Source organism: Emydura macquarii, unplaced genomic scaffold, assembly GCF_026122565.2.
Source record: "Emydura macquarii macquarii isolate MOO-44397 ecotype Brisbane River unplaced genomic scaffold, CSIRO-AGI_Emac_v2 contig_306, whole genome shotgun sequence".
Lineage (NCBI taxonomy): Eukaryota > Metazoa > Chordata > Testudines > Chelidae > Emydura > Emydura macquarii.
The window spans coordinates 14,307,875-14,429,770 of NW_027130443.1; the positions used below are offsets into that span (position 1 = coordinate 14,307,875).

Below are 121,896 nucleotides of genomic sequence, written 5' to 3' on the forward strand. Positions count from 1 at the left end.
CCCCTCCCCTGGCCCCAGCTCAGTAGGCTGCCATTTCTCCCATCTGCTTGTTTCCAGCTCTCCGGCCAACTCTCCGCCCCGCGCCCCTTGGGCCAGGCTTGGTGCCAGGCCAGACCAGCTCATGGTTTGGGTGGGTTGGTTTAGACACTGGGTCCCGTCATTTCCTCAGGCCCAGTTCTGGGGGACCTGAGGCAGGGAAAGAGCCGGGTTATGTGGCAGGAGCAGGCCCCTGAAGTGAACGCTCGCCTTCCTGGTGAGCTCCATCGCCTCTGGATCCAGCTGTTTGTTCCTCCGCGCTCAGGGAAGAGTCTCTGCTGGTTGCTTTCGTGCATTCACCAGCCTGTTCTCAGGCCTGGAGGCGGAGCCAGAAACGATGGCTTTGCACAAGCGTGCACTGGTGTCGCACGATTATCAGGGATAACAAAATGCTGAGGGCTGGCCGCACAGCCTCCCTCGAGGCGGGAGGGGGGGCACTTACACACATTGTCTCTGGGGCTGGAGTAGGACCGAGGCTTGCACAGCTGGGCCCTTGCTGTGACATGCCTGTTCTGTCCACGTCTTGTGTCCCAAGCCACGTCCCCTCTGCTCACTCGCCCAGAGAGGGGCCCATGGGACACTGCAATGGGGCAGGGCTAGCGGCAGCATTGCCAAGGACAAGGTTGTCTGCAGCACCTGGAGGCCCGCCAGGCCTGCAGCCCGCAGCTGTGTTCACACGGTGACTGTATGGTTTCGCTCAGAGCAGGCCGTATGCCTGAGGAAGCGGCGGGCATCAGCCAGGCACAAATCAAGGGCATGGGAAATCTCCCAGGGTGGTATCACGTTCGGTGCTGAGGGAAGCTGCCAGCCTCTCCTACCCTCTGAAGTGCACAGCCCCACACGCTGCTGTCTCTGTGGGGCCTGCATGCTGGGGAAGGGCTCTGCGTCCCTGACCTGGGAACCCTGCGAGGCTGCGCCCCTCCTGCGGGTCCGCGCTATCACCCCGCGAGCAGCCTGCGGCCCTTCAGGGCGACGGGCGAGGCCAGAGCCCCTCCGCCGGGGAACTGGTGCGATGTGAACGGTCTCGCTGCAAAACAGGAAGGGAAATAAACTGTCTCGTGAAAGCCGGAGCGCGCCAAAGGCTGGAGAGGAAGTTGGTTTGTTAGTCGAATGTTTCTGATAAAGCGCAGCACAGGGCGTCACAGGCCAACCACCTCCCCGGCTCCGAGCCAGAGAGAAACCTCCCTTCCCCTGCGCACTGAGCCCCTGCCTTGCAGGGAAGGAGTTAAAGGCAGCGCCAGTGGCTCACATGTGAGGCCACCAGTCTGACCTCCGGAGCATGGCGGGTGGGGGAGGGATGGAGGGCTCTGGAAGCAGGCAGGATGGAGAGGGAGGAGCTGGCTCCCTCCTGGATTTGATTCTGCCCCCGCAGAGGGCGGGAGGCAGCAGCGCCTGGTGTGAAAGTCAGCCCTGGCTGCGGGGTCAGGAGTCGCTTCCCTAGATGTAAACACAAGGAGGAAGCTGCTTCTCCGCAGCTCTGGGTGCCCTGGAGATTACTGGGAATCCCAGTCTGCAGAGGAACAAGCCCTCAGCCGGGCGGCTGCGCCCACGCACACCCCGTGCCAGCCTGCGCAGACCACCAGCATCCCAGCCCCAGCCACCCCGCCCACGCTGGGCCGGGCTATGTAGTGAGACCTGAGGGCAACAGCTGTGGGCCAAAGGGGCAGCAAATTCCCACCCCTGGGCTCTCAGGGTAAGGCCCTGCCAGGCCCTCCCTGCCCATCTCCTTCAGAGGGTGGAGGCTGGTGGGGAAGGGCAGATCCAGCTGGAGTTGGACATTGGCTGCTGCCTAGAGAATGAGCCAGGCCCCCAGGTCCCCAACAAGGGGCTGCGATTACCTAGGCCGGGTGCTTCCGCCGCTCCCCCACCCCCATCAGTCCCCTCCTTCAGCCTGCCGGCTTTCCTCCCCCCACGGTCCCAGCCAGAGACTGGCTTGGAGCTTGGCCCCCGGGGCAGCCTGGGCCAGATGAGGCAGAGCCATAAAGCTGGGTGTGGTCTCTGTCCTAAGCACACCAGGCACCCGGCTCCCCCCGGCTCCGCTTAGTGGCTGCTGAACCATGATCACAGATAGCCACTGGGATCTCTCCAAAGGCAGGAAGGGCAGCTCCCAGCCCTGGGACCAACTAAGTATTGCAGCCAGACCTGCTGCTGGCTGGCCAGCCGGGGTGTGTGGAAACGCCTGTGCACTGGGGTGTGAGGAAGCATCGCTCAGGACAAGGCCCGTCCCCGCTCCCTGGACTCCAGCCCTCAACACTGGGCTGTAACGTGGGGACGGATCCTGCTCCCGGTTTTGCTGTTGATCTCAGTGGAAGCAGGTTCAAGCCGGTAGGGTCGGTTTTCCAGAAGTGCTGAGCCCCAGGGGCTCATGCTGACTTCAGCTGGAGAAGCCACCGCTCTGCACCTCTGGAGATCAAGCCCTCCTAGTGCAAACTCTTTGGAGCTGGGAATATAGTGTCGATCTACCCTGTGGGCTCCCAGCTCAGGCATGGGGGAAGTAGTTGGTGCGTGATGCTGGGGATGGCTTTGCTTTTGGTTTCTCTGAGTCCTTCAGAAACTCCGTGATGAGGCAGAGGTTGCAGCATTTTCACCTCCTGTTGTTTTCTTCCTGGCAACCTGATCCCACAGACTCTGCGTGGGCTTAGCGTTCCCAGCTGGCACTGCCCACGGCGTGATCCAAGCCAGCAGGGCTTCGTTCCCCCATCTCCATACTTTCACCTCAGTAACTGGGCCTTGGCCCCCGTTACTGTTACAACAGACCCTGCATCACCGGGCCCTGTCTGGAAAAAGGCAAAACATGAGCTGGCCATGTGCTGATACCGCTGTCCTGTGTTCCCAGCATTCCCAGGGGGGCGAAAGGGAAGCAGATGGCCAGATGTTCTAGCTCCGGGGATCGGATTACAGCCAGCCAATTGACTGGACTTAAAGCGCCAACCTTGCGGCAAGTTATCTTTCCTACAGTTACCATCCTGGCCAGCCGGCTCCACGAGCAGAGACCACAGGGCGGTGGGCAGATACTGGGGAATAGCGCCCGCCTCGGCTCCCACACAACTATCCCAGCAGGGATGCTGCCCAGGGGGGCGACCTCGGGGGAAGCCGGCTGAGTCATTTTCTGGCGTCTCCAGCCTGCTCTGGCAAGAGAGGGCCAGTGGGAAGGTTCCCTCTTGTAGCAAGGAACAGCCTAGTTCATCTCCCATGGGGAGGAGTGAAAACGAGAGCTGGACAGAGAGGAGACAGCGGAGCAAAGAGGAGAGCAGCCCCCTTGGTCTGCCTCTGTCCCTCATCTCTCCTCCCAGCCTGTCTCCCCTTCCTCCCTCCCCACGGCTCCCCTCTTCGCTGCTTTCTCCTTTACCCCTCCCACCCCACAATTATTACCCACCCCAGCTGCACGTGGCTCCTTTTGTTCCTCTGGATGAACGTGTCCCCTCCATTCCCCACCGACCCAGAAGGGTTGAGGTGGGGCCTCAGCCTTGGGCCGGCCCCTTTGTACAGTGGGGGGCCCCCCCCACACATGGGAAAAGCCTTCCAGGGAGGAGGAGCCCCATCTTTGTGTGCATTGTCTTCGGGATCCTCACAGCTGGGCAGGGCCTGGTGCTGTGGGGGCCAAGTCAGGAGAGAGGCATACAAACAGGCTCCATGCGGCACACACTTGGAACGGCCCCTTTCAGTCTAGCCCCGCCTGCGGTCAGTGCCTTGAGAACACCTTCGGGTTTCTCTGCGGGCATCTTGGGACAACTGCCAGGCCTGGCACCCCTGGTCTGGGACCCATTTGCCAGCTCTCAGCCTTCATGGCTGCTCTATAAACACCCCGGTTGAAAGAGCTGCAGGTGTGCACTGGAAACTCTGAGACGGCCATTGGTAAGGGGGCAGGCGAGGGGCAGCGGACATGAACCCCCCAGGGCTGCACATCTGTCTTCAGCAGCTCGCTCTGCATAGGCGAGAATGAAAATGACTGAAAACGGACGCTTTATTAGGCCTGAGGTAAGGGCTTTGAAGGGACCTGAGGGTGAGGTCATGAGCACAAAGGTACAGACAGACGTGAGCTAATGCAAACCATTCCAAACATCAGTGGTGAGGTAAGCAAAGCTGGGCTGGTAGCTGCTTGGAGCCAAAAGCAAAGCAGCAGTGAAGGGAGGGGAGGGGCAGATGTCCCCTCTAAGATGCACGGGCAATATGGGGCTGTTGTTCCAGAACGAGAATTTTCTGAGCTCTTCCCTGGACTTCTGTTGCATGCCCTGATGTCCCTGCATGCCTCTTGCAGACCCAGGCTCCAGGGGCTTCTTCATCCTGCAGATCAGCCTTGGGACTCGTGCGTGTCACCGCTGGCCTTTGCAAGCTGCAGAAAATGCGGGGAAATTGCTTGGTTTTCCCCTCGGAGTGGAATGCTAACAAGACGTGCCCAGTGCTGAGACTCCTGCATGCCTGTACCAAATGCCACGCTGGTCGTTATTTACTCTGTGATCTCCCCCTTGCTCCTCAGAACTGCAACGCAGAAAAACCCCCTCAGGAGGAATGTGGCAATGGGCTCGATCCTACAGTCCCGCTAGCATGGGGCAGCGCTTCTCAGCTCTTCGGGGGCACCATGCAGGTTGGCTGGGCTGACCTAGGCTGAGCCAACTGGCTCCCCCTGCTCCCCTTTCTTTAACTTGCATCATGATGCCAAAGTGCCTGGCCCCTGTGCTTCCTGCATCCTTAAGCTATCTGCTCAGCCAAGCACACACCCGCCTGCCCCTGCATGCCTGGCGAGGGCCCTATGCAAGCCGAATGGGGTGACTCTGCAGGACAATGGGAGGAACAGCACCCAGGTCCTGGGGTTACTTGGGAGTTAATTTGTCAAAGGAAGCTGAACTAATGGCAACGATGCTGAGCAAGCACAAAGCAGTGGATGAAATCCTGGCACTGGGGAAGTCAATGGGTGTTTTGCCACTGCCTCCAGTACGGCCAGGGTCTCGCCCTCGTAGGCAGCAGCCATTGTGCCTGGCTGGTTGCACATTCTCCTAACACCAGGATGTGTGCAATGGTCGGTTCGCAGGGCATCTGCTCTGTGGAATCACAGTGGGACCAGGCTAAATACGAGGCTAAGGTTTAATTCTCTTCTTCAGTTTATTTCCACCATCTTGTCTCTGAGCATCTGGGGTGCGCTGGGGAAAATGGGCAAACCCGTTGGACTAGCAGACGTGAACTTGCAGTGATAGCTCCCCGGATAGCCCAGTGACAGGGCAGGCAGAGTCCTGGCACTGCCAGGAGATAGGTAAGGATGATAAATTGCAGCAGCCTGAGACTTGTGTTACAGGCTCTCAGCCCATGGGCGAATGTTTCTTTGCACATACACAAAAGTCAGTCATGTGTCAGCCCTGCACATGCACTGGGTTTCCTGGGCAGCTGATTTTGGGGTGGTTGGGTTTTTTGCCCAGACCTGCTATTTTGTAGTGGCTCAGAACAGCTCAACCCAGCAAGGCACTTTGGTCTGGAAAATCACGGTGTGAGATAGCAGAGACATGGTGCTTCGGTTGGCCAGAGAGCTGCCGCTTGAGCACTCTGAGTCCCCTTTTGTTGGACTGGGCCCAAGCCCTGGGCCAGCCTTGGTGCAGCACAGGCTGCTGTGCCCACGGTGCAGTGACAGGCTGTGTGTGCCGCCCCATGGCAACCCAAAGCCCGCGTCCAGACGACACGCAGCCACAGTTAGCTTCACAGAGCGAGCTATGATGTGAGATGGGAAACAATGTCCAGGGAAGTTAGACCTCCACGAAACCCAGGGCCAGCAGCGAGCGTGGCGGGATGAGCCTGTCCCATCTGCACTGTGCTGTGCTGCCCGTAGGCGAGTGTCCTCGACTAAGCAGCACAGACAGCACCAAGCACTCCCCAACTCTCTGCCACTGACTCACTATTTGGCCTTGGGCAGGCCAGTGACCCTCTCTGTCCCCATGTCTGTACAGTGGAGATCAGCCTCAGATAACCACCTGCTTCCCAGGGAAGGGTGGCGCATTCGTGCTGGTACGGCGCAGGGAGGATCCTCCAGGTGCGTCTACACTGCTGCTTGGAGCGAGCCTCCCAGCCCGGGCAGGCAGACTCAGACTAGCCTGGCTTGCACTACCAGGCTAGACACATTGCAGGCTGGGCTAGCACCCGAGCGCGGACCCAGGGCTCAGCTAAACACACCTGAGTTTTCGCACCCGTGGACTGTGGCATGTCCCGTAAGTCGGGTTAGCTGTTCTGCCTTTGGGTTTTGATAGATGAAAGAGGCATGCCTGTGGCCCGCAACACCAGGGGCCTCCTCAGCAATTAAAAGGACAATTCATCATCTTCAGCATGGTCCTGCCAACAACTGGCTGTAAAAAGCCATTCCTGGATTTGATGGCTCCCCCACGAGAATGTAGAACCGTGGAGGCAAGTTCCCCAACCCGTAACCCGAGCCACGAGCCACACCCTCCCGCCCACACGGTCCGACTCCAGCAAAGGCCTCCCGCCACGCCCGGAGGTTAGCAAACTTGGGCTCTGGGGGACCGACAGGGAAGCAAGAGGCAGAGTCAAGGGACCTCTGCTGAGAATGCCCTGTCAGCAGCTGCCAGATGTTCACATCTAGGGTCTGTGAGCAGAGCACCTTGGCTGACCTCAGCAGCGCAGGGGCACAGAGGTGGTGGTTACAGCCCAAACCATATAAGGCCATAAAGCCCCGCTGGGAGACTTTCTGTGCTGAAATGCCTGGGGCTGCGTTGTAGCGGGGCCCCACTGACAAGCAGAAATTGGTCTGTGAGCTGTTCCTGGCTCTGGTGGGAGGAGAAGTCCTGCCGCAGCTGATGGTTTCCAAGCACTCTACAATACTCAGCAGTAAGCAGGGCCGTGAGGCCAGAGGGAACAGATGAAACTGCAGGAGGACTCAGGACAGATGTCCTCGGAAAGCTCTGATTGCTTGGGGAGGGAGAGCTCAACAGCCCTGGCGCTCACTTCCCTTTTAAGTCATGCGTCAACATTTCAGCCAGTCACCTGCAAGGGTCAGGAAGGGATCCCACCCCCGGGGGGCTCTGCGGCAGGGGGTTGAGCTCCTTCCTCTGAAGCATCAGAGCTGGCCATGGCTGGAGTTGGGACACTGGACGGGTAGGGCCAGGTCTGTGAGGTGGCACTGAGCAGTCTCTCCCCCAGGGGCATGGCTGGCTGGTTCTTGCTCACATTCTCAGGGTCTAACGGGGGTCGGGAAGGAATTTGCCCCAGGATAGATTGGCAGGGACTGCAGGGGGTTTCACCTTCCTCTGCAGCTTGTGCTGCGGGTCACGTGCCAGGATTATCTCACTTGATAATTTCCCTGCCACTGTGGGGGCCTCAGGCACTGGTGCACCTCGGTCCCTCCTATTCTCTGCCTGTGGCACACAATAACCTAGTCTCCTGTGGTCCTTTGGTCTCATTTCGCTCGTTGGCTTAGTGTGCGGGTGCTGGGTGGGGTGTACAGGAGCTTAGACTGAGATGATCTGGTCCCTTCTGGCTTTAAACTCGGTGACTTGTGGGTTCCAGCCCATGTGTTTGTGCCAAACCCTGTCCAGCGGGGGAAAGGGCTGTGTACAATAATGTATTGCCAATAAATACAAAATTCAGTTAAAATATTGGCAAAGGTCTGAGTGCATCTGCACTCTCCCTGCTGGAAGACATCCACCCCCTCGGCATGGGTTGCTATGCAGGCTCATTTAGGGCACAAACATCACCAGTCTGGGCAGGAACAAGCTTGTATTAGCTGGTGAAGGTTTGTATGAACTCAGATCTGCCATTCAAGCTTCTACATGCTTGGAAAAGAGGCCAGGCCTCCCCAAAACCATATGGAGGAAAAGCACTCCCCCGCCCCACCTGTCTGAATGCTGTTTCTGTTTTTCATCCCCAAACTAGTTACACTTCATTTTTAATAGCGCCCTGTAACATTAACCCTTCACTGCCTCATCCTGCACTCCTGCACGGAGAGAAAACAGCACAGAGCCAGCTCCTCAGCTTTGGGCTCCTGTATTTCTGAGGGCGTGCAGCGGGTCAGGGGCACCCACTCTTTCTGACTGGGAGTTTTGCTGTGGTCCTCAGTAGGCGCTGGAGTGAGTGTTTTGACTGCAGACAGAAGCACTAGGAAAGGGATATGCAAAAACTCTGGAACACGGAAACTTCTAAGAAAATGCTGATTCGGCCGCTGATTGTGTGGAAGCAGCCAAGTGGGACACGCTTCCAGCTCGTTTTCAAAGGGGTCCCCCTTTGTGGTGCACTAACTCGCTGTCAAACACACAGCTCTCCAGGCACACCCCCTCCCCCTGCACCCCAAAAGGCCTTGGATTGGGACAGCTTCCTCCAGTCAAACAAAGGTGGACTAGGAGAAAAGCAGAGCCACTTCTTGGGGGCTGCGCGTGCTACCTCTGCATCAATTCCGGCCCACGTCTGGGCTGGAGAGGGAGTCTCCCTGAGTCAGGGGAGCAAATACGAACTTGTTTAAATGAAAAAAGTTCCATTGCTTTTCCAAAGGCATATGCCTCTTTTCCTGATGTTCTGTAAATTAGCTGCCTTGATTCCGAAAGGGCCAGGGACATCCCATGGAAAACCTCTGGAGAGAGAGGATTGAGAAACAACCTACAGAGCAACATCTCTGCGGGCACAGCACGTTTTCCTGGCCATTTCCCTGTCTGCTTTTGTCCTGGGAACATGATTTAGTTATTTATTGGGATCCCGGCAGTGCATAGCAATTCTCATCAGGTACTGTGCTGAGCACTGACTGTACACCTGTAGAACAGGTGCAAGCAGCTTTCTGTCCCTGAGGAATATCCGCTGGTCCTGTCTGCATCCTCTGCCTGGAATCATAGTTCTCCCCTTGCGACATCATTCTGCAGCACCCATTCTGAACAAATCTACTACCATTTACTCACACTGAGCGATAAAGTAGGAAACCTTTTTCCAGGCCAACCAGCACCTAGTTACTGAATGGGGAAATCACAACAGTCTCAGATGTTTACTGGGCTTATTGCAAATTGCAAAGACCTATCTTGCTTTCCAGCAAGTCAGGAGTTAACTCTCCGCTTGGCTCCCAGACAGGTGTTTCGGGTGCAGTGAGGAGGCAGGCCAGGGAACTGAAGGCTCAGTCAAGCAGCTGACAGAGGCTCCTGGAGTGGGAAGGTGGCTGTATAGCTACGGTGGGTCACTCTGGTATGACCCGAAGGCTGCAAAATAAAGCCTTGGTGAAAACTCTGACAGAGCGAGAGGTCGGCTTGCCCCGGGCTAGCTGGGCGCGTTTGCACCAAGGGGCAGTGTCAGCTGTGACCTGAATTGCTCTGTTCTCCAGGGACAGCTGCAACCTCAGCTCTTCTCCCCCGCTCCCGCCTGCCTGCTTTGATTTGCTGGTTCGCATTAAACATCTTAGGTCGCCCCCCCACCCCCCCTTTACTGCATCCAGCGAGGTCCGGGCCGGGCTGGAGACCCCCCCCGGTAATCCTGCGAGGGACACGCACTGGCCATAACCCAGCCAGGGCTCCCCGCTGGCAGCTGCTCCGGATCTCGGGGTGCGCCTCGCCCACCCCCAGGAGGTCAAAGCCCCCGCTAAAGGGGGGAGGGTTGGGGCCGGGACCAGGTGTGGGGGGGTTATGCCGCGGTCCCCGGGTTCGGCTCGGCTCGGCTCGGTTCGGCTCGCGGGGAGGGGGGGTCACGGGCTGGTCTCTCCCCACTGCGGCCCCGAGCCGGGCCCCGCGCCTGTAAATATCCCCGGGCGGGGGCCCACGCCACGTGACCCCGCCCCCATGACGTAAACCCAGCAGGCGCCGCGCTGTTGTGGCGTTTACAGGCCGGGTCGCCCGGGTGACCGGGGGAGGGGGGGGAGGCGGGGCGGGGCGTGGGGCCCGCGCTCCGCCCCCTGCCACTGTGGCCCGGCGAGCACGTCATCTGCAGCCAATCCGGGCCGCGCGCGGTGACCTCATCGGGCTGGCGCTGGCTATTTAAGGCGCCGCGGGGCGCCCCCCCCCCACGCCGCCCTCACGCGTGTGCGCGAGAGAAGGAGCCGCCGGCCGGGGCCGCGTCCAGCCTGCAGCGCCGTGCGCCCCCGCCGCCCCCCTCACTCACCGAGCACCCCCCAGTCCCGGGCGGCCGCTCCCAGCCCGGCCCGGCCCGCGGGCCCCCCGCCGCCGGCGGGGGAGGATGGAAACACCCTTCTACCATGACGACGTGTTGAGCGGCTTCGGCGGCGCCTTGGCCCGGTCCGGCGGCGGCGGCAGGAGCAGCAGCAGCAGCGGCGGCGGCCTCCCGCTGGCCTTCCTGGGCGGCGGCATGCTGAAGAAGGACGGGCTGGGGCTCAGCGACCAGGTGGTGGCCAGCCTGAAGCCGCCCGGCCCGCCGCCCCACCAGCTGCGCGGCGAGGGGCCCGGCGGCGGCGGCGGGGAGGGCCCGGCCCTGCTGGGCTCGGCCGAGCTGCTGAAGCTGGCCTCGCCCGAGCTGGAGCGGCTGATCATCCAGTCCAACGGGCTGGTCACCACCACGCCGACCAGCGGCCAGTTCCTCTACCCCAAGGCGGCGGCCAGCGAGGAGCAGGAGTTCGCCGAGGGCTTCGTCAAGGCGCTGGAGGACCTGCACAAGCAGAACCAGCTGGGGCCGGGCGGCGGGGCCGGGGGGGCCGCGCCCGGGGAGCTGCCGCCCGCCGCCAGCCTGGGCCCGCCGCCGCCGCCCCCGCCCGAGCCGCCCGTCTACGCCAACCTGAGCAGCTACCCCGGCTACGCCGCCGAGAGCGGGCCCTACCCGCCGCCGCCCGGCCTGGGGGCCGCCCCGCCGCCGCCGCCGCACCCCCGCCTGCAGCCGCCGCCGCCCGCCCTGAAGGACGAGCCGCAGATCGTGCCCGAGGCGCCCAGCTTCGGCGAGAGCCCGCCGCTCTCGCCCATCGACATGGACACGCAGGAGCGCATCAAGGCGGAGCGCAAGCGGCTGCGGAACCGCATCGCCGCCTCCAAGTGCCGCAAGAGGAAGCTGGAGCGCATCTCGCGGCTGGAGGAGAAGGTGAAGAGCCTGAAGAGCCAGAACACCGAGCTGGCCTCCACCGCCAGCCTGCTGCGCGAGCAGGTGGCGCAGCTCAAGCAGAAGGTGCTGAGCCACGTCAACAGCGGCTGCCAGCTGCTGCCCCAGCGCCAGCACCAGGTGCCGGCCTACTGAGCCCGGCCCGGCCCGGCCCCGGGGGCTGAGCCCCAGCCAGCACCGGCTGGCCAGCACCGGCTGGCCACCAGACTCGGCCCTGCGCCCCCTTTCTGCCGGACCGAGACTGGGGGAAGGGTCCCTCCCTTGGAGGGGGGCTGCAGGCAGAGACCGCCCCCCCCGGGCGCGGTGGCCAGCGGAAGGGGGGGGCACGCCGCGACGCCCTGCCAGCCGGACTCTTGCCCATCCGGGACCTGTATCTCCACGCCAAGGGATCCGGCCGTGACTCCTGTCCTAGCCGGGGCCCAGACAAACTCGGGGCCCAGGCTCTGGGTGCACAAAGCCAAGACTGCACAAGCCGCCCAGGCTCCTCCGCCTGTGCCCCTGGGGGCCTGGGGCCGCCCCAGGCTCTGAGCCCAAGTGTTCTGTTGTTTGAAGTGTTTCTTTGCTCTATTTATGTTTATACTGGGCCCAATGTTCCTCCCCTTTGTTCATGCTCCACATTCCAGTGTGCAGTAAAGTATGGTGCCAGGAGCGGTCTCTGCTGTGTGTCTGCTGCTGCGAAGGGGGGGGGGGAAGGGGAGACAGATGGTAGTGTAGAAACCAGCCACCAGCTCTGCCTTCAGAGCAGGGCTTGCTGGTGCTGGCCTGGTTGGTGCTTCGCAAGGCAGAGGGAGGGTGGCTTCCCCCCCCCTCTCCCTGATAACTGAAGGACAGAAGTGGAGTGAGGTGAGAAACGCGGGCAGGCATGCCCCCTTTTGTCCAGTGTAGACACTGCACACGCCTCTATTCACCGCCATGGGAAGCAGCTGCCTAGCCGGACTGTAGCTCATCCTTCCCTCTCCTCTGGGTGCAGGGCTTTGCCCTGGAGCAGCTAGGATCGCTGGGTTAACGGAGAGGGGTGTTTAAACAGCAGCGTGTGGTGGTGTGCTGGAAAATGTTAGATGCTGTAATTCGGGCAACTTCTTACCAGTACTCCTGGGCCAGTTGCCAGGCAGCTTGTTTGCTGCGGGCTGCTTTTCCCTGGCCATTACGGCAATGGCTGCTGCTGTTCCTGGAGTCTTGCTGTTCTGTGAATTAATAGATGGGCTTTGAAGGAGTGATGTGGGGCGGGGGAATAAATTGTCAGGTTCTTAGATCCGTCACCCTCCCGTGGCACTGTCTGTCTTGGCCTTGCGTGCATAAAGGGGGCGGAAAGAAAGAAATGGGTTGAGAGAGCCCCTTTCACTTTCATTTTCTGCTTCCTTTCTTAGAAACGCTGTGACTAGGCAAATGGCAGACTTCTAGCTAACTGGAATCTGCAGCTCTGCAACTTTATCAAAAATGGACTTAAGCCCTAATCACGTAGGTTACCTTGGGCATGGGCCTGTGATGTTCCTTGATTACAGAGAAGGTCCAAAAGGTTTTCTCAGGAGACAGCTCTGCCCTATTCAGATTTGCGGCAAACTGGTTAAGAGCTTCCAGGAAAATGCCTTTTCAAAGCGCAAACCAGTGTCTGAAAGAGTGGTCCGAAGAAACCTTAGTGTGAACGTTGCGCCTTATTCAGTGTTTGATGGTATCCATAGCGGGTAGGTAGTTTCTAGAGGGATAATCTTTGCAAAACCTAGACCACAACAACGCATTAGGTGAATGGTGGTATAGGTTCTAATTTTACACGAAGTCTGTTACATTAAATTTTAGCCACTGCAAGTGCGTGACTGCATGTGAACCTGTCGTGCCGTCTTTCATACCGGGCCATTTCCTAATGGAGTAGAAGGGAGCTACTTAAAAAGCAATTCCAGGCTAACTTGATCATGCTCAGGCCACAAAAACTGATGTTTGGAAAATAGGTGGGGAAGTACTCTGGTATTAAAGCCTAGGGTGGATGGAGTCCTTTACCTTTCCCACAGCTGTCAGATCTTCTAAAAACTAGCCCCTTAGTAGGACTCAAAAGGGTGTGTGTGCGGCTTCTATGGTGCTTGGTTGTGCAGTGCTAGGCCCAGAGCTGGCTGACATTACTGTTACTGGTGCATAATCAAAGCAGTAAACAAACGCAGGGAAGTGGATGGGCTCTGCTCATGCCTCAGGAGGAAATAAAAATGAGTGTTTGCTAAGGGAAAAGGCAGCACCAGCGGGAGCTTTATTTTCAGCATTCCAAGACATGATTCTCCACAAGCACTAGGGACAATTTAAAGAATGTGTCCTTAAAGGCTGTGCTTTTTTTTTGTGGGGGGGCAAGGAAACAGTTGTCTCCTGCATTGTCTTTACTGTAGCAGATACCCAACTTCTGTTCTGCTGCCATCAGTAATGATGAGAACAAAAGCAGCAATATTCGTTGGCGTGCTGTTGCCAAATGGTGAAACAAAATTGGCAGGAGACATTTAAAAAATAACATTTGTCTAGGGCATGCCACATGGGGCAGCATACGATGGCCACACGGCATTAAACACAAGTCGGGGAAAGCCTCGGTGACACGTAACCTGCTGTTTTAACTGAGGGGTGGCTTTTACTGTGGCCTAGCATCAGTCTCCCACGCGGACCTGCTGTAGTGAGTACTACGCCCAAGTACGGCTCAGGCAGAATGGAATTGCCTAATTTGGAATTCAGCCAGACCTGAAGGGCTGCATCCTTAAGACCATAACGCCCATACTGCGTCAGACCAATGGTCCCTCTCACTCAGTCCTGTCTTCTGACAGTGGTCAATGCTAGGTGCTGCAGAGGGAATGAACAGAACGGGATGGATCACTTGATTACCTGTCTGCCATTCCCAGCCTCTGGCAAGCAGCCATCCCCGCCCATCCTAGGTAATAGCCATTGGTGGACCTATCCCTCCATGAACTGACCTCTTTTTTTTTTGTTTGTTTTTTTTGTTTTGTTGAACCCCTGTTATAGTTTTGGCCTTCACCACATCCTCTTGCAAGGAGTTCCACAGGTTGACTGTGCATTGTGTGACGAAATACCTGTTGCCTATTAATTTCTTTTGGTGCCCCCTAGTTTTTGTATTAGGAGTAAATAGTGCTTCCTTGTTTACTTTCTCCATACCAGTCATAATTTTATAACCCTTTCTCATATCCCCCCTTAGTCGTTTTTTTCCAAACTGAAAAATCCCAGTCTTACTCATTTCTCCTCATATGGAAGCTGTTCCATCCCCGTCATCATTTTAGTTGCCCTTTTTCTAGACTGTTTCCAATTTTAATAATCTTTTTTGAGGCAGTGACCAAATCTGCACGCAGCATATTCAAGATGTGGATGTACCATGGATTTATAAAGAAGCAATATATTTTTCTGTCTTATCTATCCCTTTCATAATGACGCCAACAGTCCATTAGCTTTTTTGACTGCTGCTGCACATTGACTGGATGTTTTCAGAGAAGTATCCACAGTGACTCCAAGATCTTCCTTGAGTAGTCACAGCTCATGTAGACCCCATGGTTTTATATGCATAGTTGGGATTGTTTTCCAAGGTGCATTACTTTGCAGTTGTCAACATTGGGCAACAAAATGGCAGATGAAATTCAGTCACCTGGTTGTAGGAGATCCCTTTATAACGCTTCACGTCTGCTTGGCACTTACCTATCTTGAGTAGTTTGGTATCTGTAAATTTTGCCCCCTCACAATTTACCCCTTTTTCCAGCTCATTGATGAATCTGTTGAACAGCTCTGGGCCCGGTACAGACCCTGGGGGGCACCACTATTTGCCACTCTCCGGTCTGAAAACTGGCCATTTATTCCTCCTGAGCTGGCCCCCTACAAAATGGCATGTGCCCCCGGGCTCTTGTCATGGCTTGGCGGGTTGTGTGCATGAGGTGGTGCAGCTACATGCCCTTCTGGGACTTCTAACCCACAGCCCACTGTGCAAAATAAGAGTTTGCTGTCAAGAATGAGCAACACATGCCAAATCCGTTTCACAGCTTTTAATCATAGAAATCTTTCTCAGTTCTAAAACGCTTTCAACACCACGCCCACCACGCTTCCCTAGAACAGCGCACTGACGGTGACAAATGAGTGTGTTCCTAACGAGGGATACGTGGTGTGACTTGTACTGTGGCTGGGCCATTCCAACCACTGCTGGTGAAAGTCAGCAGGGGAAGAGGTGGCCTTGTCTGGGGGGGAGGGGGTGGTTTAAAGCTCTGACGGGTTAGGCTGTGCCATCACTTGGCAGGGCGTCTTCCTCATTTGTTTAAACAGACAACAAAGCATTGGGAAATAAAAATCAATTTGCCACCACTATATATTAAACCGCAAACCAGCACAGAGCAGGGCCTGAGCTTCCCAGCCCGTGATCTCCACCCTGGGGACAGCTTGTGTAGGATAAAATGGCTGGAGAGCCTCCTTTGGGTTTTGCCGCAAAAGGCAGGGGCAGGAATAAAGTTTGCTGTCTCAAAATGACTGACTCACAGGCTGGTTGACTTTCCCTAATTCTGCTTATTTTGCAGGTGATGTTAGGGTAAAATTAATGCCCCCTACTTCCCCCCTCTCCCCCCCCCCCAAAGACTTGTCTCAGGCTGGCTCCAATAGTCCAAAAAGTGGTTTTGTCCATGCTTCCATCCTTCAGCCACTCTGCGATAAGGGCTGGTAGAGCTGCACGCCCAGCCCCTCAGCTGGACTCTCTCTCTCTCTCTCTTTTCTCCCCTCCCCCCCAATAACCTCCCTGGAAGCAGATATTTGGGAACGGAGCTTGGGGCTGACGGTTACAGCAGGGCAGGATCAGACCCAGCAGTCCTCCCTCAGGCAAACCAACCGCTGGACCAGTCCTTGGAGTTCCCGAACTCACTGGGCGACAGGTGCTCAGGTTTGGGTGGTGAGGGTGGCGTTTAATCCAGTGTGAGGTTCCTAAATGAGACAGCGGGGTGCAGCGTTCAGCCGCTCGAAGCAGGGACTCTCGGTGGTAACCACGGCTGCCAGCCTGGCCCTTTGGCCTCTCCGGGTTTCTCCCCTCGCTGTGCCTCACCTGCAGTGCCCTGCCCGTTCTCAGCTCCCGCCCATGCTGCTGTCACTGCACTGGGCTCAGCTGCTTTGTGCACGCTCCACCTCTAGCCCCTTTGGGTTCAAACGGCTGCCTTTCCAGCTGCCATGGAGCCTGGGTTTTCCAGCTGTCCCTCATTCGTGCCTTTAGTCCTCTGGCCTGTCCTGTTGTCCGTCCCTTCGTGCTGCCCATGGGACGCCACCCACAGTGCTCTGCGGGCTGCCTGAACAGCTGCAGAGAGGGAAAACATCTCCCCACACCATGCTCACACACACACGGCACCCAGCACGCAGACACTCCTTCCTCTCGATCCCATTCGGGCTGCCCATCCCTGCTCCCACCCTGCAGCCAGTGGCGATTGCCTGGGTGTCTCCCCCTCCTCCACCCCTGTGCTGAGTTGGTCCCTGTGACGGTTCTCAGGGAGGCCTGGACTGATGGTGCTGAGCTGGGTGTGGGCTCCCCCGATAGCGTCTTCGGGGCTCTGCCAGCCTCTCTCTGCCGGGCAGGTTAACGGTAAATGCACTCCGGACCCTGAGCCCCTCTGAAAGCACCGTCAGGTGCAGCCAGCCCGTCACTGGACACTCCGGCATTAGCAGGTAAGTGGCCCCCAACGGAACTGTGCACACGCAGTTTGAGTCAGCAGCTCGGAACCAATCTAACGCCACAGCACACAGAGGAATTCTAGTGTAAACGCTGCCAGTGCTCTGAGGATGAGCCAGCCCCATTCCCACCAGCTGCAGCTGCCACGGGGTGGGGAGGTGCATGTTGCAGCTGGGTTTCCCTCAGCCGCTCCTGGGTCCCACGGAAGCGGTGACGGGCCGGGTTTGTGTGTGCGCATGGGTGGGCAGTATGGGAGGGGGGCACTCAGGGAAACCCAGTGCCCGTGTGGTGGGATCGCCCAGTCAGCGGGCAGAGAAGCTAGGGCTGGCCTCGGGGGGGAGCTGAGGGACCGCTCAGGGTCAGGGTGCCTGTTTAATGACAAGAAGGCTCCAGGGAAGGGAGCCAAGGCAGTTTCCTCCTGCGCTCCCTGGAGATGCTGCGTGGTGAGGTCCAGTCAGGTTTAGGGGGTTCCCCCCCAACCCAGGGGCATGGGAGTTAATGGTGGCTGCTCCATGCCTGTACGTGCGGACAGACAGCCCTGTTCCTGCCAGAGGCAGCAGGACCCCACCGTGCGGCGCAGAGGCCTGGCCCTGCTTTCAGGCACTCTGCCAATTTGCACATCCATGCATTGGCAGGCAATGCCTACTGCCTCCTCTGCTGGCCGGCAAACGCCTCTCCCTGTGTGTGGATTAGCTAGGCTGCTATGGGAGGTTTCCCTTTGAATACACCCCCCTCTCCTCTGCCCCCTTGGTTGGCATGACGCCATGTGGCACCCTTTTCAAACACAGCCATCCAGACCCAGCGCAACCAACGGGAGTTTGGGGGGGGCAAAGAAGACATTTGCCCTCCCCAAATTATCTTCAAGGGGCCCAAAATTATTGTTAGCAAGGCCAAAATGTACAACGTTATCCAGTGTCGAGCACTGGAACAGCTGCAGATGGGAGTCAGCCTTTGTAAATTATAAACAGCAGGGGCCAAATTACTAAAGCTTTTGTAAACTCCTAAGATCCAAGATCTTGCAGTGCCCTGCCTAGCCCTGGACACCTGGCAGGCTGGTTGTTTTTTAAATGGTGACAGCCAGGGCCTCAGACTACCCACTGCCTCCACCCCCCAATAAGGGAACCCTAGAAGCAGCCCTAGACCCAGCCTAGCACTGGCCCCGACTCACCATGTGACCCTTGATGCATGGGCAAAATGGTATCTGCATCCAGTCCGCGCTCCGCGGATACAAAGGGTGTGCGGCTAGTCGCATCAGCATCCGTGGATGTGCAGAGCTGTGGCTGTGAAGGGGAGAGCCGCAGGTTTGCAGGGCTCTGTGCACGGGAGGGTTAGTGAGAGTGGCTGGCTGGGGCCTGGCTTGTGTGAAGCGGTACACGGACGGAGGCTAAGTTACACACGGAGGGCTGGGCACTCTGGGTTTCCTCCTGGCGCTGGGTCAGCTCCAGGATTGTGCGCTGGGGAAGGCACCCAGCGCGGCTTCAGCGCACAGGGAACGCTGTCTGGAGCTGCTCTCTTCCCACAGTGCAGAGCGAGCCCCATGCGTGGCAGCGGGAAGCGAGGGGCAGAGCTGAGGGGATTGCTGTGGCACTTGGGCCCTGCTGTCTGCGAAGCAGGGCGTCGGTTACACAGATAGTTCCACACTAACGAAGCCACGCTGCTTTCACACCTTCTTTAACGCCGTCGGCCCTGCTGTCCCGTCAGCTAACACGTCGCCTGAGCCTTGGGAGAAACAAACCCCTCGGAATATCGGCTTGTCTGAAAGGTGCTCTTGTGCATACCTGGCACCTGCCAGCCCCGAGTGCTTTGCAAACTGTGGGTCCAAACTTGCTGCGCCTGGGAACAGACTCACTGGTTTCAATAGCAGTAGGGCTAGGACAGGCCGTGTTGCCTGGTGGACAGTGCAGTGACTTAGGTGCTAGGAGACCTTGGTTCTAGTCCCAGCACTACCATGTGACCTTGGGTAAGCCATTTCCTGTGCCTCAGTTTCCCCATCTGTACAATGGGGGTAATGATACCGACCTTCGTAAAGTGCTTTCACATCTGACGAGAAGCAGGAGCTGCGAGGCAGCATTGTTGCTACTGGTGGGAATGAGGACGAGCTGGGGCGGAAGGGCTTCAGGATCTGCCCTATGTGTAGCTGTGTCCTCTACTGAAGCCACTTCTGGGGTGCAGCCGGTGACCGTCGAACAGTCCCACGCGGCTGCACAAGGGTTCAGGCAGGAAGTGAAGATGATCCTGTTTCCAGTCTCTAGAGATGACATGACAACGCATCCGCCATCCACCTGCTGGCAAGGTGGCTGCACCCTGGGGTTAGTAACGAGACCCTCTCTAGTCTGGCCCCAAGGATGCCCCTGCGGTGCTGGTAACTGCATTACTGTAGCTCCTACAGGCGGTTCTAAGCACAAGCGGAGTCCCAGGGTGCTAGGCGCTATGAACACCTAGGAAGCCGCTGTTCCTGTCCTGAGGAGCAAACAACCCCCGGCTCTGATCTAAAGCTTAGGGGAGTGAGTGGGGATATGGGGAGGCTTTGGCTCAGCTCCTAGGAACGCAGATAAACTACAGCCATTAATACAGCAGACAAGAGACGACTTCCAACGTGACCAATGGCAGCGCTCGTTTCTGAAATGGCTTTGCATGTGCGTTCCCAGTTTGCCCTGTCGCTGTCCCAGGCTCTGTGGGGCAGCCAGCAGGCTGAGGAGGAGGAGGAAATGTTCTTCCCAGCCTTGCGTAAACATTTTCTCCTAATCCCTGGTATAGTTTGCTGCCTGGACTCCAGCTGTGACATTCGGAAACACAAACCCATGGGGAAGCTGCTTGTCTTTGATCAGGCAAATCACAACAAACAGGACAAGCCAAAGATTTCCAGCACAGACTTGCAGGCAGTACTGTCGGCCATGGCGCTCCAAGGGGAGAAACTCAAGCGTTTGCAAGAGAAACACTGGGCAAAAGATTGGCCCAGCGTGAGGAGATCTGAGCAGCCGGGCCCTGGGAGGTGCTAGGAGCCCTCTCGTCCTACGGGAATGGTGGGAGTCGAGGAAGCTCCGTGTCCCGGTCTCTGTCCCACACTGTTCTTGTTCAGGTCTCTCCAGAGATCCTTCACCAGGCCAGGATCTGCCATGGCCCTTCTCCACTGGTAGCTGCTGACGCAGACAGGCGAGGGGCTCTGGTGCTCCTCTGAGTTGTCTTGGCCGTCCTTTCGGGCAGGGATGCAAAACCCCTGGAGTGAGTGACAGCCAGGACCCATGATGCCCAGGGTGGGTGTGGACAGCACCCCCTGAGCAAGGCAGGTACCAAGATCTAGCCCTGAACTTTAGGAAGGGGGCTCAAGGAAACTAGGCAGCTGGGCCAAAGGGCACCAAGGTGACAAGTAACCAGCTGATTTGGCCTGCAGGCCACTTAAGGACTCTACCAGAGCCCTGCAGGCATGGCTGCCACTGCCCCAGCAAGGGAGCGGGTAGGAAACAGCGTTGGGACGGGCATGGGCAGGACACACTGAGCCTGCTGGCCACAGGTCACGCACAGGTGTGGGAAACGCTGAGGTCCTGTCCTGTCCTGTCCTGGGGGGAGCTGGGAAGCCCCTGGTTGGCGACTCCCGTTCTGGTAACATGGTATGGAGGGGAACGCTTTGGAACATGTTCTTCCAGCTGCCTGTGCATGTGGTGATGGGGAAACCCAGGCACAGAGGGAGAAGTGACCCCAGGAGACTGGCCTGGAAAGGAGGCAGCGCGGAGCACTTTACTGAGGTTGGGGCGCATTGGCCCATCTCTGGCCAGGTTTCAATCAGGACCCGGCCGTTCTCTGCTCTGCGCTAGGCAGGGGCTCCCCGAGAGGATCACAGGCGCCCCTCTGAGTTGCTCTAGCCACTAGGCCACACTCCCCCCCCCCACAGCTGGGAAGAGAACCCAGAGGCCTGACTCCAGCCATGGCCGCCCCATGGGACGTGTCCCCGCCGGCTGGCTGCGGGGGAGCTGGCTCTGGCTCTCCGGGCAGGCGCCTCTCCCTTCCGGGGCCCCTGGCTGGGCGGGGGGGCTGCGTCCTGCCCCGCAGGGAGGCCGGGCCCAGCAGGGGCGCGGCTGCCCGGCGCTCTCGGTCCCGGCAGGTGCAGCGCGGCCGGGCTGGGGGCGGTGCCCGCCCGCCCAGTCCTGCGTGGCCGGATCCCAGCGCGGCGTCCGGGAGCCGAGCCGGCGCCGCCGCCAGCATGGCCCGGGGGACTCGCTGGCTGCTGATCCGCTGCGCCTTGTGCCTGGCGCTGGCAGGTAAGGGGGGGCCGCAGAGCCGGGCCGGGGTCCCCGCGGGCCCCCCCCCTTGGCAGCTGCTCTGGCCCTTCGCACCGCAGGGGCGCCTCCAGCCGGCTCCGGGGGGAGGGGGCAGCCAGGGCCGGACACATGGGGGGTCCGGTGAGTTAATGCACGGTCAGCTCCCCCCCCTCCATGGGGGGGGGGGGGGGACTTTCTACAGCTTCTCTGTGTGGCCCGGCCCGGGTCTGGATTCTGGTCGCTCCAGTAAGTCTGGCTGGTCGGGCCGGTTCCCAGGCAGACCCCCCCTTCCTGTGACATTATCCGGGGCGCTCAAACCGCCCCCCCCCCCGTTTGAAGTGGAAGGGGGTGTTCAGCAAGTCACTGTAGAGTTAATGAACCCCATGCAGTGCAGAGGGGGTGGGTGTCCCTCCATCCCCCCCAGCGCTGACACCCTCTAGACCGGCCGCACTCCGGCTCCTGTTTGTTACCCAGCACTTGCAGTGCAGCTGGCACCCTGAGGGCTGGGCTGGGAAGCCGACAAACCCGCTGGGCTGGTTGCAAAGGCTCAGTGCGCTTGTCGTGGGCCCTTTATTAAGGAATTCCTAACGACCCAGGTCCCCGGCTTGGCCCCTCGGGCTTCCTTGAAAAGGGCTGGGCGAGACCTGGCAGGACTCCACAGATCTGCTCCATTCCCACTAATGGGAGAGTCGCTTTATTTACAGTAGTGGAGGTTTGCCGTATTTTCCTATCAGCTGGGAACCCTGCCAGCCACCTATGTGATCTGTCCTGGTTACTGCAGACCGCAAGCATTTAATGTCTAGCTCCCCTAGCCGTGAAGACGTCCCCTCTCCAAAGGCAAAGGGACAGCGCTGCCTTCCTGAGGCTGTGAACAGCCATGAGTTCTCAGGAGGGCTGAGAACTGCCTTTGTTATCTCACGGAGTGCAGCGATAGCCCCTGAAAGATCTGCCCTATCCAGCTGCTCTGCGCCCCCATCTCTGCTGGGGGTCCTGGGCTTGGGAGCTGAGACCTGTCAAGGATTCCTGGGGTGCAGAGCCAGGCGTTCAACCCTCCCGCTGACTCGCCTCTGCTCCCTTCCCTAAACCCAGCAGCTTCCCTGGGGAAAAGGCCTTTGGTGCAGATTGCAAGGTCTGGGCCGCCCAGCTTCATGGTGCCGGCACAAATCTGTCTGCCCAGGGAGAAGGGCCGTGTGGGGCAGCAGAAAATGTTGGTACCTGCTGCTCTGAGGGCCCCCCCGCCCCTGGCACTGCTGCAGGTGTCTCCAGGCAACACTAGGGAGCGCTGCTGTGGAGGGGGGTGGGGAGCGCTTTCCCAGGAGGCCTCGGCACGGCCTGGGCTGTATGGGCCCTGCAGTCTGTGACAGCGTTACTGGGGCAGGCCTGGGCGCTGGAGGGTAACACGCCTGATACTGGCGGGTCCCGATGGCGGACAAATCTCCTGCACGCACTGGGCTTCCTTGGGCTGCTGCCTCTGGCCTCTTGGCAGTTGCTGGCTGTTTCCGGGCCCCTTTCTGCACCAGGCTCTCCATCACGTTCACGCCCTGTTTGTGCCAGGCTTGGCTCCGGCCTCTGCCGGTTCAGTAAACAGGCTGAAGGCACCACAGAGCTGACTGTGTGCTTGGCTGCTGTGATAACATAAGGGGGCACCCCTGTGCAGAGCCCTCTCCTGGGGTTGGGGCATGGGGCCAGGGCTCCCTCCAGCCCCACAGGATTCGCTCTGGCCAGTGAGGCAGGCCAGGAGAGACGACACAGCATAGGCCAGACAACCTCCTGCGGGCTCCTGCATCCAGCCCAGAGCGCCCGGCCGAGCCAGAGGGGAGCTCTTGGAAAGAGATGCTCAATCTTGATTTAAAGATGTCGAATGATGGAGAATCCACCACAGCCACTGGACCTGACCAAGGGACAATCCCCCCTCTCCCCCCGTTAAATACTAGCTCCTTATGGCTGGTCTGAATCGGTTTGGCTTTAGCTTCCAGCCATTGGCTCTCACTCTGCCTTTACCTGCTAGCTCAGAGCCCTCTGCCATCAGACATCTTTCTGATCAGCTGAGCCGTTAGCCTCTGAAGCGTAGGAGGCGGCCCTCCTTTAGCCTGCCACTACAGAGCGCGTTTCCCACACCCTGGGTCATTCTCAACTGAACTCTTTCCATTTGCACCATCCTTTTTAGAGGGTGCCCAGAGCTGAACGGCCCGTCCACGCTGGTCACACCGGTGCTGTGTTCAGGGCTCTGGCAGATGGACTCCTGTGCAGGGAACCGTGCGAATCACACACCTCCTGCTGTGCACTTACGGTCTGATTTTTTGTGCCGCCGAAGTGCTGGTTCCAAGCGGTGCCTGGGGGGTGCGGGGTGTTCTTCTGATGTAGCCACAGAGCCAGGCCGGCTTCCCACTGCCTTTACTGGCTGCCTTCCGGTTCCGTCTCCTCCGTGCTGCCCTCGCCCCTGACACGCTCCCCTGGCCTGCCGCCCCCCATGCCTTGTCTCAAAACTCCTCCCTGTGCTGAGGAGTAGACATCCCCCCCCGGGGGCTTTCCCGGTTGGAGCGCTGCAGCTGACGGTGCTGTCATGCTCCCCCACTCTCCTCTGCTAATGGAAAGCCGTGGCAGCCCCCGGGCCAGGAGTGGCTTCTGCCAAAGCTCTGAGCCAGGGGTCCCCAAACCACGGCCCGCGGGCTGCATCCGGCCTGCCAAAACATTTTGACCGGCCTGCTGAGTCCGCTCCCCCCCCCCCGCCCCTTCCTCCCCCCCGCTCTCCCAGGGACCCAGCACCCTGGCCAGGAGCTGCGCTTGGCCCCAGGCAGTGCCGCGCGGCAGCTGCTCCTCCCTCTCAGCCCCACCCCACTCCCATGTGATGTGGGCCCGGGGCCCTGGCCAGGAGGAGCCGCTCCGGCCCACCATAAGAGCAAGACTGAGTGATGTGGCCCTGGCAGCTGAAAGTTTGGGGGCCCCTGCTGAGAGCTAAGGCCCTGGCTTGGCCTGCTGCGCTGGGGATACCGTCCTGTTATCCTAACGTGGTCCTGAGCCTGTCGGCGGAAGAGCCGTCTCGTGAATGACAAAGCGCTGTAACGAGCCGGGGCGGGGTTGGAGTGTGTCGTGGTTCAGGTTTGGGGAGTGGGCGTATTCTGGGGCCGCGGCTGGCGGGCAGGCTGTGTGGCTGGCGGGCAGGCTGTGTGGCTGGCGGGCAGGCTGTGCGGCTGGCGCACTGGAATGGCGCTTTGGTTCTTCGGCTAGGGCACAGCCAGCCCATGGGAGCTTGGCGGGGGCACTGATTTCTCTGTGCCTCACTCCCGCCCTGTGAAACGGGGCTCGGACTCTGCAAGGCGGCCTCTGACTACGCACTCCACCGGCGCCTCCCTCGCGGCCGTATACCTGGGTGACGCTTCCTGGCCCGGATGGTTGCTGCTCCCAGCTGCCTTCTCCTGGTTTGACTGAAACTTTTCAAAATTTTTCAACTTTTGTAAGTTTCAAAACTTTTCAACTTTTTCAATTTTTGTAACTTCTGTAACTTTTCAACTTTTTCAACTTTTGTAAGTTTGTAAGTTTTCCTTTACCCAGAGTTGTAAGTTCTTGGCTCAGCCTTGGCCGGCAGGGTCGAGGTGGCGCTGCTCACGGTGTTCTGGCTCAGAATGGGTTACTGAGATGGCACTGAAAATGGAGTACTAATGCCTTGTGTTGTCAGAGTCATGGCAGCCTAGCAATGAATGGGTTGAATTTAGGAACCGAAAACCCTCCAGTCTAAAAAAGGTAATGTCTGGCCTTTCTGAAAGTGAAGGGGGAGCGTGTGTCAGGAGGCCTGGGGAAGGTATCACTCCAGCAATGAGTCATTTACCGAAGTCACGATCACTTCATCCTCGTGTAAACAGTGCCTCCTGCTGGCTTGTTCTTTCCATGGACGGTGGGAAGGGCCGGTGAGTCTGTGCTAGAGGTTCTGGTGCGAAGGAAACTGCTGTGCCCTAAGCTCCTACCTTAACTTCACACACCGCACGGGCAGCCTGTGGACGCGTTGCCGGGCTGTTGTGAAGGCCAAAGGTAGAACAGGGTTCAGTGAAGAACCAACTGCGTTCCTGGAGGACAGGCCCGTCAGTGGCTGTTAGCCAGCGTGGTCAGGGATGCAACCCCCTGCTCTGGGTGTCCCCAAACCTCGGACTCCAGAAGCTGGGACTGGATGACAGGGGATGGATCTCTTGAAATCGCCCTGTTCTGTTCATTGCCTCTGAAGCTGCTGGCAGAGGCCAGATATGGGCTGGGCGATGGTTGGTCTGACCCAGTACAACCGCTCTTACGATCGTATCGGAGTGCAGAGGTGCAGCCGATCGGGGGCTAGGGTGCGATTCCGCGCTGCGGGGCACAGATCGCCAGAGAGGACAGCACCGACAAGTCTCCTGCGACGTGCTGATACCGCCTGTTCTCCTGGGGGCTCTCCAGTTCTTCAGGAGCTGACCTTGCCCACAGGAGCTGTGAGAGCTGGGGGGGTGTGTGTGTGTGTGTGTGTGTGTGTGTGTGTGTGTGCCGGTGTGTGTGTGTGTTGCTGCAGTGCTAGGGACACACACACTTGATTTACAGCCCCGCGGGTCACAGACTCCAAGAGGCCAAATACACAGGAGCAGGCAAACAGAAGGTTTTGTTTTCATGGCAATTAAATGGAGACTCCCAGTCTCCACTTCTGCCGCCTCTTCTAGCGAGCTGGGGTTTTGGGGTGTGAGTGACACATTCTTGGGGGGGTAGGGACTAAATATTCCCTCTCAGCTCCCCCCACCCCGCCTCATGGGTTCACATGCCTCTGCCCTAAGTGGGCCATGGTCCCCCTCCCTGGAGGCCCTACCTGAAGGGCGTCCCTGCGCCTCCATTCTCCAATGACCTTTAGCTGGAAAGTGCGAGGGGTGGGGCCAGGCCGTTCCCAAACCCACAGGGTGGCAGCTTGGGAATAGCGAAGGAGCTGGTGCAGATGAGGAAGTGCGGGGGTGGGTACATATTGACTTTGCATCAGCCGGGCGGCTGGGGCGCAGCCTGGGTGGAGGATCAGATATTTCAGCTGTTACCTGCTGTGCACGCAACGAAAGACGCGTGTCTCCCGCCCAGTCTGTGCCCAAAGGGAAATGGCTGCAGACGCCAGCGTGTTACATACCTGCCAGCTTCAGCATGGCTGTGGGCTGGAACACCCTGTAGTGGCATTTATATGGCACTTGCTGCTCCTCCGGGGAGGGCTGGGGAAAGGCAGGCACTGAGGGCAGGTGACTTACCCCAGGCTCCCCAGGGAATCAGTGGCTTAGACGGGTGGGGGGGCTCCTGGCTCCCAGTCCCATGCTCAGGCCACTCACCCCTGAGGCCTCTGTGTTCAGTTTCCGTGTTGAGTCGCTGTCAGTGAGGCCAAGAGGTTGAGTGGATTTCTCTTCTGTCTGGGGCTGGGGGGAGACCAGGCACACTCCTATGGGGAGAAGAACACCCGGTGCCATTAGATGGGGCATGAACTCTCCCCTCTGAGGCGTGAGCTGCCCCAGCAGCCTGGGGCGTGGAAGACGCTGCCCCAGGGACAGGCTATTCCAGCGCTGCGCCCTCGGGAGCTTCGTGCACCTCCCTGTGAAGCAGCCGGGCTGGCCCCAGTTGGATGCCGCGTGCGGGACTGGGTGGACCTTGCCCTGTTCTGCTCAGTGGATCAAGGCCTGGGCGCCCCTTTCGCTCGCCTGCACAGATCTCGGCCTCCCTGCTGGCTCTGGGAACCCTCGCGTGCCCTCCCCAGCCAGCTGGGCAGGAGCAGGAGCAGCGGCTCCTGTTGCTAACCTTGTGTGGGGCCCAGCGCCCTGGTGGCAGCCCTGCAGGGACTCGCTGGCCATCACAGCAACTGCAGTCGCGCCCCACAAACATGGGGGGGCCCTAGTGCCGCTCCTGGGCGCTCTCCAGCACTAGCACTCGCAGCTCCCCCACCCACCGCATGCACGTGCTCCTGAGCCCCAGCTGCTGCATTCCTAGGAATCCTGATCACCAGGACATCAACAAGGGCAACCTGGGCGGGTGTCTGCAAAGTTCAGGCACTCACTGTGGCTCCCTGCGGGCAGCAATGGAGGCCGCGCCAGGCTCTGAGCAGGGGGGTGGTGCAGCATGCGACCCAGACCACGATGAGGGGCACAAAACCCCACTGGCATAGGGCAGGGGGGGCACGCGGTGGATTCCATCCTTGGCCATGAAGAACTGTGCCCCTAACCTCAGTGCTAGGGTGCTGACGCCAGCCTTGGCGGAAGGGGTGCAGGTCACTCGAGGACCCATGAGCGCCCCTGTTAAATTGAGGGCAGTTGGGCCAGGTGCTGCCCCGGTGATGAAATCGCCTGAGCCCTGCCCAGACCTCACGGGCCCCTGGTGTCCCCTCCCCAGTAGATCTCCCATCCGCAGCCTGGATAGCACCTGAATTTCCTGTGTAAAAACACTGAAAACCCAAGCCTTCCAGCCTGCTCCGTATGCAGGGAAAGCCCCTCAGTGGGACCCAGGAGATGCCTGAGCAGAAGGATCTGGGGCTGTGGGCAGGTGGGGGGTCTCTGGCCGAGCTCTAACTCCTGGGAAGGCAGTGCCGTCTCTGCAGGAACGTGCTCTCACATGGGGCCCTTGTCTTACTGGCTTCTCCGCAAGCACCCGTGGCCTCTGGGCATCCCCACCCGCTCACTCTCTAGGGCTCTGAGCTGTCAGCTGGTGCTGGGAGCCCAGGTGGAGGCTGTGGACGCCCAATGCTGATGGGTGGCATCGTCCTGTGCTGAGGGGGGTGAGCTGGGACCATCCCAGCGCATGGCGTCCTCTGCTTGAGTGAAACCTGCAGAGCAAACCTGTTAACTCTGATCCCCTTCTCCAGCAACTGGCTCGACTCTCTCAATGACGCCCTCCCAGCTACCCACATCCAGCCAGCACAGCACCGCAGAGAAACCACCGCAGGCAACCTCCGGAGAAACCTCCCTCTCCGCTGCCCCTGCCAGCAGCACCAGCGCGTCCACGCAGGAGGAAACCACGGCAGCAGCTCCAGCCTCATCCAGGACTCCAGAATCCACTGCTGCTCCCAGCCCTCCTCTGGCCCCAGCCAGCCCCAGCCCCACCAGCCCCCCAGGTGCTCCTGCTGCCAGCTCCCGTGAGACACACGCGACTGGGCTCACGACTGGGCTCACGACTGAGCGGCCAGGGCATACCAGCGGCTCAGCGGCCAGTGGCTCGGGTAAGAAACGATGCCGTGACAGGCAGCCTTTCTTAATGGGGCTGGCATAGGGGTGAGAGGTGCCAGGCCGATGGCTGCAGGTCTCTCACCCCAGAACAGGCGCAGCCCAGGCAGGGACAGGCCAAGCTTCCCTCCGCTGCCCCCAGGGAATCCCCCGAGTCCTGGGCATCTCCCCAGAGCCTGCCACAAGGGGACTACTGCTCGCCCTAGGCTATGGACAGAGGCCACCAAAGGATGGCAGTGGTCAGTCACTCCCGCGGCTCCTTTGCCATGCGACTGGGCGCTTCAGGCCATGCAGCGACGCTGGGAGATAAGGGGCTGCCAGGGCCGCGCTGCACCAAGCACGGGTCACGGGACACAGCGGCCGGGTGCGTTACGTGTGTGTGCACACGCGTGCAGGGCGGGTTATTGACCGAACCTTGCACCAGGGGTCCCTGCCTAACTCTCGCCACCAGATGGCGCAGCTGTCCCACACCTGCGGGCACAGGGGGTGGGTGTGTGGGGAGATGCCCGGGGAACAGAGGCCGTGCCCCCCTTGGCTCTGCTGTAGCCTGCCCGCCCCCCAGATTGCCCCGCACGTGAGAGTAATTCTACCTGTGGAGCAGCGTGGCCGGCCTCCCTGCAAGGAATCCCACACGTATTAGAACAGCCCTGAGCGGCAGGAGCGCGGGGTTCTGCCTCTGCCCTGGGGTTTCTGTGCCTTTGGGTCCCTTTTCCCAGCTCTTCAGAGCCAGAAGCCAGAGAAACTCCTTACACATGTTCGCAAAGGCTGCGCGTCTCCTGCGGGGACGGGGCTCCAGGCCAGAGACTTGCAAGTGCCGGCAACACAGAACTGTTCTCCCCACCTCACGAGACAGATCCTGCCCTCCAGCCATGAGCTGGGGCCCAAACCTTCCGCCAGGGCATCCTGGCCTCTGACCTGGCTTCCTTGCGGCAGCAGGCATCCCCTTCCCCAGCCTGGACCCGCGTAGTCTGGGTGTGGGGAGCCTCGTGAGCCCCACACCAGCCAGGCTGTGCCTGCTGCCCTCCCCGGTTCTGCCATGCCGCCTTAGCACCGCTGGCAGAGCTGAGCCTGCCGTGCACACGCCGTTCACGCCCAGCCGGCGTGCAGGGCACCGGAGCAGCCGCTGGGTGTCAGCACCAGCCAGCCCGGGCCAGGAGCCAGGAGCCAGCATGGCTGGCCTGGTGCAGACGCAGGGAGCCTGAGCCAGAGGTTTGCCTGGGACAAGTGGTGCTATGCTGGGGCACCTAATGCTGGCAAAGCCTCTTGGGAGCTCGCCCCAAGGCTGGCAGAGCGCTCTGCTCAGACCTTTCCCCACAGGCCCCGCAGGGCGACAGTGCCGGTCGCTTTTGCCGTGACCAAGCTCCCTTCCTCTGGGCAAGGGCCCTGGCGTGACAGTCGGGGCAGCCTCTGTGGCCTCTCGTCTGAACCCGCCCACCTGGGGGGGCAGCCAGCCTGAGGCGCTGACTCCTTCCCCCCAAGCCACTCAACAGGCCCCCCAGGAGCTGCTGACCCGAGCCAGGTTGGACCACAGCCCTCCAGGTCCAACTCCCCCTTCCCTGCAGCCAGGAGCAGCTGCCTGCTTCTGATGGGTCGGGGACCTCCATCCCTCTGGCCTGGCCTCTCCTGCCTGTCGCTGACGTCCGGTGGGGCGTGATGCAGCTGTCGCTGTGTCCCTGGCTCAGCCACGCTTCTTGCAGGGGCCGATGGCCCACGTCTCTGAGCTGGCTGGTGCGAGGTGACCCCCTGGCGGCTGTGCTAGTGCCGGCTGCCGGGCAAGTCTCAGCTGCCGGCTGAATCTCCAGCAGATCTCCTAGCCAGCCGGTGGTGCTCGGAGCAGGGGCTGTCCTGACAGGTGACTGGGTGCTGCTGAGACTGACGGGCCTGTGGGGGAAAGGCCCCGTGGCCTCACACGTGGAGTATGGCTCGTGCAGCGAGACGGCCCCGCGCCCTGCCTCTGCACTCACACTCGCCCCAGCTCAGCCTCGTGCAGGGGAAAAGCTGAGCCAGCTCTGCTGGGGGGGTCCCTCCGTGCCAGCTGGGCCACGGACGCTTGCTTCACCCGGTAGACCAGGGACAGGCCTGTTCTCCTAGCCCCAGAGCCGCGTCCGTTTTCACTCCACAGAGCCCAATTCCCAGCACACGCCCCCTAATTCCCTGCGCCGCAGGGCTGGGCCGGGGACAGGGCCCCGCTGGCCAGTGTGCCCGGGGGCAAGCTGAGGGCCGAGCCAGGCCGGGCCGGGGGTGGTTCTCTGGCTCAGACCCAGCAGCAGACGGGAAAGGAGGGCAAACCTGGGCCGACGAGGGAGGAAACCTTCTCCCACGGAGCTGTCGCGGACCCTGCTGCTCAGGGAGGCTCCCTCACCTAGCGGCACCAGGGGAGCGCTCTGTGCCCACAGGCTGCAGCGGGGCAGCTGCCGTCCTTTCTCTCCTGAGTACCAGAGCGCAGGGAACCGTCTGGCTGAGACCAGCCGCCGGCTCCTCCATCCCCCTGGAGTGTGAGATCGGCTGGGTATGGAAATGCAGCTTGCACCCCTTCTCTTCCAGCCTCCCCCCCGGTGCCAGGCTCAGCGACTGCCCTGCAGACCACAGAAGGTAGGTGTGGGTCAAGCAGCTGGGGAGAGAAGGGCCCCGGGGGTGTCGTGCCCTCTCTCGGGGCGGAGGTGGGTTTTGCTTCAGGCTGTTGACCGGAGGGGAGGCGGGGGGAGCTGGTTCTCTGGGGCAGGGAGCCTGGGAGGAGAGATCCTTGCACTTGTCCTCTCCGTGCTGCTGCCTAGTCACTCCTCTGCCCGCTCACCGCCGGCGCCCCGCCTCTGCAGCTGCTGCGGGATTCAGCAGCCCCCGCGCCCGTCTCTCGGTACGAGCACAGCCACGGCTCTCGCTGGCCCACACGGAGACCTTGCACTGGTTACAGGGCTGGGGCCGCGCTGGGTCTGGGCCCGGGCCCGGCCCCCTTCCAGCCCTGCTGGGCTGGTGCCAAAGGTGCTGGACACGTGAGGAGAGGATGCCTCGAACACGGCCGTCCGGCACGTGGCTGGGCCGAAGGGGGCAGGGCGTCTGCACGGCGTGGGAGTCTCTTGGGCACCACGGGTGTTGCAGATGGGCCACGTCGTCAGCTCTGCTGCAGACCCAGCGTGTCCCCCGGCCGGCCGGCCAGGCGGCTCCGGGCAGGGCCTGCAGACCCGGCTCTCCCAGCCGCTGCTCCCTCTAGCTGGGCTCCGGTCTCAGCCGCGTGGCTGCGGAGCTGGGGAGGCGTCTCCCCTTCCCTCTGTCTGAGCCAGGCTCTCCATCCCTCCAGAGGCACCCTCCGAGAAGCAGCCCTCGCTCTCGCGGAGCCCAGGCCTGGTGGCCGTGATCTGCATCTTCGTCATCATCCTGACCCTGGCCACCGTGGTGGTGATGGCTAAGCTCTGCCGCCGGAGAGAGCCGGCGTTCAAGAAGCTGGACGAGGTGCCAATGGTGCGTAGGTGCTGGCCCCGCTGTCTGTGCGTCTGTCCCGGCCCAGAGCAGATGCTAGCAGCTCTGCCCGGCTATTGCAGCCTCCCGCTCGGCTCCCGGAAAGAGCCGGCCCCTTTCGCTGAGGCTCTGAATGCAGGGAAGCCCCAGGGCCTTGCCCTGCGTCTGTCCGTGTCCGTGTGGGGCATGGCTCTGCCTCCTGCTAGCGCCGTGGGAACAGGGCGCTGCGCTCTAGGCTGCTTAGCTGGGCCAGGCCTCCCTCCGGCAGCCACCCGGCTCCGAGACGCCCCCAGGCCATGCGGTGCTGCTGGGGCCAGCAGGGCCCAGGCATGGGATGGGGGGGTGTCTCTGCTGCCCTAAGCCCCCCACTCTGGGGAGGGGTGTTGGTGTGAAATGTGGGCAGGGGCTCCCCAGTTTGCAAGCTCTGGCAGAAGCAAATTACCGTGTCGCTCCCTGGCCCGTCTGGCACAGGCGAAAGCAGCGGGCTGGAGAAGGGCCGCTCTGCACACGGCTGCCGGACAGCCTGAAGTGCAGGGGTGGGGTAAAGGGGTCAAGGGCTGGGCACAGCCCAGCCTGGAGGTCAGACATCCCCCCCCCCCCCGCCACTGGCGCGCCAGCTGCCCAGGGGCTGTTCCTGCAGAGAGGGGCTGCAGCTGGCAGCACGGGTGCTGGCGTGTGCGCGGTGCCAGGCCCAGGCTGCAGTACACTGGGGGGTGGAGGGGGTGCCTGCTGCCCTCTGGCTGTGGGGCTGGCCGTGGGGAAAGCGCTCACCCTCCGCTCTCTCCTTCACAGGGGAAGATGACTGAGGACTCACCCTTTGCTCGCTACCCCCCGAAATAACAGGCCCCCCCAGCCCGCACGGGAGCCGGGCCCAGTGTCAGGCAGGGGTGTCTGTCCGGCTCCCCTCCGGGCCATGCACCCCTGGCCTGGCCGTGCTGCGGCAGTGGCCGGGGGCCTCTTCTCCACTGCCCAAGGACTCCGCGCCAATAAAGAGGCGGCTGGTTTTGCTCTGTTGTTTCTCTGTGGCCCTGCTCTCGGCTCCTGCTCCCCGTGGCCCCGGCAGCTCTGCCCCAGCTGCGATGCAGGGCAGGGACTGAACGTGCCGTGGGCTCTGCGTGGCTGATGGAGAGTGTAAGCGGCGCAGGCTGCAGCAGCATCCTCTCTCCCCCCCCCCCCCCGCACTATCAGTTCTGTGCTGCCGGGGGGGGGGGGGGGGCCTCCGGCTGCCTGACACAGAGACCCAGGGCGGGGAGGGAGCCTGTCCCCTCCGTTGGCCCCCCTGATCCAGCCCAGGCTGCTTGGCTGGCTGTCTTCCCATCTGCTGCAGCTGCCCCTGTCTGACCCAGGCGGTGACCCCCAGCGGGGCAGGCTCCGGGCTGGGGGAGTCAGGCCTGTCCCTTTGCTGCCCAGGTGGGGCAGACCCAGAATCGCCGAGTCAAACAGAAGCACGTCTGCATCGCAGCCATCCTGGGCTGTGGCCTTCACAGGGTGGGGCCTGCACCCCCAGCCCCGGCTCCAGCTCCTCTGACCCCTGCTCTCCATGGGGGGGGGGGGTTCCCCTCCAGCAGGAAATGTTCCCAGCAGGTTCTTCTGGGGGAAACTGCCCGTTGTCATGGGGAGAGGCCTGTGGTTGCAGCCCTGGGCCTGGCTACTGAGCCCCTTCCCTGCCGGGCTTGGTGAGTTCTCCTAGCCCCGATTTGTCCAGCACAGGGGGTCGGGGGGCGATTCTCCAGGGCTGCGCCGCTGCTCTTGAAATGCCTCACACCAGCAGGGAGGGGCAAAGGAGGATCCAGCCCAGCCAGAGGCAGAGCCCTGTGTGCTAGGGGGCTGGACCGTGCCGCCAGCAGCGCCCCGACCTGCAGGAAAGCCGCGAGCCCCAGCTACGTGGGGCCGTGCTGGAGCTGAGCCGAAATCACAGCCCCTGGGCACTGCAGCCCCCTGCTCTGCAGGGCTCTGCTCCGCTCCTCAGCCCCCAGTGCCTGCCTTGGGCCCACGGGCAGGGACCCGCCTGTGCCATCAGACAGGAGACGCGGCGCTCGGCTGGGCCGCAGGCACACCTTGCTCTGGGGAGAAAGTCTCTCCTGTGCCCCCCTTCAGGATCCCACGACTGGCACTTTGCCCACAGTTGGCCGGATGGTGCCGGAGCTAGGGGCCCCGGGCTGTGGGGGCAGGAGTAACCACTGGCTCTCCGGCATGCCAGGCCCTGCCTCTGCCCCCCATGCCCTGCCCGGCTCCGGGGCCCACGCGCCCTGCCCATCGCAGGGGAGGGGGGTGAGCAGGCAGCCTTGGCTCAGCTCTGCAAGGAGCCTCTGCCACCAGGGCGGGCTGGTAAGGGGGCAGTTTGCCTGTTGCCCTGCCTGGGAGGATGGCCCGGGCCAGCAGGGTGGGGGGATGGGATGAGACCTGGAAGGGAGACCAGTGCAGAGTGGGCAAGGCAGGGGCTAGATGCTGGCTCCCTCCCCCACACCAGCCTGGGGCTGGATTGTGCCACTCTGGTTCCACCGGGTACCTGGGCAGGGCACCTGCCCTCTACGGCTCCGTGACCCCTTGTTCCATGCCCCTGGCCAGTGCTCCTTCCCGTGGAAACCAGGCGGGGCTCCTGGGTGCTAGTCCTGGCTCCGACGTGCTGGGTGACCTTGTTCCAGAGCCCTGCCCTTGCTGTGGCGTTGCCCGTGGGCCAGGGGCCTGGCTGGGGCGGGAGGATTTGCTGCGTGGCAGCTGCTGAGTGCCAGGGTGGCCTGCTGAGGAATGGCTGGTTCGCAGGGAAGGGGGGGCTGTGGTTGTCGCCCCCGCCCGGGGGTTGATGGGCTGGTTGACGAAGCGCGGCGCCCAGGCAGGGCCGTGCACAGCTGTATTTCAGCAGTAAATCAGACCAGCAGAACATTACATTCCCCCAAGAAAACAGTTTGTGCTGCAACTTCACCTTCGTCTTGTCCTGCAGCTGTTGCGGGGTGCGGGGGGCGGGGGGGGGGCAGACCGCAGAGCAGTCTGGGGGGGCCTCGGCTTCCCTGCAGCTGTTGCTGCTGTGCCAGTGTCCAGTGGGGGTTTGCTCCAGGCGCTGGGGCCGCGCACAGCGGGGTGCTGTTGTGGGGCTCCCGGGGGGGCTGCTCCTGCAGCAGTCACTGCGCTGGGGATTCTCCTTCCTCTGGCTCCCGGCAGCACCAAACCGCACGGCCACGTGGTTCCAGGGAGCAGTGTCGGGGATCCGGGGGGGGCACGCTGCCCTCCCAGTCAGTACCATTCACCCCTCCCCCCGGTGGGTGCTCTGGGGCTGTGTGCGGCTGGGGTGTCACACAGCCGGGCACCTTGAAGGCTGCCCTTTATCTGGCTGCCCCACAGCAGCTGTCAGCAGGGCCCAAGCATCATTTTTTCAGGCCCAGGGCAAACGTGTAACGGGCCCCCTCCCACACACCCGCAACCCCCCCCCTCCCACACACCCCACCCCCCTCATCCCCACACACTCCCACACCCGCAACCCCCCCCCTCCCACACACCCCGCAACCCCCCCTCCCACACACCCGCAACCCCTCATCCCACACAACCCCTCATCCCACACACCCGCAACCCCCCCGTCCCACACACCCGCAACACCCCCCACACACCCCACAACCCCTCATCCCACACACCCGCAACCCCCCCCTCCCACACAGGCAATCTCAGCAGCCACGAACAATTGTTTCCTCATGGTCATGGGGTTTGCAGCCCGGGCCGGCCCCTGAAGTGACCCCTCCCCCCCACGGGGGACCCTGGCTGTCAGCCCCTGCCAGGAGCCTGGGGCGCCTCAGCCTCTCTGGCCAGCAGAAGCCAGGCCTGGCACCTGCGGCTCGTCAGTTAGAGCCACCCCTGTAGCGCTTGCCCCGAGCCCTGCTGCACCTCCGGCCCTGGGCTGTGTTGTTGGGGGCTGTTAAACAGCGGCCGAATCCCCGCCCAGAGGGGGCTGCATTTCACTGCGGGGGGAGGCGGGCCCAGGTGTAGGCAAGACGGTCAGGGATTGCACGGTGCTGTGGCAGAGGTGGGGTGAGCGTCCCGGTGCTGCGTCTGAGCTGGGGGCTCCCGCCCCCCTTGTGGGGTTCAAGCCCCTTGGGCTGTGCCTGGTCCCCTGCAGCCCTGCCCCGGACGGCGACGCGTCGCTGAACTCCTGGGGGACAGCCCGGCCGCCGCGCGCGCTTGGCCCCTTCCCACGCGCCCTGCGCCCTGCAGGTCCTGCGCAAAGCGCAGCCGAGCCGAGCCGAGCCGCGCCGTCCAGCTGCTGAGCAGAGCGTCCCCGTAACCCTAAACCCGGCACTGGGGGCTCGGCTCGGCTCGGGACCCGGCGCCCCGAGAGACGCTCCCAGCAGAGCGCGGCCGGGGGTCGCCGGCGCCTCCGCGCCTGGGAATTTGCTGCTCCAGCCGCCGTTGGAAAGTGGATCCGGCTGGAGCCTGCTGCTGATTGATCGCCAAGGAGCCGTTCTGGGGAAGTGACACAAAGCCACGCTGTCATTACGGGGGCGGTGTGTGTCTGTGTGTGTGTGTGTCTGTGTGTGAGGTGTGTGTGTGTGTCTGTGTGTGTGAGGGGTGTGTGTGTGTCTGTGTGGTGATACAGGAGCAAGGCGCTGCTGACGGTTCTCTCTGAGCGCGGCGCTGTGGCTCCAGCCGCAGGTTTCGCACCTGTGGAACAGTCGCACGCGTGAATCTTTGGGGCGACGTTTCCTGCCTGGCCGAGACCCCCGGGGTCTGCAAGCACCAGCCGGTCCCTCCTCGCGCAGGGAAACCGCCTCATCGCCTGCTCCAGCAGCGGGGCAGGGGCCGGGGCCGGGGCCGCCCTGGGCCGGGCGCTCAGTGCCTGAGAGCGGTGCAGGAATTCTTTATTTCGGCCTCAGAGAATGAACCGCCCGTCGGGGCCGAAGGTCCCCAGTGCGGGGACTTATTATGGGCTGCCAGCTCCCAGTCAATGGGCTGGCGGCTCTGCCGAGGGGGCGGGAGCGCGCAGCGGCTTCATTCCGCGCTGCGGGCCGGTGGCCATGGGCGCTGCTATTTCCAGCCGGCCATGGCAAAACGCAGGGCGAGCGCAGGGCGCCGGGAGACCCCGGCTGCGCCCCGAGTCCCCTGTGGGCACAAGAGGCGGCCCTCGCCTGGGCGTCGCTGCACGGGGCTGCCCGCGGCTAGAGAGGGCGAGGGGCAGGGCCGGGTGGGAAGCGGGCTCACTCCGGTGCCGTGTGACGGGGTGTAAAGGCTGGCGTGGCCTTGTCCACACACGCCCTGCGCTGCGTGATCTGAAAGTGGTTTCGAAACCGGTTTGGCCAAAGCAGCGCAGAGCCCCAGCCGGGTGGCCGCTCGCTGGGCGGGGGCCGGGCTCAGCGGTGAGCTGCGGCTGCCCTGGTTTAACTGAGCCGGGGCCAGGCTGCACCCGCCTGCCCTGCACTGAATCCGGAGCGAGCTCGGGTGCAACAAGCCCCTGCTCACCCTGGTGTGGAGCCTGCCCCTCCCCCCCACTCGTGCGTAGCAGCGCAGGGGACCCCCCCCCCAGAGCCGGAGACCCCGGGGCAGCGAGACAGCCCGGCCGCTGGGGCACTGGCTGCCTGGCCTGCCCCGGGCCGGGGGGTGGGACGGCCGGTCCAGGCCCCGCTGCAGGGGCTGCTCCGCGCCGGGGGGCCGCAGCGGGGTCTCAGAGGCGGGGGCTGCGGGGACAAGCGGCTCCGGGGGCCCCTCGGGCTGTGCGGGGCAATGCGCGCCCGACTCCCCCCCCCCCCGGGGCTTTTGCCGGGTCCGCAGCAGCGCGCCAGGCCCCGCCCGGGGCAGGGGAGCCGGTGCCAGGTGTCCCGGGACGTCGGTCCAGCGGGGGAGGGGGGCCCAACGTGCGGAGGCCGGAGCCGGGCTGCCCCACTCGCGGCGGGGGTGGCGCCCGTGGGGCTCGGCCGGTCTCCGGCTGCGGGCAGCGGGCGCTGGGCTCCGGGCAGCAAAGCGTTAAGGGGCCGCCCGCAGGAAGCGCCGCGAAAGCCGCGTGTTAATCTCGCTTGCTCCAGCCCGTGCAGCTCCCGCTGGGTCACATGCAGGCGGCCGGGCCCGGCTCGCCACCGGCTCCCCTCGGCGTGCACCGCCAGCCCCGCACGGACTCGGGCTCCCCGCGCCTCCGGCTGCCGCTGCGCGTAAGTCTCCGCCGGCCGGGGCTGCTGGCGGCTGCGGGAACGTGGCACCGCGGGCAGCGCGGAGCCTGGAGTCTCGGGCACCGGCGAGCGCCGGGGCTCCGCGGGCAGCGGCTGGCTCGGGGCTGAGCCGGGCCTGGCTGGTGCCGGGGCGTTGCGGGGTTCGTGCCCGGCGCGTGCAGCCAGCAGAGCAGAGCCTGACGTCGGAGCAGAATGGCTCAGGACTTGCCGGGAACCGGAGCCTCCCCGAAGGCGGGTGCCAGGTGTCCGGGCTCCTGCGTGACCTTGGCCGGCATTTTTGCAGGCAAGTGCCACGCTCCTGGCCCTGGCTGTGCTGGGCAGTGACTCTGCAGGGGTGGGGTGCGTGCCAAGGAGAGCGCGCCCCTCGGGGGAGCTTTGCTGATGAGTGCCCGGCTGTTGGGTGGCGCTGCCAGACAGGGCTGGGGCCCAGCCGGAGGCTGCGGGTCAAAGCGTCTCGCCCCGTTTCGGGCCAAGGCCGGAAGGTGCCCGTGTGATCATCCAGGCTGATGTCCTGCCCCAGCCTGGCAGCAGCTTCCCCAGGGGTCTGCGGGGCCAGCCGCTGGGAGCTGGTTCTCCTGTGACCTGCTGCCTCCATCCCTGGGACCCCTTGGACTCGCAGCAGCGGTCTGGAGTCGCAGGCTGCTCCCGGCCCCTCGGGGGTGGGGCCTCGGCCGCCCCAAAGGCTGCTCTGGGCGTCGGTGGGGCCGCACCTGGATGTTCCGGAGGCTCCCCGACCCGGGTTCTCTTGTCGGAGGCCCTTGGGGTGTTCACAGCCAGGCAAGGCCTGGGCTGGGCTCTGAGCACCCACAGTCCGAGGCACCGGCATGGGGAGGGGACCTGGCCCTCCCTGCCCCTCTCGCCCACCTGACGCTGCCATCGTGGGTCCCTGCGGGGAGCTCCCTGGGGAGCCGGCTGCAAATGCAGCCCCTCTGCTCTCCTGGCTTGGCAGGACTGGCTCTGCACCGCGCTCCACTGCTGGGCTGGGCTGGCCTGCACCCGGGCGTGGCCAGGGACCCATGCGCACTGAGCTCGTGAGCCACATGCCCCTGGGACCGGTTCTTCAAGCTTCTCCAGGCCAGCTGGCCGGTTGGGGATGCACCCTGGCCCCAGTGAGCCCTTGGCTCCACCAGCCCGGGGGTTGTGTGCAGCACAGGGCCCAGGCAGCAGGCCGCCTGCCTCTCGGATGTCGCAGGAAGCTGGACTGGCTCCCACCCCAGGTGCTGGGGCTGTGCTGGAGCATGGAGCTGGGTGGGGGGGCAGGGTTTGCACGGGTTCACAAATGCTAAAGCGGAGCTCAGCCAGGTGCACGTTCCTGGGAGAGGAATGCTGCTTCCTGCCCCCGCGGGAGGCCCAGGAGCCGGAGCAAACCCCCTGGGCCCCTCGGGGAGGCGCAGCTGGCTCCGTTCCCTCTCCCACAGCTCAGGGTTTGGTTCCCAGCGCCGGCGAGAGGGAATGCAATGGCAGCCAAGTCCTGTGCCGGGGTGGCTGGCCTGATGCCAGCGTGCGGCCCGTTCCCGGGCAGCCAGAGCCTCTCTGAGCACTGCTCCGCACTGCAGCCCGTGGGCCTCAGCAGATGTTTTCTCATTGTCCCAGCCTGGAATTCAGTCCCCCCCCGTGGTGTCTCTGGAGCCTGGCGGGCTGTGAGAGGGGGATCCTGCCTCCTTCCTTTCCTCTGCTGCAGAAGAGTGTTTGATTGGCAAAGGGGCCGAGGTGCCCCCCCTCCACCTCCCCTCACTCCTTCGGCTGCTGGTTGCCAGGGGGCTCAGGCCAGCTGCCGGTGCCGGAGAAAGAACCAGCTGCCGCCGGGCTTTAAATGGCCATTGGCTCTTGTACGAGAGCGAACCTTTGTCACGTTGGTTCTTTATTGGCATTTGCAAGATGCTGTGAGTACGGCCGAGAGCGGGTCCGTCTCCCACCCGCTGCCGCACAGCACCGCGAGATCCCAGCGTCCCTGTGCCAGGACGGCCGCCAGCCCCCGGCGCCTGGGGCGCGCGCTGCAGGAGGGCCTTTCCCGTCTCGCTGGAGCTGCCTGCTGCCCCTGGCACTGCAGCCCAAACGCTCTCAGGGCAGCGTGGGCCCCTCTGCACGCTCCAGCCTGCTCTGCAGGGCCTTTTCTCATCCAGACTCGGCGGGGCCAGTGGGGTACAGAACATCTGGCGCCGCCCCGCCAGGCTCAGCTCCCACCCAGTCACTGTTTGAGCCCCCTCAAAACTAACAACAAAGAAATGCCTCAGAGAGCAGCCGACACCTCCCCCCTTGCTGCTACCCACCCCAGGCATGTGGGGCTCTCTTTGGTCTGCATGGGCCCAGGCTGCCTGCAGAGTGAGCCCTGGGGTGACAGACCCCCCCTCCCCCCACCACATCCGCCCAGCTCCATGCAGTGGTGCAGCAGTGCCCAGAGTCGTGCTCTCAGGCCAGCCCGGGCCCCACAGGGCAGGTATCCTGCAGCGTGTGTGTGTGTGTGTGTGTGTGTGTGTGTGTGTGTGTGTGTGTGTGTGTGTGTGTGTGTGTGTGTGTGTGTGTGTTCTCTCCCCTCAGCACCCTTTGGAGCTGCTCCAGGATCCCGCACCCGCAGGTCTGGCTTCCATCTCCTGGCAGTGAATGGGGAGGGCAGTGCCCTGCCGGGCTCCCCAGATCTAGCGGGCAGCGGGTGAGACCTGGTGCCAGGACAGCTCCTGACTCTCTCCTCCTCCTGTTGCAGGGAAAGGATCGGGGCCAGCCAGAGCAGGGGCCGGGATGCGGCGGAGTCGGACGGCCACGTCCTTCCTGGGCATAGAGGTGAGAGCAGCTGCAGGCCGGCGGGAGTAGGGGACCCTGCTTGGAAAGCAGCTGGCTGAGCGGGGTGGCTCTCTGTCACTCTGTGCGGCCCAGGCAGCGTCTGGGACCGGTTCTGGCAGCGCCACGGGGGTTATAACCGCAGGCTGCAGGACACGGCCAGATCGGGCAGGGTAGGTGCTGATAACAAAGGGGTGGGGGTGGCAGAGGCGCGGCAGGGCTGGCGGAGAGGAGGGGACACACCGCACGGAGCTGTGGGTGCAAGGCGGCTGTGGTGCTTGCTGGGCTCTGCCCATAACCCCCTACCCCATGTCAGCGTCACCCCCGCCCCCGGCTGGGGAGAAGGGGCTGGTTCATTTGGCTGCCATGCTCCTTTGGTTGGGAGCAAGGGTGCGCTGTGCCCAGCGCCGTCGCTGTCCCAGCTGAGACCGGGGCAGCTCCTGCTCCTGTCCCTTGGAGGGGCCCCGATGCCCTGGGGGTCTGTCTGTGAGAGTCCCCCTCCCACCGGGTGCGCTCTGCTGCGTGTGGAGATATCGGTGCCGCCTCGCCAGGGTAGCAGCGGGCAGAGCTGGGGGGGTGGAGAGCCAGGGCAGCAGGAACTTCCTTGAGGCAGCGCTGCCCCCAGCCGCACCCGCTCCCTGCCTCAGGAAGGAAGGAAGGAAACTTTCCCCATCTCAAGGCCTTTGCTAATGAGCCACCAAGCGAGTGTTTGTCCTCTGCACTGAGCGTCAGCCCCAGCTGCTCAGGGGCACAGGGCCTGTCCGCGCCCCGGGGCTGGGACAGTAACTGGAGCAAACCCATGACAGCTCCTCCCTCGCGAGCGTCCGCACGACAGACTCAAGCAAGCTGCGGCAGTGCGGGTCTGGGTGAAATGACTGTGCGGTGTGTGCACGACTGGCTGAAGGATGGTGCTCCAAGGGAGTGATCAGTGGCTCGCTGTCCAGCTGGGAGGGTGTCTCAAGCGGGGTCCTGCAGGGGTCGGGCCTGGGTCCAGTGTTGGTCAGTACTTTCGTTAGTGACCTGGATCATGGCGTGGCGAGCGTGCTGTTAACATCTGGCTGGGAGGGGTTGCAAGCACTCGGGAGGCCAGGGTTAGAATTCAAAATGGCTTGGACAAGTCGGAGAATTGGTCTGAATTCAACAAGATGAAACTCCATGAAGACAAGTCCGAAGCAGGTGGCTTGGGAAGGAAAGACGGAATGCACAGCACTACAGGCGGGAGGAGGAGCGAGGCGGCCGTCCTGTGACAGGATCGGGGCTAGTGTGGGTCACAAATTGCACGTGTGTCAACGACGTGATGCAACTGTGAAAAAGTCGAATCTCCTCCTGACAGGGTTGGCAGGACGATCATTACCCAGCACGGGTGAGGCCTCAGCTGAGCATTGGGTCCAATTCTGGGCCCCACACGTTAGGAAGGATGGGGAGGGGAGCAACAAACCTGATGCAAGGTTTAGAAATCCTGACCTTTTGAAAAACTGGGCACATTCAGTCTTGAGAAAAGCGGACGGAGGGGAGCTGATAAAAGGCTTCCGATCTGTGAAGCGCTGTTGAAAAGAGGCGCGAGGGATCAATTGTTCTCCCTGCCAGCTGGAGGGAGGACATGGAACAAGGGGCTCAATCTGCAGCACGGGAGGCTTAGGTTGGAAACGAGGAAAAGCTTTCTACCTCTCCGGGCCATTCAGCTCTGGGCCAGGCGCGCAGGGCGCTCGTGGAATCCCCCTCTCAGGAGGGTTTTAAGACCAGGCTGGACAAACCCCTGGCAGGGCTGGTCTGGGTTGACTTGGTCCGGACTCGGCGCCGGGGCTGGGCTCGGGGACCTCTCGTCTTGCGGCCCGACGTTTCTCTGATTCTATGTGGTGAGCACGTTCTGGGGCCCAGGAGGAGCCCCGCTGCCCCAGGGGTGGCTGGTGCTTGGAGTAGCAGCTTCCTGCCCCCCACTAATGGGCCTTTGCGCTCATCAGCAGAGCCCAGGCACTAGTGAGGTATGAGTGTGAGCACACCGGGGGTCGCGCTGATGTACCACGCTGCTAGCTAGTGGCTAAAAGGCCTGGCTCTGCGGCGCCCAGCAGGGGCCGGCGGCTCAGCCCAGCGCTGCGGTTCGGGTTGGCCGGGGAGGGGCACGTTCTCAAATGCCGACTGCGCCTGCTGGGGCCCCGCCAGCTCCAGCTGACCCCCGCTTGCTGCCTGGTTACAGATTTGCCGCCAGCTCCTCCTGCTTCATTAACCTGAGAGGCCTCCTCACTGGAGAGCTGCTGACTGGCAGCCTCGAACAAGCCCCGACCTGCTTGGCTGCGCCTCCACCTCCGCTCCAGCGCCTTCGGCTGGGAGTCGTTAGTGCAGCTGGACTAAAAGCCACTTTGCTTGTTTGGATCCTGCGGTTCCCTGGTTACGGCTCAGGGCGCGCTTCCCCCTGCCTCACTGCGCGCGCTAGACAGCCCAGCCCTCAGCACCTGCCGGCCCCTGGCAGACCACTCCCTGCTGGGCCCTTGGTTCTCCCCTCTCCTTAGCCAGCGCTGGAGGAAAGCAGCACGGCCCCTGCACGGAGCCGGCTGTGGGACTCCCTGGAAATGAAAGGCACATTCTCCCCGCCTGCCTGGGCCAGCCACCTGCAGCCGCTCCAGGGCGCTAATACCTGGGATTATAGCACTCGGCAGCAGGTCATTAGACCCCTAATGGGCAGTTAATTATTATCATCCCTGGACTAATTGCACATTCGGCTCCGAGAGGGTTTTTCCACTGCGGTAGCTGCCTCCGAAGCCGGCGCATTGTGACCCCGGGCCCAGAGCTTCCCAAGCGGGGCCCTGCTCTGCAGCAGGCCTGGGGAGTGGCCCCCGGAGGAGGGCCAGCAGATCAGCCCCGGCGGCGTGTCTGGCCGCGCGGTGCTGGCCGCGTGCTCGTTGATTCCGGGGCTGCTCGGAAGCCGCCCCCGGACGGTGGACGGGGAGAAGCTTGCCTGGCCGCAGCCCTTGTCCCCGCAGCTTATAGGTCGCTTGCACACCTGAGCAGAGCCAGTCCCACCCCACCGATGGGGCAGGGAGAGACCTGCCAGCCGGGCCAGGCTCAGTGACAGGTCACCCGGCACACACTGCTGCAGCCCGAGGAGTGTGTCTGTGACCTCAGCCCCGGGCCGGGTGTCCCAATGGAAACCATTGACGGCAGCAGGCACAAGGGGCCTGCTCCTGCTCCCCGGGGTGCCCAGTTTGCTGTAGCGTCTCTCTGCCCCGCTGGCTCCGTTTGCATGGTGCCACAGAGCATCTGCAGCTGGCCCCGCCTGTGTGCCAGGGCTGGGGGTCAGGGCAATCTCCCCAGCAAGTGCCCCCAGTGCCAGGCACTGCCTGTGCCCCACCCCCCTGATCTCCACAGCGGGACACGATACCAGCCTGTGCCGCCCACCCGGGGATGCTGCTTGAAATGCCCCAAATGTTTTATTTTAAAAAAGGAAATTAATAAGATCTAAAAAACTTCAAACCAGACTCTCTTCCCGCCCCGGCCCCTGCTGCCCAGCAGAGATTTTACTCTGGAACGGGAGACATGCCAGAGCCTGCAGAGAGTGCACTAGAGTCTGTACTACGGCCATCGATTTTCTACGGAAGGTGGCAGGATAAACCTCCTAAATGGAGCGAGACACCCTCCCCCTGCAAATGCAGCTTCATGAAGGAGGGCTGCCCGCCCCGCCCCAGAGCAGCAATGTGCTCCCCGCTTTGCCCAGGGCCTGCACGCTCGAGTTGGTTGCTTTGCTCCTCTCACTCTGGCCCTGCCTTACTCCAGGGCTGGGTTCCAGCCGTGCTGTGTCCTGCCTGCGCTGTCCTGGCCTCGCACAGGGGCGCTCACGGGTTGCTCTGAAGTATGTGTGGAATTGGAAGCTCTTTCCTCAGGTGCCACGGCGCTGCCTCCATTTATTCCTCCCCGTGCCTACAGCAGGCTCCGTCGCTGCTCACCACAGACCGTGAATCGTTTCTGCTGCTCTTCTCTGGACTTTCTCCTTTGTCCACATCTTTCCTGAAAAGCGGCGCCCAGAACTGGACACAATCCCCCAGCTGAGGCCGTATCACGCGAAGTCGAGCGGAAGAATCACAACACTCCTGCTGACACAGCCCAGACCGAGGGTTGCTTTGTTTGCAGCAGTGACGCTGTTGACTCATATTTACCTTGTGATCCACTGTGACCCAGATCCATTTCCGCAGCTCTCCGGCCTCAGCAGCCATTTCCCCTTGTGTGTGTGCAAATCATTGTCCCTTCGAAGTGCAGCACTTTGCACCTGTTCTTAGTGACTGTTCTCGTCCTATTTACTGCAGCCCATTGCCCCGGTTTGTCCAGATCACTTTGAATTTCAATCCTGGCCTCCAAAGCGCTTGCAGCCCTTCCCAGCTGGGTATCGTCTGCACACGTTACACGTGTGCTCTCTGTGCCACTCTCCACATCACTGATGGAGTTATTGAACACAACCAGACCCGGAGCTGATCCCTGCGGGACCCACTCAATGTGCCCTTCCAGCTTGACTGTGAACCGCTGATAACGACTCGCGGGGGACGGTTTTCCATCCAGTTACGTGCTCGCCTTCTAGTAGCTCCTGCTAGGTTGTATTTGCCTGGTTTGTTTGAGGTCATGTGAGAGTGTCAGAAACCTTACTAAAGTCAAGACATGCCTGCCACGTCTCCCGCCTCCCGCCACCTGCAAGACTTGTTCCCCTGGCAAAGGGAGCTCTCAGGTTGGTTTGACATGATCTGTTCTTGACAAATCCATGCTGACTGTTACTTACACCTTGTTATCTGCTAGGTCTTCGCAAATTGATTGCTTCATTATATGCGCCATTATCTTCCTGGTATTTATATTAAGTGAACTGGTCTGTAATTCCCCAGGTTGTCCTTATTCCCCTCTGTATAGACTGGCACGATATTTGCCTTTTTCCAGCCCTGGGGAATCTCTCCCCTCTTCCATGACTTTTCGAAGATCATGGCGAATGACTCAGATCTCAGTCAGCTCCTTGAGTATTCTGGGATGCATTTCATCAGGCCCTGGTGATGTCTAACTTGTCTAAATCATTTTAAACTTGTTCTTTCCCTATTGTAGCCTCTGATCCTACCTCCTTTTCGCTGGCATTCACTGCTAGACGTCCGATTGCTGCTAACCTTTTCAGGGAAAACTGAAACAAAAAAGGCACGTCATGCTTCTGCCATTTCCACATTCTCGGTTGTTGTAGTAACTGGCCTGGCCTGGCCTGGCCTTGGTCTGCCTCTTCCTCCTAGTGTCTCTGTAGAAGGTTTTCTTGACCCCCCCTTTACGCCTCGAGCTAGTTTCGCCTTGTTGACAAAGGCCTTGGCCTGTCTCACTTTGTCCCTACTTAGTACAAATCCTTGTGTTGTTCCTTTCTATTGATCCTCTGCAATTCACACTCGTTTCCGTTTTCTGTAGGGCTCTTTTTTGCGTTTCGCTCTCCTGGGTAAGCCAGGGTGGTCTCTCTCCAGACTTCCTGTCTTTCCTGCACAGTGGGAGAAGTTGCTCTTGTGCCAAGGGGCCGGGCCGACTGAGGTGAGACAGTCACCGGCTCCCGTGCCTGCCCCCGCAGCCTGGCCTCAGCTGCCCGCACGGAGCCCGATGGCAGGCACCAGCTGCTGTGCCTGCCTCCATCCCTGCTCCTGCGGCGAGGTGCAAACCTGGGTGCCAGCCGCGGCAGCAGAGGCCAGGAGCTGGTTGGCTGTCACTGATGAGGCCCTGCCTAGCAGCTAAGTGATGGGAAGGGAGTTTCCTCCCCCTGTTCTAATGCAGCGCCGAGGCCATCGATCGGCGGCAGGTGCTGGGCGGCCCCCCTGGGACAGCAGGTAATTCAGATGTTCAGGGCCGGGCCATGAATACAGCTCGCTGGGGTGTCATTAGCCCCAAGCAGCTGCGGCCGCTCCCAGGGGGCCAGGAGCTGTGACTTCTGAGACGGGGGCCTCATCAGGACAGCGCTCGCTCGCCCGCCAGGTCCTGCCGCCCACGTGGTGCCCCCCGCCCCCGGCCCTGCAGTGCGGGGCCGTGGGGGCTGTGCTGCTCTCCGCACTCAGCCCCTGCCCTGCCAAAACCTCCGTCAGCTCCAGGATGGTCCTGGCCCTTGTCTGAGGTGCTGGGCACGTCTCAGGAGACAAGGTGGATGCCAGGAGTGACCCTTGGGTGGTGTGAGCTGTGTGGGGGTGGGGATCTGCTCAAGCCAGTCTCCCCAATGAGCCCCCTCCTGCTCCCCCCGCCCGGGTCCCCTGCCCAAGGCATGGGGGAGCTCCCAGCAGCCCCGGCACTGCTGGCACCCGAGGAGTTTTGTGTAGGCTCTTCAGTCCATTTGCTGTTGAGGCCTGAACTCGTCTGAGCAGCCCAGCTCCAGCGGCCCTGTGCTAGGGCAGGGCAGGGCAGGGCAGGGCGTGCGCACGGCAAGCGGGGATCTCGCTGCCTGGCCGGGCACGCGTGAGGCTCGTGGCTGTGAGGTGTGGGGTGCGGGAGCAGCCGGGCTCCTGGTGGGCTCCATTCGAGGTCCTGCAAAACTCAGCCAGTCCTGCCTTTCCCTTTGTGAGCGCTCTGCTCGGCCCGGCCCGGCCCGGCCCGGCCCGGTGCGGCCCGCCGGGGGGCTTAGCCCCAGGATCCGGGAAGCAGGATGCTGGGAGCGTTAGCCAGCCACGCTGAGCACTCATGCCATGGGGGAGGAGCAGGAATGGTGGGTTTGGAGCCCGTCTCATCCTACCTGGCTGTAAATGGCCCCAGCTCTGCAGGCGAATGGACCCGTCCCCTGTGGGAACACTGGGGCCCAGTGGCTGGTGTCTGTCTGGAGCCAGGGCGCGCGTTGGACTGAAAGGAAATGCAGGAGTATTTTAAAAACTTGCTTGTAGTCAAGGGAGGAAGCAGGTTTTAAGCGAAGGCACAAAATCGCTTTACAGCTCCTGCGTGAAATGCCTTTCGGATCGTTGGCAAAATATTTCATTGCTGTGCTTTCCCAAGGCCTGACAGACAGCTAGAGAGCGAGCTGTAATTGCAGGCTGCCTCCCGTGGGCTCTCAGCTCCCTCGCCGCACACCGGCTGCTGGAGGGGGACAAAGCCACCGTCAAGGCAGCGTCTCCGTCCCCCACTAGCACACAACATTTTGGCAGATTCCCCATTGCTCATCGGCTTCCCTGTCACTGCCTGCCTGTGCCCCACCCTGTGCTGATGAGGCGGGGCGGCAGGGATGCTGGCCCCGCGCTGTGGGACCCCAGAGCCCGGTGGAGATGTGCCCCTGACAGCAGTGGCTTGCTAGGTGTGGGTGTCCAAACCCCAGCTGCAGACCTCAGCCACACGTGTCACTGTTTACATGCTGACTCAACAGACGCTGTAGGGCTCAGCGGGACGATCCTGGGGTCTTACAGCATTGCTGCACTGGCTGTGGGCTTTGGGGATGCAGCTGATGTGGGGCTGGGGAGGGCATGGTTAATTGCTGAGCTGGGGGGTGAGCACGGTGGAATTCCTGTGACCCTTTCCAGCTCTGAGGCCCTGCCCCCATGGCTGTTTCCCTTGCTGGGACGTGGGGTGACTCCTCTAAGGGGCTGGGCTGACAGACTGGATTGGAGTGCTAAGAATTCCTATTGTCGCTCTATCCCAGGCCTCCCCGAGCAGACCCCCCCCAGCTCTGGTTTTCCTGGCCTGCTTCGCTTTCTGGGCTCCCGGTCACGGCCTGAGGAGTGTGCCGGGAGCAGTGCTGCTCGGTCAGCAGGAGCCTGGGCCTGGGACCTGGTGTCCCAGTGGGGGCCCGTGGAGCAAGGAGCTGCAATGATGCTCCTGTCCCCTGGAGGGAGGGCCTGGGAGCCGGCTCTGGGTCGCAGTCGCTGCTGCTTTATAAGCAGTGGGACAGCGTCAGTGACTGAGCACCGCGGGCGTTAGGCTGGGCCCCATGGCTGCTGTGGGATTGTTCTCCATGGGGTATTTTCAGGGCTTGGAAAGCCTACTGGGAAACCTCTCCGGTGCTGCAGCCCAGGGACGCCGGGTCAGGGAATGCTGTGGGAACTGGGGCCTGCTTTGTCTTTCCATCAAATGTCATCAGACGCCCCCCGCCCGTAGCCCCACCTCCCCTCCAGCCTCTGTGTTTGCCCCCTTTGTGTGGGAGAGGAGGGGGCTGAGCAGGGCCCCCAGGCAGGGGGCAGCCCTGGGTGGCTGGAAGTAAAAGGTTTCCTTCGGTAGCCGTTCCTGAGCCGTTCTTCCCTCCCCCACCGCGCTCAAGGGGATCCAGCTATGTCAGCACGGCCGCTCTCGGGCTAATTAATGGCTTTATTTCTCCTAATTAGATTGAAATGCTTCATGAACCCACTAACCGTATTACGCCCCGGTGAGGCCAGCCGCCGGGAATGGTTTGTCTCTGCTTGTCAGACCAGGTTTCAGGCATCCCGCGACTTGCAGCCGCTCAGAATAAAGGCTTCCCGCCTTTGCCCAGACCAGCTAACGTGACGGGCGAGGGAAGGTCGCTTGCCTGGCCGCCGGCCCGCTCGTTACAGCCAGGCAGGAGGAGGGGGTCCCTGGGCAGGGGGAGCAGGAGCTGGGCCAGGCGGGGAGGAGGGGCCTGGTGCGGGGTCCATGGCAGCCGAGGACGGTCTGCACCGTGCAGGATTAGGCCCTCGATCGGTACCCGAATCGCTCCCCACTCAAGTGCAGGAACCGCTGGGCTGGGCTGGGCTGGGGTGGAGGGAGGCTCCGGGCACAGCTTCTGTGCAGATCCTTGATCCCTGCCTCCCGGCCCCGGGCCAAAGATCAGCCTGGCGTACAGGGTGTGACTCCCCTACGCATTAGGGACGGCAGCAGGGAGGGAATTTGGACCCTGGCTTCGTGGCCTCGCCTGAAAGACTCGCCCACAGTCGCTGGGTGTAGCCAGGGCTGTGCTGACCCTGCTGGGCTGTGAGTAGCGTGAGCCGGTGGCCCCAGGCTGGTGCTCGGTTCCTCTGTGTACAGATTAGCATGCGCTGCCCCTGCTGGGGTCAGGGCTGGGAGGGCCACGTGGAACATGCCCAGATGTCAGCGCAGGGATCGGCTCCACGCTGCACGTGGCACAACCAGGCTCCGGCAGGACAGGGAGGGGAGATGCTCCAATTCCCTGTAAAAAATGCAGTCGTATCTGCTGGGCGACGCAGCGGCCTGTGGCATTTCCAGCAGCCGGGGGCCCAAACAGAGCCACGATTACCCGGCCAGCTGCACCCACTCCGCCGGCAAATTAAATGCTAACTGGGCTATTTCCTGGCAGCCGTGCCCTGGGCAGTGTCTGCTCCGAGCAGACCAGCACCAGTAAGGACGGGGTGCAAAGAAGGCCCTGAGCCGTCAGCGGAGAGCCACGGGGGGAGGCGGGCTGTCCTCAGGGGCACAGGGCCAGGGCCACGCTGCTGCTCAAGGGACTGGGATTCCTAGTGCACATTTTGCTGGGTCTGCCATCGGAGCAGGACAGGTGCACATTGTGCTCACGCTGCACTGGGGTAAATGCTGACCCGAGGTGTGGGGCTGGGGAAAATCAGGCCCACAAACTAACCAGGCTGCCCCACAGGGATGGCACCAGGCCTGGGTGAGAGTCTTCCAAGAAGCAGCACAAGCAGCTCCCCCTGCTCACGCAGCGCACGGAGCGTGGTGTGCCAGGGGAATCTTCCACGCCCTGCAGGGCGGTCTGTGCCAGCAGCACTGTAAGCAAAGGGGGAATCCCCCCCTGCCCAGAGCTGCTGGTTTGGTGCAGCCTTTGCAAGCTGCCGGCCCAGAGCCTCCTGTCAGGCACTGCCCTTGACTTAGGGCTCCTCACGGCAAGGATCAGGGCAGGCGGAGCTACCTGTGTGCAGCATGGACTTGTCACCAACTCCCAGTGGGGGCACAAGGCCCCACGGATTTAAAGCCCAGACCTGTAGCATGACCAGGCAGCTCTAGGCTGCCCCCCAGCAGCTGCTGCAAGCAGCTTGCACTCCACTTCCCAGGACCTGCTGTGGCCACAGACCCGGATGTTCCACCTCCAGGGTTTGACAGAGGGCAGCCCCACGGCTCCCTGCCCTGTAAAACTCAAGGGGCGTTCCACTCTCGGTCAGTGGTTCTCAGCCAGGGGCCCATCAACTCATGTAGATGGCTGCTTAGTTTTACAACAGGCCCCGTAAAAAGCACCAGCGAAGTCCGTGCAAACAATTCCACAGACAGTGACGTGTGCGTGCTGCTCGAGGTCCTGTACGCACGATGTTCATATTCCAGCTGATGTATTGTACAATGATGTGGTAAACCTGGGAAGGGCGGCAGGTTTTCAGGAGTGGTGTGCTGTGCCACGGCTGTGTTTTATGTCTGCTTTTATAAGCAAGTCGTTTTTAAGTGAGGAGAATCTTGGGGACACAAGACAAAGCAGCCTCCTGAACGGGGGAGCCCCTGCGCTAGGTAATTGTCTGGATCTTCTGTACCTGCTGAGGCTGACCCTGTTTTCGGATTCCTGGCTTGATTTGTCCCTCACCTGCTGCCTCAGCCCCTGAAGCCTGACTCTGCCTCTGACCTTGGTACTGACTCTGGCCGGGACCTGGCTGTGAACTCCTCGCTACCCGCAGCCTCAGGTTTGCCCCTGTTCTGACCATTGGCCCTGCCTGCCCTGGTTGGGATCCTGGCAGTGGAAGAGCTCGAGGAGGCCAGGGCAGCGCTGCGAGCTGCAGTCTGAATGAACATAGGTTTGCATGTGTTCCGCCCCTCGTTCTGGGCAAGGGCTGTGGAAAAGGCTCCCCCCGTTCTCAGCTGGCAGTTGCTCAGGGCTGCAGTGACCTTGGTTCCCAGGCTCAAGGGCAGAGAAATGGCCTCTGAACTTTGTGCTCTAGAAAGCTGCTCCCTTCCAGCCATCAGCATGGCTCTGCCTCACACCTGCTCCCAGCCCCACGGGAAGCAGGCTCCAGCCATGGTGTGTGCTTTCTGCTTTGCTGCATCAATCTGTGCCAGGCTGCCAACGTCTCAAACAGCCGCTCGGTTTGCTCTTATTTTTGTAGTTAAAGGGATGGTCTCCCGGACATCCATTAATGTGGCAGTAGACGCAGTTGGCTGCAGGCTGGCCTCAGGTTTATTAAACAAAGTGATTTATTGGCACCAGCACAGTGTAACAGCAGCGAGCATTGTAAATACCAGCTAACTAATGTCGTCCTCTGACAAGGGTTCTTTGCAACTCAAAATGTGTGCAAGGCTAGTGCTCGCTCCCAGCAACCGTCACAGCTGGGACCGATGCACAAGGTCAGCGAAACTTCGGATACCCTCCCCTCTCGGTGCTGTGTGTGAGTGGTGGGAGCCCAGCAGGACAGGAGGGCTTTGCTCTGGCATTTCTCCCAAGTCCTGGGGAGCTCCCAGCAGCCCTGACTGCCCCCAGCCTGGGGACTCTTCACCCACCTGTCAGAATGGCAGAGACTGCATTCAAATGAGCCCTCGTCTTCACAGACGAAGGGGAACTGGTCACAGAACGCAGCATTAATGGTAACATAGGTATACGTGATCGTGATATGCAAACAGAATAAAAGCCAGACCAATGATATTCATACTTGGTGATTTAAAAGGGCCAATTTCACAAATCTGAAAGCAATTATGAGCCAGCTCAGCTGGGAGGAAGAATTCAACCAGAAAAAATGTGAATGATAATTGGGACTTAGAACACTTTACTAGATGCCCCCAAAAGCCAAAATTGAGAAAGAAAACGTAATGGCTAAAAAACTGACCTAGTTTAGAAGGGAAATGAAGTCAGCTATAAAAAATGTAAATATAAACAAATAGAAGAAAATGGAAATTGATAGTTATGAATATAAATCAAAAGCTAGAAAGTGTAGAAAATTGATAAGGGAAACAAAGGGACATAAGGTGACGTATATGGCCAGCAGAGTTAAGGACAATAAGAAGGAATTAAGTCTATTAGGAACAAAAATAATCCTGACAATAGTATTGGTCTATTACTAAATGGAAATGGTAGAATTATCAATAATAATGTAGAAAGGGCCAGAAGTGTTCAATAAGTATTTGGGAAAAAAACAGCTGTAGTCATATCATATGATAACACTCATTCCATTCCCCTAGCATTTCAGGAGGATGTTAAACAGCAGCTACTAGACGTCTTAAAATCAACAGGTTCAGGTAACCTCAATCCAAGAGTTTTAAAAGAGCTGCCTGAGGAGTTCTCTGGACAATTAATAACATTCATAAGTTTTGGTACACTGAGGAAGTTCCAGGAGACTGAAAGAAAGCTATTGTTGTGCCAGTATTTTTAAAGATGAAGAGGATGACCCATGTAATTACAGACTAGCAGGCCTGACATCGATCCTGAACAAGATAATGGAGTGGCTAATAAAGAATTAAAGGAGGGTAATATAATTAATGCAAATCAACATGGGTTTATGGAAAATGGATCCTGTCAAACTAACGTGCTATCTTTTTTTGATGAGATTACAAGTTAGGTTGATGTAATATACTCAGACTTCTGTAAGGCATTTGACTAAGTATCGCATGACATTTTGATTTTAAAGAAGTAGAATGATATGAAATGAACATGGCACACATTAGATGGATTAAAAACTGGCTAACTGATAGGTCTCAAAATGCAATTGTAATTGGGCAATCAGTGTCAATCAGGTGTGGGGTCCCACAAGGACTGGTTCTTGGCCCTATGCTATTTGACACTTTTATTAATGGCCTGGAAGAAAACATAACATAATCACTGATAAATTTAGCAGATGACCCAGAAATTGGGGATCGGTGAATAATGAAGGGGACAGGCGACTGATATAGAGCGATCTGGATTGCTGGGTAAATTAGGCGCAAGTTATACGTACACATTAATACGGCTCAATGCAGATGTACACCTTTCGGAGCAAAGGCTGTACCCTGTACCTACAGGATGGGAGACGCTGTCCTGGGAAGCGGTGAGTGGGAAAAAGATGAGGGGGTTGTAGCGGATAGACATCTGAACAGGGGCTCCCCGCGTGATGCGCTGGCCGAAGGGCTAATGCGATCTGGGGTGCCTAGGTAGGGCACTCTCGAGGAGGAGCAGAGAGGTTATCTGCATGTAGGTATCGACGTGTGGAATAAGTCTGCAGTAGTGGCACCACCCTGTGAACCAAGACCAATTCAGGCTGGAGATAAGATGTAAACTGTTAACGAGGAGAGTAATGAACCCTTGGACTGACTGCCCAAGGGTCGTGCCCGATTCTTCGTCACGGGCAGGTTTTCAGTGGAGGGGGAGGTTTCTCTAGCAGGCCTGCCCTAGGGATCCCGCTGGGGCAGTTCTCTGGCCTGTGCCAGGCAGGGGACGGCGAGAGGATCACGTCCCTTCTGGCCTTGGAGCTTGAGAGCAGCCCAGGGCACCCTGCGGAGGTGGAGGCCCAGGGGCCGCCCAAGCTTGCAGGGAACCGCCGTGGCCAGCAGGTGGCACTAGTGGCCTGCACCCAAGGGCTCAGCTCGGGCCCTAGGGACCTGGGTGCGATTCCTGAGTCCGGCTGAGTTGAACCTGGGAGGGAGAGAGCATTAAATCCACCCCGTGCTCACAGGAGAAGGCTCCCTCCCCCTCCAGCTCCAAAGGCAGCTTGGAGAATATTCCCCCGTCCCGGTAGCTCATTGCGGGGCAGCAGCTGCCTGGCCTTGTGGCGCTTTCCCAGCCTCTGCTGCACAGGAAACCGGGGACAACCCCCAGGAAGGCACAGGCTGGAAAATGCTGCTCACTCCCTCCCCAGCGTGCACCCCCCATCCCCGGGGCAGCCTGGGCCCTGGCGGCCGGGCCAGGTGTGCCCCTCCCGCTCCTGCAATGACCCCACCCCTCCCTCCGTGGAACCCGACCGTGAGATTGAAGAGCCCTGCAATATTGATTTGGGGCCGAGTGCGTCCCCCCCAGGAGTGACACCAGCTGACCACACTCACTGTCCCAGCCTCGCTCCCCGCCAGGGCTCACATCAGAGCCAGCGCACGCACGGGGCTCCGGTACCTTGACGGCTGACAGTCTGTGATCAATCCAGGAAGCCTTGTCTGCCTGCTTGGAAAAGGCAATTAATTCTGCGAGGGCTTTTCAATCACTTGGAGTGATGGGAGAGTCTCAAACAAAGATAATTAATTAGCAGCTGCCCAAACCAATCAGCCGGCATCAATAAGCCTGAAGAGAAGCTGCACCCGACCAGATGCTTCTCCCCTATCCGCCAGTGATCCCCCTCGTCTGGGGGTGGGTTGGAAGCAGGCCGGCTCCTGCACAGCCTGGGCTGGCTGGCTCCTACCCCCCTGCCTGGACCCGGGGTGCTGCTCTGAGCTGTGCCGGCCGAGCTCTGCCATGGGCACGTTCTCTGTGCACCCAGTGAAAGCGAGCAGCCAGGCCAGAGCGGAACCTCCGGTGAGCACCTGCCAGTGCGGGGGCCTGGTTTGCGCCCGCTCACGTGCGCAGGGTGGTTAGCTGCCAGGCGGTCATTGCCCACCAGGACTGTTGGCGCCAGTGCCGCTGCAGCACCCCTCTGAGCATGCCCGTGCCTCGCCGTGGCATTAGGCTGGTGGCATTAGCCCAAGGCTGCTGGGCTCCCTGGTGTCAGTAGCAGCCTGCCTTTGGAGCCAAGGGGACATGCCATCATGGCATGCCCCTGTGCTGGGGCCAGGAGGAACCGAGAGACCCCTTCTCGTCTCTGCACGCTGGGGCGTGGGAAGGATGTTTCCAGCTTCTGCATCCAGGCGGAGCCTGCTGGCCTGGCCTGAATCCTGCTGCGGGGGATCCTCAGTCACTAGCCAAGCGATTGTCCCCTGCAGAGGAAGGGCCCTTAGCCGGGGCCCAGCGCCACAAGCTCTGCCTTCCAGCCCTCCAGGAATAGCTGTAGACACGAGGGTGTGTATGACAGCCGCAACCTGGAGCAGGCTCCGCTGTGCTGGGCCCCTCGTGGCCCGACGTGCTCCCTGCTGGGGGATGGCTCAGGCTGGCCGTGCACGGGCTGCCTGTGTACGTGTGGCTGCGTCCAGGCACTCTGAGTTTGTGTTCATTGCGTGGTTCTGGTGTGTGCAGGCTGGATTGCTGAAGAGAGTCCCCAGTGAGAGCTCAGTGGTGTCCTTGTGACAGTCTGTACTGGCCCCGGGGGCGGAGTTACGTGTGTCGTGTTCTTACCGTCCGTGGGTCTGTCTCCATGTGACACGCTCCTGCGGCACCACAGTACCACGGCAGCTGTGCTGCTCTCGCGCCTCAGCGTGGACACGCCCTACACGGGAGGGGTTCTCCCCGCGGCCGAGATAACCCACCTCCCCGAGTGGCGGTGGCTGGGTGACGGAAGAATTCTTCCATCGGCCTGGCTCCGTCTGCACCGGGGTTAGCTCAGTGTAACTGCATTGCACGTGTGCGTGCGCCTGTGTGTGTGCACGCGCATGGATTTTTCGCACCCCTGAGCAACACAGCTGGGGCGACCGGACGTTGGAGTGTGGAGCAGGCCTGTGTCTGAGGCTTGGGCACCAGCAGATTTCCTGTCAGCCCGGTGATGTCGGCCTGTCCGCATGGACCCCGAGAACTGGCTTGCCCATCACCGGTCTGCACCGAATGCAAACGGCGGGTTCCGGCAGTGAGCCCGCAGACAGGCACTACCAGGAAGAACAGCAGGGGGAGAGACCCTTATGGGGTGGTACAGATCAGAGGATTGGCTTTAGCAGCTGTACCCCAAACCCTGCCCCCCCTTTCTGTGCTCGATGCTCCCCCCTGCCCTGAGCTGGCTGCACCTTGACTCACTGTCCCTGTCGCTGCCTGGCCGCAGTCCCAGGCCTGCCTCCTTCCAGGGAACAGCTGGACAAGTGTCCAGGGCCACGCCTGTGTGTGTGTGTAACTGCACTTTGCAGTGGTTGTGTAGTTGGTTCCAGTGCCTGGGGCAGCACCATCTCCCCCTGCCTGTCCCCTCCACCAGCAGAGACCATGGGGCCAGCTGGGCGGGACGGTGCTTGTGGCACCAGGCCTCTGTCCTGCCCCAGGAGCAACGCGCTGCCATGACGCACCTGGCAGGCTGAATATGCTGCCCAGAGTCTGAGACTCACCTGCCCAACCTCAGCCTGCCCGCCTGGTTCTGAGCCAGGCCTGGCGGGGCCCTGGCAGCGCTTGGGGTGAGGCCCTGCAGAGCAGGGGAATCGAGCCCCGCCAGGTGTTGGGGACTCCGGCTGCTTCTGCCATCGGGCTGGGCCCGTCGCTCCCTGCGGTGCTAACGCTCTCCTTCTCTCCGCAGCGCTCCAGGGACTCCCCCGACCTCGGCAGCGCAGCGCCCCACGTCAGCCCCATCAAGCGGCGTTTCTCGGGGACCCCGCTGCTGCCTCCCTTGGCGTGCCGCCACGTGGCGCTCAGCGAGGCCGGCAGGTCCTCGGAGCCAGAGGGCACCAGGGTTGTGTTCACCATCGAGGAGAGCAAGCCGAGCAGCAGCGAGGAGCCTGGATTGCCACGGTAAGGCGGGCGTGCGGCAGGCCATGCGCTCCGCGGGGTCTCACGGCAGGGCTGGGCCGAGGGGGAGCCGTGCAGCTCGCTGCACTGGCGGTCGAGGGTCATTGCGGGGCTGCGTGTCCTGTGCAGCAGACCCCGGCCCTGGCGGTGCCGGCCCTACCTGCTGAAAGCCCGGGACGTGGCGAGAGGCCCACCAGGGCTCCACACTCTCCCGTTGCCAGCTCTGCTCCATGCTGGGGTTGGGGGGCCTTCTGGGGGGCCATGGAGACAGCAGATGTAGGTCTTGACCCCGGCACCCAGCAGTGGTTATTGACACTGCTTCAGGCAACACAGTGAGTGTACCTGGAGCGCTGCAGACACGCAAGATGACACGTTCCTGGAGGAGGATGGGGCGGGTCAGGTGCTGGGGCAGGGAGCAGTGGGAGCTCGGTCTCTGCCGAAGAGGCAGAGGAAGAAGAAGTGGAGGGTCTTCAGTGCTTCCTGCAGTTTGCGTGGGCAGCTACTGCAGAGGCAGCTTTGGGGAACAGCAGGCTGGGCTGGGTCCCTGGATCAGGTTCAGTCCCATGGTTCAGGAAATAGGATTCTGCTGCCCCAGCTGCTTCCCCCGGTCAATGAATGCAGGTTCCTTGGCAGCATTTCTAGGTAAAGTGAAGTAAAACCAGGGTCGGCATGTGGATTTTCGAGCACATTACAATTCTGCTGTTAAAACAGAAGTTTTGGTCTTGAGGCTCAGCTTCCGAAAGGAGCCCCCGAAGGAGGCTAGGGACTGCCTCCCGCAGACACTCGCTGCCAACTGCCTGCCAGGGGCAGAGCTGACACTCCCCATGCACTCGGGGATGGCCACAGCTTGCCACCCAGGCCCTGTGACACCAGAATGCCTGCAGACCCTGTTGCTTCAACAGAGCCTCGCTTCTGCCCTCGAGCCAGTGGCCCCTCCATCTTCTGCCGCTCATTAGCAGCCTGGCATTCATCACGGGCAGCGCTCCCGGCTCAAGTGATGGGTTCACCTACTTTATATTCCTTCCCCACAGACGTGTTCCCAAAAATCTATTGCCTTGCCTTGATTCAGCTCTCATTGACAGCCCCATGTAAATAGTCCGGCACCTATTTCATTCCTTGTTTTCAGACGTGGCCGGGAGGGGGAGCAGAGGCACGGGGGCATTGGGGAGGGTACCGTATTTGGAGCAGTCATCCCCTCCCGCCTGCTGTCCCACTGGTACACCCCCGCCCCCAGCTCCACATTCTGAATTTCCTTGCCAGGAAGATTGATTGCAATTATTCCACCGTGGCAGATTGTCTCTGGCTGCTTCTCTGCGCATGAGCCCGGTGCCTCTCCCGCCTCCCGCACGTTTCTGTGTGTGGGTTTGGGTTTTAATTTACTTTTGTGGTGAGAGAAACAAATGGCAGCAGCCCAGCAGCTCCTTCCCCGCCCTGCGTGTGGCCGTGGTGGGGAGCCCACCGGGCGGGCGGGAAGGGTGCTCTGATCGTTGCTGGTTTTCCCAGGGCTGAGGGGAAGTGACTAATCTCCGGGGCAGCTTCCAGTCCCTCAGGGATGCTGTTCACAGAGCAGAGCTCAGGGGCATGGTCATGTTCTGCTAATGAGGACCTGCTCTTCCAGGATGGGGACCCAGCTGGGAAAGAGGGTGTTTGGGGCGGTTCTGCCCCAGCTCTCGGTCAAGGCTTGTTTTGTTGTGGTTTTTGGCTTCATTTCCCCGTTTAAGGAAGGGCTGACACCATCCCCTGCCCCTGCGCTGGGAAGGAGCGAGTCACACTTGGCAGGCCAGGGAGGGCAGGGGGACGAGTACGGGATGAAATCCTGGCTCCTGTGAAGTTGGTGACAAAACTCCCATCAGCTTCGGTGAGGCCAGGCTTCCACCCAGGAAGCGGGAGCGAGATTCCCCCTCCCACCCAAGCTTCAAATGCCCATGTGTCTGCGCCCCCAGCTTGCCCCTCCTGCTGCTGGAGGACCAGGTGGCTGTTTTGTCGGAGACTGAGCGGGTGCCCCTGCGGCCCACATAGGCCTTCACCATGCGTGATCCAGCCCATCTTGGCCGGGTGCGTAACCTCCTGATCCAGACCGCAGCTGCTGTCTCATAAAAATCCAGTTTGATGAGCGATGGGTTCTTGGCACTGTGCGTTCCTCTCTGTCTGTCTCTGTATGGCCCTGCTCTGCTATCTCCTGGTTCCCGTGCCTAGGACAGACAATGAGCAATAACCACAGCCCCTGTGCGGTTTTTGTCAAGGAGCCCGGTGCCGATTGTCGGATCAGACGCCTCTGCCTTTTCCAGCTGGCAGTGACCTGTGTGTGGCCACTTCGTCTGGGTTTTAATCAGAGCTCAGAACTCTGGGCTGCGTCCAGCGTCTCTGAACTTGGATTGTCAGCAGCCCATGCATGAGACTGACACGCGGCTTCCTGCAGGGCCAGTTACAAGTTGCTTTGGGGGAACATGCAAGAATCTGGCAGCGGCTGCTGTTCTGATGCAGTGGAGGAATTCCTCTAGGGCCCAACCCGAAGCTCTTTGCAGTCAGTGGGGGTCTTTCTCTTGACCTCACTGGGCTTTGGCTCAGCTAACGAAGAATGCCCTTGGCCCACGTGCACCTGTTCTCGGCCAGCGTCTCACTGGGGGCGGGGAGAGAAATCCCTGAGCCCTGCAGCTGGTCAGCCCCAAACAGGAGCACCGCACAGCCCTGGCACTTTGGTCTGGAAGGAACAATGGGAGCAGAGTCAACACAAAGACACAGGCAGAGGCACTCAAGTGAAAGCAAATCATTTCATTTCAAAATCGCTCCTTGGTTTTGCCCTTGGTTATAAAAATAGTTTCCCAGCCAAGTTAGCAAGCTGCGCTGGGGAAAAGGCTTCCAAAGAAACCATGGCTGCTCGTGTGTGCTTGATGAAGATGGTGAATAGATAAACAGGGCAATTAAGATGACTAAGTCAGGTCCAGCTGAGCCCATGAGGACCCCGAGGGACTAGTAGGATGGATCTTCGCCACTAACGAAGGTAGTCAGCATGGCACTGATGGGGAAGCTTTGTACCTGCTCGTCTTCAGACTCAAACTTCACAGAAGTCTGATCTTACCAGGCCTGGCATCTGCAGGGCTGGGGCCACGGGCTGTGGGACACCCCTGGGAGTGGGGGTTTGTTGGCAAGGGGTGCGGAAATGAATGAGCGAAGCCCAGTGGAATGATCCCCGTGACGGCCCCACACGGGCTTTTGTTGACGTGCTGGATGCTGTGAATGAATTCCCACATGCTGCATGTCATGGCTGCTCAGGCAGCAAACAGGAAATGTGCCGCGGTATCATTTTCCATTCCTCACTGTCAACATCTGACGGCGTTCTCGTCAGGTGGGAACGTGCGGCACTGGCCTCGCTTGCAGTCGCCACAGCAGGTTGGCCCGGGAGACGGGGGCTGACGCTGGGCAGGGAGAGGAGTTAATTTTGGAGTCACTTGTCCAATAGGGATGCCTCCACCTCACCCCAATCCCTTATGGCTGCGTTACCTCCCATCGCAGAGGAGTTCACGCCCATCGATGTGCACACGTGTTTATTCTCTCTCGTGGAAATTCAGATGTTCTTGTAAGTGGCTAAACCTCTTTTACCTGAAGCATCAGGTAGTGAGTCTGCTATGTGCAGGGTGCTGCGGGGCGCAGGGAACTGGTGCTAGTGGGACTGACGGGAGATGAGAGCTAAGGAGCAGTCAAAGGTAAAGCGCTGATCTTTGCGGGGCTCTTGAGTTCCGGGCTCTTTCAGTGGCAAGCTGCATTCACAGCACGGGCACGTAGAGTATTTATGCAGCCCTGAAAAGGACACGCCCGCCCCATCCGATCCTGTTGCTTGTTAGCGTGTAGGGGAATTGCAGTGCAGAGTGGAGCTGTGCCCCCGAGCTGTCGGGCTGCCCTGTGTCAACCCCTGGTAGGACGTTTTCCCTGCCCAGCGTGGGGTGACTGCATGGTCACGCCTGCCCGTCCCAGCTCACCTGTGCCTAGCACCGGGGACCCAGCTAAGCCCTGGGGCTCAGCACATGCGACTCCTGTTGAAAGCACCTTAGGCAGTGTTTAAATCAAAACAAAGACTCCCCAGGATGGCTTTGCCTTTCTCCCGCAGGGCTGACAGGGAGGCCTCTGCAGTCTGCAGCAGAGAGGCTGCAGCTCAAACTGGGCTTGTCCTTAGCATCTGCAGCTGGGGCCAGTGTGCTGGGCTCAGTGAAAAGCAAAGTGCAAGGCTGTTGCTTAGGTCTCGGGCCATGGGCCTGCCCTGCCCGGAAGCCTTAACCCGTCCCCTCGTGCACAGCGTCAGCCTGCGAGCACCAGTGGGCACGAGACCCCTGCAGGGGGCGAGGCAGCCGGGGCAATGGTCGCCGGTCTAGCGGGGCAGCAAGGCCCAGGTAGCTGGCAGAGGGACAGCCAAGAATGCAGGATGCTCTGCAGGGCATGTGTCTGATGCAGGGCATGTGTCTGATGCCCTCCACAGGTGCTGTGGGACTCCTGACTGAGCCAAGTACCAGTAGGAGCGCAGTGACTACTGGGCAGGAGCAGTGGTCGTGCAGCCTGGCATGGCCCTATTGCTCCCGCACTTGGTGCACAGCAGAGCACCTCGCACAGCAGTAGGCCCTCAGCGCGCCAAGCAGGATGTGCTCCTGCCCCTCCCTGGCCTCTCGCCATGCCAGTTACAGACCGCAGGGCACCCTGACCTGGCCAGCTCTCTGGTGCTGTAGTGTGAGAGCAACTGCGGCGTGGCTGTGGTCCTGTGGGCCCTGCATCCCGCCTTCCCTTCCCCCACCCCATGAGAATGGCCACACTGGCTCTGACCAATGGTCCCTCTCTCCCAGGGTCCTGTCTTCTGACAGTGGCCAATGCCAGGTGCTTGAGAGGGAATGCACAGAGCAGGTGATCATCCAGTGATGCAGCCCTGGCTCCCAGTCCCAGCTTCTGGCAGACAGAGGCTAGGGACACTTCAGGGCATGGTTTTGCATCCCTGCCCATCCTGGCTAATAGCCACTGATGGACCTGTCCTCCGTGGAAATATCTAGTTCTTTGTTGAACTGTTATAGTCTTGGCCTTCACAACATCCTCCGGCAAAGAGTCGCACAGGCAGCCTGTGCGTTGGGTGAAGAAATCTTTCCTTTGTTCGTTTTAAACCTGCTGCCTCTAAATTTCATGTGGTGACCCCTAGTTCTTGTGTTATGAGGAGGAGTAAATAACACTCCCTTATCTACTGTCTCCACACCAGGCATGATTTTACAGACCTCTCTCATATCCCCCCTTTGTCGTCTCTTCTCCAAGCTGAAAAGTCCCGGTCGTATTAACCACTCCTCATTCGGAAGCTGTTCCATCCCCCTCAGCACTTGAGTTGCCCTTTTCTGCACCGTTTCCACTTCCAGTGTATCTTTTCTGAGATGGGGTGACCAGACCTGCACGCGGCGTATTCAAGGTGTGGGTGACCCTGGATTTATACAGAGGCACCATGATATTTTCTCTCTTATTATCTATCCCTTGCCTAATGATTCCCAGCATCCTGGTAGCTTTTCTGCACAGTGAGTGGATGTTTTCCGAGAACTGTCTGCTCAGAGCTCTCTCTGCTCCCCCTCACTCCATGCTGGGCCTTGCCCCCTCCCCCTGCTGCTCCCCATTTACAGAAGGGGAGACAGGCCGAGGGAACACATGTAGCTGGGCGCCACACAGTTGCCTGCAGCTCCTGGCAGCGCCCTGGCTGTTGGGGGGGCCCTAGAGGCTGGGTGCCCGGTTCTGGAAGGGGTTGGCGCCCTATAGTGCCCCTCTCCCTTCATGGCAGGGGCCTGCCCGGCTGGGCAGCAGAGGTGAGGACCCAGCCTCCTTTCCGGGTAGCAGGCTGGCCCCCCGGGCCATGGGGCCATGGAACCCAGCAGCCGGCGCCGCTAACGCCCCGTGCAGGCCCTGGCCCAGCCCGCGCTGGCGGCTGGATGGAGGCAGGACCCCGCTGAGACGCCCCTCACCCGCCGCTGGGCGCTGGCCAGAGCCGGCCCTGCCCCACGGAGCTTCCAGTCCAGCTGGAGCCGCCTCTGCCCGAGGGAGCCCATGGGCACCCGCTCGGCTGCGAGCCCTGCCCGGCTGCGGGCGGGGCGGGGCGGGGCGAGCGCTGCCCAACCCCGCGGGGGGGCCGGAGCGCACGCCCAGCCCCCCCCCCTCCGTCCTGCCCACCTGCGCCGCGGCTCCGCCGCTATATAACCCGGCGCCCGGCGCCTCGGAGCGCACCGCCGCCGCTGGAGCAACTTGGCTGCCCCTGGGCGCCCGGCGGCGGGGAGAGCAGCGCGGGCGGCCGGGGCCGGGGCCGGGGCCGGGGCCGGGGCGGGCAGAGCCACGTGCCTCCCCCCTCGCCCACTCCCGAGCCGCTGGGAAAGTTTCCGGGCGGGGCCCCGCGTCCCCCCTCCCACCCCCCGGCCGCCGCGCTCCGAGCTCCAGCCCCGGCGCCGCTTCAGCACCCGGCGGGCGGACAGCGCCTGGCCCGGGCTGGGCCGCCATGGAGCTGAGCCGGGAGGGCGCCGGCACGGCCAAGCCCCCCAAGCACCTGTGGCGCCAGCCGCGCACCCACATCCGCATCCAGCAGCGGTTCCACTCCGACACCGAGAAGTACCTGCAGCGCCGAGCCCCGGACAGCGCGCCCCGGCCCGGCCTCAAGAAGCCCAGGATGTCCTGGCCCTGCTCCCAGCACCGCCGGTAAGACACAGCCGCGCCCCGGGCTGGAGGGGGCTCCCTGGGGCTGCCCCTCGGGGATTCGGGCCCCCCGGGGCAAGCGCTGCGCTGTGCTGTGCGAGCGACCCCCTCCCGGCTGGGGAGCCCCGAGCATCCGCTTCTCTTGGCCCCGGCCCGGGCACTAAGGGGTTAAGTGCCTCTGTTCCGGAGTCTGCCCGGCCGGGGTCAGCCGCCTTCCCTCTCCGGGTGGCCCCCGCCAGCCCCCAAGTTCGGCCCCCGCCCTAGGTACGCACGAGAACGGGACACGGGCAGGGGGCCGGGGGTGGGCTGCCTGGGCCGGAGCTGTGCGCGGGCTGGGATCTGGGCGGGCCTGGGGTTCTGTCCTGACAGCCCCCGGAGCCCCTGCGCTTCCACCAAGGGGGTGTCCCCAGTGAGTCAGGCACGGCAGCAGCCGGGCGGAGGTCTCTGAGCCGGGCTCCTAGCAGAGCAAAGACAGTCACTGGGGGGGGGAGCCGCGGAGATCCCGGGTCCCGGTGACAGACCCAGGAAGCTCTCTGGAAATCAAGGCACAAGGAAAATCCAGCCCAGTAGCTCGCTCCTCTCCCCTCCGCCAGCGGATCCGGCACACTCGGTCACACAGCACGCCGCCAACTTCCCTGTGACCCTGGGAAAGTACCGGGCGAGGAGAAAATGGGCCGCTTGTGTGGCTGCTGATTATGAATTCCGTCCCCATCCCGGCGCGCTGGGACTAGGGGCTGAGCGCCGAGGAAGGGCCCTGTGTCAAGACCAAACAAACGAGGTTCCCTGTAGACAGTAAATCCTGCCAGGCCAGCCTAGAATATTTGTTTGGTTTCCGAGGCAGGGATAAGATGGATGGCAGCTCAGCTGGGCTGGAAATCCCATCCTTCACCTCCGCTGCCGGGCTTGGAGACGGGGGCGGCGGGGCTGGGCTCTTGGTTGGTTCCTGTGTTACAATATGGACAGCCAGAAACAGACACATGCCGTGCAGACCCGGTAATCAGACTGCATCAGCCTCCTGCCCGGGAGAAACTGGGCCATCATTTCTGTCTGTTCTCCTGGGTGCTAGCGGCCCCCTCCCTCGCCATCTGCACAGTGCTCGGGCATCTGCCAAGACAGCATCTTCGGGGTGATTTGCTTTCTCAAGTCTGGGCTAAGGGTGTCTCTTCGTTAGCCAAGGTGCCTCTCCTGTGCGGCGTGCATGTCTGTGCAGCAGGGGAGGGGGAAGTCCTGGCCGCAGGGAGAGTTTTGCTATGATGGCAGTGCAGCCAGGGGCCACTTGGCGTTGGCAGCTAGGGACCCGCTCACCTGCCTGATTTATATCCTCCTTTCTGGGAACCAGCTTCCAGGGCTGGATTTTCCCCACAGGTGGCTCCAGGAAAGGGGCAGGGCTTCAGCATGTGGGTTTACATCGGCCCCAGACGCGCAGGCCAGATGCTGGAGCAGTTCCTGGTCCAAGAGCCATGCCCAGCGGCCCAGAGCCCAGGGAACAATGCTGTGCCGTTCTCCCTCAGCCCCGGGGGGCAATGGCTCTCCAGCTCTGCAGGGGTCTCCATGTTTACCAGAGTCCTGCCGTCTCTCTGTGGGGAAGCAGAGTGACCCCGGCGAAGGCCTGGGGTGGCTTTGATCTGAGAGTCGATTGGCCAGGCTTGGGATGGACAGGCCAAGGAACTTTGGCCCATGAGATTGTGGATAGCATTGGTGGACTCTCAGGGCGTGAGTCTGAGGACCTGGTCTGAGCTGCGTCCACACTGCAAAAGGGGACTCTGGCTTGGATCCACCCCCTCTGCCAGGTCGTGTGTGTGAATGGAACAGGGCTGGGGCTCAAGGCTGAGTCTGAAGCTGGGCTCCCACATCGCAGGGTGGACACGCCCTCAAAGGCCCTCTGCGAAGGCTGGGAGGTGAATGGGGCGGAAGTGACTAGCAGGGAAGGGCTCCGGGGTTGTGGGTGGTCTCCAAAGGTCTGTCACGTGGGTCTTTAACATTGAGACTGGACCAAGCAGGATCTCCCTGTGCTGGCTGTGTGTGTTGGTGGCTGCGGGGGGACGTGATCCAGTCACTCATTTCTGTGCAAGGGGTTCTGGTTTTACTGATCTGTGCAAGCCCAGCTGATCTTTTGTGACCTGCTGGCAGCCTCCCTGGAGCACACCCTGCGCGCAATCTGCCACGAACGCTCCCCTGCCTTTTGACAGGAATTCACCTGGCCTGCGCTTCTGGCCCGTCCCAGGCACTTGGGAGCAGAGCAGGTGTCGTGGCAGGGACAGGGCTGTCTGTGGAAATGGTGGCTTGGTGTGTGGAAGTGGGATTTGTGTTTGCGGCCCTGGAAGTTCTGAGTTCTGCTTGGACAGTGGGAAAGAGCAGAACAAAGGCCCGGAGGGTCCATTCGCACCCAGGACCCGTCTCGGACCCGACACCCAGGAACTGCCGCGCTGCTCCGATATCCAGAACAGTCTGCGCAGAGGTTCTCTGCTGCATTTCAAGTAGCAGGTCTGTGAAAAATGTCGCCTGTCAGACTTTGATCTTTCGCTTCACCTCGCAGATCACAGTGGGTTTCCTCTTCCAAATGAACATCGCTGGTTACATTGGACGTTGGTATCAAGAGGCCTGGAGCCCCTGGAGGTTTGGGTAGGGAGGGCAGCAGCTGCTGCTCTGTGGCTACAGGTTCACGCTTGAGGTCTTTAAACCAAACCGTGATTTCCTGATGGTGGCCAAGGCCCCTCCGTCTCCGCGGGCTCTGTCACTGGCAGGGGAAGGGGGGAACAGCTGAACTCCCTTTCTGGGGCTCTCATTTGAGGATCCCTCATCCCTGAGCAAACAGCACTAACTCCCCGAAGGGCTGGCGGCCGATGAGAAGAGTCCGTTGGGGGCCCGCTTGAGAGGCTGGGGATTTCTCAGCCATTAAGAGAATGTGGCTTTCCCCAGGAGCTGATTTCCAGCGTTTGCGCTGGCCGTGACTCATGCACACAAGTAATTCCACGGGTTACAAACACACGACAGAGGGCCAGAAGCGCTCACATCTCTAGTGACTCAGCCGCGAGGGGCGGCTCACGTAGAAACGGCCTTGATTCAAACTGCTCTGAAGTTAACTCGGCCGCGGCTCTCTCCCAGCTCCCTGACTCGCAGGGTTTGCAAACTTCCCTGTATTTAAATCGCTTTTGTGGGCTGCAGGAAAGGGGGAGGGGTGAGTCCTTCCTCTGCTCCATAAACAGTGTAAGTGAAGAGCCTCGGGGTGGCCGGGACAGGCACCCGGACACCAGCAGATGGCAAAGCTCGTGGTGCCCCTGCAGCCTTTCTGGCCTGAGGCGACTGTAACAGCCGTAGCATGCAGTGGAGCGCATTCCCCTGCGGCTTTGGGGGCTGGTCTCTGCGTGCACTTCTGGTCCTGTGTGTTGCTGGAGATTAAGGCTGAATTGTGCCAAGCACCGTTCTCATAGGATGGTGCAGTCCGTGCCCCAAAGAACTGCTCAGGGTTGGGCATCTTCCAGAAAGCCCCACTCTGGCTTGAAGAGAAGTTCTGGGCGACAGACGGGAATTGCTGGGGGGATTCTCTGGCCTGTGTGATACACGAGGGCAGCCTGGATGTGCCATTGCTCTAACTGGGGGAGACAAACACAAGAGGAGCTGGGATACGTGCCGGCGTTCCCAGGGGCAGAGTGCGCAAACCAATGGGTTATTGAATGGGTAAATAAACAATGGCATTAAGTTTATTACAACAGGTGCAGGCGCTGATTTAATTATCACTGGTGCTAGCCAAAGCAATCCCGGGGAGCCCTGTACTGCGTGGTGTTTAACCAGCATCACGTTCCCTTGTTGTGCAAACACATAGACACAAGCCGAGGGTAACTCGCACAAGCAGAGTCTGTTCCAGCCTTCGCCGTCAGCCAGCCAGGCTCTGCAGCAGCGGGTGACCATGCATCAGGGAGCCTCTGCATGGCTGAGTTTGCCGTAGAGAGGGCGGACGGGGCCCCGGGGTGTGTATGGGGTGGGATTGATGCGCTGGGTGTGGTCCTCTAGCTCCGTTTAGATTCGTAACATTTGCGGTGAACCCCCTGCTCTGTGCTGAGTAATCTAAGACTTTATAGAAAGACCCACAGCCTCAGGCAGGCAGGCAGCTGTCCCCGGCTGGAGAGGGATCCCGCCTGGCTCCACAGCCTCGCTCTGCGTCATCGGTGCTGAGCACTGTCTGCACATTCACAGGGAATGGCCTGTGAATCAGGGCTCAGCCACATGCCGGGGCAGATACAAGATGGCACCCAACGTGGAGCGGCTGGTGTGTAATGTGGGAGCTCGGGGTGATTGTCGCTGCACTGATCACCGGGGCCAGCCACGTTGTTTCTAAACAGAAAACGAATGTTGTGCAGTAAGAGCTGCTCTGTCTCTGAGGCTGGAAGAAAATGATCCTTAAATACCTGCCGCAGGCGGGAATAAATTACGCTGAGATGAAACAGACGTTCCTGGGGAGGGATGTTGTGCGTGAACCCGTCAGGGTGTTATTCAGTAGCGGTGGGACGCAGAGAGAACATGGGGAGGCTGTCATCTCCCCCCCCCCCTAATTCTTGGTTAAATTGAGGGAGTGGCTGGTGCAGATGCAGCTGCCAGGAAATTGCTCTTCAACTGAAAAGACACAATCCCAGCCCCTTCCCTCTGCAAAGTCATCTTAATTCCCAGCTGTGTGGCTCTGACGCCAGGCTCTCTGGGTGTCTGTGATTACAGCCCCAGCAAAGAGCTCTGAACGAGGCCTTTGCCCCTGGCTCTGTGTGGGAGGGACATGCAGGAAAAGCCAGACAGGTGCCCTCTGCAGGGCTGAGGGAGATGGCTGGCCCGGGCACTGCGCAGAGCTGTCCCCGCAGAGCGGCTAATAGGATGGTGTCAAGCAACAATCGGGCTGTGCCTGATGTGACTGGGGCTGTTCTCAGTGTCCCACGAACAGGCGCTGTGGTTTGAGCCTGGCCAGCTGCCGCGGCAGGGCGCAGCACCCAGGCGTGGAGAGAGACCAGCGGGTGAGCATTGCAGCCGGAGCGCCCACCGGGATGATGGCAAAGGTGGCTGGGCCAGGCTGCCTTCTGCCTTCCGCTCTCTGCAGTGCCTGTGGGGAGGGACCTGGGGCAGGCAGGTGGAGCTCTGCTCTGGAGACGCCATGGTGCTGGGCGTGGGGCGGGGCAATCAGCTGCCACGTGCGTGGGTGAAGTGGCCCATCCATTCCCTGGGAAGGCAGCGGGACAGGCGCTGGCTCAGGGCAGGGCCCCGGCGCACGTACTGCTGTGGCAGTTCTGGTTTCCCTGCCCAGCTCAGCCCAGCAGCCGGGCAGTGCCCGCTGTCACACAGGGCTGCCGCTCAGCCAGCTCTCCCTCGGCCGCAGATGGCTGTGACAGCGCGGCTGCCAAGCCAGCCTGGGAGAGAGCCAGGGAGATGTACCGCCACTGACTGGCTGGCCTGGCAGAGCAGGGCTGGTTGGGGCTGTCCAAGTGTCTGCCAGGGTGCTGGGGATGGGCCCTTCTAGGACGGGGGGGGGGAAGGGAGAGGCCTCTGGCTGGGGAGGGGGCCTTGCTCGTGTCTGTCTCTGTCTGCTGCAGGATCTCAAACTTGCAGGACTGGGATATTCCCGGCCCAGGCTGTGTCTGCTCCCTGTTCTGCCAGCAGAGCACCCCTGCCCTTCCCGGGCAGCAGGGCCAGCTGCTCAGTAGCTCCCTGCACGGGTGGGGTGGGGGTGGCTGTTTCCAGCCTACAAAATCCCAAAAGCAAGAGCCACTGTCCAGAGCCCTGGGCAGGGCTGCCCCAGCCAGCTGGGAGGCAGGGCTCACAGGGCTGCACGGCAGTGAAACCCCCGGGGCTCTGTGCAGCGGAACAGGTCCGCGTGTCTGGGGCCAGTGTCTTGGCCTGGGGCGGGGGCAGGGGAAGCGTCTCCTCGTGCACCTGCAGCATGGCTTGTGACTCGCTGCAGTCGGACCCGGCTGGCTCTGACCCCATGGGCAGGGCTGGGCCAAGTGCCCCTGTCTTGAGGCCTCCGCCAAGGGACAGTCTGGTTTGAAGCAGGGTGTAGCACAGACCCCGTGGCTCCGTGACAGAGCCCCTGTGGCTGTGGTGTGCAGTACATGGGCCCGGACACTTGTAGTTTAGGCCCATCTTGGCGTTCTCCCTCCTCCCCAGGGGGCTCTCCCTGGAGCAGATTGGGGCAGGGACCTTCCTACAAAACCCAGGGCTTTGGACAGCCATTTCCTTTCCTGCTCTTTCTCGCCGAGCCTGCAGCATATTCTGGGCCTTGGCCTGGAGTCAGGCCAGGCCGCTGTGCTCTGAGGAGAAGCACCTGAAATCCGTGGCGAGAACGAGGCAGGCCTCAGGTCAGGTCTCATGCAGAAGAGGACACGCTGTCCTTGCGCCCCAGGCCCTGAATCACTGCCGAAGCCCCGGGGCCACGCTGTGCCGGGGTAGCTGGCTCTCTGGCTGCTTTCCCAGGGCTCCGTGTGCTCTTAGCCTTCTGGTCTTGCCTCTGTGCCTTCCCATTGAGGCTGAGCATCCAGAAATAAATCAGTGACTCAGGCTGAGTAAACACGGCCTCCGAGCAGGTGTTTTCTCAGGGGGCTGCTCTCTCCGTGCGGGAAAATGACCTGCCCTGTTGGCTGGGCCAGGCTCTGGGCCTCGCTGCCTCCAGACCCCCTTCCGGGGCAGAGAATCTGGCACGGCACCGTTTGTTCAAGGGGAGCAGGCCAGGGAGCCTCCTTTCTCCTGGCAGACACCAAGGCCCCTCTCAAAGCCTTGCAGAGAGCGGTGTAAGCCCGCCGGCACCGGCACCCCTCTGCCCAGGCAGCTGTCCCCACGCTGTCCCCCCGTGTGATGCCCAGACTCCCACACGCTCTGCCCATTCTGGCACAGCTGGTGCTGGAGCAAGCCCAGCCCGGGCAGTGCTGAGCTGTGGGGGGAGGATGTGCACCCTGCCCAGGAAGCAGGATGAATGAGCCCAAGCTTTGAGCGCTGCCAGCCAGGGCGGGACACCTGCCGGCAACCCATTCCTGAGTCTTGTGCTGGGCCAGTTGCTACAACACCCCCCTAGCGTGGGATGCAATCCCCGTCGTCCCGTGCTCGGCAGGTCCTGGGCGCTGTCACCCGCACGACGGGCCCTGGAGAGCCGTGAATTCACTCCCACTGCGCTGCAGTGACTGCGGGCACTGGCACGCCACCGCTGACGGCGGCACTGGGGCAGCATGGGGGAGGAGGGAGGAAATGACGGGCCTGAACTTGGCATGGAAATCTACCAGCCTCCGCAGTCATTGGTGCTGCAAATATCCCTGCTGTGGGTTTTTGTGCCAGCCAAGGGACAGGCTGCTGCAGCTCCCCTTCGGGGGGGCTCCTGATCTACCGCAGCTGGCAGCACACGCGCCTGCACTCCCCGTACCCGGCACGGAAACCGACGCTGATCCCTCAGGGGCTTTGCTTGGGGGGCTGGAGAGCTTGGTCCTTCCCCTGATCTCAGAGCAGAGGGGATCTCGGATGTAGCCCAGTGTTCGGTAATACACTCATTCCTCCGCCTGGGGGTTGTTTAATCTCCGGCACGGAGAGTAATAAGTGTGTGGAGGGGTGGAGGATGCAGACAGCCGAGGGTGGGCAGGGGGGTGACGTGTGCCTGGAAACTTGCATCTCGACTGACATTGCTGAGAGGCACCGACCTAACCTGAACATCAGCGAAGTCGGGTGAATAACTGGCTGCGGAGCAATCGCTGCTCGCAGGGGCCTCTGCTGCTTTCTCTGCCTTGGCAGCTTTTCAGGGACGAGAGGCGTTCTGGGATTCTCCTAGCCACGCGGAGCCACGTGCAGACGGCAACTCCTCCCAGGCAAAACGCTCGGTGTGTCCCCAGGCAGGCTGAGGTGTTGGGGGGAGGGCTCCACAGTGGATGCGTCACTGCAGGGGACTGAAAGGCGGCCGCAGCCTGGGCTCTGCTAGGTAAACAGAAACCTCTTAACCGCAGCTCTGCAGAGCCCTGTGGGGGAGCAGAGCGTGAAGCTGCTGCCCATCCGTCTGGGAGCAATTCCAGCGTGGAGTTAGGACATAAGGACACAAGGACGGCCACACTGGTCAGACTCATGGCCCACCTACCCCAGTGTCCTGTCTTCCAACAGCGGCCAGCGCCAGGTGCGTCCCAGGGAGTGAAGAGAACAGGGCAATCCTGTCATCCAGCCCCAGTGTCTGGCAGTCAAAGGTTTAAGGACATCCAGAGTGGTAGGTTGTGTCGCTGACATCTGGGCTAATAGCCATGAATGGACCTAGCCTCCAGGAATTTCTCTCTTTTTATTTTGGAGCCCAGTTATAGTTATGGCCTTCACAACATCCCCTGGCAATGAGTTCCACAGGTTAACTCGGCATTGTGTGAAGAAGTATTTCCTTATGTTTGATTGAAACCTGCTCCTATTAATTTCATTGGGTGACCCCTAGTTCTTGTGTTGTGGGATGGGGTAAATTACACTTCCTTATTTACTTTTCCACACGATCTCAGGCAGATCCCTCCTTTGTCGTCTCTTCTCTAAGCTGAGTAGTCCCAGTCTTTTGAATCTCTCCGCATATGGAAGCTGTTCCATACACTTCTGTTGTCCTGCTCTGCACCTTTTCCAATTTTATCTTTTCTGAGAGGGGGCGACCAGAACTGCACACGGCATTCAGGGTGTGGGCGTGCCATGGATGTATATAGGACATCTTCTCTCTTGTTATCTCCCCTCTCCTAGCATTCTGGTAGCTTCTTTGACTGTCGCTGCACAGTGAGCAGCTGTTTTCAGAGAACTATACGCAGAGACTCCAAGGTCTCTTTCTTGACCCCTCATTTTATATATATACTTGGGATGATGTTTTCCAATGTGCATCACTTTGCATGTATCCACACTGCATTTCATTTACCGTTTTGTTACCCAGTCATCTGGTTTTGTGAAACCCTTTTGTAACCTTCTCAGTCAGCTTTGGACTTAACTGTCTTGAGTAATTTCGTATTGTCTGCAAACTTTGCCAGCTCACTGCTCACCCCCATTTCCAGATTATTTATGAACATGTTGAAAAGCATCAGTCCCAATATAGGTCTTTGGGGGACCCCTCTATTTACCTCTTTGCATTGTGAAAATTGACCATTTATTTCCACCCTTTGTTTCCTATCTTTGAACCACTTACTGATCCATAGGAGGACCTTCCCTCTTATCCCATGACTGCCTACTTTGCTGATGAGGGACCTTGTCACAGGCTTTCTGAAAGTCCAAGTGCACTATATTGGCTAGATCAACCTTGTCCACATGTTTGTCAACATCCTCAAAGATTTCTAACAGATTGATGAGGCATGATTTCCCTTTACAAAAGCTGTGTTGCCTTTTCCCAACATATCACGTTCATCTGTTTGTCTGATAATTCTGTTCTTTACTACAGTTTGAAGCAGTTTGCCTGGTACTGAAGTTAAGCTTATCAGCCTGTAATGACCAGGATCATCTCTGGAACCTTTTTTTAAAATTGGTGCTACCCACCAGTCATCTGGTGCAGAGACAGATTTAACTGAGCAGTTACACACCACAGTTAGCAGTGCTGCAACTCACATTTGAGTTCCTTCAGAACTCTTGTGTGAATCCCATCTAGTCCGGGTGATTTATTACTGCTTGATTTATCGATTTGTTCCGCACACCCTTCTACAGACACTTCCATCTGGGACAGCTCCTCCTACAAAGAACGGCTGAGAATGGGAATCCCCCTCACACCCTTTGCAGTGAAGAGGGATGGGAAGAATTCATTTAGCTTCTCGGCAATGGCTTTGTCTTCCTTTGAGTGCTCCTTTAGCACCGTGATTGTCAGCAGCCCCACCAATTGTCTGGCTGGCTTCCTGCTTCTCATGTGCTTAAAATAATTGGGCCCTCCTAATTATGCAGTCCCAGTTGGCTTGCCAGAGCTTCTGGTCCTTTCTTTTCCCTCAGTAGGATTTGACTTGCAGGTTTTAAAAGCTGCCTTTTCGCCTGTGATTGGTGGCCTTTTGTTGACTCTCGCTGTGCTGTGTGGGGGGTACATTTTGTCTGAGTCTCTAGTCTGGTGTTTTTAAAAGTTTCCTCGCACGCCCAGCTTCCCACTGCGGCCTCTGGAAAACGCGCCTCTCCTCCCCGCCCGGTGCTGCTGCCCACCTCTATGCCCCAGGACTAGCCGTGCCTCAGCAGCTGGCTGGCTGCAGGGGATGAGAAGGGGCGAGGCTGTGGCCCCTTCTGCTCTGCGGGGCCCCATGCGGCCCTCTCCCCCTCAGAGGGAAGGGGCCAGTGGCAGCCGCCCAAAGCGCCTGGAGGCTTTTCCTACGTAGCTTGCAGCACGCAGCACCTCGTGGGCGGGCTGGTGGCCGGAGTGCCCTGGGGCCGCAGAGGGGCACACGGCTGCTCTTGCTCATCCATTAGGAGCGAACGAACAGGCACGAGGCCAGCGCAATTAGTGTGACCAGCCCTGAGGGCCCGCAGCCAGAGGGTAAGTCACTTGTGCGGACAGCGGGAGAGTGCAATGCAGGGCAAGCTGCCCTCGGGGACAGCACCCATAAATAACCGGCCTTTCAGAAGAGGCCGCAGCCGCCTGCTGCTGCTCCCTGAGAAATGGCCTTGCTCAGGCCAGCGTGCAAATTAAACAAGTCTGTCACTGTCCCTACAGCCTCTTGGCACAGCTCCCTGCTCACACCCGCCCGGGCCGGGGGGGGCTCCCGCAGCTCCTTGCTCCCTCCCTGCACACGGGGGCTGAGATCCTGTCAGTGGGAGGCCCCAGCATCTCTGTGCATCGCGTGGGTGTCTGAGTTCTCAGCCCACTGCCGTGGGAGCTGTCCTGCTGTCACAGACCCGGGACTGGGATGGCCCTGGGGCAATACGCCTGCCCTCCATCCACGGCCACAGCCCTGCGAGCGGGTGTCATCAGCACTACTGCAGAAAGGGGCAGGGCAAGGAACGAACGCAGAAATTCGGCTTGAACCACTGGGCAAGGGGCCTGTGCAGGAAGGGGGAAGATCAGACATCCTTGTGCTGCCCCAAGGAAGGGTTAAAGTACCGGGATCCCTGCCCTGCTCTGCCAGCCCCAGACCCCTCCTGCCCTGCCTGACCTGCTCCCATCCGGCAGCCCAGGGGAAAGCCAGGGGCTGTTTACATTTGGCTCTGCTCCAGGTCGCTGAGAGTTCGTCCCTGGGAAGGACAGGGCTGCTCTCGGCGCTCTGCTCCCCGTGGACTGAGATTGCCATTGAATTATCCCCCCTGATTTCCTCAGCGTCACCCCAGGAGCAGGGGCTTTTCTGCACAGCCGAGCCTGGCTCACCAGCCTCTTGCCTCCGTGCTCCCCCAGTCCGGAGGTGGGTGAGTCTGTCAGCTGTGTGTGTCTGCACGAGGGAGGACCGGCCCCGTGGGCACAGGGGGGCACCCCTCTCGGAGTCAGACCCTGGTGGATAGGGTGGGGGAGGGATTTGGGGGTCGGGGCAGCAGGTGGGAGCGGAGTCCATTGACGTGCCATTAGCTGGAGAGCTGCTGTCACGGAGGGGCCCACACGGCAGCTCCCAACCCCGGCCATCTGCCGTGCGTGCGGGGGGAGGTTGAGTCCTGGCGTCCCAGAGCTGCAGCCTGTGCAGCGAGTTAGCTCCGTGCTACCATCTAGTGGCATTCACTGGAGCATCAACACGCTCAGCTCCTTTCACTGGCCACCACGGTTATTTCTTGTTTGCGCTGGTCCCCGGCTGAAGAGTAGCGTTAGCAAGTACAAAGCCTTTGTGGCCATTCTGCTTGGGGACTGTGGCAGGTGGCTCGTGGGGACAAAGACGGGGAGGCAGAAATGACCACGTCCGCGGTGGACTCAAACCGCAGAATGGGACCAAAGTGTGGGACTTGGCAAATCTCCATCCAAGAGCCGCAAAGGACCTGACACATGACACTGCCAGGCCAGGAGCAGGGGTTTGCAATGAATCCCTGCCCTCGGGGCCGTGCCGATGCCTGGAGAATTGCAAATCTCGTAGCTATATATAAGGAAGGGGGGAAGTGAAGTTCGCTTTATTTAAGTCAAGGGCCAATGGTGGCACAAGAACAAATGGCTGGAAACTGGCCACGCTTTACTTTAGGCTTGAAATTAGGCGAAGGTTTCTAACCATCAGAGGAGTGAAGTTCTGAGCAGCCTCCCAAGGGGAGCAGGGGGCAAAAACCTGACTGGCTTCAAGCCTGAGTTTGAGACGTGTATGGGGGGATGGGCTGAGGAGAGGAAAACACGCTAGAGCCCAGAGTCCTTAACCATCCTCCATGATCTTAGCTGTCCTCCCAGGGCCCCGCCTGAGACAGGGGGTGTCTGCATCAGTGCTAGAACTAGAGGTACGGGGCAGCTGCCATCACATCCCGGGTTCACAGCTTGCAGAGGCTGTCTGGGAACACCTTGCTCCCTGGGGCCTGCGTGCAGAGGTAGGGCTGAGTGTGCTGACCCGGGTGCTTGCCTGCACGCTGTTCGTGGCCACGCCGCCCCAGGACCGGGCTCTGTTGTGCAAACAAGCAAGTGAGGCGGACACTTGCCCCGGTTCATGTCACTGATTTCTCCTGCCATGGGGCCAGGGTTGCCCTGTTGTCAGCAGAGTGACAGCACGGCCAGTGCAGAGCCCCCGGGCATGCAGCTGCATGCTCCTTGCCTGGCCCTGGTCCCTTGGGGTAGTGTTGCCTTCTGACAGGAGGGGCTGGGTGCTCTTGTCTCAAGACAGGACCCGTTGTGTGTCCCTGGCTCACCCCGAGGTCCCCCTCCTCCCCCGGACGGGTGTCGCTTGTTAATCCTCTCGACAAACGGGTCTGGGCCCATGGCTCTTCGAGCTTGGCTCGCAGCAGCTGCTCCTGGGGGGCATCTTGCACTGGGTCTCATGGGGAGGTTCCTACCCCAGCCTGGGCAGCCGGGCTTCCTGTACCAGCCACAACAGCTGGAGGAATCTTCGGGGCGCAGACACTGGGGGAGCAGCGGGGTGGAGCTCAGCGCAGGGAGAGCTGGGGCAGGGAATGCTGCTGCGTCAGGAAGCGTGGTCTTTGTCTGCTCAGCGATCCCGGGCCCTCCGTGGTGGAGGCGAGAGGCGCTGGGAGCTGGCTCTCCTGGCTGTGCAGAGTGGGGCACGGCCTCCCACTAGCATGCCGGGCGGCTGGGCGAGCGCTCCAGGAGCACTCCTGCTCACACAAGCAAGGCGGAGGCAGGGCTTCCTGGTGCACAGTGCCCATGGGCGGGAGCCCGCTGCAGAGAGCATGACGTGGGCGTGGGAGGAGCTGTTCAGGGACCCTGGGGCCGGCGCCCTGGGGGAATGTCGACGGCTGTTATTGCAGCTTTAAAAATAATCTTCAGAGGGAAACAATCTCACACTTCCCGTGCTCCCCGGGCTGAGCAGGCTCCGCTCCCAGCACCAGCCGAGGATTGCAGCTGGAAATTGCTGCCATTTGCTGTGCAGCAGGAGAGGCATTTCCATGCCGTGGTGCTCAGTCCAGGCCCAGGCCCAGGCTCAAGGTCGTTCCAGGGTCACTCCCTGGCCATGCTCTAGCACGGTCCCCGAGGCACCAGGCGGCTCCGGCGGGGCGTGACACAGCACGGCTGTGACTGGCATCTCCTTACCACATCAGGACAGACCCAGGTCTTGTGGCGCCCGCCACTCCCCTCTGGCCTGGCGAGAATTAGCCCCTGCTTCCTGCCCTGCACTGTCCATCTTGGCTGATTCCGGGCCCTGGCAGTGCTTCGCCTTCCTGCTCAGCTCCCTTAATAGTCCCTTGGGAGGAGCTCCGTCCAAAACCCTTTGGAAGGCCAACTAAATGCCAGCCCGGTCTCCTTTCCCTGCCGTTTGGCTGAGATGTTCGAAGAACTCCAGTGGGCTGGGGCAGCCGTCTGCCCGTGGCGAGTTAGGTCCCGCCGTCCCGCACTCCTCCAGCGGCTTTGTCAGCCAAGCACTTTCCTTGGCTCAGGCAGGGCGATGAAAAGCCACGCAGCCCCTCTGTCTGCGGAGGTGCAGGGTCGATACAGCTCAAGCCCCCGGGAACGGCATGAGCTGGATGATGCTCTAGGACTCCCGTTAGACGTGGCAACCACGTGCTCCTGATGGCTGGAGAGCTCAGTCCCCGTGGCTCTCTGCCCTTGGCTCCCTGCTGAGAAGGACCCCGAAGGAGCCAGTTGGTGCCAGCTATGATGGCAGCTTCCAGTCCCCACTAGCCACTGGAGGGGTCTGCAGGCTGGGGGGACAGCCAGCTGGGCCTTCTCCCCCATGCGGGCTAACGATGCATCATCTGAGCTGCAGTGAGACTGCAAGGCGGGATCGTGCTGGCGACTGGGACTTGGGGAGATCATGAGGTGGCAGTCCACATCTGCAATCCAGCCCCAGGCTGAGCGCCCGCGGTGCTCCACCCAGCCCCTTTAGCTGCAGGGTGGCGTGGCTGGGATCCGGGGAGGGAGGGGTTCCAGGCCCCACGTACTAGGGAGGGTGGCCAGGGGCTCGTGGCTGGACGGGAGCTGCCATCCCCTCGTGCCCTGCTGTGTTAACAGCTCCAGGCCCGGTGGCACCGAGTGTGTCTGGTTGGTTTGTCTCTCTTGACCCATGGCTCGGATCTCGCCTGCTTTCCAGCACCAACGAGGGGCGAATGGGGCCCCTGCGAATGGCGGCAGCGCTCGGGGTCAATGTAAATGCTTCTGTTGCCCAAGTGGCTTTGCAAGGAGAGGCTGTGGCCCGCAGGCTCCCGGGTAGCAGCCAGGCAGGAGCCCAGCTGGGCTCTGTCGTGGTGTCTGGGAGACGTCCCCGAGCCGGTGCAGACAGCCAGAGTGACACACGATTCCCACTGGCCCCGAGCTCGGGGAGGGCGCTGGAAGCAGAGGAGCTGGTGCCAGTGCCAGGCAGCGACTGTGCTGGCTCGGGGACTTGGCGATCGCTCAGCCCAGCCAGCCACATGCCGCTGCCCAGCTGTGCCACTGGGACTCTGCTTGCCCGCAGCCGCATCGCGCATCTCCCTCCTTGGGTGCGATGCTGACCCGCTGCTCCCTGCACCTCCCCCAGCATGGGAACAGGGTGTCCCTGCGGTGTCCTCCCCGGCACTCTGTCGCCTGCACCGCCACTCATTTCCCACCCGCAGCCGGCTCAGGAGTCCTCTTCTCTGCCCTGGGGCTGGAAGCCTGTGTCCCCGCTCCCAGAGCTGCACTGATGGCCGAGGCTGGAGTGGGGGGAACCCGGAGCTCCGTCAGCAGCGAAAGGGGCCTGGGAGACCAGCGTGGCCTGGACCTGTTGTGGACGGGCTGCCCCGCGCGGCATGTGGCGGAGAGAGGCTGGTGCCACATGGTGAGGTTCTGAGCAGGGCTGGGGACTGGCCCGGGCCGTGGGGATCCCAGGAGCGACCCTGCCTCTCCGTTCCGTGGGGCTGCAGCTGACGGGGCTGCGCAGCATGTGTGCGGCTGCAGATGTCATATGTGGGTTAAGCCACATATCGAGCTTGCAGCTCTCCTGGCTGGGCTGCCCATCCCCTGTGCTCTGCCCCATTGCGGTCCTTGCAGGGCCTCTCTGGCTGTCTCTGGTGAACAGGGGAGGAGCCCGAGGGGAGCCCAGTCTGGGTCCCACCTGCGCTGTCGCCCCTTCGGGTTGGGAGAATAGGGCCTGTCAGCTGGGGGCCGGGTGGAGGCGAGCAGGACAAGATACAGTGGAATAGCACTGGGGCTGGCTCCTCTGCGCCCGACAGAGCCAGGGGCACCTCGAGTTGAGGCCTGCAGGCTGTGAGGAGCGTGCAAGCTGGCGCAGGGGAGCGCTCCCCCCACTGGCGCTGCATTGCTGGAAGCCGGCAAGCGTGAGCGGGCAAAGCGGCATCGCAGTCGTGGGAGTCAGTGGAACTCGCTGCTTGACACCGGCTGAGGATCCAGCCCCGGTGCATGTAGGACCCTGAGCAGGGGAAGTCTCCCCAGCCCTGCCGGATTCCAGGGGAGTTTCCTGTTCCCGAGCCATTGAGGCAGCCCAAGCTGCTGCTGACGGGGAAAGGGCTGAGCGGGGCAGCGGGGCTGGGGGAGCTGCACTGCCTCCTTTCCCCGTAGCGCCCCAGGCCAGGGAGCGAGCGTCCCTCTGCCAGACTGGCCTGGCCCAGCCCGAGAGACGAGGGGGTTTGCATCGGGTTCCGGAATCTGCTGAGCCAGACGGTTGTTTAATTTCCCAGGCAGGGACGGGGGGATGGAACATTTCCCAGGGAGCGAGGCGCTGTGTTTGCAATGCGCTTCCTGCTTTGTGCCGAGCGGACACTTTGTCTTCTCCGAACGGGACGCGGGGCAACTGTGCTGCGAGACCCTGAGGAAACGCAGCTGCCTAGCAACCCCCCTCCGGCCCCCAGGCCCGCCCGTTCGTCCGGCTGCCGGAGCCCAGCCGTCCAGCACAGGGAGCCCGCAGCACGCGGGGCAGGCAGCGTCCAGGGTGCCTCCGTGCCAAACAAGAGGCATGGGCTGAAAGTGCCGCCCCTCCTCGGCCAGTCGCCTGGACCCAGCCGGGGGAGCGCGACTGCGGCTGCACCTGTGGCTCCTCCGTCCCCTCCGGGACCCCCGCTGTGGGCCAGGGATCCCCCGCGGCGACCTTCCTGGGGGAGACGTGAACGGGGGGGGCGAAGGCCAGGCTGAGCTTCTTGTGCACGTGGCCCCCCTGCCCCCCACTACTCGGCGGCTCCGAGATGCTGAACCCGACGCATGGATCCCCAGAGGCCTCCCCGAGTGCCTCCCCCCGCAGCTCGCCCGTCCTCTTCAGAAAGCTCCTGATGAACCAGAGCATCCGGCTGCAGCGGCGGTTCACCGTGGCACACCCCCTCTGGTAAGGGCTGGGCTGCCCACCGCCGGGCAGGGCGGGGCGGGGCGGGGGCTATCTGCGGAGGCTGCTGCAGGCGGGCCGGTTCTGGGGTTGGCAGCTCACAGGTGCTGAGACCTGAGCTCCCTGGGAGGCTTCGCGAGGCCTGTCTGTCTGTCTGTCTGTCTGGCCTGGGGCACTTCCTCTCCTCTCCCCACCCTGCCCGGCCATGGGAAGGCGCTAACCAAGCAGAGAACTGCGGGTGTCTGTGGGTCATGCCAGGAGCTGCCCAGAGCCGGTGCAGGGCTCCCCACCAAGGGCTCGGGGGGTTCCCCGGCTGCTGATATCCTCATGGTCCTTCCCCTGGGCTGCACTGCCTCTGAGCCTGCTCGGGCCCTGCAGGGCCTCTGTTTGCCTGGTGGAGACAGCAGGGCCCGTCACTTCCTACCAGCCCCATCCTCCCCCTGGCAGCGCCTCAGGCCAGGGCAGCCCCTCTGTGGCAAGGAGTTAGGGGGCAGGAGACTGCTGTGCTGAGGGGCCGGGGGGCAGCCGGGGAGGAGCCGGCTCCCTGGGAACGTGGCTGCAGCTGGCCAGCAGATGCTGGGAATGTAAATAGAAAGGGCGTTTGTTAGGACAGAGGGAGGAAAACAAGCAGCAGCCAGCCTGTGCCCCCCGCTCCTCCCATCACACCCCGGCTATGCGGGCCAGCTCGCCTGTCCTCCGGCCACCAGCAGCCAAGCTTGCACATCTGGTCACGCGCCTGCACGGAGCCCCTGGGCCTCCGGCTCCCCTGCCCCCAGCACCCCCCGGCTAATGGCACGCAGGAGTCAGCAGCCCTGGAGGCAGCGAGGCTGGGCTCTTGGGGACACGCCAGCCCTCCCTGCTAGCAGCCGGGTTGGCTACCACCTGCCCCAGCGCTGACAGGCGCCTGCCAGGAGCCCCAGGCAGGGCAGGGCAGGGCAGGGCAGAGCAGAGCAGAGCTGTGCTGTGCTGCGCCGGAGTTGCGGGACGGAGGGCTGCGAGCACCCAGCTCTGCACGCCAGCCTCGGCACTCGGTCGCCTCTGCCCAGGCAGAACTGGGTCCGGGGCTGCCCTGCCTCCTGGGCCGCGGGAGAGCAGCTGAGCCCTTTGCAATGCAACAAGAGCTATTTATAGAGGAAACAACCCTCCCCAGCCAGCCAGTCCAGCGCGGGGTGAGGATGGAAGTGAATGGCGTGGGATGGAAAGTATTTTTTAATTCAGTAACAAGTCTCCTGGGAAAGGCGCTGTGCCAAGACCTGAGTGTCCTGGGCCCCGACGTGCCCATGCCATCTCTGCAGCAGGGCCCTCAGCCATGCCAGCGCGTGCCTCCGACCGCGCTGCGCCAGGGAAGCCGCCAGGAGAATTGAGTGGCTGGGCTCTCCCGGCCGCCTGCCAGCGCTGGCCGGGCGCCCGGGCCAGTGGCTCCGTTTGCCCGTCTGTGCTGACACCTAGTGGCTCTGGGCCGCACCACGTCCTTCGGGGCTGCCTGGCTTCCCTGCTAACCTTACCGTGGGTCTTACCAGTGGCTGCTGCTGGGACCGGGCTACCACCTTCTCCCGTCCTCCCAGGGAGCTGCACACCTCGCCGTGGTGCATCTCCACAGCAAGAGCTCAGCCAGCACTTCGGAAAGAGCTCTGCTGAGCCCTCGCTCTGCCCTGCGCGGTTCTGTGTCCTGGCCTCTCTGGGGCGGAGGGATGGCTCGTCTGTCTGGGCTTGGGGCCATCTCTTGTCGTGGCCACTCGGCTCGGGGGTGACTGAAGTTACTGGAACTGCTGACGCCTCCAGGGACCGGCTCTGGCTATCAGTGGGGCCATGGTCAGAGGGGGAGAGGATGGACAACCGCTCTACAATTCCCCATGATCCTTTGTCCTGGAGAATAGGAGTCACAATGGGATCTTTGTGCCTCTGGTACCATGGGAGAAACGAACCAGAAACGTGACAACAAACAACTGAAGAAAATGAACATCACGTCAGCCCAACAGCCGCACGGCTCCGGAGTTACACGCGGCTCCTGGCAGCTCGCACCTCCTCGGCTGAGCACAGGGTCTGCGCCCCCACCGCAGGCTGCTCCACAACGCAGGCAGGACGTCTCTGGGTTCCCAGCTCTGCCACAGACCTTAAGGCGTTCCCCAGTCAGATGCAGATTCAGAGGGGGAGGGAGATGCCAGGAGGTGGCACGTGGCTGGCCATACCCCGTCCAGAGGCACTCCTGCGTCACGTGCACACTGAAGGGAAAGTGGGGTTCAGGGATTGTTCCTCTTGGGAGGAGGAGAGTAGGGGGTGACGTTTGGGTCCTGCCCTCCTGGCATCATGCAGCTTCTCTGTGTTCTCATAGGTCACGGTCAGGTCACCCTCCTTCAGCTTGTCTGCCTGTGGGACAGAGCAGGGGCGAGCCAAGTCAGCTCATCCAGAGCCGCAGCTGCAGCCTCTCCGGTTCTCTCAGGCGCGCTCTGGCTGCTGCAGCCGGAGGAAACGCTTAGCAGCAGCGTCCGTCCCTGGAACTCACTGTTCTAATAACGCCCCCAGCACCTCTCTCCTGCGGCGTGCCCTGCACTCCACAAGGCGGGCGAAGAGATTCGGCGGTGTGAAATCCAGTGTGAACCCCCACCGAGGCTGCTCCACAACGCAGGCAGGACGCCTGGGTTCCCAGCTCTGCCACAGACCTTAACCCCGCTGCTGCTTGGTTCCCTTGCCGTGTGCATGGGAGATGCTGAACGAAGGAGGCGCTGGGCGCGCTGGGCTGCAGGCCTCTGCACAGATGGGCACTGCTTCCCCACCCCTGGGCGTCTGACCGCTCTGCACAGGGCGCGTACGTGTGACTAGGCGGGTGGCAGGCGTGGAAGGAAGCGGTCGCTCTCAGCTACGCACTGCCTGGGAATGGGTTTCCCTCTCCCTGTTCTCATCCCCGCCGGCTTGGCCGGCCTCCCCATGAGAGTGTGTCTGCCTGGGAGAGGCAGAGGTTTGCTCCGGGCCCTCGTGTACTTAGGGAAGGAAAACCTCGTTGTGCTGCTCTGCAGGCACCTGCTGCCCTGGCCGGTTCCAGGACGAGCGGGACAGGCCCGTGGAGGAGGGCGAGGAACTGGAGTGACAGGAGCTGGGGACGAATACCAAGGAAGACGCCCTGCCGACGATGTATGAGACCAGGCAATTGTCTCCCCAGAAAAGGACTGGGAGCCCCAGTGCTGGGGATGTCCACCGGCCCCCTGGAAGATGAGAACCATGGGACACAATGAGCCACCTCCGTCTGGGAACAGCAGTGCCTGCGTGCAGAGCAGCGTGTGTGCAACGGCCCTGCTCGGGCACACGTGAGGGAAGAGCTCTGCCAATCGGCCTGCCGGCCCCAGGGCTTCCTGCGAAGGGGCGGGGCCGCCTGGGTCCTCGCTCTAAATGCCCCCAGAACACGACGAATGAGAACTGCACGGTGCCTCCCTGGCACCCGCTCCTCCCCCCAGCCCGCGCTCCCGGCCCGTGTCTGGGGCTGGCTGGCTCGCAGAGGTCACTGAAGGTTGCAGCTCGGCGCAGACGGGTGGATCGATGCTTGAATCGATTCGGGAGCCGCTTCAGTGACGCACCTCTGCGCCGCAGCAGCAGGGCTTGTGGCTGTGATGGGCAGGGCGGGGAGCCCGCGTTATCCCCCAGCCACTGCTGCTCCCCACTGTGTGTGGCCAGGCAGCGCTGGGAGGGGATGACCTGAGAAGCCCCCTCAGCTCGGCTCTGGGCCCAGGCTGCTGCCCAAGACCCGAGCCTGGATGTTTGGAGCCAGAGAAGTCAGCCCCACCCCCTCCCACCTTGAGTCTGGGCGGCAAGCGGCAAGGCTGTGGTTAGCCTGTGCCATGAGGGCATTCGGCCAGAGCCCGGCTCCCAGACACCTCACGCTCCACAGGCATCCCCGGTGGTTCTGTGTCACGGGGTCTCGCTGTTCGTTCAGTGCTGGAAGGTCGCTTTCGTGCTGGCGGGAGGTGCGTGGCTGGGAGATTGTTTAGCCCAGAACTGGCCGGCGGGATGCAGCCCTGGTTTGGGGGAAAGGGCCCCTGCAGGGAGCGTCCAGCCATCGTTGGCCTCCCTGGGGAGACGCCAGGGATTCAGAAGCAGCCAGTTATTGTGGTGGGTTTTGTCTCGTGGCCGGGAGGAACCAGGCTGCCCCCTCCTAATTTCCCAGGCCACAGATGGGGCAGATCATGGTACAGTGCCAGTGTGAATGGGCGGGGGGGCCTGTGCGCCACTTACCCCTCCCCACAAAGTTCCTCAGCCAGCCTGGAGAGCGGGGCAGGCTCACAGGGGATGGCAGGGATCCTGCCATGAGCTAGGGACTCCCCCCTTCCAGTCCTGTGGCTAGGGAGAGGCCAGGGGCCCTCGTTGCTTCCACGCTGGCCTCTGGAGAGCAGTGGGCCAGTAGGAGCAGGACCAGCTAGATGGGAACCTCTGGCCCCCATCCCCCTCCTGTGCATCTCAGCCACATCCACTCTGCACCCGAGGGGGCCCCCACGGGCTCTCTGGGCTCTGCTCACTGGGCTCCCGCCAGGCTAACCTCAGCGCCCCAGCGGGTGCTTCTAGGGCCCCTCCTGCCCAGCCCAGTCCCTAGACAGGCAGGGCTGGCTCCGTGCCCATCCCTTGGGGAGAGGGCTGCGTGACCCCCCTGTGCCCAGGCGTGGCCGGCAGGCAGTGAGATGGAGATTAGGGCTTTTCCAACAGCCAGGCAGTTTAAGAAATCCCCAGGCTGCGTTGAGACAGGCCGTGTCTCCCTCAGCCCCCGGCGGAGCTGCGAGTAGGAGTCCCGCGATGGTGGAGTGGCAGGGGCGGCCACGAGGGGCAGGTGGCCTTGGTTATCCTGCCATCAGCCACGAGTAGCGGTTCCTGCTCGGCCACGAGCCAAAGGTCCATGGAAGCCACTGGGGGTAGGGGGCTGGAAGAGAATCTCCCGCTTGCTGGCATCTCAGCCCCCGCCAGCAGGGCCCTCCCCACTGCTTTCTGCCTGATAAACATCGGGCTCCAACAAATCGGATTCTCTCCCTCCTGGCCACGTCAGAGCATGCGGCTGCTTGGCTGCTTGACACTGAGCATCACCCTCAGCTTCACTTGCTGATCTCTGCTCAGGGCAGTGGGGTCTAATGGTTGGAGCAGGGGGGAAACTGAGACAGCACTCCTGGGTTCTATTCCTGTCTTGGCGGGGGCAGTGGTGTCCCGTGGTTAGAGCAGGGGGCCTGGGAGTCAGGGTTTTTGAATTGTATTCTTGGCTTTTCCACTGTTATTCTGTCACTGGGCAAGTCTCTTCCCATCTCTGTGTTTCCCCCATCCGTCAGATGGAGACAGTTCCCAGGCTGGGGGGAGGTGAAGTCATTGTTTGTAAAGTGCTTCGAGGTTCTTGGCAAAGCGTCATCCCTGCTGCTCTTCTCCCTCCAGCCTGCCCCCGCTCTGCCCCGGGGCGAGGCCTGACGGTGCAGGACAGGAGAGAGATTGAGGGGAGCGCGTTAGTTAGCTCGGAGCCGTGCTCCCCTGCCCCCCAGTTACTTTCACTTGGCTGCAGGAATGAGCCCTGCAATGTGGCCCTATTTACTCTGGCTAAAGTCTCTGTTTATTCTGGACTGTCCTAACCCCGCCTGACCTGGGATTTCAGCATTTGGAAAACTGACCCCTTCTTCCCTCTGCGGAGAGGCATGTCAAACGGGAAAGGCCCTGGCTGCACTCCGTGGCGTCTCGGCCCCCTGACCCGCACGGACAGGAATATCTCCCAGTTGCTTATGGCAGATCAGGGACATGTCTGCAAAGTCCAGTCGCTCCCAGGGCAGGTGGCAGAACGGGAGTGAGAGAGTCAAACAATCTCCAAGAGAGAAAACGTCCCGAGAAAGCTCCAGTCCCCATCTCCAAGGCTCCTAGCTCCTCCGACCTGGGGCGGGGTTAACACAAGCAGCAGCCTGCTGAAATGTGCAGCTCCTGGGCTCCGCTGAGGCAGTGATCTCCGCACAGCACAGAGCCGCAGGAAGTGAAGGGGAGGCTGGTGCTGCCGCTCCAGCACTTTGTGGGGTGCAGAACAGAGCTCAGTGCAGGGCCACAAGTGACGGCCCCCTCCCCCCCAGAGTCAGTGCCCTGCCATGGCTGGCGTCCAGGTTCCCGCATCACTCCAGAGATTTCCTAGAGAGAGGGGCTGGGGCAGGGAGGGTTCTCATGTCACTGGTGTCAGTGAAGATGGGCCCATGGCTGGCCTTGGCACGACCCCGTGGCCCCCAGGCTCTTCTGCTGCTGGAGGAAGGAGATCAAGCTCAGAAGTAGCTCCCCCCCCACTGAGCATGCTGCTGTGGGGCAGCCCTGGGGACCCTGAGTGGGGGCACAGTAAGTACCCCAAGGAGCAGCCCAGCGAGACAGTGTGGACATGTCCACACTGCAGATAAAAGGCGGGATCACGACCCACGGGAGCGAGCTCGGTTAAATGGCAGTGAAGACACCCAGCAATTCAGCTTTCGGCTGGGGTCAGCTGCTGATTAATTCCAGCGGCTGAGCCGAGCTGCTGTTTTCACCTGAGCTAGCCCATGGAGTTACGAGCACACCTTTTATTTGCAGTGTGGACATGTCTGCTTCTCCAAGCGCCTGCAGCTCCCGTTCCCGGGCAGGTGGGATGAGACAGTGCGTGCACAGGGTGTGTTGGGAAATATGCCGTTCCAGACCAACCCGTGCAGGTCCAGGGGCTCGTGCCAGCTCCATTCCTCGACAGTGGCTCACGCCATCCTGCCTTGCCAGCACAGCGTGTTTCTGCAGACAGCACCAGGCCAGACGGGAGCCATCAGTCTGTCTGCCTGGCATTCTTCAACAGCCTCCGCTGGAGGTGTCTGCAGAAAGGCTGCACTGTGCTGTGACCCTGAGGCCTGGCCTGGCAGCACGAGCAGGCGCTGGGCTGTGTTGGGAGATCAGGAGGGGTCTGCCTGGGGCTTGGTGCTGCTCCCTGGGGCCAGACGGCACCGATGCCCCCTCTGCTCCCTGCCAGCTCCTTCGCATTTGATGCGGCAATCTTAGCTGTGTGAAAGGCTGCTGTGCAGAGAGTGGCAGTGAGCGGGGAGGGCCTGGCAGGCTGGGAAGTTACGTGCAGTGCTGACACATGGGTTGGGAGGTTAGCAGCCTTCAGACCAAGCACTGTCTGTCCCCTCCGTAGCCTTTTGTTTTTATTGACAGTGGATTGTGTGTGGTGGCTCCAGGCACCAGCTTAACAGAGTGAACATTACCTCTGCTGCTTGTTTCAGAGCCTCTGGAAACATATGAAGAGCAGGGAAGTCAGGCAGTCACAAGACCAATGTCTAGTATCTTTGATCAGTTGTATTAACGTTACCAGTAACATTGTGAATATCCCAGCAGCTATAAATCCTGACGATCTCCATGCACCGATCAGAGCCAGTCACACTCACAAACTCCTAGACAGAGTTCGAGTCTGGAGGGTCTCTCATTGACGCACAACCTGCATCCTGTGGTTGAGGCATGTGTTAGAAAACAACGTCTCTCCAGAGCAGTTTGTGGTCTACAATTAATCTTACAGCTAGTTTTTCACACTGCCACCCCTTAGCACATCTGTTCCGGGTTATCCTCAGTCACTTATGTTGCATGTTTCTTAACTCTAGGGCCTAATGTGGCTAAGCTAAAATCTTACATGCCTCACTCAGCCTGTGGCCTTGCGTTTCAGCCCTCCTCACGTAGATACCTCCTATGTCAAACTAAAGTAATTGGCTACACGTGTGCCCAGCCTGGCTGCTGGCGTGTGGGAAGGACCCGTCCCTCTGGGGTATTTGCACTAAGCAGTGGACAGTGCAGGGTGAAAATACAACAGGGCTGGATTTTGTCCAGAGCCTAGACTCCACCCTGGCATTTTGGCTGGCAGCATCCTGGGCAGCGCCCATGCCAAGGGATGTGTTTGTCTGGTGGGGAGGGGAGTGGGCCACAGCCGGGAAAAGGCCCACGCTGAGAGCTGGAGAGGGGCTGTTGGGCCCCTCTGCTCTGGCAATCCCATGGGGCTTGTGATGCTTTGTTTTGCGAGGGACATAAGGACATAAGGAGGCGTGTAGGAAAAGCTAAACAAACCCATCAGCTGACTGTACCCTGCAGCTCTGCTGGCTTGGGTCCTGGTCTGACCAGAGCTCACTAGCCAGGCCAAGAGGGGGAGACCTCCATGGAGCAGCCAGGTGCTGCCGGGCGTGGTGGTGGTGCATCACTGGGGACGCTGTCCCTTTGATGCAATGCCCAGCGCGATGCTAAGGAGACGCTGCCTTTCCCATGAGTCATAAACCTGACGCCCTGACAGCACTCGGCCGTTAAAAACCCAGGGCATCTTTGTGTGCCCCTGGTGCTCTGCCGCATGCCAGTGCAGCTCGTTACGTGCCACCTGTGCGGCAGTGTTGTAACGCCCTAGGCAGCGTTGCTGTGCAGTTCAGGCGCTGCCGTGTCCTGCCCCGAGGGGGCTGCATTTCAGTGGTGGGTAAAGTGAGCCTTTACTTGCTTCCCAGGGGGGGTAGGATTGAAGGGCTGTGGTTGGCGTGGAAACCCCGCTTTGGTCTGACTGTTTGCACCGGCTGGAGTTCCCAACAGCTCCCGGAGGACAGGGCAGGGGAGTGAGCGGGAAGCCGGCCCTCTCCCGTCCCTGTCGCTGTTTGGCTGATGCTCACCAGCACTGCCTGTCTCAAGCACTGATGGTGCCGCTGGCATGCCCAGCTGCAGGGCAGCGCTCCCCATGCTCTGCTCTCACGCCTGCGCTGCCCAGTAACACACCAGCGCAGCTGCTGCTCCCGTCTGGGGCTCTCCTGGCGCTGGCACCGACTTCACACCCCAGGGCCCGGCGGGGGGCAGTTGTTCTCTCTGGGGGGGCAGGGGCTGGGCGGAGGAGCTGCCGCTGCTGCTGTGAAGAACCTGCAGGTGTGTGCAAGGCTGGGCCACTCTTGCCCCCTTTATTTACCTGTTGTAGATACTGCTATAGCACCGGTGCCTTGGTAACAGGGAGACCTGCCTCGGACCCAGCTGGGAAGGGGCCAGGTGTTCTGTAAAGGGAGCTGGGCTCCTGCTGGACTAGCCCGAAGAGAACAGAAAAGTCTGGGAGCCCGAGGCGGTGGTGGGCAGAGGAGCTGCCTTGTCTGAGGGACGGCTGAAGGTCTGCGTGTGTGGCAGTGTATCCTGCCGGGGCTAGCCTGCTAGCAGCTCGCATGGTGGCAGATGTGGACAGGAGATCGGCCCCAGGAGCTGAGGGGAACCTGAGGCCAGGCCAGGCAGGTGGTGGTGGTGTTACAGCCTCCTGGTCTCTGAGCTGTTTAGTCTTATAACCCCGGGGAGGCAGGGCCAGGCTGCGATCCCCACGGGGCCGATGGGAGCTGAGGCAAAGCGAGGTTAAGTGACTTGCCCAGGGTCCCCACAGGAAGCCTGTGGCCGAGCAGGAGTTGGAACCAGGTCTCCAAGACCTAGGGGGGTGGGGCTCAAGTCCCTGCTCTGTGACCTGGGGCCTGTCACTGATTCTGTCTGGGCCTGTGGGGACTTGCTGGTAAACGCCACACAGATGGGGCGGGTCTTGGACAGACTGTGATGGGGGCTGTGTAGCACCACAGAGCGAGACAGTGTCACCAATAAACGGCTTCGCCGCTGAACCTGTCGGGTGCTTTGAGCGAAGGGCCGGGGCAGCGTTTGTGTGAAATCCGCCGTCAGTGCCCTCCAGCCCCACATCCGTGTCCAGACCTGAACGGTGGGCGCCGGCCGGGGGGTGGGTCTGACTGTCACTGTCGCTGCTGAGGGGCTACGTGGCACGGAGGCCGCGGTGCCTGGGAGCCACGAGTTCATCCTCCTTCATCGCTCCAAGCGACCTCGAAATCTCCACCGCTGGCAACTCCCAGCCTGGCCTGGGCCCCTCCCTGACCTGACCCGACCCAAAGCAGGGGGCAGGTGCTAGTGGGGGCAGCCAGGGGCGGGGCCACGGGCCCCCAGCACCGGTTCTGCGGGTCGAGTTGCCAGTTCTCTGCTGACTCCCGGCCGCTAGCGGGGATCCCCGGGATTCCCCGCTGCCGGGGGGTCCTGACCCGTTCCCAGGCAGGCCCTGCTTCTCCAGGGTGCCCCATGGGATTCCGGTCAACCCTTCCGCGGCGGGTTCCAGGAGCGGGGCCGCCCCGCTGCCCGCTGCCCGCTCTGCCGCCTGCACCCCGGGAACGCCGCGGCTGCTCCACCGGCTGCCCGCGGCCCGGGCCGGCCCGGGGCAGGGCGGGCGCCCGGCGGGCGGGAAGGAGTTAAAGGGAAACCTTCGCAGCGAGCGGAACGTGCCGGCGGGCTCCTCCCCCACTGCGTGACATCACGGGGGGGGGCCGGCGAGCGCGGGCCGGGCCGAGGGTCCCGTCACTGGGCCGGGCCGGGCCGGGCCGGCGGCTGCTGCGGTGCTTGGCGGCTGGGGGCAGCGCGCCGCGGGCAGGGCGCACGGGCGGAGCGAAGGAACTGGTGGCCGCGGGGCGAGCGGGCAAAGCCAAGCCAAGCCAAGCCAAGCCAAGCCGGCCGGGCCGGGCCGGACCGGCGGGCAGCCCCCGCCAGGAGCTGGGGAGCCGGAGGCGGAGGGGCGCGCGGGGAGACCGGCCATGGCTGCGGGGCGCCGCTGCCCGGGCGCGGAGAGGCGGAGCGCGGCCGTGCGCAGCGTGCGGAGATGCCCGTCGCCCTGCCAAGCCCGGCCCGGGCTGCAGCTCCCCGGGGCGCCCTAGGCGCGGGGACTCGCTCTGCCGAGCTGGCCTGTCGGGCGGGCTGATGGCAGCAGCACAGGGCGGCCCAGGGGAGTCTCCGGCCGGGCGCCTCGCGGGGTCGGTCCGAGGAGGAGGAGGAGGAGAAGGCTCCGGCTCCGGCTCGCCCTCCCTGCGGGTGCGGAGGGGCATGTGCCCGCTGGAGTGAGCTGCTGGAGCGCCCGGCGCAGGATGAGCCTGCCGGCAAACTGTGGCTTCCTGGCCCTGGCAGACTGCGCCCTGAAAGTCTGCAACGGCCACCTGTCCGGCTCGCCCCGCGCCGTGCACGGGCCCATCGACATCCTGCAGAAGCACAGACGGTAACTGCGCCGCTTGCCCGTGGCCGCTGCTCCCTGCCCCGGTGCGGGGTGTCAAACCCCGGCTCAGCCTGGCTGGCACTGCCGGCCTAGTGACCTTGGCGCCGCGGTCTGGCCATGGGGCTCGTGCGAAAGAGCCTGGACCGAGGCGGCCCGGGGCTGGGGGACCCCGGGGCTGGGGGACCCCGCTGCTTGATGGCTTTGGGGCTGGATCCAGGGGCTTTGGTGTGACCTGCAAGGTCAGGGTGTAAATCCCAGCGGCTCTGCTGCCTTTGGGGGGGCCGCTGGGGAGAATCCCTCCTGGGGCTGGTGGGGTGAGGAAGGAGAGCAGGGGCTGGCTGCCCTCCAGCAGGCTCTGGGTGTGTTCAGAGAAGGGGCAGGGGGCTGTGTGTCTAGAGGGCTCTGCGCCCAGGTGTGACCGGGGGGGAGTGACGCTGCTGCAGATAGGAGCAGGGTTCCTGGTGGGGAAGAGGGGCAGGGCGGCGGCTGCTGTGGGGGCAGAGCACCTATCGCACCCTGACGGTACAGCCCTGGAGAGCAGCTGAGGGGCACAGGCAGGACACGGCCTCCCTGGCCTTTCCCAGCTGAGCTCCTGGACCCTGCATGGGAGGTGCAGGCTGCCTCTCCGCGTGTCCTGGGCTAGCACCATGGCAGCGCTGCAGGCCAAGGGAGCAGGGCCTGGCTGGAGGCCCTGTCAGTGGCAGAGGATTCCCAGGGGTGTTCTCTGGCTCCTGGGAGCTGGGGAGGGCAGTGCCCACCAGCTCTGATTTCGGGTGGGGTTGTGATGTGTGTTGTCAAGGGCAGCTCTCCCATCACACGAGCGTCTCCACTGGGGACGTGTGGGGCCAGGCTGCGATGGAGCCCAGATTTGTGCAAGGGATGTTCATAGGACGGGAGTAAAGTGAGCTGGGGCCTCCAGCCCGCGTCTGGGTCAGCACCGTGGGCGGGGGGAGGGGAGGCCATACGGTGGATCAGTGGCTGCCTGAGACATCCTAGCACCTGTGACAAACCCCACCCCAGCAGAGCGGAGTGTGTCCCCTGATGCGGGCACTCCTGGTGGGGAGAATCTCCTCCGAGCTACAGTCATTTCTGTGTGCGGCAAGTGGCAGGAGCTCCCCGCCCAGTCTGCACAGGGCGGCTCGGCTGGAAGGGCTGGGCATGGGACCGGAGCCCTGGCGTGGGCTGGGGCTGAGCCTTTTCATTGCATCAGAGAAATGTCAGCCCGGGAGGGACCTTGAGAAGTCATCAAGTCCAGCCCCCAGCACTGAGGCAGGACCAAGTCAGCCTAGACCAGCCCTGCCAGGGGTTTGTCTCACCTGTTCTCAACTCCCTCCAGAGACGGGGATTCCACATCCTCCCTTGGGAGCCTGGTCCAGAGCTTAGAGGCCAGGAGAGTGAGAGAGTTTTTCCTAATATCTCACCTAAACCTCCTTGCTGCAGATGAAGCCCATTGCTTCTTGTGGACATGGAGAGCAACTGACCCCATCCTTTTCCATAACAGCCCTTAACGTATCTGAAGTCGTTACCAGGTCCCCTCCTCAGTCTGCTTTTCTCAAGACCGAACATGCCCCATATTTTAATCTTTCCTCCGAGGTCGGGCTTTCTGAACCTTTCATCAATTTTGTTGCTCTCCTGTGGACCCTCTGCAATTTGTCCACAGCTTTCCTAACGAGTGGCACCCAGGAGGGGCTGCCCTGTGCAGGGATGTGTGCCGGGAAGGCTGCCGGCCGTTTCGGTGTCTGTGGTGCTGCAAACATGCACTAGGCGCCAGGTTGAGCAGCGCTGGTTTGGGGAGGGAGCCAGGCCGGGGACGGCCGTTAATATTGACAGGCATGTGGAGGGGCTGTTTTTATTGCCTGGCGAATCTGAGCTGGGCAGGCTGCGAGCAGGGAGGCTTTAGACAGGCCAGAGCCCAGTGGACAGGCCTGGCGGCTGAGCCAAACCGAACCGGCCCTGGAGAGTTTGACCCACATTCCCAACCTCCTGGCTGAGCCTCAGGCCAGGCCGCGGCTCTGGGCTGGAAGCTGCCCCGCTCTCCGCCTCTCCCTCAGACAGACAAAGACAGACAGGTTGCTACAAAATCCCAGTGACCCAGCCCTCGCCCGCCCCCGCCCCACCCGGGCTGTGACCTGCCTGCCGGGAAGGAGCCGAGGGCACCGATTCGCTGAGCTGGGCCAGGCGAGGGGAACGGCTGCTCTTGGTTCCAGCCCGAAGTGGTGGCAGCAGCTGCTGCTGGAAAATCCTATTGAGCGGCTGGCAGAGCAGCACTGGCCTGGCTCCCCTCTGCGCTGACCTCCTCTTCCCAAGGCTAGCCTGCGCCGGCTGTGGCTTGGCGCTGAGGGATGTGCTGGTACAGTAGTGTGGCTTGGATCCGGCCGGGGCAGAACTGGGACTGGCAGCACCGAGCCCTCGTGGGGACCTGGGGACACTCATTGTTGAGCCTCGTTCCTGGGAGTTGGTGGCTCAAGGCTGGAAGCAGGCGTTTGCCCCGCTGCCGGGAGAGGCAGACAGCGCCCCAGAGCACGGGCCGTCTCACACCTGCCCTTCCTGCCTGGGGCTGGCCAGTGCGAGGCAGGCGGGGCGATGGTGGCTGGAAGCAGAGCTGGCTCTGCGTGGCCCGCTGTGTGCTGACAATGGCCACAGACTGGTGGTCTGGCCTGCCTTAAAACCATGCCCCTGACCTGAGCACTGCCCGGTGGGGGTGGGGGCGGTCGTCCCAGCTACAGGCACGATAGCAGGCGGGGCTGACGCCGCGGGACAAAGCCAGCAAGTCGTGCTCTGCAGATAACCCGGCTCTCTGGAGCTCTCCCAACACCCTCTCCCTAGCAGCGATCCCGGGGCCTGGCGCGCAGCCTGCGGGACCGGCGTGAGCCTCTCCATGGAGCAGGCTTTGGATGGGGCCTTGGAGAGCCGTCTTCAGCGGGGGGCTTAAAGCAAATCCCAGGCGTGCACGAGTGGTGTTGGTGGGTGAATGTCAAGACCAGGCTGTGAAGTGTCCCTAGCCTCTGTTTGCCAGGATCTGGGCCTGGCCAGCAGGGTGGGTCACTTGATGGTCACCTGTTCTGTTCATTCCCTCTGAAGCCACTGTCAGAAGACAGGATCCTGGGCTGGAGGGTCCCTGGGTCTGACCCAGTGCGGCCGTTCGTACGAGGTGACAATTTACCCAGCTGTGGGCAAAAGCGTCACAGGAAATGTGGTCAGGACGCAGCAGAGCAGCCACTAAGATGCCCTTCCCTGCTCCTTCCACAGCCTGCGTGCAGGGGAGAGCCCAGCCCTGGCTGAGCTGGGGGGGGTTCTGCTGCTCCGGGGGGCTCAGAGACAGGCCAATGTCAGGAGGGCTGGGGGGTGCCGTGCTATGGAGGTTAGGGGGTAGCTGGAGCACTGTGGGGGGCTGGATCTGTCAGCCCCACGTGCCTGGCAATTACGATGCAGTGCGGTGGATGCTCAGGGCCTGGCATGGGGCTGGGTGTGCTGCGGAGAACCCGGTTTGTAATTGTAGGGTTGGACTTGAGAGCGAGGGCTGCCCACAGACTCTCATTGCCATCGGGGTCACCCAGCATCAAGCGGGCGTTGTGACCGTCGCCCCCAGCATGATTGGCTGCCTTGGAGCGAGGTGGGGTCTGCCCCACAGCAGAGCCCCCTGGTTGCAGTTTCCCTGCCCCTTATCAGGCCTTTCCTCGGCCTGCCCAGCACAGCCTGCACCCAGGCTCCCTCCCCTTCCTCGGGGCTTCGGGCTGGGCCCCAGGTGCTCTGAGCTTGGTTCAGAGAGGTAAGAAATCAGCCAGGACCAGCCCGCGCTGGGTGAGGCGGTGCGGCCGTGGCAAGCCCTGGCTCCCTGCTGTCTGCCTCCCGTTCTGAGCCTTTCCTCTCTTCCTCTCTCTGCAGCTTTGACATTGAAAATGGCCTTTCCTCGGGCAGGAGCCCGCTGGACCCGCAAGCCAGCCCTGGCTCCGGGCTGGTCCTGCAGGGAAACTTCCCTCACAGCCAGCGGCGGGAGTCCTTCCTCTACCGCTCCGACAGTGACTATGACCTGTCTCCCAAAGCCATGTCCCGGAACTCCTCCATCGCCAGCGACCTGTGAGTACCAGCCCTGCCTCGGCCCTGTGCGCCTCCAGCTGGGGGCTCTGCGGGGATCCTGCCAGCCCCTCTGGGCCGCCCCCCCGCCAGGGGAAGTGGCCCTGGGCTGGAAGGCCATCATAGACCTAGAGCCCTGGCCGAGGATCAAGGTGGGACTGGAGCGGGGTCTAGCCCTTGCGTGGGCCCTCTGCCCACTGGGAGTCTGTCTGTCTGTCCTAAAGTCGGCCCAGGGTAAACTGAAGTCCCTGCACTGTGCTGCTCCCAGCAGGGCTGGCCTCACCCGCTCACCTCCCAGCCCCTTCCCTTCCAATGCCCACGTGTGACCCCCCCCCCACGTCCTTGTGTCCTAGCACGTGCCATGTTCCAGGGGCTCTCGGCAGAGAGCGGGTCTGGCCGTGGTGTTCGGACCCCAGTCGATGTCTCCTCGGCCCCCTGGCCTGGATCCTGGCTCTCTCAAGGCCTAGGCTGAGGGCTCTAGGCTTTCCTAGGCAGGGTCAGGGCAGAACAGGGGGTGGGTGGGAGCTGGGGACCCGGGGGCCTCAATTCTTCAGGCTGGTGCCTTAGTCCTCTGGAGATGGGGAGGGGAGCTCGCCAGTGTGGGCCTGGTACCGAAGGGAGGAGAGGGGTTGGGGCACCAGGTGATAGCTGTGATCATGTGGGGCAGGGTTCGAGGGCAGCAGGAGCCTGGTGCAAGGGGCTGGAATTGCAGTGCTTGGGGGCAGCCGGCCAAGGGACACCTCGCGTCACCCAGGGGTGAGGCCCCACAGCTTGGGCCTGCTCCGCAACCAGGCCAGCCCCGCTGAGCTCCCCAGACTCAAAACTCACCTGCCTCGGTCTCCTGCGTGTAGGGTGAAACTTGCCCTGGACAGAGGGTGGCTCCATGCCAGCGCATCGCTCACCCCTCGTTTGTGGTGCCCAGGCCCTGGGCCGGCCCCTTGTGGCCCTCGTGGGGCCTCCCCGTTGCTGATGTGCTGTTTTGTCCTTGCAGGCACGGGGAAGACATGATCGTCACGCCCTTCGCGCAGGTAGGGCTACCTTCCGTGCCGGCTCGCCCGGCGCGTTCCGGGCGCTGGGGGAGCTGGGCGTCACTCTGGAGTTGGGTCTGAGGCTCCGCAGGACACTCACCTCTCCCGCCAGCTCCCGCCATGCCTGCTCTGGCCCCCCCGTGCACCCACAGACGCAGGATTGGAGTTAACCCTGCAATGCCTGGAGGCCAGGCAGCTTGTGGTGGTACCACAAGTGGTGCCAGGCACTGCGCAGACAGGCAGCACACGTCTCCCAAGAGCTCTGAGCCCCGGGCCTTGAACGGCTCCTTGGCTTTTCTACTGCTTCCTGCCCAATGAGCCCCGGCCCCGGAGTCAGCCCCAGGGACACGCTGGGGAGGGGGACGAATGTGACCGAACCAGACAGCACATTGGTACGGACAGGACCGACTGATGGGCACAGCACAGAGCCCTGTTCGCACTCAGCCCCGGACCTCATGCACACATCACCAGCCGCACACCAGCTTCCCCCACCCTCGCCCGCAAACACCGGGGCACTGCCCTGACACAGCTGGCTTCCAGAACTCAGACAGGCCTTGGGACATCCCTTTTCCTCTCCGCCTCCACCCACCAGCCAGGCAACGCCCTGCTCCCACTCTCTGCAAGAGGCTGCTGCCCCCTGCCCTCAGTGTGGGGCAGGTTATGGAGGGCGCCCGAGTGGCTCAGCGTGAATTCCACTCTGAGCTCTGACTCCAGTGGGTCTCTGACTCCAGGGTCCCTGCCACACAACTCTCCCGTGTCGCTCCCCAGAAGTGGTGCTGAGCTGTCTGGCTCCAGGCCGGTGCCCGGGATGTGTCTTGCATGGGGATGCAACGCAGCCTTGTGCTGCTCGCCCTCAGCATCTGCGTTCCTCTCTCCACAGGTCCTGGCCAGCCTGCGCACCGTCAGGAGCAATGTCGCCATGCTGACGCATCTGCAAGACCGCGTGTCTAGCAAGTAAGTGGGGAGCAGCCGGCGGCAGAGGGCTTCGAACACGCGTGCTAGGGGGAAGGTCCCAAGGGCAAGTGGGGTGCATGCCCCAGATCTGAGAGCACCGGGCTATTTCCTCGCCCATGTGCCCCCGGTCCCGGTGCAATGGGCTGGAAGGGGGAGATGGGATAGAATCTGATTCCCATGCAGGCAGCAGAAGCCGCTTCCCCGGTGCAGGGGGGAGGGAGCAGGCCGTGGGGAGGGGACTGTTGGCTCGACTCAGGTGCACCCCTGCAGTGCCACGCTCAACCACTGCTTGTGCCTCGCGTCTTGCAGGAGAACTTCCAGCAGCAACCCGCCGTCTGTGTGCAAAGCCAGCCTGTCGGGTAAGTTCCCTGCCTGCCTGCCGGGGCCAGCCTCCCTGCAGTGATCCCCGCAGAGCTGCCCCAGGGTGCAGGCGGCTTGCATGGGTGCAGCCAGCAGCAGCTGACAGGCTGAGGGCGAGACCCTCCCTAGGATTCTCTCTCCCAGCTGACCTGCCCCCCAGGATCCCTCGCTCCCAGCCCCGCTCCTCTTCCTCCGCTCGGAGCCGAGGCCCTGAGTTCCCCAGCAGGATGTACGTGAATCTCCCATCTCAGCCAGCACCCACCTGCCCTACTGAGCCCAGGCACGTGATGTCAGAGCAGCCCCAGGCCGTGCCCCTGCCATGGCTGCAGCTCGCCGTGGGGCCGGGACATCGGCCTGGTGAGAACGGTGGGGGTGGGCATGTCATCGGCTCAGGCGCCCAAGGCGGCTCCCTTGCTCCCCACTCGTGGGGCTGGGTCTCCGCAAATAGCCAAGCCGAGCTCCAAGGCCATGCGCAGTCTGCCTCTGAACTGCGGGCCAGGGCACCGTCTCCTGCCATGGCGCCCGGCCCCCTCCCGGCGTCCCTGGTACTGGCCCCATGGGCCACACCCCATGAGGCACTGCAGTGGCCATGCCCAGGAGATCCAGGTTCCCGTGCCCAGAGGGAATGAAGCCCTCCTGCCCCCCCAGCCCAGCCCCCCACGGGGTGAGTGAGCCGTGGCTCTGGCACTGCCCCTCATGATCCATGTCGGGTTTTCGCCTGCTCCCTCCTGCTTGGCTCCTCTTCATGCCGCAGCAAGGATGGAAAGTCTCCTATTGACGTCAAACGTTCCATTAATAAAAACTCTGCTCGTGTCTCCAGCCCCAGTCCCAGCTCCGGCGGGAGCCCTGCCGCCTCCAGCTGGGCTGCTGGGTGGGCCCTGCCCCTGCTTCCTCTGACCCCTGGCCAGCCCGCAGAGCGCAGGCGAGAGGGGTGACCTGAAAGGATCCCAGCTTCAGCCTGGGGCATGAGCGTGGGGGCTGCGGAGCCCTTCGGCCTGCCCCGCTGCGGGGCCCGAGAGGCAGCCAGTGGGAAACCTGGGCCCCCCTGCGGGGGAAGCAGGGCCTAAAGCCCCTTCTAGGGCCTGGCAGCCCCTCCGAGCAAGGCAGATGCAGGAGTCTATGCCCGGTGAGCGGGCCTGATCTTACCGTGTGTGGCAGGGAGGGGGTACTTCCCTCACTGGGTGGGAGGATGTCCCAGGAAAGTATTGCTGCCAGAATAGGGGGCTGCGAGCGGGGCAGGGCCCGATCCTGCCGGGGGTGAGGTTGTTGGGGGTAAAGTGCCCCCAGCCTGAACCCCTACATGGGAGGGGCTGCGAGAGGCTGGCACATTCCTAGAGCTTGTTTTCTAGAGAGTTGGGGCCGGCCCCACATCTCCCCATGGTGTGCGGCCGGCCCCACGTCTCTGGGCAAAGCCCTGCTCTGACCCTGTCCATCACACCCTGCCGCCCCCTGGCCTGCTGGGGGCGAACGCAGCTCCCTGCCCCGCCTGCCAGCCCCACACAGTCTGGAAGCCCCCCTCCTCCCTCTCAGCAACTGGATGGGAGGCAGGGTGCCAGCAGCCCCACCCTGCCCCTGCGTGCACACCGCTGTGGGGCAGGGGAGCCAGGCTGTGGGGCAAGCCCAGAAGGTGTACTGCCAGTGGCCTGAAGTGGGGGTCTGTACGAGTGGTGTCCCATCCCACTGCCCCCCAGGGGCCTGGCTGCGCGTGTCCGGTACACGGGTGCACACACAGGATGCTGTGTTCGCCTCCATGGGAGGGGCTTTGCTCACCATCAGAGCCCAGCGCTGCATGGCTGCGTCCTGCATGGGGAGGTGACCGGGGCACTCAGACCCAGACTTCTCCCTCGGAGGGGTGGGACCAGCTGGAGCCTGGTTCGAACAGGAGTTAGCCCTGCTCGAATAGGGTCTCTGGCTGTGCTAGGCCGGGGGTCAGCCGAGCTGATCACAAGGGTCCCTCTGCCCTTTGGATCTAGGCAGGTGCCAGCTCAGGTTAGCTCAGCCTCAGGCCAGGGGCATCCCCCCTGGTGCCAGGGCTGGGCCCTCCTGCTGCACGGAGGAAGCAGCAGCTTGGCCAAGCCCCACGGTGTGGAGTGGGCTCGGCCCCCATTCCTGTGGCTCTGGTGGGGCAGAGGGCGACGGGCTTGGAAAAACCAGCCCTTTGGGCCTGGAAACCCTGCTGTTTCAGGGCAGAAAAGGCAGCAATTCCCCAGCCAGGACGGCGCTCGGCTCCCCTGCTCTGTGCCACCAGCCCCTGGGATGGTGCCATTCTCAAAGGTGCTCACAGCAACGTCCGGGGCCCGGCCCAGCCCCACCGAGGGGATTCCTCTCCCAGCCCTGCTGTCCCAGCTCTGGGCAGCTCCTCGGGGCGATGCTGCTGCTTGAATCCCTGGGACTGCCTGGCCCTTGGGCAGGACTTGCCGGGTGTCCTGTGCCTGCAGCAGCTTGGGGAGCAGACCTCTCTTCCTGAGCTGGTGCTGTCATATGTGACCCCCAAGTCCCCCGGACCCCTGGCCCTGCTGCTTCCCTTGGCACCGAACGAGTGAACTGGGCAGGTGCACCCTCCTGCTGTCGCCCTGGCAACACAACAAGGTCCACCCAATATTTGCTCTTTGGGCTTTATGCAATAAGCCGGCCCCACAAGCACCTCGGGCCCGCCTCCCCCTCCAGCCAGGCGCGGCTGGCAGGCAGGCTGAGCGCAGCCAGGGGCTCCTGTCCGGCTGCGGCTGGAGAGGGCTGAGCCGGGCCGGCCAGCGGGGGAGAACTGGGGCCTGGGGGCTGTGCTGGCTGGGAGTCGGAGGCCCCTGCGGGCCCAGGCTGTAAATGTGGGAGCAGAGTGGCTGCAGTGCCCAGAATAGGGGGCACCACACGGGCATGCTGGCAGGGCCGCTGGCCACCAAGCGCTCTCCCCAATGCCACCTGCTTCTCTCTCACAGACGATGCCTGTCAGAAGCTGGCGATCGAGACCCTGGAAGAGCTGGACTGGTGCCTGGACCAGCTGGAGACTCTGCAGACCAGGCATTCGGTCAGCGAGATGGCCTCCAACAAGGTAAGAGATGCAGCGGCTCCTCCCAGAATCCCCCCCGCCTCTGACCGGATCCCAAACCCATCCCATTTACCCCGACAGGAAACAGAGATGCTGCTCCTCTCGCTACACCCCGCCCCAGCCATCCTGTGGGCCCCGGCTGGCTCGGCAGGGAGTCTGCAGTGCCTGCACTCACTGCTGTCTCTTGCGGTCCCAAGGACCCCAAAGTGCTTCACATGTCCTGCAGAGCCTGCGCTCGCATGCGGCAGAGCCGATGAGCCAGCTGCGAGGTAGAGTTCTTGGGGCCAGGCGCTGTGTATATACGCCGGGGTCACCCCTCCTCTCCCAGGAATGCAGCCCACTCTGGGCTAGAGCGCGGCAGCTGTTTGACAGCGCACAGTGACGGCACACAGCGGATCGGGACAGGAAGTGAAGAACGCTATAGCCAGCTGACATGGGCAGGTTTAGAAACCTGTTCCCCAGACTGGCACTGTGGGGTAACACTTTACATTGGGCACTTTGCGGATTAGGGCCAAAATTTGTGACAGAAGCTGCTGGTTTAGATGCCTCTGGTTTTGGCTGTGCACTCTGAGACCCTGTTTCTTATGTGCTGCTGCTGGTAGCTGCAGCTCCCTGGAGTCCCTGCAGAGTCCCTGGAGGCTGTGGGTGAGAATCCCCTCTGGAAACGCCTGTGACACCAGCGCACTAGTTACAATTGCACTGTAATTCACCAGTGCTGCTGGCTGTTCCACCAGCGTGGCAGTGGAGGCAGGGTGGCCGTGTGGCTAAGGGGCTGCTGTGGCAGTCAGGGGCTCTAGGCTCGGTTCCCAGCTATTCCACTGACTCCCTGGGTGGCTTTGGGCAACCTGCTGCATTTCTGTACCTCAGTTCCCCACCTGTAAATGAGAATAACGATGCATCCCTGCCTCCTGGGGGGGCCGTGAAGATAGGCCCATGGACACTTAGGATGTGGTCAGATCCTTCCAGGATGGTAGAGTTATAAACATCCAGGCAGACAGGGTGGAGGAGCTCTGAAAGCCTGCCCAGAGTGGGTTAGACGCCTCCACTGTAACCTTCGTGCTGATGAAATGCGAGGTGGAAAACCCAGCTCTCCTCCGGAGGGATCTGCCTGTCTCATTGCTTGTGCAGAAGCCAAATCCATGAGTAATTTGGTTCCTTGTCCTTCCGCTCTGATGCCGAGTGTTTGGAAAGCGAGGGAAGGCAGCCGAGATGTCGGTGTGTGTTCAGTGCCAAGTTCTCGGGTTAGGTCCCCCGCTCCTTCCTTCCTGTTGCACTGCAGATGTTACCGCAGCAGCACACGTTGCACAGCCAGATCTGCGCCTCGGCTCCTTTTCCGCAGGGGTCTTGTTCGAAGTAGCTTGAATTGTCAAGTGGCTCAGGACTTCGGGTTGGCCCTTAGAATTCTTCGAAGGCCTGGAGTGAGAGGAGAGCCCCCATACGTGCATGCAGAAACGGAGGCTCCAGGCGCGTAACCGAGACCAGACTCATTACACACGCACCCTGCAGGCCCGGATCCGCAGCAGCAATACAGGGAAGCCAATGGAGCAATGCTGATTTACACCCGCGGATCCTTCTCTGTTTTTGTAGGGCCCACCAGAGCACAGGACCAATGGCTGAAAATCCAGTAAGGTCTGGATTCAGGGATCTGTTTCCCTGGCACCCCCTGACACTGTCCTCGTGAGCTGGTGTTTGAGCTGGTTGGTCTCTGCTGCTCCAGGGGAGGAAGCCTTGGCCGAGCCGCTTGCCTGGCTTGTCCAGTCACCCCAGCTGCAGCACGTTGTGCTGGTGTGTCTGGTGACAGGGTGCAGGGCCAGCCCTGGGTGATGATTTGGAGTGCAGGGGCGTGGTGTGTCTGAGGCCAGCCTGCTTCCAGCCTGCTCCGCTCCAGGGAGGAGCATGGGGCCCCGTCATTCGAGGGGCTCCGAACAGAGCGAGCCGGGCGCTACGGTGCTGAGCACGCCCAGCATTCCTTGCAGAGCAAGGCCGGCTCTCACCTTCCCACCTCCTTCTTTGGCTGTCAGCAAGCCCTGAGCCAGGTCATGCCTTCCCCCCTCCCCGCCACTCCACACCCAGCCCAGGGCGTGGTGTAGCCCCGGAGTACCGCGGGATTCGCAGCCTGTTGGGGGGCACCCAGTGCAATGGGTCTGGGTCACACAGTTAGGTCCCTTGGCCCCACTCCATGTGCGGCTCCCCCCTTCCCGGGGCTTGAGAGAAACCCCACAGCACCAGGAAGGCTCAGTGACAACCGCAGAGCTCCGGCGTGACGCTTCCCAGGGGTATGAAGCAGCGGGAACGGGCGCCGTGCAGACAGCGCAGCGTGGGTTGAACAAACCCGCTGGGGACCCTGGGCACGTGCTCGGCTGGCTAGGCTCGGGCTGTGGGGCAGGCTCGCTGTGTGGACGTATCCTGCCTCGGGGCAGTCCCAGGCCTTTAGAGACGAGATGGGTGAGGGACGAGCTCTCACTAACCCAGCTTCAGTTGGCGAAAGCTCAACTCTCTCGCACGCAGCCCAGGGTCCGATGAAAGGCCTCGCCTCGCCTCGCCCCAGCCGCCGTCCGGCCCCATCTTGCCATCCTGCGCTGCACCCACCGCTGCACCTGGCCCTGTGTCCTGCAACGAGGGGCTCGGACAGGACAGAGGCGAGAGCAGCCCTGGGCTGGTGCTGCCGTGGCAGCCCGAGCCCGGCTGGTCTCTGAGGCGGAGGCTGGCTTGCAGCCCAGGAAGGGTTAAGCGTGTGGTGGCTCAGGCAGCCAAAGTGAGCGCAGCGCTGGGTCCTGCCCCTGCGGCTGAGCCTGCTCATTGGGCTGCAGCGTGTTGGGGAGGGGGCTCCCAGCTGCTGGAGTGTCCAGCCCCTGTGTACACAGGACAGGACAGGAGCCAGGGACCCCCCTGCCGCCAGCGATGCAGTCGGAGGCCGAGCCTCTGGGCCCAGGTGGTCCTCGCTGCGTCCCACGCCTGAGCATCCGGCCAGACCCGCTGCTCAGATTCTTAGGGCATCTTGTTTTTGGCTAGTCCTCCCCCATCCCTCCCGCCCTGAGCCCTGGCCTCCCTTCCCGCCCCACAAGAGGGGAGAGTCAGCATTTCCCAGGGAACATCTCTGGCTGGCTGGATGGTCCAGCCTGGCTGGAGCGAGCCTGACGCTGAGATGCCTGACGCAAGCCCTTGGCCCTCTGCATGCTGGGGCGTTACCCAGGTAAGCAGGCGAAGTGCGAACTCCGAGCTCTGAGTTCCCTCCCCGCTCGAAGCTGGGGGAGCCACGGTCCCCCCCTCTGGCTGCTCACACGCCAAGGATGCAGCTCCTCCTTTGCATGGTGCAGTCGGCTCTTGCTGGGGCCTGGCTGCATCCACGGGCACCCTTCTGCAGGAGAAGAGCCCGTGTCTAGCCTGTCACCGATGGCAGCTGTTCGGGGACGGCGTGTAGGAGCTCTCCTGCGCCCAGTCTTTACAGCACCCGTTTCCCCTGAGCATGGAAGGGAGGCAGCTTTTCTGGCCTTCATTTGACAGCCAGAGATTCCTGAAATGCAGCCCTGCTGCCTGGTGCCTCTGGCTGTGCAGAGCCACAGGCTCCCACCTGGGTGCAATACGCAGAGCCCTGTTCTGCCTCCAGCCCTGGTCCCTGCTGATGCTTTAGCTGCCCCGGTCATGTTTTGCCTCCTGCCCCAGAACCGGCACCCCCTGGAAATTCTCTCGGTGAGCGCAGCCAGCGTCCGGGCACCGCTGAGCCTGGGCCATGGAAGTGGCTCCTGCGCTCTCTGCTCCTTTCACGCCCCTTGGTGCTGCGCAGTGGGACTGGGGCATCAAGAATAATCCCAAGTGAACATGCACTCGGAGCGATTCCCTCCCTCTGCGGCACTGCAGCACCCCTGGGGCTCCACACTCCCTGTGCCCCACTGCCTGCCTCGAGCCCAGGGCGAGGGGGCATGCCCGAGGGACAGATCTGCTTGTTTGCTAGCTGCCTGCCGCTCCTGGGTTGGAAGTGTTCGCCTAGTCCTTCTGCCCTTTCTTGGGGCTCCGTGTTCTGCTGGGAGCAATGGGCCATCGCCACAGGGGCAGTGCTTGTCTGCAGGGTTGAGCAGCCCCTCTGGCCTGGCCGTGCAGCCCGTTTCCTGCGTATGGCTCGTGTCCTGTCCAAATGAACAAAGGGGAAAGCGTCTGGGGAGGCGAGACCTGTGCTGAGCTGTGCTGGCCGAGCAGAGCCGGGGCTCCTCGTCGGCCTGGCTAGAAGACAACTCAGCAAACCACGAAGGAGTAATTCGGGCCCAATCCCAGCCAGAGTCTCTGGGCGCTACCATGGTAGGGACCGCCACTAACAGCAGCAGCGATAAAAGCGCCTTCAGTCCGTGGGTCAGTCACTGAGCAGATCGGCTTCAAAGCCAGCTTCCTGGAAGGGGGCTCCCCCGCACCGGCCTGCGAGTCACCTCCCACACCCAGTCTGTCCGTTAGCCTCTCAGCCGCTCACTGGGTCTTTGGAGAGGCCAGGCTGCCAGCGCGTTGCAGGACACGGGTCCTGATGGTGCCACATGCAACGTGTGTCAGACAGGATGGTGCAAACCCAGGGTCCAGCCCGCTGGCAGGAAGGGAGGTGTCTGAAAGCAGCTTGTCGTCAGAGCAGTTTGCTTCAGCTGCACTTGCGGGGCCATTCCCCACGCATGAGCCCAGGTGCCGCAAGTTCGTGTGCAGCCCCTGGTCACATCTGTGCAGGCTGCCCCAGCCCAGTCTGCAGCCCTGTGTGCACATACTGGTGCCGTGCTGCAGCATAAGGTCTGGGGTAGTGCACACGTGTCATTAGGAACACGGTATAAATACAACATGTGCGACCTCCCAGGGCCGAATTCTATAACCCCCTGGGAGCTGAATTACTGTTACCAGCCCCAGAGCCTGCTTGGTCCTTCCACTCCACACCCTCACCAGAGCCGTGGCAGGGCCATGGATGCTGGGTGCGGTGATTTCTCCGTCAGGGCTCCTGGCCGGGTTTCTAACAGGCACCTTGGCTTGTCTTTGCAGTTTAAGAGGATGCTGAATCGAGAATTGACGCACCTGTCCGAAACCAGCCGCTCTGGCAACCAGGTGTCTGAGTACATCTCCAGCACATTCCTGGGTGAGTAGCGGAGCTGCGGGATGCTGCCTGGGCCCCGGCCATGCACAGTGGCACATTCCCTTAGACAGTGGGATGTCTGGACCAGTCAGCAGGCAGGGTAGTGGTGGTGGGAGCAGAGTCCCCAGAGATTGTTTCTGATGCTGCACTAGCCTCCTGCCACCCCTATTACCGCAGCGTCTCCCTGGTTGTGCTAAGCAAAGGGACCAGCCCCTGTCATGTGCAGAAGCCCCATTGTCGGTGACTGTCAGAATTAGACTGGGCAGAAAACGTAGAGGTGAATTGGTGCGTGTGGGGAAAGAGCTCTGCCCTGGCAGGGAGGGGGGGCACGCCCCTTTGGAATGAATCCGAACCACTGAACTTTGCCCGTTCCTAGCGTCAGCGCCCGCGTCCCTCAGCGCTCACCCAGCCTCCCTGCCAGCTGCCGTTCATGGTGCCTGCCTGTCGCGTTTTGTTTCTGATTCACGTCAGTGTGAGCCCTTTGGGGCAGGGCCGGCATTCGCCCTGTGTGTTTGCAAAGCCCTCAGCACACACAGGCCCTGAGGCGGGCTGGGAGAGCCGGTGGGTGTGGCAGTAATGCCCAGGGACACGGATTGTTGTAGGGGGGCCAGGTGAAGACCGCCATGGCAGCAATTCCCAGCAAGGCAGTTGTGTGACACACCACTAAAGAGATCGGGCGTGCCACACTCGCCAAGAGCTGCCGTCCCAAGTGTAGACATGGGGCTAGTCACAGACCCTGCCGGACCAGTGAAACCACATCAGAAATACGGACCGGCCTGACAGGGCCAGGCAGAGGCCTTGGGACTCCAGCAGAGGCAGACCAAGTGCCTCCTGCCTCTGCCCAGCACAGAGCACTGCAGCTGTCCCTTCGTCATTCTGATCCATCCCACCTGGAGGCATGATGCTTTCTCTGCCGCCTCTTCCTCTCCCTGCAGAACCGCCTCGCCTCGGCACAGCGTGAGCCTTAACCCTGAGTCCCCGTTGGTGGGCTCAGCCAGAGCCCGTGTCCTGCATTCCTCACTCCGGTGGGATTCCAGCTGCCAGGGTGAGGGCAGGAGGCTGGTCCCAGGGTGCCTGGCGCTCGAACTGCAGCATGCACTGTGCCGCTGACAGCTGGCTCCTTTGTGCTTCTCCTGCACAGCTCAGCTCTGCGTGCTCCCAGCTGAGGACTCGGGGCAGCCCGGCGAGCCAGCACTGCACTGGCCACCTCTCGGGATCAGCCCTGACCCGCACACAGCTGGGCTTGGCTTTCCTTTTCCACACATTTTTCTCCCCTCTTCCCCCCCTTTCCCATTTCAGCAGCTGCCTGTCTGAGGAATGCAAATGCCTCAGGACTGCCCGGCAAAGTCTCGGGCCCCGTTGCTGCAATGCATGGGGCTCTAACAAAGGGAGCATTCGGTGCCTACCTGGCTGGAGTAGCCAGAGAGGCAGGAGCAGGAGAGGCACCCGGAGACTGTGCCTGTTAAAAACAAGGGTGATAAAACCCTGCACCCCCCCCCCCTCCAGCATGGCAGGGCAGGGCACGTTACCAGTCAGAATGAACGCAGCCTCCCAACCCCACCTCTGCGTCCGGTGGGGAAACGGAGGCACAGAGCAGGCCAGGGTCTATGAGCAGAACCCAGATCTCCCAGTTGCATTCCTTCACCCCGGCTTCATGTCGGACTTCAGACAGAGCGGGTGCTAGGGAGACTTCCCCGGCAATGGAGAGAGTCGTCTGGAAACGCAACGTCTCGCGTTTAGGAACCCGCCTTTGCATCAGCTCCCAGTGCTGCCAAGTGGTGACTGTGTCACAATGAGCCGCGCACGTGCACCGGGGGTTTGGTCTTTGAAACATCGGTTTGACTGGGAAGCGCCAACATTCCTCAACACATTGTCCTCCGTTGCCATGGCAGCGATAATATTATTAGACTCCGCGTACGTCAGTTCTGTGTCTAAGGGAGGGTCAGTCCTGAGCCAGGCGAACCCATGGGGCTCGCTGGAAAATACACCTGGGTTTTTCCAGCCTTTTAACTCGGTAGGAAACTGAGCGCCGCGAGCGCTGCAGCAGGCCGGGAAACTCAGCCCGACGCTCTCCGGTGCTGGGCCAGGGCGCTGGGGCCGCCGGGCGGGGCTTTGACGGGCTCCTTTGACGTTACCCGGTGGGTAACGCACCGTTCTGTGGAGGGGGTGGCTGTTAGTTTTTAAATCCCCTCTGTATCTTCGTGGCCATCACCCGCTGCCGGGGCGCAGGGTCGGGGGCTCTCGCCCGGCTTGGCAATGACTGACCCGATCCCGTGAACCCTGGCGGGAAAGCTGCAGGTTTCATGCTGCTCGGGAACGTCGCCCAGGCTCTCTGCAAAGGGGCTGTGAGGTGAGGGTCGCTCCCGGGTGCTCTGACCCGCCCAGGGCCTGCTGGCTCCAGGGGTGCTGTGGTCCACTCCTGGTTCCCCAGCGGCTCAAGGAGGCAGGACAGGGCGCAGGTGCCGGAACAGTCACGAGGTCCAGACCCCGGGAGTGTCCCCAGCTCCCAGAGGGAGGGACCGGGCGGGGTGGGGACGTGCCGGACTCTCCGACCATCCTCTGCATTTTCTCTCCCCCAGACAAGCAGCATGAGGTGGAAATTCCCTCCCCCACTCCCAAGGAGAAGGACACGGAGAAGAACAATCGCCCCATGGCGCAGATCAGCGGCGTGAAGAAGCTGATGCACAGCTCCAGCTTCAGCAGCTCCAGCATCCCTCGCTTTGGGGTCAAGACGGACCAGGAAGGGCTCCTGGCAAAGGTGAGCAGGGCCCTGAGCGAGGGGGGAATGGGTCACCCCATGGCCCATGTCCCTCTCGGCCTCGTGTCCACCTGGCTGCAACCCTCCCGGCCCCGCCGCGCCTGCGTGAGCCGGCCACACCCCTGTGACTCGCTGCCTTGCATCTCTCCCAGGAACTAGAAGATACAAACAAGTGGGGTCTTGACATGTTTAAAATCGCAGAGTATTCTGGCAACCGCCCCCTCACCGTCGTCATGTACAGCATCTTCCAGGTGAGCGAGCCCCAGGGCGGCGCCGGGGGGGGCAGCACGGGGCCGGGGGCAGGGCACGAGCAGCGTGGAGCTGGGCGAGCACAGTGCTGGGGGCGGGGGCAGCATGGGTGAAGGGTGGGGGCAGCGCAGAGCCCCTCGCTCTAGCCTGGGCCTCACCTCTCCCCAGTGTGTCCTCGTCAGCAGGGCCCTACCGGACACCTGCATCTGGAGAGGTGCCCGGGTAGCCGCAGGCCAGGGGCAGCTCCCCGGAGCCCTGAAATAAAAGCCCTTCGTCTGGCTGGTGGGCAAGGGGATGGGGTGTCCCCCTCACCCCGATCCCGCTAACCTGCCCCACCCCAGATCCCCGCCGGGGCTCAGCAGAGCCGGGACTGCGGCAGGGCCAGAGGGAGGCCTGTGTGGAAGGGAGGGGAGGATTCACAGAAGCAGCTGGGTGAGCTCGTGCAGAGTACCTGGCCTCTCCCTGGGGCTGGGCTCCGACCCCTGCCCCGCAGCCAGCACCCACGCTGGCTCGTACTGAAGCTGCGTGGGGTAGCGGGGAGGTTAGCACCCCAGAGCCCTGCACTGAGCCAGTCCTGTCCCCCCCGCCCCGCAGGAACGGGACCTGCTGAAGACCTTCCGCATCCCGGCCGACACCTTCATCACCTACATGATGACCCTGGAGGACCATTACCGCGCCGACGTGGCCTATCACAACAACATCCACGCTGCAGACGTGGTCCAGTCCACGCACGTGCTGCTGTCCACGGCGGCGCTGGAGGTGAGGGAAGGGGAGGGGCTGGCGCCAGACTGGCTGGCCGGTGGAGGGGAAGCAAAACGGCACATCGGCCGCAAAGACCGTGCCGCCGTGTCCGTCTCTGTGCAGCCTGGGGCTAGGTCTGCACCATGTCACAAGCCACCCGTCCCCCCGTCCTCCAGGCGGGTTTGTCCGTCCCAAGATAAAGAGGCACCTTGGCTGCCCCGTTCCATGGTGTTGGGCGGTCCGGCAGGCAGCGCTCGCAGGCTGGGTGGGGCACATGGCAGAGGGGAAGGAGTTACACTGGTCTCCCCGCAGTCCCGTGCTGGACTCTGAGGGGTTTAGTGTGTGGGGAATACCCCGGGGCTTTCCCTCACCCCAGCCTGCTGCCCCGGACACGCAGGCACCTCCAGCCGCAATTAACCAAATCCGAGAGGGTTGCTCCCAGCGGGCTGGGTGACATCTGCCCCTCTGGCTCACACATGCGGTGTGTGTGGCACCGGCCTCAGCGCTACCCCCTCGTGTCCGTCGTCCTCCAGAGAGGCTTGCTCTCTGCTGGAAGCGGGGACGGCTCCCTTCCCTTCACCCGGCCCCCTTCTCTCCTGCTTCCAGGCTGTGTTCACGGACCTGGAGGTCATGGCCGCCATCTTTGCCAGCGCCATCCATGACGTTGACCACCCAGGCGTGTCGAACCAGTTCCTGATCAACACCAGTGAGTGCACGCCCCCGTCACCCTGCGGGACAGCCCTTCCCCAGGCACCTGTCAGACGGCTGGGTGCCCAGGGGCTGCCGCAGGGCCCTGCAGGTCACTGGGTTAATCCCACTGCCACCTCCTGTGAGCGACTCCGGGACCCGCACCCCAGAGCAGAGACGCGGTGCGGGGCCCCTGTGCCATGCGGCCCGGCTCCAGGAGCCCACAACCCCTGGGTGTGGCGGTGGGCGCTGGCAGCCTGCGTGCGGTGCAGACGTGCCAACCCATTGCCCAGGCGGGCAGTGCCCCCGACGTGGCTCCAGGTGTCAGAGAGCTGTTCACACGAGCTGCCCCGAGACCTGGCTCCTGTGGTGTTCAAGGCAGCGGGTGGCAGCGGTTTTCCAGCGCTGGCCCCTCGGCTGCAGGGCTTGCACCGAGAGGCGCCTGCAGGAGGCGGCCGGAGCCTGCGCCCGCCTCTCGCGCTAACACCCCCTGTCTCCCCAGACTCGGAGCTGGCTCTGATGTACAATGACGCCTCCGTCCTGGAGAATCACCACTTGGCCGTGGGCTTCAAGCTGCTGCAGGAGGAGAACTGCGACATCTTCCAGCACCTCAGCAAGAAGCAGCGGCAGTCGCTCCGCAAGATGGCCATCGACATGGTGAGGGGCCGGCTCTGCCTCACCTGCTGGCTGAGCCCGCGGGAGGCTCCGGGTCGGACCCGAGCTGCGTGGGCGTCGGGCCGAGCTGCTCCCTGCAAACGCCCCCCAGGCAGCAATCGCTAACACCAGGGCGGGGCAGCCCCCAAACACCTGGAGGGAATTATAGCCCGGCAGGATGAGGCTCCCTTTGACTGACAGGACTCCGGTCTCCCCCGTTACACGCCCGGTGTGTCACTGTTAGTCAGGGCCCAGCGCAGCTGGTGTCAGATGCTGCTGTCACACGTGCATGCACACGCACACGCCCGCTGCCCACTCGCAGCAGGGCTCGGCAGAGTCCGGGGCAGAATGATCAGCCTTTTCACAGGGGCTTTCCTAAGAATCGGGCTGAGATTTCCAGAGGCCCGGGAGATCTGGCCCCTGTCACATCCCAGCGAACAGGGACTCAGAGCTCTGCCGGCTGATCTGTCTCCATCCTGGGCTTTGACGTCCCTCTCTTGCTGGGACAGAGTGGGGGAGGCACAGCCTGTGGGGTCCCCTCTAGCCACCCCCACCTCCCGCTCCAGGCTCAGCCATCGGACTAGCCCCGGAGGCGGAAGAGGCCGGCGTTGTGTTCCAGGAGGGGGTGCAGGGGGCTGGGCACAGTGGGTGCAGGCTGCCGGCTTTGCTGACTGTGGTGCTGGGTGCTCGGCTGGACGCAAGCTAAGCTGCGAGCCCTTCCCTCCACGCAGGTGCTGGCGACAGACATGTCCAAACACATGAACTTGCTGGCAGACCTGAAGACGATGGTGGAGACCAAGAAGGTGACCAGCTTGGGAGTCCTGCTGCTCGATAACTACTCGGACCGAATCCAGGTGAGGGGGAGGGGCTCTGGGACGGGGCAGCCCAGCATCACCTGGCAGCGGGTCCGGCCGTACCCAGCCCTTCCTGCGTGTTGCTCCAGGCCTCTGCCAGGTTGTCTCCCGTAGGTTTGCACCTGGCGCTTCGGTCTCCGGGCTGCGTAGGACCCTGATGGGGAGGCTGCAGTGACACTCCTGTGCTGAGACTTTCCTCGCTGCTGCCGCACGTGCCCTTCTGAACCAGAGACCAACCCCCACCAAGTCCTGGCCCCAGTCCTGTGCTCGCTCCTCACTTCAGCAGAGCAATGCAGGACGTCCAGAGCCTGGCTCCAGGCTGGGCCGCTCAGGTGCTGTCTTTGCAGGGGGTTACCGAATTAATGCCCAGCGCCAGCGCCCTGCCCCTTGAGCCTCGGGCACCCGGGCAGACGCTTGATGCGGGTATCGGAGCAGTCCCAGCCCGGCGCTGCCCCTCGTGACAGGCCCGGGCCAGTCAGGCGGTGGCGAGGTGGAAGGGCTGGTTGCAAAGCTGTGGCTGTCCCTGCCCGCAGGTCCTGCAGAACATGGTGCACTGCGCCGACCTCAGCAATCCCACCAAGCCCCTGGAGCTCTACCGCCAGTGGATCGACCGCATCATGGTGGAGTTCTTCCACCAGGGGGACCGGGAGCGGGAGAAGGGCATGGAGATCAGCCCCATGTGCGACAAGCTCAGCGCCTCCGTGGAGAAGTCGCAGGTGTGTCCGGGGCCGGGGCCGGGGCTGGGGCCGGGGCTGTGCTCGCGGGGCCGCCCCTCTGATCAGGGCTCAGCACTGGCCAGGACTCGTCCTGCCCCAAGGGCCTGCAGGAGACAGGCGCGCTGGAACCTAGCACCGGGTGGAGGGGCCAGCGAGGCACTGTGGAGCCCTGGGCGAGGGAGGGATGTGCCCCAGGGAGGAGTCTGATCTGGGGAACCCTGCAGCCACCGCAGCCGGGGAACGGTCACCGATCGGAGGGCTCGTGGGCCAGCCCCTGTGCTGCCACCCCACAGCTGTGCCCGCTGCACCAGCAGCAAAGGGCAGGACCCTGCCGAGGCCCCGTCCACCCAGCGCACTCGCTCCCGTGGTGGGCAGAGGCTGCCTGGCCGCGTCTCTCGGGTGGCGATAGCGGGTGAAAGCAGGGAGGAGCTGGCACCCCTCCGGGGCCTGTGGAGACACTCAGGGGTTAGCAGCCCCCGGGCGGCAGCGGAGCCCTGTCCCTCGGGCAGCTCGCTGCGAGGAGCTAATGGAGACGCTGGCCCTGACGGCAGGAGTCCCTGGGGCAGGGACGCTGCCCCCTTGGAGATGTGCCCGGCCTGCCCCATAACCCCCAGCTCTGCTTTTCTCGCAGGTGGGCTTCATCGACTACATCGCTCACCCGCTGTGGGAGACGTGGGCCGACCTGGTGCACCCTGACGCCCAGGAGATGCTGGACACGCTGGAGGACAACCGGGAGTGGTACCAGAGCATGATTCCGCACAGCCCCCCGCTGCCAGCCGAGGAGCAGGCCCCCGAGAAGGGCAGCGGGGGGGAGAAGTTCCAGTTCGAGCTGACCCTGGAGGAGGAGGCAGAGTCGGACACGGAGCCGGAGGAGGCTGAGAGCCCGCTGGAGGAGGACAACAGCGGCAGCGACTCCAAGACGCTGGCCACGGACGACTCGGAGTCCGCAGACGCTGAGCACCCGTCCCCCAGCTCCGCTGGCAGGGACTCTCCGCCCCCCACGCACGGCGGCCCCCTCAGGAACGTGCTGGTCAAGCAGAAGGAGGCCTTGCACTTTGACAACAGAAGGGCGCTGGAGAGCGCGCGCGCTCAGCCTGCGGTCAGCACCTCCCCGGGGCAGCCGGAGCTGGAGGACAGGGAGCTGGGCCTGGACACGGAGGGGAACCTCACGTTTCTGCCGCTGGGGACGTAGCGGCCTGGGCCCAGCGCTTCCGTTGCTCGGGTCTGGGAGCCACACAGAGACCGGGAACCGCAGGGCCGTTAATAAAGAGAGCAAGGGCATGGCGACTTCCACCCTCCTGGCTCCCTGCCCAGTGGCCTGGCTCGGAGCACGTGAGCTCTGGGCGCCCCCACCCCCTGCAGCCCCCGCTGGGGACTCAGAGATCGGGACCCTGCCGGGGGAGCAGGCAGCAGCGGGCCCAGGCTGGAATCGTCAAGCCGGGTCCCTTGAGTGGAGCTGGGGCGACCAGACATCCCCGGCACCTCCTTGTGGATGCTGCGCAGGCAGCGTGGACATGGCTCCGCAGAGCTGCACCGGGGCAGCCGCCCTGGGCGGGACCGCGCGTGGCCACTGGGCTCGGATGGGCCGCTGCCAAGGGCTGGCGGCCGCTGCGCTGTCCTGTGTGTCTGTGACCTCTCTCTCCTTGGTCTAACCGTCCCCCGCGCCCCACAGCAGGGCCCTCCCCACACCGGGACGGGCAGACGGGCCACACAGACCCCTGAGCATCCCCACTGCTCACAGCTACGCACCGTGTCCCCTCCAGGCAGCAGCCCTTTGGCTCCCGAGTGGGGAGCGTGGCGCCTGTGGAGCCTGGCCCCTTCCCATCTCCCCCTGCCTGGCGCTGGGATGCACCGACTCTCCTCCCTGGGAGGCCAGGCCTTTGTGCCACAAGCCCCTGGCGGCATCCCTGCCTTGCTGGCCTGGTTCCCCGTCACCCTGCTCCTCTCCCCCTCCCCCTCAGCTGCCCAGGACCCTCAGCTCAGCCCTGGCCTGGCCCAGCGCTCCCACCAGGCGGCCTGAGCCCTGCCTCCTAGGGCAGGAGGCTGGTTAGACCCCGAGAGCAGCCAGTTCACTCTCCAGGTACCTCCCAGCCAGTTCCTCCTGTGGAAGGGGATTGGGGGTGGGGACCCCCCTCCGAGAGGGGAGGCTTTGCCCCCACCCCCACACTTCGCTTCCTAGCACTGCATCCCGCGGCTGCAGGGGCTGGAGCGCTGGCTGCTTGCAGGCCGCAGCTGGGATTTCCTCACATCGTCTCCCTGGGAGCTGGGGGGCAGGCGCTCAGCCGCCGTGACCTGGCGCAGTTCCTTGGTACCCAGCCGACCTGCTGGCGTCCGGGGCCCTGTGAGCTACAGAGACGAGAGACAGGGCGGATCCCAGCCCCCAGGCTCCCCTGGTGAGGGTTTGGATTCTGCCCACACAGCTCCTGCCGCCCGAGGTGGGCCCAGCGATCCCAGGATAAAGGTCGGGGCGCAGCCGTTCCCACGGGGGACGAGGACTCGGCTGTCTGGGTCTCCGCACCTTTACCCAGGCTCACTGTGGCCAGACCGGGAGCTGTGCCGCTCTAGCCGTGCGTAGCGCCTTCCCCGCCTCTCCCAGCATCCGGGGTGCGGGTCCCAGGGGCACTGCTGGCAATGGGAATTCTTTATCCAAGGCCCCGGGCGGCAGCGGGTCTCTTCCCTGCTGAGTCGATGCTCTGCATTTACAGGCGCAGCCACTGACAAGCGTCCAGGGCTGCCCGTTCTGTGCTGGTGAGTCTCATCCAGACACACAGGACCTGGAGCACGTGGGATTCTCCTTTTCCTCTAATGTAGGCAACTAAACGAACGGGCGGCCCCCCTCAGCGGGGGACGGTCGCTGCAGGGGCCACGCACTGACAAGCCCCCTGCTTCCCTGAGGTCAGGCTTCCCTTTCCAGGCAGGCGGACACTGCAAACTGCGAGCCGAACGGGGAGGTAGCTAAACCAGCGCTGTCAGCGTTCCCCATCACAAAGCAGCCGCGGCCTGGCAGTGGGTGCTGGAGGAACAGGCTGGGAATCCTGGGGGCAGTGGCCCCTGGCTGTGGGTGCTGGGGAGATCACTGTGCACTGGGTGGTGTGTTTAATTTATTTTGGGGCACGTTCACTTTTTAAAGTCTTTTGTAGCTCACTTTTTAAGCCCACGTCACGTCACTCCGTGTTCTTTCTCAGACACTGGTTTTACTGTGATCAGCACCCAATATGCTGCATTTATACCTTGCACTTTGGCGGCCCCCGCTGAGCGCCGCCCACCTCGTTACTCGTTAGCCGTGTCTGAGCTCGGAAAGAGACTCTTTTTCCCCCCTTTGGGGATTAACCCTGTTCCTTTCTTTTCTTTTTCCAACGTGATCCATGTAAACGTGTGTTTTTATCATGATATAAAGTCCCACGATTCGAACTGAAGTGGAATTGTGGGCTCCTGGGAGAGCTGCGCTGCCATCCTACCATGGGTGCGGGGGATGCTGGGTGTTCGGGGAGGGACACCCCATGGCTGACCCTGCAGCGCTCAGAGCGTACGAAAGGGCAGCAGCTCAGAGGGTCACTGCAGCCTGTGAGGCTTTCAGGGGCCGAGCCATGGCTGGCGGGGAGGTGGGGTCTGTCTGAAGCTTATGGGAACGAGATGTTTGCTCCTTGCAGAGAGCACTGCTGAGCCCCCCGTTCTCCTGCAGTGGCGCTGGGCAGGACCCAGCAGCTGCTGAGTGAATTCCAGCACCCCAGTGCCATGCCCGGCGCCCCAGCCTTTGCATGGTAGCGGCAGATTGGTCCGCGTGCCACCTGCGCCCCTCCCCAGGGCCCTGGTGCCCGGCGACGCAGGCAGGCGTTAGTCACGCTGGCTCCAGCGTAAGTCGTTTTATCTTCAGCGCTGAGAAGCAGCAGCGGGACCCAGCCCATTGACGAGGAAGAGGAGGGCACATGCCGCTCTCCCTCCTCCCCTGGCAGAGCCCTTGCCAGCTCTGGTGCCATTCGTGTCACCCCCCGAGACGGCAGAACTCTCCTGGCTCCACCCGCTTCCCTCGCCAGTTTGCAGCCTGCCCAGCTCCCCCCTGCCCCGCGGCCCTCGCGGCTGCTCCAGCCCAGCCTGGGTAGGTGGGGGCATCACGGTCCTTGCTGTGGTGGCATCAGTCAGTGCCCAGCGCCCCATGGGCTTGGCGCTGACCACCCAGAGCTCACGGCCGCGGCCGGGCAAAAATAGCCAGATGCGGGGGTGTGGGGGGAGTTACAGCTGAGGGGGGGTGGCAGGACTCAAGCAGTGCAATGTTAATGCTCAGCCCTCACCAGCCCTCCCTCCCCCCCAATGAGCTTGCTGGGACCCTGCCTCCCGCTGCGAAACATCAGTGGGCAACAGGCTGGGGCCGCTTCCCATTGTGCAAGGAAGCCCCGTTCCCAGGAGCCTGCACCCTCTCCCCCGGCATGTGCCAAAACCTGCCTGAGCTTTGCTCCAAAGCGCCTGCCCGCCGAGCCCCATCTGCCCAGTCTCGTGCCGGCACCGAGAGATGGGCCCTCATGGCCAGTGACAGGGCAGAGGGCTGCTCCGGAATTGCACATCCCACGTGCGTTGCAGCGTGCGCCCTGTGCTGGCTGGCTCTGCCAGGCCCAGGCCCAGGAGATCAGCTGGGAGCGGTTTCAAGCAGGGCAGGCACTGATGAAAGCCAGCAGCCGGGCGGGCAGGGGATCCCGTATCCACAGCCTGCTCTGCATCACCCGTCATGGTGTTGCCACCCGGCTTACACGCCAGCCAGGCTGGGCCGTTCAGGGGCCGAGTGGATGTCCCGTCTAGCGCTCGCAGGGCGTTTTTTTTTTTTTTTTTTTTGGGGGGGGGGGGACGGACGTGTGGACAGATGGGTCCAGAGCACAAGCCTGGGGGGAGGAGGTGGTGACAGCGCAGTGGGACGGGAATGAATCTCCCTTCTCTAGGCCATCGCTTGCTAGGGCCGGGAGCCACGAGTCAGCATGCTCCCTGCAGATCCTACTGATGCCAGGCGGGGCGTCACCCTGCAGCTGGGACCTAGGCCCCGGTTCTGGGCCACCCCGTGGCCGCCTGCTCTCACACGTCTGGGTTTTGTGCCTTAGAATAAGCCCCCAGCATCCCGAGACAAGGCATCAGGGGTTAAATAGCAGCCCCAGCGGGCAGGGAGCCTGTCTCGGGGAACTGCTGCATGGCCAGCTCACCCTTGGGACCTTTGATTTTCCACCCTGTCCTATTGCCCTCCATGGCCAGAGCCCGTGGGTCTCGGACCCAGGCAGCAGCCAGCTCGCACTCCACTGCCCGACCCACTGTGGCCACAGGCCATGGGAAGTCCCGCCTCAAAGAGCTTGACAGGCAGCAGCCTCCTGGTTCCTGATTGGCTGCCTGCCCTATATAAACCCGAGGTGAGGTGTCCACCCAGCCCAGTGTAGCTCTCCTGTAGCTGCTGTGAGTAATGCTGAGCTGGCATCGACCCTGGCCTGGAACCTGACTGTGAAACGCCTGCACCCCTCCTAGCCTCAGGGTTGACCCTGCTCTGACCCTTGGTCCCATCTGCCCTTGTCAGGACTCCAGATCAGGCTGGGTTCACACCCTCCGCCCCCTCCCTGCTGCAGGGCTCAGCCCAGCCTGTCTGCTCCGGGCAGTGGAACAGACCCAGCGATGTCCGGGAATCCCTTCCTGCTCCCTGCAGGGCGAAACGCCGCCAGCCTCCAACGGGCCACAGGGAGCCAGGCTAGTCTTACTGCGTACAACCCAGCCTGCCCAAGCAGCCAGAGCCCTGCCCTGAGCTGGGGCCCCTCATTCTGGCTGCTGCACGGGCGTAGCCAGAGCCTGCTCAGCTCCGGTCTAAACACAGCACTCCCTGCTGTCAGAGCTGATGCTTGAGCTACAGACGAGGGCGTGGGGGGTGGGGTGCGGTGCCCACCAGCAGGCCCGAGGGCTCTGGCTACGTCTGCAGGAGGCAAGCCTCGTGTGCTGAACTTGCTGTGTGGAAGGGCAGAGCCACGGCCGATGGCAGCGGCTGGCGTCCATGCACACGGCCATGGTGATTCATGCTGTCCCCTCCCCTCGCTCTCGGCAGACGGACGACTCTGCTTTGCAGAACAAGCTCGGTCCCTTTGATCCACGCTGAGTTTTCCCAGTCAATGGGAATTCATCACGGATGGTTCCGGCCCAGATAAAATAAATATTTAACCCCGGCCCCTGCGCAACACAATCCCTCCTGCAGCCTCGCCTGTCTCCTGCCTGGCTCTGGTTTCGTGATTTATCCCTAGACACAGGTTTACGCAGGGCTCTTGCCTCAGTGCTCGTCTATTGTATTCTTCCAATTCCAGCCAAACTCCCCCCGCTGCTGGTGTTCCAGATGCAGCACAGCCTGGGCGACACCTCCCCTGCCGGCCCAGCAAGAGAAAGAGTGAGCAAGCTGCTTCCCCCAGCCGGAGATGAGACCCATGCTGCAGCTGGGCAGCCTGCTCCACCCCAAGGCTACGGGCACTCGGCTGAGCCAGCCTGGCTACGGCAGTCGCACGGTGACCTTCTCCAGCGGGGCCTTTCCCTGATCTCGGCGTAAGTTTCCATCTCGTTGCTTTAGTCCCGTCCATGGGCCTCCGCTCCCTTGTCACACTGTAAACCGCAGGATGCCTGGGCATGTTCCTCACCGCCAGCTGTTACTGAGTATTTATAACGCTGCAGCATGAATGGCACCGGCCCGGGGCCACATGTTATTGTCCACCCACACTCAGTGCCAGCCCCTGCCCCACGCAGCTTGTCCCCCCCCCCAACCCTCTTTGTTAAAAGCTGGACAAGTTCTACTTCCTTAGCAGACTTCATCCCTTTTCAAAACCTGCCGCTCGCCACGTCACCATCCTGACTTCCCTGCCGCCGTGGGGCAGAGGAGCCCAGAACCAAATGCAGAATTCAAGGTCTGGGCCTCCTGGATCTGCATGGAGGAGACCAGACGTCACCAGGAGCTGGGTAGAGAGAGTCTCTCCAGACAAAATTCACAAGCACGTCGTCCTGTTTTCTTATCACACGTATGGCAATGGCACTTGGTGGCCCCAATCCAGTCCCCTGGGGGCTGTGCAAACAGCCCCAGTCCAGGCCCCCCGGTGCTGAGTGCGGTGTGAACCGCACCACTGTACCAGATGCTGTACAGACCTGGGCTGGGCCGAGCTGTGCTGGGCGCCACCCGGACCCGGGCCGAGCCGCACCCCACCGCGCCGGGCGCTGCACCATCACGCAGATGACGGTGAGGCCTTGCCCGAGGGAGTTCAGAAGCTGAGCTGGTGACAAGATGCGAACAGGGGGGGTGGATGCAGCACCAATAAAACAAAGCCCGGGGGGGGGAACCCAGCATGGCTGGCTGTGCTCCACACCTGCCTGGTGCCGCTCAGATGGTTCTAGCAGGTTACCCCGCACAGCACCACCTCGGCGCTCTGGCTCAGGGTGGGGTCTGACGGAGGGTGATGGGGTGGCATCTGGGGTTGGATGATGAGTTTTTCCCACAGCAGTCATCTGCCCCAGAGAGCGGAGCTGTCCCTGGAGGATTTTGCTGTAACGACACAGCTCAGGGCGAGGCCCCATGTCCTGTAAGCAGGGTGCAGAGCTGGGCTCGCCCCACACCCTCCTTGGGGACTTGACGAAAGACGCAACCGGATCCAAACTCATCTCCTAAAACTAATCTCTGCACCAGAAAGAGGTTACTGCAGCCGACGCTGCGGCCTAGCCCAGGGTGCAGGGGGGCCTCCAGTACGTCTGGCTTCCCCCAGGGTGACACGGCCAGCCAGCCCACTGCCTGGGAGAAGGACAAGCACTGGCTTAGCAGTCTCATCTCATTGGGGGGGGCCTGTGAGTGAGAGCGCCAGGCTGCTCCCTGGCCAGGCTGAGCCCATGGGCCGGGCGGGGAGAGGAAAGGAGCCGGCAGCCTCTGAACGCCAGGGCTTGGCCGGGAGTGAGCAGCATGGGCTGTGCTGCAGGGCTGGGTTCCGGAGCACGCCTGCAAAGTGTATTTTAAGAGGCCTCTGGAGTGCATCATCCCTGCCATGGGGGGGGGGCTGCTCTGAGTCTCCCCGGCCTGCGGTGACCTGGAAGGGGGCTGAGCAGACTGACGGGGAAACAGTCCCGGGCCAGGAAGCACGCTGCATTCCCCAAGGGCGTCTGGCTGAGAAAAGGCAGAGCCGCGCACGGCTCCGGGTAACGCTGCACAGGTCCAGCCGCTGCAGCAGGCAGCTCCCCCTGCCAGCCGGCCGCCCTCCCCCAGCCAGCGCGGGCTCTCCGTAGCCGCCCACGGACTGGGCTGGGCGTGGCACCGGAGCCGGGTGCAGCCCTGGGGCAGGGCTCGCCCCCACCTCCCTGGGGCGGCCGTGGTGGGCCGGTCAGTGGGGGTGAAAGGACGCAGGCACTCTGCGAGCTGGGTGTGCCCCCGGCAGCCCAGGAACGGCACCCGCGGCTCGCCCGTGCCCTCTGCAGGGTGCGGGGCAGAGCCCTGGAGAGAGCCCCCGGCTGAGCCCCGGGCCGGCTCCTGCACCTCTGCGCGGGCCAGTGCAGGGAGGGCAGCCAATGGAGCAGGAGCCCAGGGGAAGCCCCCGCCCTGCAGGCTGGAGACGGGCGCCGGGAATGAAAGAGCCACGCGCGGCTCGAGCGAGGCGATGCTCCCGGAGCAGCTCCGGCCCCGCACCTGCCCCGCCAGCTCTGCTGCGCCCAAAACCGCTTCAATGGCGCCACCCAGCGGCCAGCCGGGTTAGCCACACGCGCCTGCAGCGCTGGGCAGACGGTCCCTTCGATGCCCCACAGCGGGCGGTGGGGCTCGGCCCCGCCATGCCCAGTAGGCCAGTCACGGTGCCCCCGGCCCCGCCTGCCTCTGCCCAAGGCACGGGGGGGGGGGACAAACCAGGGCCAAGGTCCCTCTCCTCTGCCCTGGGGTCTGTGAAGTAGCAAAGACAGGTCCCATCCCCTGGTGTCACCTGCCTGTGGCGCCGCCCAGCCCCTCACTGGGGCAGGGACCTGTTTCCATCCCACGCGCTCCCTGCCTGCCCCTACGCGCACGTGCCGCAGCCTGGGCTCTCTCATGGAGCCGCAGGAGCTGTGCCACCCCCTGGCTTGTCACAGTCCCTCGGAGGGACCCCACTGATGCGCCAGACCCCGGACGGGTCCCACTCGCCCCCCAGGGCAGGCCACGTGCCTCACCGCCTCCCAGCCTGAGCCTCTGGGCTCCAGCCCCCCTGCTTCACAGAGTGCGCTCTGCCCAGCGAGGCCCACGGAGCTAGACGCCGGGTCGCGGCCCCTCACCCTCTGCAGGGAGCCGTGCCCCTCAGCGAGCGCC

The 121,896-nt window shown here is 62.3% G+C and overlaps 3 protein-coding genes across 5 annotated transcripts; all 3 read left to right on the plus strand.

The window, feature by feature from the left end:
- The first annotated feature begins 9,989 nt into the window (after window positions 1–9,989).
- JUND (JunD proto-oncogene, AP-1 transcription factor subunit) lies at window positions 9,990–12,015 on the plus strand. The gene has a single exon (XM_067560934.1). The coding sequence runs from the start codon at window positions 10,174–10,176 to the stop codon at window positions 11,173–11,175; it is 1,002 nt and encodes a 333-aa protein (XP_067417035.1). The 5' UTR covers window positions 9,990–10,173; the 3' UTR covers window positions 11,176–12,015.
- An 8,784-nt stretch (window positions 12,016–20,799) lies between these two features.
- On the plus strand, window positions 20,800–33,950 carry CIST1 (colon, intestine and stomach enriched 1). The gene is made up of 5 exons (XM_067560948.1): window positions 20,800–20,955; window positions 27,788–28,141; window positions 30,690–30,737; window positions 31,441–31,601; window positions 32,391–33,950. The coding sequence occupies exons 1-5, from the start codon at window positions 20,898–20,900 to the stop codon at window positions 32,436–32,438; spliced, it is 669 nt and encodes a 222-aa protein (XP_067417049.1). The 5' UTR covers window positions 20,800–20,897; the 3' UTR covers window positions 32,439–33,950.
- A 3,565-nt stretch (window positions 33,951–37,515) lies between these two features.
- On the plus strand, window positions 37,516–116,783 carry PDE4C (phosphodiesterase 4C). Of its 3 annotated transcripts, XM_067560954.1 has the most exons (17): window positions 37,516–38,024; window positions 40,443–40,519; window positions 56,689–56,900; window positions 95,268–95,459; window positions 96,448–96,484; window positions 97,365–97,438; window positions 97,748–97,797; window positions 100,732–100,844; window positions 105,846–105,939; window positions 108,516–108,694; window positions 108,847–108,945; window positions 109,538–109,702; window positions 110,291–110,390; window positions 110,874–111,028; window positions 111,757–111,879; window positions 112,413–112,595; window positions 113,227–116,783. In XM_067560954.1, the coding sequence occupies exons 1-17, from the start codon at window positions 37,934–37,936 to the stop codon at window positions 113,785–113,787; spliced, it is 2,505 nt and encodes an 834-aa protein (XP_067417055.1). In that variant the 5' UTR covers window positions 37,516–37,933; the 3' UTR covers window positions 113,788–116,783. The 3 variants fall into 3 exon arrangements, with proteins under 3 accessions (XP_067417055.1, XP_067417072.1, XP_067417064.1); XM_067560971.1 differs by lacking the exons at window positions 37,516–38,024; window positions 40,443–40,519; window positions 56,689–56,900 and adding an exon at window positions 78,774–78,865; XM_067560963.1 differs by lacking the exons at window positions 37,516–38,024; window positions 40,443–40,519; window positions 56,689–56,900 and adding an exon at window positions 90,884–91,385.
- Window positions 116,784–121,896: the final 5,113 nt, after the last annotated feature.

What these genes read in the sequence shown, in the direction of transcription:
- JUND (XM_067560934.1), top strand. Translation starts at nt 10,174, where the DNA reads ATGGAAACACCCTTCTACCATGACGACGTGTTGAGCGGCTTCGGCGGC.
- CIST1 (XM_067560948.1), top strand. Translation starts at nt 20,898, where the DNA reads ATGGCCCGGGGGACTCGCTGGCTGCTGATCCGCTGCGCCTTGTGCCTG. An exon ending in CTTGTGCCTGGCGCTGGCAG is followed by an intron (nt 20,956 to 27,787) that starts GTAAGGGGGGGC and finishes CCCCTTCTCCAG; the next exon opens with CAACTGGCTCGACTCTCTCA. An exon ending in AGCTGGACGAGGTGCCAATG is followed by an intron (nt 31,602 to 32,390) that starts GTGCGTAGGTGC and finishes TCTCCTTCACAG; the next exon opens with GGGAAGATGACTGAGGACTC.
- PDE4C (XM_067560954.1), top strand. Translation starts at nt 37,934, where the DNA reads ATGGCTCAGGACTTGCCGGGAACCGGAGCCTCCCCGAAGGCGGGTGCC. An exon ending in CAAGACCGCGTGTCTAGCAA is followed by an intron (nt 97,439 to 97,747) that starts GTAAGTGGGGAG and finishes CGCGTCTTGCAG; the next exon opens with GAGAACTTCCAGCAGCAACC. An exon ending in GCAAGATGGCCATCGACATG is followed by an intron (nt 111,029 to 111,756) that starts GTGAGGGGCCGG and finishes CCCTCCACGCAG; the next exon opens with GTGCTGGCGACAGACATGTC.